The sequence below is a fragment of the Lethenteron reissneri genome, chromosome 13, assembly GCF_015708825.2.
Source record: "Lethenteron reissneri isolate LAM-NWPU_2019-01 chromosome 13, ASM1570882v1, whole genome shotgun sequence".
Lineage (NCBI taxonomy): Eukaryota > Metazoa > Chordata > Hyperoartia > Petromyzontiformes > Petromyzontidae > Lethenteron > Lethenteron reissneri.
In genome coordinates, this window is record NC_083791.1 from 9,355,615 (window position 1) to 9,477,510 (window position 121,896).

A 121,896-nucleotide genomic window follows, 5' to 3' on the forward strand; every position below is an offset into this window, starting at 1 on the left:
GATATATAACGGGGGGCTGGGAGGGAGGGGCGGGGAAGAGACGACCTCACACTAACGACGAGAGCCCGAGCTTCGTTCACCTGTGCAGGCTCACCTTTTCAGGCTCACCTGTTCAGACTCACCTATTCGGTATCATCGATCGATCGCCGTGGGGGCACAAATACGATCAGATCTGCTGAGTTGCATGCGTTAGGCTTTCACGGCCAATGTGATTGGCAATTCGTTTTTTTGTGGGTTCCAATAAACGTAGAGGTGTAATGATGTGTTTTTTTATATATTACTATAACCCCGCCACCAGCCGACTGAGCCAATCGAATCAAGTTGTTCAAAAGCGAAGCAAAATTTGTACAAAATTAACCCGTAAAAACAAAGTTTTTCACTATAAATCCTTTATATGCGTGGCGGCTAGAGTCCTCTTGTCCTCTGGCTTGAGATGGCTGCCACCTATTGGTCAGACGATTGCCTGCCACCATTAAACAATTGGAAATTAAATATAATTTATTTTTTCCTAAAAAGTGTAAAATTTTGGAGAAAAAAAATTAACGAAAATAAATTGTCACGCACAACGAGTCTGTGTGCAAAATGTCAGCTCGATTGGATCACGGGAAGTGGGTTAAAAAACGACCGAAAGATTTGCACGGTCGTAAGCGCGCAAGCAAGCAAGCACGTGAACTTGATATAAAGGATTTAAAAATTGACTCCCCCCTCCTCCTCCCTTCTCCCCCCTCCCCCTACCTCCTCCTCCCCCTCCCCCCTCCTTCTCCCCCCTCCTCCTCCCTTCTCCCCCCTCCCCCTACCTCCTCCTCCCTCCTTCTCCCTTCTCCCCCTACCTCCTCCTCCCCCTCCCCCCTCCTTCTCTCTCCCTCCCTCCCTCACCCCAGGTGTGCTGATAACGGAATCAATCGGCGTATTTGCCCATCGCGTGACAACCTGATTGGCTCTGTCGGGTAGCGGATGGTTAGAATCTGTTTTACATTAAACACGACGAACGAATATTGAACCCTAAAGAGAATGCCAACTGTGAATGGGATCTGATGAGTGTGGATTGGGCGCCGTGGGCTGTGACTGAGGGTAAGGACATTACGACGTGCCCGTTCATCGATAGATCGATTAAAATCGATTATTATGCTCATGGTATGCGCATAATCGAGTTAAGTGCGTGAGAATAGAATATTCCATTGAAAACAAAATGCGTATTTTATGTGTTTTTTTATGTTTTCCTTATGGGAGGCTTCCATACAGCGGTAGATTGACCATGGTTGATGATGATGGTTGTGCAATTGTAATGATGATGCTGTTACATTTCCAAGGATGACAGAAATAAAACTGTAGGAATGACAAAAAAGACAACACTCATCTCACACGTCACGGTGAAATCCGGACCCCTCCTCCCCCCCAAAAAATATATAAAAATGTTGATTCTCAAATGGAAATTCGACTCTCGCGCGAGTCGTGCCAATTCATCAAGGCACCGGGGAGCCCGCGGATCGTTGCATTCTGATTGACCCCCGTCCCGAGACAGCTCGGCTTCGAGCTCGAAGCAGACACACCCTGACGAATCCATACCCAAGACCCAGACCCAGCCATCACCCAGATCCAGACATCACCCATACCCAGACATAATCCATACCGAGACCTAACACAGACTCTGGCATAGCCAAGTCCCCTACCTAACCGAGACACAGACATAACCTAGATCCTAATCTAAACCAGACCCTGACAAAACCCAGACCTTAACCCAGTCCTAGCCTCGACCCAGACACAGCCAGACCCAGACTCGAACCCAGACGGAGCCCAGACCCAGACGCAGACCTATCCCAGACACAGACCTAACTCAGACACAGACCTAACCCATACCTATCCCAGACACAAACCTATCCCATACCCAACCCAGACACAAACCTATCCCAGACCTAACCCAGACACAAACCTATCCCATACCTAACCCAGACACAGACCTAACCCAGACACAAACCTATCCTATACCTTACCCAGACACAGACCTAACCCAGACACAGACCTATCCCATACCTAACCCAGACACAGACCTAACCCAGACACAGACCTAACCCAGACACAGACCTAACCCAGACACAGACCTAACCCAGACACAGACCTAACCCAGACACAAACCTATCCCACACCTAACCCAGACGCAAACCTATCCCATACCTAACCCAGACACATACCTAACCCGTACCCAGACCTAACCCAGACACGGACCCAATTCAGACGAGACCCAGACCTAGCACCGAGGCAGCCCGAGCGTTGATCCTCGTCTGCCCCGCGAGGCGCCACGCCCTGAACCCCCTCCCCCCGCGCCCTCTTCCCCCCGCGCCCCTCCCCCTCGCGTGGAAATCTACCGTGGTGCCCAACACCACCGCACGAATCGTTCTCCCATCTCCCGCCCTTACGGCACACTGTGGCGTGGCTGGTGTGGCCGCCTTTGGTCTCGCATCGCCTGCAAGGGGTGTGCGTTTAAGACCGAGTCGACCTAGGGGACCGGTTTAGATATCACCCGCGGGTGCCGGTGACCGTCGGCAGGAATCGAACCGATGCGGGACGTGTTCACGGCGCAGTGCGCCAATCACTGGTATACCGCTCCCCGCGCGCGCACACTCACAGAGATGTGCACACACTCCCACGGACACACACACACACATCTACTGAGACATATCATAGTGTTACCCACAAACATACACCCAGACACACCCAATTAGACAAAGGCAAAGACAAAGATCCCCCGTATAGCCTGAACAGACTGTTGGGGCAAGTGCTGTTAGCGAGCACCTACGAAGGCCGGCACGGCACACGAGGGGGTGGGTGGCCAGCACCACGCCCGACTGCCTTTGTGCTGATGGGGTTTTTTTTTTTACACAGTGCATCACGTACACTACTCATTTGAGTCTCAGTCGACCTAGGGGAGGCCCGGGACCGGTTCAGATAATCATATCTGGTGTTGGTGGCCGTGAGTAGGAATCAAACTCGGGTCGCCTGCTTCTGCAATATCGTTATCCCCGACATACAAACACAGACACGTACAGACACGTACAGACACTCACGCACAGACACACCTACGACCCTTTCCCCCCAACCCGTAATTTGACCAACCCAGGCTCGCCGTACGATAAGAGAGAGGGAGGGGAAAACAAAATCTAAATTCCGACAGATGATTTGAAATTCAACTCGCACACACACGCGCGTCACTCCTCCAAGCTTCCACAGCAACAGCAGCAGCATCAGAAGCATTACCATCAGCAGCAGCATCATCATCAGTAGCAGTATCCTGATAATAATCATCATCATCAGCAGCACCCTTGTCATCGTTCGCAGCATCATGATGATGATCATCAGCAGCATTATCACCAGCATCTCTATCATCAGCAGCAACAACTTCAGCATCAGAAGCATAATCATCATCAGCAGCAGCATCATTAGCATCATCATTATCATCATCAGCAGCAGCATCATTGTCATCATTCGCAGCATCATCACGATCATCATCAGTAGCAATATCACCAGCATCAGCATCTCTATCATCAGCAGCAAACAGCAGCAGCAGCAGGAACAGCAGCAACAGCAGGAAAAGCTGTCTGTCTGCCTGCATTATACACCCGTGGCCCAAGTCGAACCCGACAGATTCATCTTGGGCGGTCACCGTTCAGTGGAACCCAGGGGGACGACGCCGCCGCTGATGGCACACAATGCCCGGCTCCACGGCGCGTGACCGTGCAATGTAATTGGAGCGTCCATCGCCTGTCTCGTCATTTTTTTTTCTCTTGTTGCTCTTCTCATCAAATGGCAATCGTTCGTACATGATTCACATTGAAACACTGAACGCATCTTTAATATTTGTATAAATGATAATAAAAAAATTCATCCCAACGACATCACCGAACATATTCCCTTTCTCTTGCCCCCCACTCCGGTCAAAATATAAATCCCGGCGGAATATTAATAATGATGCATTATTCATACCGTCAAGATATAATTGCGTTGCACCTTTCATCATCATTCCCAGCATCACCACCGGCGACCAACATCAACACCACCACCATCATCATCATCATACATCCGTCAAATAAACGCTTGTTAATTATTGTACGTATGGATAGATGATGATGATAGCGCTGTATGCTCGGCGTGCGGGAATACAGCCATGGAGAAGGACGCGCTGTGATGATGAGTGTAGCAGTAGCAGCAGCTGTAGCAGAAGCTGTAGCAGCAGAAGAAGCAGCAGCAACAGCAGCATCAGCAGCAACAGCTGCAGCATCAGCAGCATCATCAGCAGCAGCAACAGCAGCAAAAGCATCAGCAACAGCAGCAGCATCAGCAGCAACAGCAGCAACAGCAGCAGAAGCAACAGCAGCAACAGCAGCAAAAGCATCATCAGCACCGTACCTGCTTGTTTCGTTTCATGCAACACAGCATCGCGACTGCACGTTCGTGGCGCGTTTTCCTTCGTCTGTTCTACAACGGCAAAGCAAGCGCGTGTCTTATTGTTCGTGTAATGCTAAATATTCTATCTTCGGATGATCCAGCCCAGTCAGTCGGTCAGTCGGTCCAGTCCTCCCTGCTTCTCTTCCTCCTCTCTCTCTCTCTGGCTCACTAATTTCTCTGCCGCCACCACGCCCTGGGTTTTCTTATCTCGCAGGGGAGGGGGGCCGTGGATTGGGTGGTGGTGGTGGTGGTGGAGGAGGGTGGGGGGAGGGTGTGGGACGTGGGTGGGGTTAGAGGGGGTGGGGGCTGGCGGTGAACACGTTAAGCAAATCAATAAATCAAATTAAGATACCCCCAGCCCCCCCCCGTCGACCCTATAGCCCCCACTCAATCCGCCCACCTTACTCCGATAAAGATCCCCCACTCCACCACCACCACCACCACCCCGTGTAGCCTTAACTGACTGCTGGGGCAAGTGCTGTTAGCGAGCGCCTATGAAGGCACCTCCGATTAGCGCCTTAGGCCATGTACGGTGCGAAAGAAGGCCAACATACACGCACGCATTAGAGGGCCGGCAGGGCACGCAATAGGGTGGGGGGCCAGCACCGCGCCCGGCCGCCTTTGTCTCCCTAATCGGCGACGTTTAATCCACACCGCGGCAGGTACTCATTCGAGGCTGAGTCAACCTAGGGGGGTGGAACGGGACCGGTTCAGATTATCGTCACTGGTGGTGACGGTGGTGGTCGCGAGCGTTAACCACTGCGCCACCGCTCCCCACCGACACGCGCACAGAGAGACAGGCGCGCAGGGGGCGGGGGGCAGCGATAGAAGGGAGCAGCAGGAGGGGGGGGGTTGAGAGGAGGGGGGGTCGAGAGGAGGGGGATTGAGAGGAGGGGGGGAGGAGGAGGGGGATCGAGAGGGGGAGGGGAGGAGGAGGAGGGGAGGGGTCGAGAGGGGGGATCGAGAGGAGGGGGGGGGGTCGAGAGGAGGGGGGGGATCGAGAGGGGGAAGAGGGAGATTGAGAGGAGGGAGGGGAGGAGGAGGGGGGGGTTGAGAGGAGGAGGGGGGTGAGGAGGAGGGAGAGGATCGAGAGGGGGGGGGGGATCGAAAGAAGGGGAGGGGGAGATCGAGAGGGGGGGGTCGAGAGGTTGGGGGTCGAGAGGAGAAGGGGGATGAGGAGGAGGGGGGGGCAGCAGGCCCTGGTGAATACACAATCTGCAGCAGTCGCAGCAGTCGTAAAAGACGCAGCCAAGCCCGACCCCAGCCACAGACTCCTCCGCCCCCACGCTCCTCGCGCGGCGCGCATGCGCCAGGCGCGCGCCACGCACGCGCGTGCGTGATGGTGGGCTGGGGAGACGGGGTGGAGGGTTGAGGATGGTGCAGGGGGGGGGGGGTGGTGATGGGAGGATGGGGGAGGGTGGTGATGGGAGGAGGGAGGATGGGGGAGGGTGTGATGGGAGGATGGGGGAGAGTGGTGATGGGAGGAGGGAGGATGGGGGAGGGTGGTGATGGGAGGATGGAGGAGGGAGGAGGGTGGTGATGGGAGGATGGGGGAGGGTGGTGATGGGAGGAGGGTGGTGATGGGAGGATGGGGGAGAGTGGTGATGGGAGGATGGGGGAGGGTGGTGATGGGAGGATGGAGGAGGATGGTGATGGGAGGAGGGTGGAGGGTGGTGATGGGAGGATGGAGGAGGGTGATGATGGGAGGAGGGTGGTGATGGGAGGATGGAGGAGGGTGGTGATGGGAGGAGGGATGATGGGGGAGGGTGGTGATGGGAGGATGGAGGAGGGTGGTGATGGGAGGATGGAGGAGAGTGGTGATGGAGGATGGGGGAGGGTGGTGATGGGAGGATGGGGGAGGGTGGTGATGGGAGGATGGGGGAGGGTGGTGATGGGAGGATGGAGGAGGATGGTGATGGGAGGAGGGTGGAGGGTGGTGATGGGAGGATGGAGAAGGGTGGTGATGGGAGGAGGGTGGTGATGGGAGGATGGAGGAGAGTGGTGATGGGAGGATGGGGGAGGGTGGTGATGGGAGGATGGGGGAGAGTGGTGATGGGAGGATGGGGGAGGGTGGTGATGGGAGGATGGAGGAGGATGGTGATGGGAGGAGGGTGGAGGGTGGTGATGGGAGGATGGAGGAGGGTGATGATGGGAGGAGGGTGGTGATGGGAGGATGGAGGAGGGTGGTGATGGGATGATGGGGGAGGGTGGTGATGGGAGGAGGGTGGTGATGGAAGGATGGAGGAGGGTGGTGATGGGAGGATGGGGGAGAGTGGTGATGGGAGGAGGGAGGATGGAGGAGGGTGGTGATGGGATGATGGGGGAGGGTGGTGATGGGAGGAGGGTGGTGATGGGATGATGGGGGAGAGTGGTGATGGGAGGAGGGAGGATGGAGGAGGGTGGTGATGGGAGGATGGGGAGGGTGGTAATGGGAGGAGGGTGGAGGGTGGTGATGGGAGGATGGGGGAGAGTGGTGATGGGAGGAGGGAGGATGGGGGAGGGTGGTGATGGGAGGATGGAGGATGGGGGAGGGTGGTGATGGGAGGATGGGGGAGAGTGGTGATGGGAGGAGGGAGGATGGGGGAGGGTGGTGATGGGAGGAGGGGGGATGGGGGAGGGTGGTGATGGGAGGATGGGGGAGGGTGGTGATGGGAGGAGGGTGGAGGGTGGTGATGGGAGGATGGGGGAGGGTGGTGATGGGAGGAGGGTGGTGATGGGAGGAGGGAGGATGGAGGAGGGTGGTGATGGGAGGATGGGGGAGGGTGGTGATGGGAGGATGGGGGAGGGTGGTGATGGGAGGAGGGAGGATAGAGGAGGGTGGTGATGGGAGGATGGGGGAGGGTGGTGATGGGAGGATGGGGGAGGGTGGTGATGGGAGGAGGGTGGTGATGGGAGGAGGGAGGATGGAGGAGGGTGGTGATGGGAGGATGGGGGAGGGTGGTGATGGGAGGAGGGTGGAGGGTGGTGATGGGAGGATGGGGGAGAGTGGTGATGGGAGGAGGGAGGATGGGGGAGGGTGGTGATGGGAGGATGGGGGAGAGTGGTGATGGGAGGAGGGAGGATGGAGGAGGGTGGTGATGGGAGGATGGGGGAGGGTGGTGATGGGAGGAGGGTGGAGGGTGGTGATGGGAGGATGGGGGTGAGGCTGATGGGAGGATGGGAGGATGGGGGAGGGTGGTGATGGGAGGATGGGAGGAGGGTGGTGATGGGAGGAGGGAGGATGGAGGAGGGTGGTGATGGGAGGATGGGGGAGGGTGGTGATGGGAGGAGGGTGGAGGGTGGTGATGGGAGGATGGGGGAGAGTGGTGATGGGAGGAGGGAGGATGGGGGAGGGTGGTGATGGGAGGATGGGGGAGAGTGGTGATGGGAGGAGGGAGGATGGAGGAGGGTGGTGATGGGAGGATGGGGGAGGGTGGTGATGGGAGGAGGGTGGAGGGTGGTGATGGGAGGATGGGGGAGAGTGGTGATGGGAGGAGGGAGGATGGGGGAGGGTGGTGATGGGAGGATGGGAGGAGGGTGGTGATGGGAGGAGGGAGGATGGAGGAGGGTGGTGATGGGAGGATGGGGGAGGGTGGTGATGGGAGGAGGGTGGAGGGTGGTGATGGGAGGATGGGGGAGAGTGGTGATGGGAGGAGGGAGGATGGGGGAGGGTGGTGATGGGAGGATGGGGGAGGGTGGTGATGGGAGGAGGGAGGATGGGGAAGGGTGGTGATGGGAGGTGGGGGGAGGGTGGTGATGGGAGGAGGGAGGAGGGTGGACTCCTCCCGCACCGCAGAAAAACACTGTTGGCAGTGTACGGTGCGAAAGAAGTTCAACACACCGTACATACATCAGCATGCCTGCAAGCGAGCGGTGCACCACATTGTGTCAGCCTGCGTGGCCCCCCAGAAGCTGTGGTTGTAGAACTACCCCAGTAGCCACATCGACGACGTCACCTTACCCACACTCTCGTGGCACCCCTCGTGTCGCCCCCCCCACCCCCAGGTACGAATCTATTTTACATTTCCATGAAACCGACAACCCTAAGTCAGCCAAGCTGGAATTAGCCAAATGAAGTGAACAAATGATGTCATGATGTTTTTTTTTCTACGTGTGCGTGTGTGTGTGCAGTTGTCTGGGGAGCGGTGTTGTAGCGGTTAGCGCGCTGCGCTACGAACCTGGTAACCCGGGTTCGATTCCCGCTCACGGCCACCAACACCGGTGACGATTATCTGAACTGGTCCTGGGCCTCCCCTAGGTCGACTCAGCCTCAAATTAGTACCTGATGCGTTGTGTAGACATCGCCACTGGCCGGGCGTGGTGCGGGCCACCCACCCCCTTTGTGTGCCGTGCCGGCCTTCATAGGTGCTCGCTAACAGCACTTGCCCCAACAGTCTGTTAAGGCTATACGGGGGATCTTTGTCTTTGTATATGAACGCTGTGGCCAACAACCGGTTGACATTGATTCGTGTGACACGTTTGTTCAATGTCTGGGTCGGGTCGAGGACGGTTCACGACAGATCAATGAACCCAAAAGGAACCCACTGGAAATTGCTTGAACATTATTTTCCATAATGAAGTTTTCGTGACTGCAGGGATGCATATTCTTTGGTTCTTTCGGTAAAGTGACGTGGGTATAAAATAAAATAAATTAACTCGCGACGTTTCGGGCGCAACACAAGCGTCCGTCATCAGGTGGGACAACCACAGCAATATTGCTGAAGTGGGAAATTGGTGAGATGCTCCTCTATATTGCCTCTTGTTACAGCAGCCCTTTTGGCCACTTCAGCAAAAGTTTCTTGCTGTGGTTGTCCCACCTGATAACGGACGCTTGTGTTGCGCCCGAAACGTCGTGAGTTAATTTATTTTATACCTACGTGACTTTACCGAAAGAACCAAAGAATATTATTTTTCATAATTCACTATCGGTTTCCTTAGGCTTAGGTCGCGTGAAACGTGACACTTTTATCGCCCAAAAAAACCTCAATTTATTAATCCTCAGTCATGAAAAACAAGTACGTTGATCAATGATTTCACGTATTTAATCTTGACCACCTGTAGCTTTGCCCCAGATATCCCATGCAGATGCATAATCTTTGTTTTCCTAGAAGGGCTCTTGTCTGTATTTCAGTTTTCAAAGTTCACCCTTTCGGTATTTCTCGATGATTAGCCACTGGCGAGATATTAACTACCTCGCCTGGTATACAGGAGGTCGTGAATTCGATCCCGACCCTGCCGCCTGCTGTATATTTGGAGTTTGCGTGTCTCTCTTTCTCTCGTAATCATCACGGTGCCTAGGAGATGTTAACTACCTCGCTTGGTATACAGGAGAACGTGAATTCGATCCCGACCCTGCCGCCTGCTGTGTATTGGGAGTTTTCGGTGTCTCTCTCTCCCCGTAGTCGCGTGGATTTTTTTCCGGGTTCTCTGGTTCCCCCCCCCCCCCACACATTTTGAATCAACATCACGGGTTTAGAGTATTTGACTGCTGGTACAAATGTCCACGTGATAAGCCACTTCGTTGAGCATATACTTTGTGGCCAGATCGCTTCCGAAAAATTAACCCGTAAAAAAAGGTTTTTCACTATAAATCCTTTATATGCGTGGCGGCAAGAGTCCTCTCGTCCTCTGGCTTGAGATGGCTGCCACCTATGGGTCAGATGATTGCATTGCACCATTAAGCAATTGGTAATTAAATATAATATTTTTGTCCTAAAAAGTGTAAAATTTTGGAAGAAAAATTTCACGAAAATAAATTGTCACGCACAACGAGTCTGTGTGGAAAATGTCAGCTCGATTGGATCACGGGAAGTGGGTTAAAAAACGACCGAAAGGTTTGCACGGTCGTAAGCAAGCAAGCAAGCACGCAAGCACGCAAGCGAACTTAATATAAAGGATTTAAAAAGAGCTTCATATCGGCTCAGTGGACCTTGCCTGGTGATTTTTTTTAAATAGTCAAAGAATTAAATTCCTCCCAAGTTATTGGGATTTAAAGCAGAGCGACAGCCTCCTGCATGGCTTCGTCTCGCTTCCGCGTTAGCCCAAAGCACCACGCCAAAAGGCGAACAGCGCAAAGGAAGTGCAAATATCAAAGCATTCATCTTCTTGGTTCTTTCGGTAAAGTCACGTAGAAGGGAAGTAATAAAATAATGAAAATAAAACATAATAAAATACAATTCTCACGACGTTTCGGCCACAACGCATTTCAGACGCTGTCTTTCCGACAGCCCTGTTCTTCACCTGAGGACGGCTGCTTGCGTTGTGGCCGAAACGTCGTGAGAATTGTATTTTATTATGTTTTATTTTCATTATTTTATTACTTCCCTTCTACGTGACTTTACCGAAAGAACCAAGATGATGAATCCCTGCAGTCACGAAAGCTTTAAATCTAAATCAAAGCATTCATTTGCTTTCTTTTTGTCGCCGTTCTCCGGTCTAACACTGGTGGTGAGACAAGGCGATGAATGAGGTCCCACCTGATGACGGAGACTTGTGTTGCCTCCGAAACGTCGTGATCTTTATTTTATTTTATTTTTATTAATTTTGATGTTTTACCTACGTGACTTTACCGAAAAAACCTAAGAATATGAATCATTGCAGTCACGAAAGCTTCAAAACTAGAATTAATGAGGCTTGTCTCTGCTGTAGGCCGATCAGTTCTCAAAGACCGCATGCACATTGTTTTCAAATCGCGTTTCGTGCGCACGTTTTACCACGCGGTTCATACAGACTTGACGGTGCATTTCAACGGCATGGGCTGTGCGTCTGTTCGGTGTTTGAAAATCTGAACGCTCTCCCGTGTTCTTAGTGCCGACAAAGGTTTACAGGCCTATTGCGTTCTCATCGGTCTTTTCTTCTTGTTCAGTGGGAACTTTAAAATTGTGCAACCAGTCCAGACGTTTGCCAGCTTTAAACGTGGGTTATGGAAAGGGCAATAGATTGTTTATTTGAATGCGGAGGGTGAAACGCAGGGAAGGAAATATATGCATGCATTCACTCACTGATGTGCCAGCGTGCCGCTGTGCTGTACGTAACGCATGTTGAACTTCATTCGCACCGTACGTGCACAACCGTGCTCATCGGAGGCTATGGAGGAGAGGGTGAATGGGATTCGCGTGCCGTGAGAGAGAACTCGTGCCGCATGGACCTGCCCTTGAACAGACAACATACGAGAGAGACGCAGAGAGACGGAGAGAGACGCGCACACACACACGGAAAGAAAATTCCTCGAATAGATTTGAAACTCAGTGACTCATCTCATGGCTGATGTCATTATGATGTCAGCGTGGTGGGCTTTAGATGATTACTTTTCATTTCAGCCGCAGTTAGACGAATAGTCCCTGCTCATTCCCGCAGGCTGGACATCAGCATAAGCAGCAAGCAGCGAAACGAACGATGTCTAATTATAGGAACGATGCTGATGGAAGATTATGCGGAGATGGAGCGATGAGGTCATCTGGAATGGATCTCGAAGGGATGGCGACGGCGTGGGGAGGTTGTATCCAGCAGTGGACAGACCATGGCTGCTGCTGCTGCTAATAATTACATGAATTCGGATATTGTTGTATAATGAAGTTGATTACAGTAAATGTTGAATGGATGACGATTATTTATAATAATTACGGATATTTATGAATGGATAATGATGATAATTATACATACAGGCATACCTCGTATAGCGCTGCCTCTTATAACGCTGTTTTCTGAAACAGTTGATGAATGGATTCTTATGATTACGACGGTGATTATTATGCATATCGGTGAATGGATAACGATGATCGTGATGGTATATATTGATGATAATTGTTGACGATGGCTATTGATGTATTATGTCGACAACGATAATTTGATGATGATGATGGCGACGATGTGAGGAGAGTTTCATGCAGCAGCGGGTGATTGATGGAAGGCTGAAAGAAGAGCCACAGCAGATTGTGAGTGTGTGCGCTGTTCCGTTATTGAGTCTGTCTCTGTGTGTAGGAGGGGGGGGGTCTCGTCCATTTAGGAGTGTGATGCTTTCAACTGAAAAGGATTTGCAATTATCGGAAGAAGAACAACAACAAGCAGATAATCCGTAAAGCGGTTTGTTAAGCTAAACACAACAACAACAACAATGGACACTCACCCGAGCAGAGTTGTGAACGGTTTGAGATCCTCCGGAATGGCGATGATTGGGTGAGGATCATGTCCCTTGTGCGATGTGCATCGTGCAGAGGGGTCGTTTTACAGCGTGGGTTTGGCACTGTGCAACGTCTGGTGTACATTGTGCACGGGGCAGACGTGCATCGCACATCATGGATTTGACGATGTCCAAAATCATTGTACAATGTACATAACGCAGGACGCATTATACATCATCACGTAGTGCAATATACAATGTCCATTTGTACACTGCACAGAGGGCAGGGCGCATTGTACATCATGGCGTAGTACAATATACAATGTCCATTGTACAATGTACAGAACGCAGGGCGCATTGTACATCATGGTGTAGTACAATATACAATGTCCATTGTACAATGTACAGAGGGCAGGGCGCATTGTACATCATGGCGTAGTACAATATAAAATGTCCATTGTACAATGTACAGAACTCAGGGCGCATTGTACATCATGGTGTAGTACAATATACAATGTCCATTGTACAATGTACAGAGGGCAGGGCGCATTGTACATCATGGCGTAGTACAATATACAATGTCCATTGTACAATGTACAGAACTCAGGGCGCATTGTACATCATGGTGTAGTACAATATACAATGTCCATTTGTACAATGTACAGAGGACAGGGCGCATTGTACATCATGGCGTAGTACAATATACAATGTCCATTGTACAATGTACAGAACTCAGGGCGCATTGTACATCATGGTGTAGTACAATATACAATGTCCATTTGTACAATGTACAGAGGACAGGGCGCATTGTACATCATGGCGTAGTACAATATACAATGTCCATTGTACAATGTACATAACGCAGGGCGCATTGTACATCATGGCGTCGTACAATATACAATGCACATTGTACAATGTACAGAGGGCAGAACCCATTGTAACTCACGTGTTGCACATTGCACAACACCCACAATGCAGCGCGCGGCATACGATGGCCAATGCACAGACGCACAACCATGCGCTGTATACAATGTGCGTCGCACATTTGAACAACGTTCAATGTGCATCGCATTGCACGTTGACCAACGTCCACGATTGCAAAGTGCGCGTCGCCCGATGTGGGGTTTGGGGCGCGGTCGCTATCGATCTCTCCCCCACCCCGCCCCCCCAGATCCTCCCGACCCCCCCCCCCCTGTCCCCCTCCCCCGGCCCCCCCCCCCCTTCCCCCGCCCCCTCCCCCCGTGGAGGGTAGCGTGGCGCTTCCTCTCTTAGCCACTGACCCACGCCGCGGGAGACGCGGCCGCTAATTGTCGGGTGCGATTGAGACGCACTGTGGGGAGTCGCGAGCCAACGGATGGGGGGGGGGGGGGGAAGTGGGTGAGTGGGGGGAAGATTGGGGGGGGGGAGTGGGGGGAAGAGTGGGGGAGGAGTGGGGGGGGGAGAGGGAGTGGGGGGGTTTATATTGCATCGCAAAGTGCTGAGCGCGCGTACCGGGGCTAGTAAATTGTGTCAGTGGGTGTGTGTGTCAGTGGGTGTGTGTGTCAGTGGGGGTGTGTGTCAGTGGGTGTGTCAGTCGGTGTGTGTGTCAGTGGGTATGTGTGTCAGTGGGTGTGTGTGTCAGTGGGTATGTGTGTCAGTGGATGTGTGTGAGTAGGTGTGTGTATCAGTGGGTGTGTGTGTCAGTGTGGGGAGCGGTGGTGTAGCGGTTAGCGCTACGCTGCGCTACGAACCCGGCGACCCGAGTTCGATTCCCGCTCAGGGCCAACACCCAGTGACGATTATGTGAACCGATCCTGGGCCTCCCCTAGGTCGACTCAGCCTCAAATGGCTACCTGGTGTGGTGTATAAACATCGCCACTCGGGAGACAAAGGCGGTCGGGCGTGGTGCTGGCCCCCCACCCTGTCCTTTACCGCTCCTACCTTCATAGGTGCTCGCTAACAGCACTTGCCCCAACAGCTTGTTAAGGCTAGACGGGGGATCTTGTGTGAGTGTCACTGTAGTGGATATGGTTGTGTGTGTGGTTGTGTGGGGGGGGGGAGCGCCGGTGTCGCGGTTACCGTAATCGGGCGAGTTCAATTCGGGGTCAACGTCAGCGCCAACGATTCGGCCCAGTCCTGCGCCTCCTCCTCCTTCTCCCTGGATGAACCCCAGCCTGCAATGTGCGCTTTGTGTGAAATGTCGGCACCGGGGAGACAAAGGTGGACGGGCGTGGCGCTGTCCTACACACAAACCCCATGTGCTGAGCCAGGCCTTAATAGGTGCTCGCTAACAGAAAGGCTTGGGGATATTTGTAGTGTGCGTGTGTGCGCGTGTGTGCGTGTGTGTGTGCGTGTGTGTGTGCGTATGTGTGCGCGTGTTTGTGCGTATGTGTGCGCGTGTTTGTGTGTATGTGTATGTGGGTGTGCCTGCGTGTGTGTGTGCGTGTGTGTGCGCATGTGTGCTAAGTGCTGTACCCGTGGGAATCAAAGACAATGAAAATTACAGCTGAGTGTGTGTGGGGAGCGGTGGCACGGGGGTTAGCGCGCCACCGACCCGAGTCCGATATCTGCTCACGGGTCACCAGCAACCAGTGACGATTTTCTGAACCGGTCCTGGGCCTCTCTCTCGATTGACCTGGCGCAGTTCTAAAACAAACAAAAAAACATCAGCAGTGGGAAGACAAAGGCTGGCTGCGCGTGGTGCTGGCCACCCACCTCCTCGTGTGCCGTGTCAGCCTTCATAGGTTAACAGAACTTGCCCCAACAGTCTATTACGGTTTTTAGTGTGTCTCTGTGTGTGTGTGTGTTGAGAATAGGTGTGAGTCTGAGCGTCTTGAGCGTTGGGGTACAGGCCAATGCGGAATAACGTGAGATTTCTGCTCTTATTCTTATTGTAAATGCCCCGTAGCCTGCTGTGGTTATGCACAGACTAACTCCCGCACAGTGATAGAGGGATAGAGAGTCTGTGCGTCGCTGTGTGTGTGTAGGGGGAGCGGTGGTGTAGCGGTTAGCGCGCTGCGCTACGAACCTGGCGACCTGGGTTCGATTCCCGCTAACGGCCAGCACCCAGTGACAGCGATAATTTGAACCGGTGCTGGGTCTCAACCTCAAATGAGTAGCTGGTGCGATGTGTAAACATCGCCACTGGGGAGACAAAATCGTCCGCACGTTGTCTTGGCCACCCACCCCTGCTAACAGCACTTGCCCTGACAGTCTGTTAAAGCTACAAGGGGGATTTTTGTCTTTGTGTTCCCCAGCCACCGCATGCCCAATAAGCTTCTATTTGGCCGGATAGAGGGGGGCTAAGACGGGCGTGGCACGGGCTAGAGAAGAGATGGAGTGATGTGGTACAGGAGGACGTGGAGCTGAGTGGACTTGCCGATGACTGGTACCAGCGGTGTCAAGATCGGCCTCTGTGGAGGAGGCTCGTGAAGGATGCTACTGGGCAGTTGGAGGCAGTCGCTCCTCTGCCCTCCTCCAACAACGGAGATAATTGGCAGATGGATCACCCTGTGCCTCCCCTACTGGGTCTGTTCCGTGACCTCCTGTCAGCGGGCGTTCGACACTTCACGTGGCCTCAACGTGCACATAGCATGGCACAAGCGCCGTGGGAACGTCACCGCCACCGAATGGCGGTTGTTGTTGTTCTTGTGTCCTGTGTGTCCGTGTGTGTAAAGCGCTATAGCCGGTGGTGGCAATCTACCAAAATGGCAGAGGAGTCTGTTGCCTTTTTGGGTACACATGAGTGTCGGCGTGTGAATGGTGGCGCAGCGGTTAGCGCTACGAACCCGGCGACCCGAATTAGATTCCCGCTCACGGCCACCAACACCAGGTGACGAATATATGAACCGGTTCCTGGGCCTATCCTAGTTGTGTACACATCAGCAGTGGGGAAGACAAAGGCGGCCGCGAGTGGTGATGGCCGGCCTTCATAGGTGCTCGCTAACAGCAGCGCTGAAGGCTGACACTCGAGGGTGTGGTGTGGACAGTACTACCCCAGACCGCCTTTGTCTCCCCGATAACGGCACCAGGTACTCATTTGAGGCCGAGTCTACCTCGGGGAAGCCCAGGGCCGGTTCGAACAATCGTCACTGGCGTCGACCGTGAGCGAGAATCGAACTCGGGTCGCCGGATTCGAAAGTTGCAGCGCGCTAACGGCTGCACCACCGCTCCCCTCGAGACACGCAAAAAACCCCACGCAGACACAGCGAAAAAGATCACCCGTACAGCCTGAACAGGCTGCTAGGGCAAGTGCAGTTGGTGAGCACCTATGAAGGCCGGCACGGTGCACGAGGGGGTGGGTGGCCAGCACCACGCCCGGCCGCCTTTGTCTCACTAGTGGCGAAGTTTACTACACACCGCACCAGGTACTCATTTGAGACTGAGTCGACCTAGGGGAGGCCCAGAACCGGTTCAGATAATCGTCACCGATGTTGGCCGTGAGCGGGAATCGAACTCGGGTCGCCAGGTTTGTAGCGCTAACCGCTACACCACCGCTCTCCCACACACACATAAGACAAAGGTCCCCCGTATAGACGCGTACATTGTTAGGGCAAGTGCTTATTGACTTAGAGAGCACGCATTACGGGTGAAGCGACACACTAGGGGGGTGCTGTTGCCAGCACCACGCCTGGTCCCCTGTTATCTCCCCCCAGCGCTAATGTTTGTTTTATAGGCCGAGTTGACCTAGTGGACAGACGGCGTGAATCGATTCTGTTTAACAGCAATATCATCCATAATAGAGAGGGGGGGTTCGGGGGGGGGTTATATCGCGTAAATATATAAATGTGTCTCGAATTAAAGCTTTCGTGACTGCAGGGATTCATCTTCTTGGTTCTTTCGGTAAAGTCACGCTGTCTTCCCGACAGACCTGTTCTTCCTCTTGATATGCAAATTATTTTGTCAAGGCGCTCTTTCTCCTCTCTCCCAGCTTAAATAGACGCTCCAAGCCTAGGACGTGTCATTCAGACGCTGTCTTACCGACAGACATGTTCTTAACCTGAGGACGGCTGCTTGCGTTGTGGCCGAAACGTCGTGAGAATTATTTTATTATGTTTTATTTTTATTATTTTCTTATTTCCCTTCTACGTGACTTTACCGACAGAACCAAGAAGATATAAATGTGTCGTTAAACCCGCCACCAAATCTGGATCTCGCCTGATGGTGGTAGTTGTAATTGCGGGCGAAACGTCGTGCTCAGATTGTGAATGCTGTCTTGGCTCTCGAACACACAACCCGTGTTGCTGTACCGGTGACGAATTGGCCACGTTCTGTTCACGTGACAAACCCTCACGAATCGGCTGCGGTCGGGTGGTGGCGGGTTTAACGACACATTCATAGATCTACTCGATCTAATCCACCCCCTCCCAAAAAAACCCCTCTAATTACGGATGACATCGATTCTGGTTGCGCTTGGGCAATCGGCGAACCGAGAGCGGGCTCGGTGTCACGGGTCAGTCGGTGAACCGCTCCCGAGGTGGTGGGGGGTGGGGGTGGAGGGGGGGGGTCGCACGGTTCGCATCCTCGGCGCGCGTTAACCGTTGCGCCACCGCTCCCCACGGACGCGGCGCACGAGGAGTGGCGGCCGCGAGGCGATTCCGCGCCTCCTCCTCCTTCACCGCCACCCGCACGCTCAGTGACGCAGCCGTCACTGCAGCTCCTGCCAGCGGGCAATGGTGGCGGTGATGGGTGTGATGGTGGCGGTGATGGGTGTGATGGTGGCGGTGATGGGTGTGATGGTGGCGGTGATGGGTGTGATGGTGGCGGTGATGGGTGTGATGGTGGCGGTGATGGGTGTGATGGTGGCGGGGATGGGTGATGGTGATGTGTGATGGTGGCGGTGATGGGTGATGGTGGAGGTGATGGGTGTGATGGTGGCGGTGATGGGTGTGATGGGTGATGGTGGTGGTGATCGGTGTGATGGTGGAGGTGATGGGTGTGATGGTGGCGGTGATGGGTGTGATGGTGGCGATGATGGGTGTGATGGTGGCGGTGATGGGTGTGATGGTGATGGGTGATGGTGGCGGTGATGGGTGATGGTGGCGGTGATGGGTGTGATGGTGACGGTGATGGGTGTGATGGTGGCGGTGATGGGTGTGATGGTGGCGGTGATGGGTGTGATGGTGATGGGTTATGGTGGCGGTGATGGGTGTGATGGTGGCGGTGATGGGTGTGATGGTGATGAGTGATGGTGGCGGTGATGGGTGTGATGGTGGCGGTGATGGGTGTGATGGTGGCGGTGATGGGTGTGATGGTGGCGGTGATGGGTGTGATGGTGATGGGTGATGGTGGCGGTGATGGGTGTGATGGTGGAGGTGATGGGTGATGGTGGTGGTGATGGGTGATGGTGACGGTGATGGGTGTGATGGTGGAGGTGATGGGTGATGGTGGTGGTGATGGGTGATGGTGGTGGTGATGGGTGACGGTGATGGGTGTGATGGTGGCAGTGGCGGGTGGACGGCAGTTTTTTTTTTGGTACGTGATGTGTGATGGTGATTATGGTAATGGTGGTGATGGGGGTGGTGGTGATTGTGGTGATGTGTGATGATGATGTGTGATAGTGATGATGTTTGATGATGTGTGATGGTGATTATGGTAATGGTGGTGATACGGGTGGTCGTGATTGCAATGTTTGATGGTGGTGATGGGTGATAATTGTGGTATGTGATGTGCTTCGGTGATGTTTCACCGTGATGATGTGATGGTGGTGATGGTGTTGGTATGTGACGGAGGTGATGGTGGTGATGTGTGGTGATGAAGTGATAATTGTGGTGCGTGACAATGTGATGTGTGATTGTGGTGGTGTGTGATGGTGGCGGTGGTTTTCAAGGTGTCGTCTCGGTGGAGGGAGGATAGCTGCCTCATTTTCCGTCCGTGATGGATGCCCTTTGGTATCCTCCCTTGTTTGTGGCTGAGTTGCGTTTCTCTAATCTGTGTCTCGTAGCTCGAGGAGCCGTGATTCACAACACTGCACGATCCGTCCACCCACATCCAAGCCCCCCCCCCTCCTCCGCCCTCTCTTCCCCTGCGACGTCAAGAATTTCAATTTCCACGTTTTGCTGTCTTCGTTCCACTCTCAACCGCCGGCCCCCAGTTTTGGTGACGTCGATCTCGCCGCGGTGGCTAGGAGATGTTAACTCCCTCGCCTGGTACACAGGACGTCGTGGGTTCGATCCTGACCCTGATGCCTGCTGTGTATTTGGAGTTTGTGTGTCAATTTCTCTCCATGGTGAGATGTTAACTCCCTCGCCTGGTACACAGGACGTCGTGGGTTCGATCCTGACCCTGACGCCTGCTGTGTATTTGGAGTTTGTGTGTCAATTTCTCTCCATGGTGAGATGTTAACTCCCTCGCCTGGTACACAGGAGGTCGTGGGTTCGATCCTGACCCTGATGCCTGCTGTGTATTTGGAGTTTGTGTGTCTGTTTCTCTCCATGGTGAGATGTTAACTCCCTCGCCTGGTATACAGGAGGTCCTGGGTTCGATCCCGACCCTGATGCCTGCTATATATTTGGAGTTTTGAATGTCTCTCTCCCCGTGGTCGAGTGGATTTTTTCCGAGTCTTCTAGTTTTCCCCCCTCCATGTTTAGAATCAACATCACGCGTTTCGACTATTCGGCAGCTATGAATTTCCACGTGACGATAAGCCACTTGGTTGAGCAATCACTTTTGGCCAAGTCGATTCTGAGAAAAAAATATCTGTATAGCTCGGTGGGTCTTACGTGGTGAAATAAAAAAAGATGTTTTTACTTTTGAATAGTTTAGAATGAGACTCACCCTGTTCTCTACGAGTTCTCACCTGGTTCGCTGGCTGTGAGCGGCAATCGAACTCGGCTCGCCGGGTATTTTGTTGTCTTTAGCTTCGTCGCCCTTCCCCCGCCACTTCCGATGAGTCGGCTACGTACGGTACGAACGAAGTCCAACATGCGTACATATTTTTGATGTAAAGCTTTCGTGACTGCAGGGATTCATATTCTTGGTTCTTTCGGTAAAGTCACGTAGAAGGGAAATAATAAAATAATATAAATATAAAACGAATTGTCTTGCTGTGGTTTTGACACTTGATGATAATTGTTTGTGTTGCAGTCGAAGCGTCGTGAGAATGCTTATTGTTTTATATTTATACGTACGGTGCGAACGAAGTCCAACATGCGTACATATTTTCGATTTAAAGCTTTCGTGACTGCAGGGATTCATTTTCTTGGTTCTTTCGGTAAAGTCACGTAGAAGGGAAATAATAAAATAATACAAATATAAAACAATAAACATTCTCACGACGTTTCGACTGCAACACAAGCAATCATCATCAGGTGTGAAAACCACAGCAAGAAAATTTATTTGATATTTTAATTATTTTATTATTTCCCTTCTACGTGACTTTACCGAAAGAACCAAGAATATGCGTACATATGTAGAGACAGTGCGTCGACTAGCCATGAGTGGTAACCACTGGTGTGTAAACAGGATAGAATAACAACACAAGACAGCATATACGCCTAGCGACCACAAGGGGGGGATAACCAGGCCAGGGGTCATAGAGGGCATCGATCTGGAAGCTTCAGGAACCTGCGAGAGAGTTCTAGAAGAGAGGATTAAAAGGGAGCGAGAAGCGGGGGTTCTGGGCTGATGCCGTGGGGTTCGGGGTCCTGGCTGTCGTCGCTACGTCGCTGTCATCGCCGCCACCGCCGCCACCGCCATCGCTGCCGCCGCCATCACCATCGTCACCATCGTCATATAGTCAGCCAGCAAGTCAGTCGTCGCCACCGTCGTCGCTATATAGTCGGCCAGCGCTATGTTCTCACACTGTGACTGTGGCATCGAGTCGTGGCTGTGCAGTGAACGACAAATAATAAAGAAGCCCTCTACATGATAATTATTTTTTTACCCTTCTATCTGGCAACAAAACTGACACTTTTTTTACAAGGAGTCATGTTTACATAGACCACAATACCTGCAGCCATAATGCAAACAAAAACATAACTCTGATAATATATGCACTGTCCTTGAAGTTGATTGGTCAACAATCATCTGGTCCAACCCATGTGAGACGAGGCTCTGAGGAAAGCTGTCTCGGGTGTGGACCAATAAACTTCAAGGACAGTGCATACATTATCAGAGTTATGTTTTTTGTTTGCATTATGGCTGCAGGTATTGTGGTCTATGCAAACATGACTCCTTGTTAAAAAAAAAGGTGTCATTTTTGTTGCCAGATAGAAGGGTAAAAAAACAATTATCATATTTTTTACTGGCAAATGAGGTTCCAATGAAGCCCTCTACAGTTTGTATCTCTGAAGTCATTGCATAACACGAACATACGACCGACTGCGCTAACCACTGCGCCACCGCTCCACGGCCGCCTACAACGCAAGGGTGAATGTTAATCTCCTGTATTAGAGGGAGGGGTGGGGGGTGGTGGCAAAGTGGAGCACTTACCTCGGCCGGTTTCTGTGAAATCATCCGTCATGAGTCACCAACGTGTTTCTGACTGTTGGCGCACGTTTAAGTGCATCGTGTGCGTGCGCACGCATCGATATATCTAAATATGTGACTCGAAACTAAACTATGAAACTATTTTGTTTTGTACGTCACCAGGTAAGGTCCACTGAGCTGTATCGCTCTCTCTCTCTTTTTATTTCAGAAGCGACCTGGACATCACAAACGATAGCTCAACGGAAGTGGCTTATCGTCGTCACGTGGAGATTTACAGCTGTTGCCAAATATTCGAAACGCGTGATGTTGATTCCTAAATGTAGAGGGGGGGGGGGGAAACGGAGGACCCGGAGACAAATCCACGCGACCACCATGGGGAGAGCTAAAGACACGCAAACTCCCCCAAATACAGCAGACATCGTCAGGGTCGGGATCGAACTCACGATCTCCTGTATACCCGGCGAGGTAGTTAACATCTCCAAGCCACCGTGATGATGATGAGAGAGAGATACACAAACACTCAAATATACAGCAGACATCGTCAGGGTCGGGATCGAACCCACGACCTCCTGTATACCAGGCGAGGTAATTAACATATCATAGCCACCGTGAAGATGATGAGAGAGAGATACGCAAACACCCAAATATACAGCAGGCATCGTCAGGGTCGGGATCGAACTCACGACCTCCTGTATACCCGGCGAGGTAGTTAACATCTACTAGCCACCGTGAAGATGATGAGAGAGAGAGATACACAAACACCCAAATATACAGCAGGCATCGTCAGGGTCGGGATCGAACGCACGACCTCCTGTATACCCGGCGAGGTAGTTAACATCTCCAAGCCACCGTGAAGATGATGAGAGAGAGATACACAAACACCCAAATTGACAGCAGGCATCGTCAGGGTCGGGATCGAACGCACGACCTCCTGTATACCCGGCGAGGTAGTTAACATCTCCAAGCCACCGTGAAGATGATGAGAGAGAGAGATACACAAACACCCAAATATACAGCAGGCGTCAGGGTCGGGAACGAACCCACGACCTCCTGTATACCCGGCGAGGTAGTTAACATCTCCAAGCCACCGTGAAGATGATGAGAGAGAGATACACAAACACCCAAATATACAGCAGGCATCGTCAGGGTCGGGATCGAACTCACGACCTCCTGTATACCCAGCGAGGTAATTAACATCTCCTAGCAACCGTGATGATGATGAGAGAGAGATACGCAAACACTCAAATATACAGCAGACATCGTCAGGGTCAGGATCGAACCCACGACCTCCTGTATACCAGGCGAGGTAATTAACATATCATAGCCACCGTGAAGATGATGAGAGAGAGATACGCAAACACCCAAATATACAGCAGGCATCGTCAGGGTCGGGATTGAACCCACGACCTCCTGTATACCCAGCGAGGTAATTAACATCTCCTAGCAACCGTGATGATGATGAGAGAGAGATACACAAACACTCAAATATACAGCAGACATCGTCAGGGTCGGGATCGAACCCACGACCTCCTGTATACCAGGCGAGGTAGTTAACATCTCCTAGCCACCGTGAAGATGATGAGAGAGAGAGATACACAAACACCCAAATATACAGCAGGCGTCAGGGTCGGGAACGAACCCACGACCTCCTGTATACCCGGCGAGGTAGTTAACATCTCCTAGCCACCGTGAAGATGATGAGAGAGATACACAAACGTCCAAATATACAGCAGCAGGCGTCAGGGTCGGGATCGAACCCACGACCTCCTGTATACCCGGCGAGGTAAATAACATCTCCTAGCCACCATGAAGATGATGAGAGAGATACACAAACGCCCAAATATACAGCAGGCATCGTCAGGGTCGGGAACGAACCCACGACCTTCTGTATACCAGGCGAGGTAGTTAACATCTCACCACGGAGAGAAAGACACGCAAACTCCCCGATATACATCAGCAGGCATCGTCAGGGTCGGAATCGAACCCACGACCTCCTGTATACCAGGCGAGGTAGTTAACATCTCCTAGCCACGGCGGCGTCCAATTGGGCATCTGTATGCAGGAAACCCTTTTTCAAAACGTGGTTTCACCGAGCGCGTGTTTTTAGGCTCTACGCAATTTAGCTAACGTGAAGTGGCGCCGCGAGAGTGCCACATCCGTTGCAAGGTGTGAACGGCTCGACTCTGAGAACGATCTCTTTTACGCGGCCACTGCGACCCACCATGACCACTTGGCACGGCGGTAGCGACAGTGAAGTTTCATCATGGGACCACCCCGAGCTCTCAATGCCCTGATAGTAGTGGCATTGTCTTTGTGCTGTTCGCTTGTTGACGTTGTCCTCTGGGTCTAACACTGTTAGTGAGACGAGGCTCTAAAGAAAGCTGTCTCTGGTGTGGACCCCATCAGTTTCAAGGACAATGCAGAGCAAGTTTTTTGCTTGCATGTTCACCACAAGTACGTGTGGTTAATGCAGTAACATGATTCCTTGCAAAAGGTTTCTGTTTGGTGTTTTAACATCTTAACACAACTGTTTCAATGGCAGAAAGGGTTGAACCTATTCTTATAGAAAGTAGAATTTGTTGCAGAAGTGTGTCCGACGAACGGCGATTGGTCCGGAGGGCAAACGACCGCTGAGATGTGCGTGACGCGGAATCTATAATTGTATTATTTTCAAGTTGATGTATGTCCGTGCAACATTTCACGATTCGTCAAAAGGGAGGCGGTCGTTTTTATTTTATTTTTTGCTCTGGATTTGGCTGCCCGCTTCTTTGCCGTAGGTTTTCATATTTTGTTTTGATCTTGCGTCGTATTTGATGACCTCTCCTCCCCCACGGTCACCCTTGCAAATGTAGTGTTGTACAAACGGACTCTTCGACGTCTTTTGTAGCACACACTTTTATTTGTCTTATGAACAGTCCCTATGCACTGAGAGGTATACGGTCCCCTCACCCGTTACACTCAGAACGTACAAGCCTCCGCACCCTACTTAACATCCCGCTCTTCCAGTGTCCTCTGACTGGACCTAGGGAGATGTCTCCCCGACCACTGGTTACTCTGAACCCTAGCCCTTATAAGGGCTGGAGGGCTTGGTCCAGGGTCCTAGGCTTCTTCCGCCGTCTTGGGTCTTCGTGTAGTCGAACTCCCCGAGAGCTCTGAGCGCTCTGGCTTTATACTTGTTCGTGGCCGGGTTGTCCAATCCCCGGCCACCTTGTGGAACCCTGTGATTGGTCGTTCCCAATCTGCTTTTCGATCCCAATTCACCCTATCTGACCCTGACCGTTTGGTCGCGCGGGAAAACCTTGTTTACGGTCAGCTCTCACAGCTTGTGAGACCCTGACCGTTAGTTTGAGCGGGAAAACCTTGTTAACGATTTGCTCTCCCAGTTTGTGAACATCGAGTGGGAAACTCTACTACACAAACAAAATCTCGACTCTGGACCCTGGCCTCTTTTGAGTTCTCACCGCCTGGTTAAACATAACCAAAAAAACAACTTGAACCTGACCTTGTGTCAGCCACGTGACTAGGCCCTCACTGGCCATAGGGCGGCAGTCCATAGGGAAAATGCCCCCGTAGGCCGGTCCATTCCAAGTGCCGGTAGGCTGGTCTGTGTGGGGGAAATTGCAAACGTAATCGGAGAAAAAATTATAAAAACACATTTTTAATTAAAATACTTTATTACCTCTAATGTGTACACTGCATTGCTTATTTACGCCCTCAGTGGGCATTAAGCCCCCATATTCGCCAGCCCCAAAGATTCTTCCTCAACCTTTCCCCTTCGTTTCTTGGACCCAGCCCCAAATTTGTGGCCGATGAGACCGCACGGCAAAAAATAATCACGCGAACACGCCGTCACATCGCAACGTCTAGCTACTACGAGTGCCACACAGTTGGTCGTCGCACAACGACCATTGAAAAGAATTTAAACAAAAATGCCCACGGCCCGAAATCTGTGCTGCGGTTGTGTGTGCTTATAAACGCCTGGGCCGACGCTATTTTTTTGGTCTCGTTACGTCACACGGCACGTGACCACACCGTCTCGTAAACGAGTTTGGAAGTTCGTCGATTCGCTTGTCCACCGAGATGGGGGAAGCGGTGACACAACGATTGCACCCGGATTTTTTTTCTAATTACACTGGTCAACACACTTTTTCTGGCATAAGGTATTCCAACGGTCATAAGGTAATTTTGGGGTGCTGATTCCAAATCTGCCATCAGTTTTTGTCTATCACATCAGGTTTTTGAGATATCAAATATTACATTTTCAATAAATACTGCAGAAGAAAAATATTAAATAAATGTGGATATCTACATTAAATGATATTATAAACACACTATCATAAAAATACAGCACCGTATTTTAACACTAAAGCAGTCACTGACTCGCGACAACTTGCAATCATAAGTGACAGAGTTAATTTAGGGTAAAATCGATGACAATGGGGTATGCCGATAGCATAAAAATGAGATGTGATAGAGCAAATCTGAGATCAAATTTGTAATCAGCGCCCTGAAATTAGTCTAAAACAGCTGCAAAAGTCCAGGCCAGAAAAAAAAGTTTTTTTTTGTTGACCACTTATATTTTGGGAGCATCTTTAATTCATCGCGATTGAAAATTGCAACCGTTGTCGGTGACAACGGCCACCAAACGATTTGCCTCAAAACGTTACCCTCGAGGTCACTTGTGACGTCACAGGCTCCCTCTGAAAGTTGAGGGACGGGGTGTCTGTGTGTGGGGGGGTGTCTCGGGAAAAAACTCAATAATCGAACGAAATCTCATTGTCCAGTGAGTGGCGTGTCGCTGACAAATGTTCTTAGAGTTATCGAAACAATTATTGCGTCTGTTGTCGAGAAGTTGCCAACAATTATCGCGTTGTATTTCGGTGATCGTTTAGAGTTAGGCGGATTAAGCGCGCGAAGAAAGCAAATGATGTGATTGTGGGATCACCTGTGGAGAAGATGATACGGTAAATACGACGGAAAGGTTCCCTGTAGAGCAGAATAGGCCTCAGCGAGGAGCTGAAGTGGATTGCAAAGTGTTGTGATTACACGACCTCGCGTTATTCTTTTTAACATATATATAAATGTATGTGCGTGGATTATCAAGTTGTTCCATGACATTCCTTTAATTGTGGACGTGCACCAGCTCCGAAAACGGCCTGGGGAAGAGCTCAGGTATCGCTCGGAACCAGCGAACAGCGGGAAAGAGGAAAACTCAAGCGACCTCTCCATCATTTTTTTCATTCAGACGCTGTCTTTCCGATAGACGCTGTTCTTCACCTGAGGACGGCTGCTTGCGTTGTGGCCGAAACGTCGTAAGAATTATTTTATTATGTTTAATTTTTATTCTTTTATTATTTCCCTTCTACGTGACTTTACCGAAAGAACCAAGAAGACCTCTCCATCCTCTTTCACGCGATGCCCTCATCTTGTCGGTCGCGACCTGCGGCTCTTCCTCATCCTTCAAAGACGTGGCCACTGGGCTCTTCCGCCTCCTGACGATCGGCATCATCGCCACCGCCGTCAACATCACCACCGCCATCGCCACCCTCGTGAAATTCTTCACGACTCACGCCTCCGTCTCGCGAGCGCTCCGAGCTCGGCGCGGGGACGTCTCTGTCGTCGAAGCCATCGCTCGCTCCGGCGGCGGCGTCGTCACTTACGGGGCCTTCGTCGGCCTCCCGCCACGTGGCCTCGATGTCTTCCGCCGGAAGGGCGACGTCGGCATGGGCCTCCCCGATCTCGGACCGCGCCGAAGCAATCACGGCGGTGGCGTCGACGGAACTTGTGGGGGTGCGCTGTCGCCGCTGTTCTTCCTTGTCTCCTCCTTCGCCGTCGGCGTCTGCGTCTCCGTCTCTGCCGTCTGCATCGCCGTCTGGAGCGGCTCGCTCTATGTCGCGCGGCTCTTCTGCAGCGATGGCGTCACCTTCATCCACGCTGACGCTTTCCGTAACATCGACACCTTGTGTGATGGCATCATCTTCACGCGCACTGATGCTTCCCGTAACATCGATGCTTTGTGTGATGACATCATCTTCGTCCACATCAATGCTTCCCGCAACATCGACACTTTGTGTGATGACATCATCTTCACGCGCACTGATGCTTCCCGCAACATCGACGCTTCGTGTGGTGATGACATCATCTTCGTCCACGTCTACGCTGCCCGCTACATCGACACTTCTTGCGATGACATCATCTTCATCTACGTCGATACTTGCCGCGACATCGATGCTCTGCATGAAGGTGCCACCCTTGTTCTCAACATCAATGCCCTCCCCGATACCGTCCTCGCGCTCTCCGCCTGCCCCGTCACCTCCGCTCTCCGCCAGAAACTTCGACTCTTCAAGTGAACTCAGACCTCTATCGCCCTCCTCCTCCTCCAATCCTCCAAAGTCTCCCCCGTCTTCCGCAGAGCCACCGGCATCTCTCGCTCTGACACCGCCGTCGTCATCATTACCACCGCCACCATCATCATCACCATCATCATCATCATCACCCAAATCTCCGTCCGCCATCGCAGCCGCGTAACCGTGGCCGCTTTGAGCGATGATCTCGTCAAAAGCCGCGATTCCATTGCCGCCCTCCTCTTCTCTCTCCCCCTCCTCCTCCAGCTCCCCAAGCCCACGAGCCACCGCTGCAATGCCGGTGGCGACGGCGCCGTTCCACGGGGAGGCGGCTCGCCCGCCCGCCGTGGCGCCGTCGTCTGGGCCCTCCTCCTCCGGCGCAGTCGCGCAGCCCGGCGCGCCGGACAGCTCGCAGACCGGCGGCGGACGGGGCGGCGGTAACGACGCCAGCTTCACGTCGTCGTCAGAGCTGGAACGGACGAACGGAAGAAACGGACGGACACACGCAGGAGGAGTTCATGGCAAAGTTTTTTTTTTGGCTGGTGGGGGGAGGCGTTCGATCGCGTAAATATAAATGCATCTTTAAATCCGCCACCACTCGAGCGCACGCGGCCTATCAGTAAGGCTTGTCACGTGAACAGATTAGTCAACTGCTGTCAGCGCACACCAGCTGTGTGTCGGAGAGTAAACCCACACACGTTTGCAATTCGAGTTCCGTGACGTTTCGCTGCGTGATCACAACAGCAGCAGCCAGCTGCATCAGGCAGCAGCCAGAATTGTGAAGATGCCCTTCCTGCTTCCGTCTTAAATAGAGGGGGTAAAGGTCATGTGATCACTGTGAGCCTAGGCGGAGTTCGCCGTTAGCGGCACATCGTCGTCATCATGTTGTCATCATCGTCATTGTCGTGCAACGTCATCGTCGTCATCGTCCATCGTCATCGTCGTCATTGTCGTCATTGTCCGTCGTCATCGTCATCATCACGTGACGTCATCGTTATCATCGTGTGTCGTCATCGTCGTCATCGTCCGTCGTCATCGTCATCCTCGTCATCATCTGTCGTCATTATCGTCATTGATGGTCGAATTCCTCGTAGCCGTCTGACGATTATCTGGCACATTCGTAGCCGTGGTCAGTCTTCTGCATTCGTTACTCCCACCTCCTCGGTGTGTCGCTATGTCCGTTGCGCGTCTTCCTCCGCCGCTGCAACTCAACTCGGTGTTTATTTGAGGCACGGGGGAATCCCGTGTAGCCAGTTACCCAGCCAGCTTCCGTGGTAACAGCCCCGCAGCAGCCACGGCAAACAACCGAGTTATTGTTGGGGTGGTGGTGGTGGACAGGAGCCCAGTCAGTAGCCAGCCCGGGAACCCGAGGCTTAGATTCCTTTTAATCGAAATGTCTATGCGTGTATGTTGAATTTTTTTCGCACCCTAAGTAGCCAACCGCGCTAATCGGAAGTGCGGTTTGTATGCGTGAATGTTGAACTTCTTTCGCGCCGTACAGAGCCAACCGTGCCAATCGGAGGTGCGGTTTGTATGTATGTTGAACTTCTTTCGCGCCATACGTAGCCAACCGTGCTAATCGGAAATGCGGGGAACGGACAACGAAATAGCCCACGGCACAGGCAATACAAGGCACGCGAGTGAATTGTTTCACAAGCCCCAGAGCTCAATTTCCGTATGGCGCCTCGCGTTGCTATTTGCAAGCTGCGCCCTCCCCACCAATCATTCCCCCAAGCCGTGGCCGCAGCCGCCGCCGTGTTATTATCATAAATCGACTGCGCAGGCATCACGGATCTATCTGCTTTAAATTCAGCCGTTACAGCCCTGCCTGCAGCCACCACCACCAGCCCACCCACCCACCCTTCGGACCAGCCACCATTGGAGAAATCCGATGAGCTATGCGGCCTCTTTGAAAACTCTAAACTGAACTTTTTTTTCGTTCATTTTACCAGGCCCACGGAGCTGTGGATATCTTTTTTTCTATTCAGAAATGATAGCTCAACCGAGTGGCCTATCATCACGTGGACATTTATAGCAGCCATATTACTCTGAACGCGTGATGTTGATTTTTTATGTGGAGGGAACAAAAACCAGGTCTCCCGACACACAAAGACAAAGATAACCCTCCCCCCCGTATAGCCTGACCAAACTGCTAGGGCAAGTGCTGTTAGCGAGTACCCACGAAGGCCGCCGTTGGCTCCCCGCTGGCGATGTTTTACACACAGCACCCGGGTAGTTATTTGAGGCTAAGTCGACCTAGCAGAAGCCCAACGACCTGTTCAGATAACCGTCGCCGGTGTTGACCGTGAGCGGGAATCGAACCCGGGTCGCGGGGTTCATAGCGCAGCGTAGCGCTAACCGCTTCACTACCGCTCCCCGCTCAGATCATCGCACGCACACACACACAGACACACAACTAAGCGCATTCGCCAATCACAACCGCGTCGTGGCCTTGGGGAGGATCAACAATGCATGCGTAACAACAGGCGGCATCTTCTTGGTTCTTTTGGTAAAGTCACATAGAAGGAAAATAATAAAATAATAAAAATAAAACATAATAAAATAATTCTCACGACGTTTCGGCCACAACGCAAGCAGCCGTCTTCAGGTGGAGAACAGGTCTGTCGAGAAGGCAGAGTCTGACAGACCTGTTCTCTACCTGAAGACGGCTGCTTGCGTTGTTGCCGAAACGTCGTGAGAATTATTTTATTATGTTTTATTTGTATTATTTTATTATTTTCCTTCTACGTGACTTTACCGAAAGAACCAAGAAGATGAATCCCTGCAGCCACGAAAGCTTTAAATCGAAACAGGCGGCATGTTCGGGGCAGCGATTGGGCCCACCTTGTCCGGTTGCCGAACGAGTCTGTTGTGAGGTGACGCTCATTCCACACGCGAAGCGCCTCGCCGCACGTTGACCACAACAAGGCCTGGCTGAGCTCACCAAAGAGTCAAAAGCCATCGTCACGCCACACTCCAGTCAGTCATCATTCTCGTAGCAGCAGCAGCAGCAGCGGAATTTGGACTCGGCCATCGAACAAATGCGGTGGTTACCACGTCGCGCGGCGCTTTCAGATGCGCTTTTGCGGCCATCTGGAACGCTCCTCCCTTCCGATATCAGGAAGCCACTGGGAGCCATGCTCTTGTAAATCAGCATCATCCAGATTGGCAGACTCGTTTCTTTAGAAACTGCTCTTTTGTGTGTTTAGTTTGTTGTCCTTCCCCCGCACCTTTCGGTTAGCGCGGTCGGCTACGTACGGTGCGAAAGAAGTCCCGGCGGTGAATATCTTTGCCGTCACGATCCCGTCTCTCCCTCTCCTTCTCTCTCTCTCTCTCGAGTCCTCGCCCTGGTGAACCACAAACCAACTCCGGAGGGGACAACTCACTCGCTGCGGGCAGCCGCGTCCGCGTCGCTCGAATGCGCGGCGACTCGCGGCTCTCCCCGCGGAGACGGCTTCGCGTAGAACTCTCCGGCGTAGCGCTTCTCAGCCGCCTGGGCACACCACAGAAGACAAAACATCCCCCGTAGATTTCGATTTAAAGCTTTCGTTACTGCAGCGATTCATCCTCTTGGTTCTTTCGGTAAAGTCACGTAGAAGGGAAATAATAAAATAAAACAAATGAAACAAAGTAAAATACAATTCTCACGACGTTTCGGCCACAATGCAAGCAGTCCGTAGCCAACCGCGCAAATCAGAGGTGTGGGCGGGGTGGGGAACTACAACAAAGTAAACAACAACAACAACAAGCAGCTCTCACGAAATGAGTTTCCAATCGAGATCTGGCGTCGGGCAACCGAAATAACAAGAAGTGCCATTTTATTTCGAATTCGGGTTTTAAAAAAACAGCAACTCAATATTCTTGGTTCTTTTGGTAAAGTCACGTAGAAGGGAAAAAATAAAATAATTTTTTTTAAAAATAAAACAATAACATTCTCAGTGAGAATTTAATTGTTTTCTCAGTGAGAATTTTATTGTTTGATTTTATTTATTTTATTATTTCCCTTCTACGTGACTTTACCGAAAGAACCAAGAATATGAATCCCTGCAGTCACGAAAGCTTTAAATCGAAAAGCAACTCAATACTTCAAGATCCGCAATGCCACTGCGTGGCGAATGCGAGACGGTGGTGGGTCCTTGATAAGTAGCGTGTCACGAAGCAGCAGTCCTTAAAGAGTCGCACGCGACCCCTAACACTGGTCAACACACTTGTTCTGACATAAGGTATTCCAACGGTTTTAAGGTAATTTTGGGGGGTGCTGATTCCAAATCTGGCATCAGTTTTTTGTCTATCACATCAGGTTTTTGAGATATCAAATATTGCATTTTCAATAAAAACTGGAGAAGAAAAATATTAAATAAATGTGGATGTCTCCGTAAAATTATATTATAAAGACACTATCCTAAAAATACAGCACCATATTTTAACACTAAAGCAGTCACTGACTCCGCAACAACTTGCAATCATAAGTGACAGAGTTAATTTCGGGTAAAATCAATGAAAATGGGGTATGCCGATAGCATAAAAATGAGATGTGATAGAGCAAATCTAAGATCAGATTTGGAATCAGCAGTCTAAAACAGCTGCAAAAGTCCAGGCCAGAATTTTTTTTCTGTTGACCAGTGTTATCTCAGGGGTGGGGAACGTCCGGCCCGCGGGGCCGTACAAGGCCCGTGAAATCATTTGGTGTGGCCCTGCCAAGGCAAGCGCAGGCGGGACTCGAAATTCAATAAATCTAGGAGCAAACCTGGAAAAGCAGTTGCGAGTAGCGACATCATCAATACCAGCTAATATCATCACACGCCTCGTTAAAGAGAAGCGGTTCCAGCCATCGCATTAGGGGTGAGTTAATTAAATGTTTGACCAAATAGAACAGGCTAATTTTTAAGTTGATAAAAAAAATTATGGCCCGCGAATGATTTTATAAATATCCAAATGGCCCTTGGCAGAAAAAAGGTTCCCCACCCCTGCCTTATCGAGACGACTTCAGAGTGTACAGCTCCAGTGACTTCCGAATATTGGAAAGCAAGAACGTTCCAGACGGGCGCAGAAGCAGCGCATCTGAAAGCGCGCGACGCGTTGGCAGTGATGATGATGTTGTTGTTGAGTCGTCGTGTTCACGTTGTGTTGTTGTTGTGTTGTTACGTCTCGCCTTGCTGTTGTGTTGTTGTTGTGCGTACTTACCGCGAAGGTGCGGTTGTTGTAGTAGCGATCCTCCAGCAGCGCACTCACCACCACGGGGTCACTGCCTGTGTCTGTGGCACAAACACTCACCCGCTCACTCACCCACTCACTCACCGACTCACTCACTCACTCACCCGCTCACTCACCCGCTCACTCACCGACTCACTCACTCACCCGCTCACTCACCTGCTCACCTACCTACTCACTCACCCGCTCACTCACCCGCTCACTCACCGACTCACCTACCTAGTCCCTCACCCGCTCACTCACCCGCTCACTCACCGACTCACTCACTCACCCGCTCACCTACCTACTCACTCACCGACTCACTCACCCACTCACTCACCCGCTCACTCACCCGCTCACTCACCGACTCACCTACCTACTCACTCACCCGCTCACTCACCCGCTCACTCTCCGACTCACCTACCTACTCACTCACCCGCTCACTCACCCACTCACTCACCCGCTCCCTCACCAACTCACCTACCTACTCACTCACCCGCTCACTCACCCGCTCACTCACCGACTCACCTACCTACTCACTCACCCGCTCACTCACCGACTCACTCACCCGCTCACTCACCCACTCACTCACCCGCTCACTCACCGACTCACCTACCTACTCACTCACCCGCTCACTCACCCACTCACCCGACTCACCTACCTACTCACTCACCAGATCTCTCACCCACTGAATTACCTCCTCACACACTCACCTGCTCCCTCACTCACCCGCTCACTTACCCGCTCACTCTCCGACTCACCTACTTACTCACTCACCCGCTCACTTACCCGTTCACTCACCGACTCACTCACCCGCTCACTCTCCGACTCACCTACCTACTCACTCACCCGCTCACTCACCCGCTCACTCACCGACTCACCTACCTACTCACTCACCCGCTCACTCACCCACTGAATTACCTCCTCACACACACACTCACTCACCTGCTCACTCACTCATCCACTTACTCACCCGCTCACTTAAATACTCACCTACTCTCCGCACCCGCACATCCACACAGCCATCCATTCGCTTGCTCATTATTAATATCAATACGTCAATTATTCGTGTGGGGGGGGGGTCACGTGATCCATTACAACCCAACATTTGTTAATGAAGCCACGCCGTCAGGGAAATAAATGTTGGCTGTGAAACTCCCTCGGCCCGCTGTCTCGGCACTGTGCCAGTGAACGGCCCCAGACGGATTACAGTCGTGCAAATATAGCCTGGGTTCACTTCAGGGCAAGTTTGAGTCAACGCATTTCAAGACTTTCGATTTAAAGCTTTCGTGACCGCAGGGATTCATCTTCTTGGTTCTTTCGGTAAAGTCACGAAGAAGGGAAGTAATAAAATAATAAAAATAAAACATAATAAAATAATTCTCACGACGTTTCGGCCACAACGCAAGCAGCCGTCTTCAGATGAAGACCAGGTCTGTCGGGGAGACAGCGTCTTCACCTGAGGACGGCTGCTTGCGTTGTGGCCGAAACGTCGTGAGAATTATTTTATTATGTTTTATTTTTATTATTTTATTATTTCCATTCTACGTGACTTTACCGAAAGAAACAAGAAGAGGCATTTCAAGACGTATTAAATACGTGGATGGCCATTGGTATAAATCATCATCATCACCACCACCATCAGCACCACGACGATCCATGGGCAGACAGCCAGTAGGTGCCCACTGCAACATTTCGTTATTTGTTTCCACTTTCCTCGGTCTCGTAGTGACCACGTCTTTCTGGCACCAAATCTCTTCCGATGTCGTCGTCAAACCACTCTCCGTGAGGTCTTCCTCTCTTTGCGATTCCTTACCGCAATCAATCACGAGTAAACTGTTTTGTTATTTACACATGGACGCAGTGTGTCGACTTTTCAACATAGATTGATAGATCAGTTTCAAGGACAATGCATATATTATCATAGTATGTTTTTTGTTTGCATTTTGACTGCAAGCATTGTGGTTAATGCAGACATGAATCCTCGTTAAAAGGTTTCAGTTTTGTTGCCAGAAAAAAGGGGAAAAACACTATTATTATTATAGATTGAAGACTCATTTCTTTAGAAGCGCTTTTTGTGTTCAATTTGTTGTCCTTCCAGCGCGCACCTCCGATGGCTACGTACCGTGCGAAAATAATTTCAGCGCACATACGTACAACTCATACTGTAATTCAGATACTGTAGATACGATCCGTCCACCCTTTCTCCATTTGAATGCGCAATTTAATTGAGTGACTTGTGTGTTGTCTTGGTATCATCTGGCCGTAGAGCCGTCCCTATAGGGTACACGGCGAATCGAGTCGACTGCCCTGGGCCCCACGCTTTTGGAGAAGGGGGGGCGTGCTTTGACGGGCCCCGCACCCCCAACTATGGACGGCCCTGGGTTGTTTTTGTTGTTGCTGTTTTTGTTGTTGTTGTTTTGCTGCCTTGCCCCAAGCTTGCATTTGGTGTTGACAAATCGGCAGGAATGCATGAACTCATGCAATTCGCACGTACTTTATCTTGACTTGTTTTTCATTACTTGCTTACATTTTCTCACTTGTTTTTGCACACCCTATCGTGTTTTTGTTTGTCTGTTTCACATTGTTTGTTGTTGTAACTCGCTGACCCGCTCCTGCTGGACACATTTGTGAGTTAAAAAAATAGCTTCATATCTCGTCTGAGTACTCATTGTGCAGTCTAAATAAAGACGCTGGCTATTTTCCTGTCAACCAGGCCGGATGGCTGGGTGCTGGAGCAAGCAGACCGCAATCGGAAAGACGCGAGTTCCACCACCCCACTGTCTTCACAAACTCGAGCGCTCCGAGCTATTCAAGAGAGATAATTAAGTGCATTTTATTTAGTTTTTTGTCATGATTTCATCTTTTTTTAAGATTCTTTACCAGGTGAGACCCCCCCCCCCCCCCACTGAGCTACGTAGCTATTTTAAAATCCTTTATATTAAGTTCACTTGCTTGCTTGCTTGCGCGCTTACGACCGTGCAAATCTTTCGGTCGTTTTTAAACCCACTTCCCGTGATCCAATCGAGCTGACATTTTCCACACAGACTCGTTGTGCGTGACAATTAATTTTCGTGAAAATTTTTTTCCAAAATTTTACACTTTTTAGGGAATTTTTTTAAAATATTTAATTATCAATTGCTTAATGGTGGCAGACAATCATCTGACCCATAGGTGGCAGCCATCTCAAGCCAGAGGACGAGAGGACTCTAGCCGCCACGCATATAAAGGATTTATAGTGAAAAAGTTTGTTTTTACGGGTTATACTTGTTCGTCATGATTTCATTTTTTTTTAAAGATTCATTACCAGGTGAGACCCCCCTCCCCCCCCACACTGAGCAACGTAGCTATTTTTCAGAGGCGACCTGGCCACAACTGATAGCCCAACGAAAGAGACTTACCATCGCGTGGACATGTACAGCAGACAAATTCTCTCAACGCGCTTTTATATTTGATTCTAAATGTGGAGGTAAAAAAAGGTAGGGCCCGGAGAAAAATCCACGCGACCACGGGGAGAGAGAGAGAGACAGAGAGACATCCAAACTCCAAATATACAGCAGCAGGTGTCAGGATCGAACGCCACGACCTCCTGCACACCAGGCGAGGTAGTTAACATCTCCTAGCCACCGTGATGATGATAGAGAGAGACACCCAAACTCCAAATATACAGCAGCAGGCGTCAGGATCGAACGCCACGACCTCCTGCACACCAGGCGAGGGTGTTGACACACCCATTGTGCGCGTGCGCCGATTGGTGACCAGGCAGATGCCATCGATCTCATTTCATTCACGAGAGGGGTTTATTAATGGGCGATTGCCTTGATGGAAACCAAACAAACAAACAAAATCCCTACTCCACAGGAGTTCGCCGTAGCTCTGCCGGGCTGATTGATAATCCCCGCCACTCACTGATCCACGGCAGGCAGTCAACCTTCCTTATCACTCCTCTGCCTTCGACGCCGTGAGTGCTGCCGAGGTGCTCGGCAAGATTTAGCGATGGCGACAGCAGAAGCGGTGGTCTGTGCAGAATACTGGGCAAAGACTCTAAAGGTTGGACAGGAGAGAAGGAGGAGGAGATTCCACAACCTCCGTGTGCCACCCCAATGCCTTTCTGAAGCAGGGACATGCGGTCACAGGAGAGGCAGGGGTGGAGGCAGAGCCTCACCTGCCATGCTCCAATGAAAATAGCTGTTACGAAAAGTAAAAAAAAAGAAGAATCAAATAAAATAAATATTAATATTTTCCCACTGATCTGTGTTACAAATGTCATTTCTGTACGATTCCAATCTTTTTATAGTCAAAATCGACAAATTTGCGGAGCTACGCTGCAAATACAGGAAGAGACGAGAGGTGAGGCAGCGACGCGCTCAGCCTCCCCTCTGATTGCGCAACCCCTCAGTAGCTGGATGGAGCGCGGGCAATAAGCGCGTGCCTGTTACTATCTCAGTATGTCACCAATGTAATGTTTGTAGACCCCGTCATTTCATGTCCTCGCCTTCCATACTTCAGCTAACTTATTTCACGTGTGTGTATAAAGATATTTAGGCTCGCTGGTCTCGCCATGAAACTGCAATGAAAAAGCACCAGGGGAGGCAGCTATCACATCTGCCTCACTGAGGAGGACGTGTCTAACACGCCCCCCTCAGTGAGAACACGCCCCCTCAGTGAGGCCACGCCCCCTCGGTGAGGCCACGCCCCCTCAGTGAGGACACGCCCCCCCTCCGTGAGGACACGCCTCCTTCTGTGAGGCCACGCCCCCCTCTGTGAGGCCACGCCCCCTCCGTGAGACCACTCCCCCCTCTGTGAGACCACTCCCCCCTCTGTGAGGCCTCGCCCCCTCAGTGAGGACACGCCCCCCCTCTATGAGGCCACGCCCCCTCCGTGAGACCACTCCCCCCTCTGTGAGGCCACGCCCCCCTCTGTGAGGCCACGCCCCCCTCAGTGTATGAATCTGGCTCTGACACTAGCCAGTGCCTCCCCAGCCATTGACCTCACCGCATGTCACTGTACTGGAGCTGATAAAAAAAAAGCAATCGAATTGCTCTAATGATTAAATCTAACTCTCTGACCGATACAATGACAGTCGAAATCATTCAGCAAATCCTGCCATCATGCGAAATCACTAGGCAGACGTTACCCGCTGTCATGACGTATCTAACATCTTCTCTGATATCAACTCTAATACAAACTCTAACATCAACTCTAACATCACAACTCCTTGCTTTGTGCCTGCTACACCCACATTTGTGAATGCCCATTAAAAAAGAAAAAGCCATTTCGTTCATGGAGGTTGAGAATTGCCATTTTTTCGAAAGATTGTTCATTTGAAAGAGGAAATGCAATTGTAATTCATGCTATGTTTGAAATTGCATTTTAAATGCCCTTCGGGAGTCTCTATTGCGAGTCTCATGCATAATGTGGTTATTCTGCATTTGCCAGCTAGATTCCCACTGTACATAGCTCTGGTTGTTTATTAGTCACGTGTATTACATATCCCTTTAATATCTCCCCCTCCCCACGTGACGTGCTGACTAGCATCATACGAGCCGTGCTATGAATCCCCTGTCATCTCTCCCTCCCCATGTAACGTGCTGGCTAGCATCATACCAGCCGTGCTATGAAGACCCTTTAATCTCTCAGTCCCTACGTGACGTGCTGGCTAGCATCATACCAGCCGTGCTATGAAGCCTCCACCCACATCGCCACTCGCCCGAGGAATTCGTCTTCGTTCCCCGCCGCAACGCTCTGCCACCTCCACCACCACCACCACCTCCACCACCACCACCACCTCCACCACCACCACCACCTCCACCACCACCACCTCCACCACCACCACCTCCACCACCACCACCACCTCCACCACCACCACCACCACCTCCTCCACCTCCACCACCTCCACCACCACCACCTCCACCACCTCCACCACCACCACCACCACCACCACCACCTCCACCACCACCACCTCCACCACCTCCACCACCACCACCTCCACCTCCACCACCACCACCTCCACCACCGCCGCCGCAACCGCCGTCTCCTCTCGCGACGGGACGAAGCAGCAAATCGTGCGCTCGAACCACGCTCATTAAAGTTTAATTGACACTCGCTAATTGGGCTAAATTAACGCGGCTCCAAAAATAATTAATTATTCGCCCGCACTGCAAGGAGCATTGATTTTCCAGATTTCCCCCCCACCGCCCTCCCTCCCCCGCTCCCCACCCCACCCATCCTACTAATCGCTTCGCAATAATGTCATTAGGACCTGGAGTTCGCAACACATTTGCATAATAATTTCCCAACGAGAGGGTTTGGGGAGAAAATATAAATATCGGACGTCTCCGCCGCTGCTGCTGCTGCTACTTATTCTTCTTCTTTACGCTAATGAGATATTGTTGCATGAGTGATGCGCTATTCTGCTGATTACTTCCCCGTAAAAAAAATAGAGCCCCCCCCCCCACTCTCACTCTGTTGAATCACCGAATTGATTTGGGTTTGTGTTTTTTTCCCTTCCCATTCCAAAACCACCCTCCGCCCCCCTTCCCTTCCGGACGTGTCGCCCTTGAAACAGAGCTCGCTCGCTTCGTGCCCCCCCCCTACGCCAATGTTGTTCACTCATTGTTAAGAGAAGGGGAGGCGGGGTGGAGAATGGGGTCCACTTTGACAGATAAGACATCATCGGTAGTGTGTGTGAAGAAGGCCGCCACACATTTTGAAACCATTGTTGGGTTTGACAGCAGCACGATGATGATGGTGATGATGGTGATGATGATGATGGAGGGTATTGTCACCATTTGTGTTTCGTGTCGGGGGGGGGGCACGTGAGGGGGCCGCACTGAAGGCCACTAGGGGGGCCCGGCAGTGGCCCGCGTGGCCTTGCGATGGAAAACGCCGCTCTATACTTTGTCACATTGCAAATAAACCCACCGCGTTTTTACCTACTCCTCTTCCTCTTCCTCCTAATCCTCCTCCTCCTCCTAGTAGCCTATGGCTCTTGTGGACGGCGAGGTGTAACGGGTAGCTAATCCCTCGATTTACGAACGCTCGGTTGGCGACACTTCGCGTGAACGCCACTGACACGCTCCTGGACACTTTTCGCCCCGAACGAAATCGAGAATCCGCGCATCAAACGAACAAGCTTCAACCCCGGCCAGGCGCGCCGCGAGATCGTCATACGAGAAGTCATCATCATACGAGGTGTCGTCATCATACGAGAAGTCATCATCATATTCGCGGCATCGTCACCGTGTCCCTGCAGCGCACACGAGGATGCATCCACATCGCCGCCCAAGTCGTCTTGCGGCGAATTTTGTTATTGTTGTTATCAATTAACGATCATTTCAACCGTTTCATCGTTTACGCCTTTCAACTATCGCTTGTGCGTCGTGACAATTAATGCAGGCGTGTGTCTGTTTAGGTTGGGAGCCGAGTTGGAATGACGGTCCCAAACACGCGCACCCCCATGATTTAGTTGCGTCGTGACCGAAAATGACCCCGAGCCAATGTGCAGCCTGACGTCGAGTTTGAAAGTAATGAACGAGATTCTCCGATTGACCGAAAGAGGCCTCCACACACAGGGATCGGTCGTGATGTCGGCCTTTTAAAGAGATTTGGAAGAAACTAAACAAAGGAGGTGGGTGGGGGGGGGGGTGTTTGGAAGAAGATCGGCGATCCGTTAGGGAAGAATGATGATGAGGTTTGGCCAAAGGAGAAAGCAAAGACAGGCACGTCGGAGAGAGGGCGGCGCTTGAGGAGGATTAAAGGGGGAAATCACCGGGAGCTACGGACCTTCGAGTGAAGGGATCGAGTTACAAAATGAAGAACCGAGTCCGAACCCAGAGAGTCATTGGGCCTTCCATTAAAGTGGCGATCGCTACTTGGCCGTCCGTGTCGTTTCAGTTGTATGACATACATTCACGAGAACCATCGTTTCAAGCGTGTGTGTGTGTTTTTTTTTTAAGAACCCATTCCTTTCGTAATTCGAGGGATACCTCGACTGAGTCCCGCTAATGTTTCTATTTGTTTGCTGTTTGTAACTCGCTCACCTCGCCCATACTGGACATCTGTGTTGTTAAAAAACAACAACAACAACGAGACTATGGGGACCTCATTTGCCAGTAAAAAAATATGATAATTGGTTCTTTACCCTTCTATCTGGCAACAAAACTGACACCTTTTTGCAAGGAGTCATGTTTGCATAGACCGCAATACCTGCAGTCATAAATACAAACAAAAGACATAACTCTGATAGGACAGTGCACATTATCAGAGTTATGTCTTTTGTTTGTATTTATGACTGCAGGTATTGCGGTCTATGCAAACATGACTCCTTGCAAAAAGGTGTCAGTTTTGTTGCCAGATAGAAGGGTAAAGAACCAATTATCAACAACAACGAGCTTCGTAGCTCATCGGATTCCTCCCGCGGCAGCAAGCTAAATAAGGATTCTGATTCTGATAGACCTGGCCGTTCAATCCGCTGTCAATCTCCTACTATGGGAATGGGGAGCCTGAGAGGTGGAGGGGGAGGGGCTCTGTGGGGGGAGAGTGGGGGGGGGCTCTGTGGGGAGAGAGTGGGGGGGCTCTGTGGGGGGAGAGAGTGGGGGGGGGCTCTGTGGGGGGAGAGTGGGGGGGGGGCTCTGTGGAGTGAGAGTGGGGGGGCTCTGTGGGGTGAGAGTGGGGGGGCTCTGTGGGGGGAGAGAGTGGGGGGGGGCTCTGTGGGGGGAGAGTGGGGGGGGGGCTCTGTGGGGAGAGAGTGGGGGGGCTCTGTGGGGGGAGAGAGTGGGGGGGGGCTCTGTGGGGGGAGAGTGGGGGGGGGGCTCTGTGGAGTGAGAGTGGGGGGGCTCTGTGTGGTGAGAGTGGGGGGGCTCTGTGGGGGGAGAGTGGGGGGGCTCTGTGGGGGGAGAGTTGGGGGAGGCTCTGTGGGGGGAGAGTCTCTGTGGGGAGAGAGTGGGGGGGGGCTCTGTGGGGTGAGAGTGGGGGGGGGCTCTGTGGGGGGAGAGTGGGGGGGGCTCTGTGGGGTGAGAGTGTGGGGGGGCTCTGTGGGGGGAGAGTGGGGGGGGCTCTGTGGGGGGAGAGTTGGGGGAGGCTCTGTGGGGGGAGAGTGGGGGGGGGCTCTGTGGGGGGAGAGTGGGGGGGGCTCTGTGGGGTGAGAGTGTGGGGGGGCTCTGTGGGGGGAGAGTGGGGGGGGCTCTGTGGGGGGAGAGTTGGGGGAGGCTCTGTGGGGGGAGAGTGGGGGGGGGCTTTGTGGGGGGAGAGTGGGGGGGGGCTCTGTGGGGTGAGAGTGGGGGGGGGCTCTGTGGGGGGAGAGTGGGGGGGGGGCTCTGTGGGGTGAGAGTGTGGGGGGGCTCTGTGGGGGGAGAGTGGGGGGGGGGGCTCTGTGGGGTGAGAGTGGGGGGGGCTCTGTGGGGGGAGAGTGGGGGGGGCTCTGTGGGGGAAGAGTGGGGGGGGGCTCTGTGCGGGGAGAGTGGGGGGGGCTCTGTGGGGGGATAGTGGGGGGGGGGCTCTGTGGGGGGAGAATGGGGGGGGGCTCTGTGGGGAGAGAGTGGGGGGGGCTCTGTGGGGGGAGAGTGGGGGGGGGGCTCTGTGGGGGGAGAGTAGGGGAGAGGCTCTGTGGGGGGAGAGTGGGGGGGGGGCTCTGTGGGGGGAGAGTGGGGGGGCTCTGTGGGGGGAGAGTGGGGGGGGCTCTGTGGGGGAAGAGTGGGGGGGGGCTCTGTGGGGGGAGAGTGGGGGGGGCTCTGTAGGGGGAGAGTGGGGGGGGCTCTGTGGGGGGAGGAGAGAGAGTGGGGGAGGCTCTGTGGGGGGAGAGTGGGGGGGGGGCTCTGGGGGGGGAGAGTGGGGGGGGGCTCTGATGGGGGAGAGTGGGGGGGCTCTGTGGGGGGAGAGTGGGGGGGGGGGCTCTGTGGGGGAGAGTGGGGGGGGCTCTGTGGGGGGAGAGTGGGGGGGGCTCTGTGGGGGGAGAGTGGGGGGGGCTCTGTGGGGGGAGAGTGGGGGGGGCTCTGTGGGGGGAGAGTGGGGGGGGGCTCCGTGGGGGGAGAGTGGGGGAGGGCTTTGTGGGGGGAGAATGGGGGGGGCTCTGTGGGGGGAGAGTGGGGGGGGGCTCTGTGGGGAGAGAGTGGGTGGGGGGGGCTCTGTGGGGGGAGAGTGGGGGGGGCTCTGTGGGGGGAGAATGGGGGGGGCTCTGTGGGGGGAGAGTGGGGGGGGGGCTCTGTGGGGAGAGAGTGGGTGGGGGGGGCTCTGTGGGGGGAGAGAGTGGGGGGGCTTTGTGGGGGGAGAATGGGGGGGGCTCTGTGGGGGGAGAGTGGGGGGGGGCTCTGTGGGGGGAGAGTGGGGGGGGGCTCTGTGGGGGGAGAGTGGGGGGGGGCTCTGTGGGGGGAGAGTGGGGGGGGGGCTCTGTGGGGGGGGGGCTTAATGGGGGGGGGGCTCTGTGGGGGGATGGACATCCGTGGAAAAGTTAATTCACATTTGCCGGCGACTGCCCCTCTACCTGATGAATCCCAGTGGAGATTTGTCTAAACGCACATTAGAGCGTTGATTCATCTCAAACGGGTCAAATTAGCATCGTATAACAAGTCCAAGCATGGCCGCCGTGAGTCGCTAACGTAGGCATTACAATTTATATATTTTTATTATTTTACAGATGTAATTGCGCGTTTCATGTTTGTGGCCTCTGCGCAAAGCAAAAAAAAACGAGTCACAGAGGACATGCGACAATAGAAGTCGCGGACCAAATGTAATGCAGACGCCACGGTGGCGAGATGTTAACTACCTCGCCTGGTGTACAGGCGGTCGTCGATTCGATCGCGACGCTGATGTCGGTATATTTGGAGTTTGCGATGTCTCTCTCGCCTTGGTCGGGTGTTTTTTTCACAGGATCCTACCGGTTTCTACCTTCGCATTTTGAATCAACATCACGCGTTTCGAGTATGTGGCTGCTGCAATAAATTTCCACGTGGTAAGCCACTTCATAATATAGTTTTTAAGTGTAATATAGCTTTTAAGTGTCGTTAAACCCGCCACGAATTGGCACGTAAACAGAACGTGCCAATTCGTCACTAGTACAGCACTAGTGTATAGTGCAGTGTATAGTAGTGTAGTGTATAGTGTAGTGTATAGTGAAGTGTATAGTGAGGTATATAGTAGTGTAGTGTATAGTAGTGTATAGTGTAGTGTATAGTGTAGTGTATAGTGTAGTATACTAGTACAGCATCACCAGTTTGTTGGAGAGCCAAGCCACAGCATTTACAATCTGAGTACGACGTTTCGCCAGTAATTGCAACTAGCTTCATCAGGCGGACAGCCAGATTTACCATAAGCCACTTCGTTGAGCTATCATTTGTGACCAGGTCGCTTTTGAAAAGTAGCTACATATGCTACGGGCCCCGCACTTTCAAGGGTCCCGCGCTAAATGCTTTCTAGCTATCGATTCCGGTTCAGTGATTCTGCACTTGCTCTATTACTGGAGTACTATACTGCCTTCAACTTTTACGAACGACCGGGTGTTTAAGGTTAGCGATTTGTCGTGTTATCTGCCGGTATAGCAAATGAAAAAAATACAATTACTTTACGATGCAAGTAAAACAATTGTGTTTTAATATTTATATATATTTTTTTATTGAGGGCCCCTTTATAACATCATGCTACAGGCCCCGCATTAGCTTCATCCGACACTGGTAGCCGGGAATCAAACGTCAGCTTGTCGACTTCATTGTCGTGCTGCTTGCTGTCAAACCCTGCGCTAGTTTAACACGTGTAGGCTTTCACGACCAATATTATTCATAATCAACGTTTTTGGGTTTAGATCGCGTTATTTATAAATGTGTCGTAACCCTCCACCACCCGACACGGCCAATCAGTAAAAAAGTGTCACGCCAGAATGGCGAATTGCCCGATGATGCTGGATGCAATTACCAGCGAAACGTCGTACTCAAATTGTAAATGTTGTGGTTTCACGCTTCAACACACCGGTGGGCTAAAGCAGTGAACTAATTGTCCTTTGTCAACGTGACACTTTTTTACTGATTGGCCGTGTCGGGTGGTGGAGGGTTACGACACATTTATAAATAACGCGATCTAAACCCAAAAACGTTGATTATGAAACCCTGCGCTGCCGGGCAAGGTGGCCTTGTGCGCTTATTGGCGCCACCCAGCGGCGATGGTGTAGGAATTGCGTAACAGCAGCGTGGGTGACAACGCCGGGTCGTGATTGGCCAGGGGGCGGGTGGGCGATACTTTAGCCCCCCCCGCCTCCCCATACAGGCAGTCCTCGACTAACGAACGCAATTAGTTCCTGAGATCAGTTCGGAAGTCGAACGGTTCGTAAGTCGGTACGCGGTAATCGACTGCATTTAAATGGCCACACACAAACACTAACTCCCAGCACGAGGCCGACTCATTTACATTTCGCGGGGGTTTGGGTTAGATCGCGTAAAAATATAAATGTGTCCTTAAACCCGCCACCACCCGACACAGCCAATTAGTAAGGTTTGTCACGTAAACAGAACGTGGACAATTCGTCACTAGTACAGCACACCGGTGTGTTGGAGAGCCAAGCCACAACATTTACAATCTGAGTACGAAGTTTCGCCAAAAATTACAACTAGCTTCATCAGGCGACAGCCAGATTAAAGTTAATTTTAAATAACGTCTCTATATATTTTTATTCGTGGGCCTCTCTGGAATTGTGGGCCCTGGACAAATTTCCCATTCTCACTCCACCCTCCCCCCCGTATACATCCAGCACAGAGGTCGCGAATCCCACGAATCTGAAGCCACACGCGTGACACGTTCATTATTAAGGACCCACCACCATCTCGTCCCCCATCTACCCTTGGGGTTCCCTTACTAAGTTGCTTATATTACCGCCTCCCTCTGTTCACAACCCCCACCCCCTTTTGAAAACTTTCATCTCATCTCATTTTACTGGCAAATGAGGTTCCAATGGTGTAAATGCTTACCCCGAGCTCTCATACTCTGATGGTGCATTGTCTTTGAGTTGTGCGCCTTTTGGCGTCATCTGGTCCAACACCATGTGAGACTGGGCTCTAGAGAAAGCTGTCTCGGGTGTGGACCAATCAACTTCAAGGACAGTGCACATTATCAGAGTTGTGTTTTTTGTTTGCATTCTGACTGCAGGTATTGTGGTCTATGCAAACATGACTCCTTGTAAAAAAAAGGTGTCAGTTTTGTTGCCAGATAGAAGGGTAAAAAAAACAATTATCAACTCTCATCTCCTTTTGCGACGCGGTGACCCTCACTTGGCTAAGACATCACGGGGTGCCCCTTTAACCAGCCCCCGTCCACTCCCCCCGCGTCCTTTGTCAAGGGTCCAGTCCGTGACGGGATTATCTTCCGCGAATTGCGATACCCGGTGTCACCGGAGCCGCTGCCTCCGCCGTGCTGTATCGGGCTCGCGTTTTGTGTCCCGGCAAAAGCCAAAAAAAAACTGACCACCGTCTCGCGTTATTACCACGTTGCATTGCGGCTCTTAAAATGTTGCGTTTTTGTTTGAGCGAATTCGAACCCAAAAAAAATCGCTCTTCTTATTATTGTGGTTGTCGACCTCTGCTCCAGACCAATTTCCAACTGCCCCCGACTCCTTAACTCCCCAGCCCCCCCTGACCTTCGCGGGTGGCTATGAGAGCGTCGCAGTAGGAGGCGGCGTACAGGAGGATGTCCTGGGGCTGGTCGCGCAGCACCGCCGTGCACAGGCCCTCGAGGAGGCCCGACAGGCCACGCGGCACGCGCAGCTGGGTGGAGGAGAACGGAGCCGCCATGGTCGCCCTGCGGCACGCGGGGAGGAGACACGTGGAGACACGTGGGGACATGGGGAGACACGTGGAGACATGGGGAGATTTGGGGAGACACGGGGTGACATGGGGAGACATGGGGAGACACGCGGAGACACGGGGAGACATTAGGAGACACGTGGATACATTAGGAGACACGGGGAGACACGTGGAGACACGCGGAGACATGGGGAAACATGTGGAGACATGGGGAGACATTAGGAGACACGTGGATACATTAGGAGACACGGGGAGACACGTGGAGACACGCGGAGACATGGGGTGACATGGGGAGACACGGGGAGACACGTGGAGACACGGGGAGACATGGGGAGACACGGGGGGACACGTGGAGACACGAGGAGACATGGGGAGACACGGGGAGACACGTGGAGACACGGGGAGACACGTGGAGACACTTTGGGACATGGGGAGACACGTCGAGACACGCGGAGACATGGGGTGACATGGGAGACATGGGGAGACACGTGGAGACATGGGGAGACACGTGGAGACATGGGGTGACATGGGGAGACACGGGGAGACATGGGGTGACACGTGGATACATTAGGAGACACGGGGAGACACGTGGAGACACGCGGAGACATGGGGTGACATGGGAGACATGGGGAGACACGGGGATACATGGGGATACACGGGGGGAAACGTGGAGACACGGAGGGACATGGGGAGACACGTAGAGACATGGGGAGACACGGGGAGACATGGGGAGACACTGGGAGACACGGGGAGACAGGGGGTGACATGGGGAGACACGCGGAGACACGTGGAGACACGGAGAGACACGTAGAGACACGTGGAGACATGGGGTGACACGTGAAGACACGGGGAGACATTGGGATACACTGGGAGACACGCGGAGACACGTGGAGACACGGAGAGACACGTAGAGACACGTGGAGACATGGGGTGACATGGGGAGACACGGGGAGACATGGGGTGACACGTGGAGACACGGGGAGACATTGGGAGACACGGGGAGACACGGAGTGACAGGGGGTGACATGGGGAGACACGCGGAGACACGGGGAGACATGGGGTGACACGTGGAGACACGGGGAGACATTGGGAGACACGGGGAGACAGGGGGTGACATAGGGAGACATGCGGAGACACGGGGGGACACGTGGAGACACGGGGAGACACGTGGAGATACGTGGAAACACGTGGAGACACGGAGAGATATGGGGAGACACGTGGAGACATGGGGAGACTCGCGTCTCTCCGTGTCTCCCCGTGTCTCTGCTGCTCTTACCGTTGCTCCTGTCTCTGTCGCTATGTCTCCCTGTGTCTCTGTCTCTCTGTGTCCCCGTGTCCCCGTGTCTCTGTGTCTCTGTGTCTCTGCGTCTCTGTGTGTCTCCGGGTCCCCGTGTCCCTGCTGCTGTCTCTGTCTCCCTGTGTCCCCGTGTCTCTGTGTCTCTATCTCTGTGTATCCGTGTCCCCGTGTCTCTGTGTCTATGTCTCTGTGTCTCTGTGTATCCGTGTGCCTGTCTCCCTGTGTCCCCGTGTCTCTGTCTCTGTGTATTCGTGTCCCCGTGTCTTTGTCTCTCTGTCTGTCTCTGTGTCCCCGTGTCTCTGTCCCCGTGTCTTTGTCCCCGTGTCTCTGTGTCTCTGTCTCTATGTCTCTGTCTCAGTGTCTCCGTGTCTCTGTATCTCTCTGTCTATGTGTCTCTGTGTCCCCGTGTCTCTGTGTCTCTGTGTCTATGTGTCTCTGTGTCCCCGTGTCTTTGTCTCTGTGTCTGTCTCTGTGTCTCTGTGTCCCCGTGTCTCTGTGTCTCTGTATCCCCGTGTCTCCGTGTCTCTGTATCCGTGTCCCTGTCCCCGTGTCTCTGTCTCTCTGTCTCTCTGTGTCTATGTGTCTATGTGTCTCTGTGTCTATGTGTCTCCGTGTCCCCGTGTCTCTGTCTCTGTCTCTCTGTGTCTATGTGTCTCTGTGTCTATGTGTCTCCGTGTCCCCGTGTCTCTGTGTCTCTGTCTCTGTCTCTTTGTGTCTATGTGTCTCTGTGTCTCTGTGTCTCTGTGTCCCCGTGTCTCTGTGTCTCTGTCCCCGTGTCTCTGTGTCTCTGTCTCTCTGTGTCTCTGTCCCAGTGTCTCTGTGTCCCCGTGTCTCTGTGTCTCTGTGTCCCCGTGTCTCTGTGTCTCTGTCCCAGTGTCTCTGTGTCCCCGTGTCTCTGTGTCTCTGTCCCCGTGTCTCTGTGTCTCTGTCTCTGTGTCTCTGTGTCTCCGTGTCTCTGCTGCTCTTACCGCTGCTGCTGCTGTCCGTGCCGCTGCTGTTTGGCGTCTCCGTCTCCATGGCAACGCGGGGGTCGCGACCCGCGCAGCGAACTACCCCCTCGCCCCCCCCCCACGTCTCCCCCCCCCCCCCACGTGTCCCCCACGTGTCTCATCTCTCCCCCACGTGTCCCCCACGTCTCGCCACGTCTCTCATCCCCCCCCCCCCCCACGTCTCTCACCTCTACCCCCACGACTCTCACCTCTCACCCCACGTCTCTCACCTCTCCCCCCACGTCTCTCACCTCTACCCCCACGTCTCTCATCTCCCCCCCCACGTCTCTGATCTCCCCCCCCCCCACGTCTCTCATCTCCCCCCCACGTGTCTCATCTCCCCCCCCCCACGTCTCTCATCTCCCCCCCACGTGTCTCATCTCCCCCCCCCCACGTCTCTCATCTCCCCCCCACGTGTCTCATCTCCCCCCCACGTCTTTGATCTCCCCCCCCCCACGTCTCTCATCTCAACCCCCACGTCTCTCATCTCCCCCCCACGTCTCTCATCTCCCCCCCCCCCACGTCTCTCATCTCCCCCCCACGTGTCTCATCTCCCCCCCACGTCTTTGATCTCCCCCCCCACGTCTCTCATCTCAACCCCCACGTCTCTCATCTCTATCCCCACGTCTCTCACCTCTACCCCCACGTCTCTCGCCTCTACCCCCACGTCTCTCGCCTCTACCCCCACGTCTCTCACCTCTACCCCCACGTCTCTCACCTCTACCCCCACGTCTCTCACCTCTACCCCCACGTCTCTCATCTCTACCCCACGTCTCTCGCCTCTACCCCCACGTCTCTCGCCTCTACCCCCACGTCTCTCACCTCTACCCCCACGTCTCTCATCTCTACCCCCACGTGTCTCACCTCTACCCCCACGTCTCTCATCTCTACCCCCACGTCTCTCACCTCTACCCCCACGTCTCTCACCTCTACCCCCACGTCTCTCATCTCTACCCCCACGTCTCTCACCTCTACCCCCACGTCTCTCACCTCTACCCCCACGTCTCTCATCTCTACCCCCACGTCTCTCATCTCTACCCCCACGTGTCTCACCTCTACCCCCACGTCTCTCACCTCTACCCCCACGTCTCTCACCTCTACCCCCACGTCTCCCTCACGTCTCTCACCTCTCCCTCCACGTCTCCCCCCGTCTCTGCTATCTCCACCAAATCTCTGCTATCTCCCCCACATCTCCCCCACGTCTGCGACGTCTCTATAACATCATACCCGGCGTCTCTGATGGCTCTACACGTGTTAGTCCTTGTACGTCGTTATTACTGTTACTACCACTACAGGACCTGTGTATTTTGTTTGTTCTAAGCTGAAAAACTCGCAAAGCCTCAGCTCAGCGAAGAGACGCGGGGCGCGATGCGAGCGACGGAGCAGCGAGGGGGCGCTGGAGGCGCGTCGGAGCGCAGACACACAAAGACAAAGCTAAAGCTCCCCCACATAGCCTGGGCAGACTGTTCGGGCGAGTGCTGATAGATAGTAGCGCTCTATGAAGGCGGCCGGCAGGGCATAGACGACAAAAACCACGCCCGGCCGCCTTTGTCTCCCCATTCGGGGTATGTTCGCACACCGCACCTGGCTAATTTAACTCATTCGAGGCTGAGTCTACCTAGGGGAGGAGGCCCAGGATCGGTTCAGATAATCGCCACTGCAGCGCACATCGCTAACCACTCCGCCACCGCTCGCGGAACCCTCCACCGCCCAGCATAGCCACGCGGCGGAATCAGAGCGCATTCACACCGGAGTAAATCCGATGATCTGTAAAGCTCTTGTTCAACGGATGAAGAACAATTCTCACAACAGTCGGTTGTACGGCCGACGGTCTACGTCTGTGTCGGGTGGTGGAGGGCCTGACACAACGCATTCGACCGGACCACGAGGTGGCCGGCCTGCGAACGGCCCGATCTGAAGTTCACGTCCTTTAGGTGGGTGGCTGGGGGGGGTGGGAGGTCACGAAAGGGCGACAGGGGAGGGAAGAACGAGCCGAATGGGCGAGGAAGCAGAGGTGAGGAGTGCCTTGAGAGTAGAAATGAAGGAGTTTAAGGAGAGGGGGGTGGGAGGCTTAATGTTAATACTATTAGCACGGTTAACCACGCATGGATTTCGCGACCAATATTATGGTGAATTATGGCAAATCGCCCGATGATGCTTGACGTGATGACCAGCGAGACGTCGTTTTCAAATTGTAAATGTTCCGTATTCTTGGTTCTTTCGGTAAAGTCACGTAGAATGGAAATAATAAAATAATAAAAATTTAACATATTAAAATTATTATATTCTTTTATTACTTTACTTTATAATGTTTTATTTTTATTATTTTATTATTTCCATTCTACGTGACGACTTTACCGAAAGAACCAAGGAGATGAATCCCTGCAGTCACGAAAGCTTTAAATCGAAATTTAATGTTCCGTATATTTGGCCTGAAGTGGTAACTAGGCGACAGACCTGCTTGGCTGTGTCGGGTGGTGGAGCGTTACGACACAACATTTGTACTTACGCGATCCAACACCCCCCCCCCCCCCCCAAAATAAAAAAAACCTTCGTTATGAATTGTTGGCACCGTTTGGGTTACGTACGGTGCGGAAGAAGTTCAACGTACGTACAATATGGGGCCGTCCATAAATGACGTCACGCACCTGGGTGGTGGGGAGGGTCAGACATTTGTGACGATGTGTGACGAGGGTGGGTGGGGGGGTTGGAGAAATGTGACGTCACAACAAAATGCGCAACTTTTAATAAATATAGACAACACGTTCTACTTAATTAAATAGACGTTCTAATAAATGTTTTCTCCTACAACATCAGAGTGCAGCGCCACATTAAATACGCACTACAATGACAATAGTTTAGAGCTATTCGAAGCATGTTTTATGGTTTTGGGGGGGAGGAGGGGGAGAGCTTTGTGAAGTCATATTTGAGGGGGGGGGGGGTCAAAAATCGTCCAAAATCGCGTGACGTCATTTATGGACGGCCCCTATGCGGGAAATGATCCGGGCTCGCGTATCAGATCTCATTCTCAGCTATCTCCCCCACGCGCGCGACCTCACGCGCGCACAAAGGCAAAGGTGCCCCGTACAGCCGCGACGGACTGTTGAGGCAAGCGCCAATGACGCTCACCGATGATGAGCGTCACTGGCGTTGACCGTGAGCGGGGGATCGAACTTGGGTGGACCGGGATTCGGAGCGCGAGCGCGCTCACCACTGCGCCACCGCTCCCCACGAACACGTGCACTCACATCGACACGCGCACACTCACAACCAACTTCACACACACACACAAAGACAAAGATCCCCCATATAGCCTAAACAGACCTGTGGGGCAAGTGCGATGAGCGAGTAGCACCTATGAAGGCCGGAACGCCACCGGAGGGAGTGGGGTGGCTAGCACCACGCCCGGCCGCCTTTGTCTCCCCAAATGCGATGGTTACAAACTGCACACATCCACCGCAAAGACAAAGATCACCCGTATAGCCTCAACATACTTTTGGGGCAAGTGCTGGTAGCGAGCAGCAAATATTAAGTCTGGAGCGGCGCACGAGGGGGGTGTGGGGTGGCCGGCAACCACGCCCGGCCGCCTTTGTCTCCCCTAGTGGCGATGTTTACACACCGCACACAACCACCGCACACACACACGCACACATCCACCCTCCCCTCCCCTATCGCCTCCCTCCCTCTCCACGCCCTCCTCCTCTGCTCTCTCCCTCTCTCTCTCCCTCTCATCAGCATCACCGCTGCCTCCGAGTTCAATTCGCTAGACGGCCGCAGCAGAGCGACAGGCAAGAAAACACACACAGAGAGAGAGGTAGCGAGAGAGACACACACACATAGTAACACGAGAGATAGAGAGAGACACACACACACGCGCACAGCGAGAGAGACACACACACGCACAGCGAGAGACACACACACAGAGCGAGAGACACACACACAGCGAGAGACACACACACGCACAGCGAGACACACACACACACGCACAGCGAGACACACACACACACGCACAGCGAGAGACACACACAGCGAGAGAGACACACACACAGACCGACACACGCAGCGTGCGCACTGTCACACACACGTGCGTCGTCTTTGCGCATTGTCACACGTAACCTGCCCTTCACGTGACAGCAAATACACACGGAGCGCGTTGCACAGAGGGACGCGTAATGCAGCAGCAGCAGCATCGGTAGCAGAGAGAGAGAGAGAGTGATAGGGATTGCACTGCAGTTGATACGTTATTGGTGGTAGCGGTGGCGGTGGGTTGCCGCGTAATCGCGAGAAGGTCGTGGATGGTAGCGAGGGTCGTGAGCAATTCGGGCCTGTAGGAGGGGATTTTTTTTTTCTGTTGCGTCGAAGCGGATCGACGCGCTGACGGTGCTGGGGACGCGGAGGAAGGTCAAGGAGGAGGAGGAGGAAGAGACGCAGTTGGTGTGACCCGGTGCCCGGAATCGAACCGTGGATTTCTTTATTTTTTTTTGCGAGAGGCGATGGACAGAAAGATGCATCATCTGTCTGGCGAGGAGCTGCTGCTGCTGTTGCTTGCAATTGCAGGTACGTGTGTGTGTGTCAGTGCGTCTGTGTGTGTGTCATTGCATATGTGTGCACGTGTATGTGTGTGTTTTAGTATGTGTGTAAGTGCATTTGTGTGTGTCACTGCGTGTGTGTCAGTGCTCGTTAACAGCACTTGCCCCTATAGTCTGTTAAGGCTATATGGGGGATCTTTATCTTTGTGTGTCAGTGCGTTTGTGTGTGTGTGCCATTGCATTTGTGTGTGTCAGTGCGTCTCTGTGTGTGTCATTGCATGTGTGTGTGTTAGTGCATTTGTGCGTACGTGCATGTGTGTGTTTTAGTATTTGTGGGTGTAAGTGCATTTGTGTGTGTCACTGTGTGTCACTGCGTGTGTGTCAGTGCGTTTGTGTGTGCGTGTGATAGCGAATATATGCGTTAGTGTCCAGTGTACTTGCTTGTGTGACCGTGTGGGCGTCTGATCGTGTGTGTTTGTGTTTGCTTGTGTGTTTCTGCTTGTGTCTCTGCCGGTGCGTGTGTCCGATTGTACAGGTGTGTGTGCGTGTGTGTGTCAGTATGTGTCCGTGCGAGTGTGTGGCTGTGAGTGTACCAGTGTACGTGTGTCTGTACTTGAACGTGTGTGTGTTGTGTGCGGCGAGGCGAGTTCGATTCCCGCTCACGGCCACCAACACCGAGTGACGATTATCTGAACGAGTCCTGGGCCTCGCCTAGGTCGACTCAGCCTCAAATGAGTACCTGGTGCGGTGTGTAAACATCGCCACTAGGGAGACAAAGGCAGCCGGGCGTGGTGCTGGCCACCCACCCCCTCGTGTGCCGTTCCGGCCTTCATAGGTGCTCGCGAACGGCACTTGCCCCTACAGTCTGTTAAGGCTATACGGGGATTCTTTGTCTTCGTCACATAAAACTTTGAGAGTGACTGTGTTTGACGGCAATTTGCAACGTAATCCAAACACATCCAGAGCATCACCGTCAGTCACCACCGTCACAATGATCATTAACACTGACAGACCACGTGCCCCATGCAGCCGAGTGTCTGCCCAGCGGTTACACGCTGTGCGTATTTATGGCTACGTGTATAATCTCTTGGGACAAAGACAAAGACCCCCCGTGTAGCCTCAACGGAGCTTTGGGGGCAAGTGCTGTGAGCGAGTAATACCCACGAAGGCCGGCACGGCACACGTGGTGGGGGGGGGGGGGGTGGGGGGGGTGGCCAGCACCACGCCCGGCCGCCTTTGTCTCCCCGTGTGGCGATGGTTTACACACCGCGCCAGGTACTCATTTGAGGTCGAGTCGACCTAGTCCCTTGAGGGTTCACGCGGAGCTCCCGGTTATAGTTTGTGTTGTTGTTGTTACTGCTGCTGTCAACAACACCTGCTGGGATAAGGGCCTTCTCCGTGCCGTGTCGGGTCTTCGTTGCTACTTTTGACCATACTTCACCACCATTGGCGACCTGCACGGATGCGTGAACAGATCGTCGTTAGACAATGCGCCTGTATCGTGTCCGTACGGCTGTCCGTACGTCTTCAGACAATGTGTGTGCGTGGGTTGTTTTGCTTGCGAGTACCGTACGGTGTACATCTATAATAACAATAATAAACCAGCGAGTGCATCGTTTGATACATCCCAACATGCAAGTCATCGTGCAAGGTGTGTGTACGTGCAGTGTGTGTGTACGTGCAGTGTGTGTGTACGTGCAAGGTGTGTGTATGTGCAAGGTGTGTGTGTATACGTGCAAGGTGTGTGTACGTGCAAGGGGTGTGTACGTGCAGTGTACGTGCAGTGTGTGTGTACGTGCAAGGTGTGTGTATGTGCAAGCTGTGTCTACGTGCAGTGTGTGTACGTGCAGTGTGTGTGTATGTGCAGGTGTGTGTATGTGCAAGGTGTGTGTGTACGTGCAAGGGTGTGTGTATGTGCAAGCTGTGTCTACGTGCAGTGTGTGTACGTGCAGGTGTGTATACGTGCAGTGTGTGTGTACGTACAGTGTGTGTGCAAGGTGTGTGTACGTGCAATGTGTGTACGTGCAGTGTGTGTATACGTGCAAGGTATGTGTACCTGCAGTGTATGTGCAGTGTGTGTGTACGTGCAGTGTGTGTGTACGTGCAAGGTGTGTGTACCTGCAGTGTATGTGCAGTGTGTGTGTACGTGCAGTGTGTGTGTACGTGCAAGGTGTGTGTACGTACAGTGTGTGTACGTGCAGTGTGTGTGTACCTGCAGTGTATGTGCAGTGTGTGTGTACGTGCAGTGTGTGTGTACGTACAGTGTGTGTACGTGCAGTGTGTGTGTACGTGCAAGGTGTGTGTACGTACAGTGTGTGTACGTGCAGTGTGTGTGTACGTGCAAGGTGTGTGTACCTGCAGTGTATGTGCAGTGTGTGTGTACGTGCAGTGTGTGTGTACGTGCAGTGTGTGTGTACGTGCAGTGTGTGTGTACGTGCAAGGTGTGTGTACGTGCAGTGTGTGTGTACGTGCAGTGTGTGTGTACGTGCAAGGTGTGTGTACGTGCAGTGTGTGTGTACGTGCAGTGTGTGTGCGTGCAATGTGTGTGTACGTGCAGTGTGTGTCTACGTGCAGTGTGTGTGCAAGGTGTGTGTACATGCAATGTGTGTGTACGTGCACTGTGTACGTGCAATGTGTGTGTACGTGCAGTGTGTGTCTACGTGCAGTGTGTGTGCAAGGTGTGTGTACATGCAAAGTGTGTGTACGTGCAGTGTGTACGTGCAATGTGTGTGTACGTGCAAGGTGTGTGTACGTGCACAACTGATCGCGTTACGTGGCACGTGTCGAAACGGATGCGTGCACACCGTAAAGCAATGCACGTGTACTGGGGAGACAAAGGCGGCCGGGCGTGGTTGCTGGCCACCCACCGCCCCCACGTGCGCCGTGCCGGCCTTCGCGGGTGCTACTCGCTAGCAGCACTTGCCCCAACACTCGTTAAGGCTATACGGGGGATCTTTATCTTTGGCAAAAGTGTTCGGGGCATGAGAGTCCAGGACCGCTCCGTGCAGCAAACTCGCCACTGATGGCAGCCGCCCTGGCTGGGAATCGAATGCGGCTTTGCCGAGTCTCAAAAGTGCGTCGCGATTATCCGCTGCGCCCACCGCTCCACCTGCCTCGACTACGATTGCACCTTCATCAGTAGCCGTGGTGAAAGGTGGTAGATAGAGAGAGGGAGGTAGGGGGAGAGAGCGAGCGAGCGCCGGTTTATTTCTATGTATCTATGATACATCACTAGCCAGCGATCTTAGCCGTGGCTGGGAATCCAACTCGGGTTTGCGTGGTTCATTCATCGTGTAGTGCGCTAACCACTGCGCCCTCCCCCCTCCAACCTGGCAGTCTGTAATATAACAACGTCGTCGTCGTCTCTGTCGCGTCTGGCGATGAGCTTCACTTGCTCCGTGCGCCGGTGAGTGCGATGCCTGCAGATTGTGCGGCGCTCTATCAATCGAATCCCTTTTTTTCTGCTGACGCATCACGATCCGTTGCTAAATATAGACCACAGTGTGTGAGAGAGAGTGTGTGTGCGTGTGTGTGCTGTGTGCGTGTGTGGGGAGCGGTAGCGTAGTGGCTAGCGCGCTGTGATACGAACCCGGCGACTCGCAGCCAACACCGGTGACGATTAACCGAACCGGGCCTGGGCCTCCCCTAGGTCAACTCAGCCTCAAATGAGTCAGCAGGTTTGCGGTGTGTAAACATCGCCACGAGGTGCTGGCCCACCCCCGTTTGCCGTGGCGGCCTTCACAGGTGCTACTCGCTAACAGCACTTGCCCCAACAGTCTGTTGAGGCTACACAGGGGGGGGGGCATCTTTGTCTTTGTGGCGTGTCCGCGTGTGCACGGTGCGCGAGGCGATGTTTGACCTTCGACCTGCGAGCCCGAGGGCGCGTGAGTCGTCAGCTCTTGGTCGAACATCTGACAGAGATTTCGATTTAAAGCTTTCGTGACTGCAGGGATTCATCTTCTTGGTTCTTTCGGTAAAGCCGAAACGTCGTGAGAATTATTTTATTTTATTATGTTTTATTTTTATTATTTCCCTTCTACGTGACTTTACCGAAAGAACCAAGAATCTGACAGAGACTCAGCATTGGACTCCAACCCATACGTGCGAGGGCCTTGGGGTTACGTGCAGAACGGCTCTGTCGGGCCAAGGTCAGCCTAGACTGGTAGCATTAGAGTGAGGTCATGTGTGCGTATTCTTAGGTTTTTTCGGTAAAGTCACGTAGGTAAAAAAATTTAATTAATAAAAGTAAAATAAAAATAAAATAAAAATCACGACGTTTCGGAGGCAACACAAGCTTCCGTCTTCAGGTGGAACCGTCACAGCACGATAGCTGTATCAAGTGAGAGAAATTCCAAGAACACAGTATTTGTATATATACTGGTTGAGGGTGGGAGGAGCCTGAAGACGGAAGCTTGTGTTGCCTCCGAAACGTCGTGATTTTTATTTTATTTTTATTTTACTTTTATTAATTTAATTTTTTTTACCTACGTGACTTTACCGAAAAAACCTAAGAATATGAATCCTTGCAGTCACGAAAGCTTCAAATCTAGAATCATGCGTGCGTGTCTGTGCCATTGAGAGTGTGTGTGTGTCTTGGTTTTGCTGATGTGTGTCGTTGCATAGCTGAGTTTGTCTGTGCGTGCGGGTGTGTGCATGGAGCGGTGGTGCAGCGGTTAGCGCTACGCAGCGCTATGAACCCGGCCAGCCGAGTTCGATTCCCGCTCACGGCCAACACCCGTGGCGATTGTCTGAACCGGTACTGGGCCTCCCCTAGGTCGACTCAGCATCAAGTGAGTACCTGGTGCGGTGTGTAAAACATCGCCACTGGGGAGACAAAAGCGGGCGGGCGTGGTGCTGGTCACCCACCCCGCGCGTGTGCCGTTCCGGCCTTCATAGGTGCTCGCTAACAGCACTTGCCCCAACAGTCTGTTCAGGCTACACGGGGGATCCTTTTTTTACACGATTTTTTATTAACTTACTCTGTCTGTTGTTGGTGTCATATCCTCAAATATTGGAACTCAATTTTAACCCACTTCCCAATGTGCTACCGACTGCAAACTTGGTATACTTATGTCATACTAATGACAATACTATATTCCATCATAAAAAAAATATTTTTGAACATTTTTTTTTATGTTTCGGCTTGGGTCTAATTGTCCACGCTCAACTGACGTTGGCTGTAAATCACCACGGCCCATTACGTTATGACAAGCTTCGGGGCCACTTCCTGGAGTCGTGGAGTTCTACCATTACGAGTACGGTACATTTAATGAAAGCGTGTTTTTTTTAAAAGTTTTTTTAAATATTACTTATTGTCTTTTGTGTTTGGTGGTGGAGGTGGTGGCGGCCACGCACACCACCACTCATAGCGGCAGATTTTCAATATGCAAGTGAAGTCGAGTGTATTTGTTCAAGCAGTTGACACCGCGAGAGAGCAGGGCAGCCACCTGACTTGGGCGAGGAGGGGAGGGGTCTGAATCTGTCGAAGCGATTGTGAGATCAGCCGTGAAGATTCACGTCGATGACGCCTGATGTCATCCACCCTGTCACGTGACGAGCGTGGGGGGAAGTGGGTGCCTGCACCCCCCAAACCCCCGCCAAAGCTACGGGTTGTGGGCCCCCCTTTTGACAACCAGCCCTGAGATTTCATCTCAACAGCACTGGAGCCCCCCCCCCCCCCCCCACCTGACCGATGGCTGCACCCGCTGGGCGGACGATATCGTTGCTACTCCACCCGCGTCCAACTCATACCGCAGACGTCGACCAACGGTTGATGAGAGAGATGAGAGAGGAGCAAACCATTACAAAAAAAACTAAATGATGAACGAAGCAAAGTGCCGACTACACCGAGCATCTTCCTGTTTCCTCTGATCGTAGAATAAAACATTAGAGAGATGAGAGAGAGAGAGTCGAGAGGGTGGTGCGGAGCGGGAATGCGGGACGCCAAGGGAGGACGGAGTCGATCGAAGTGGGCACGCAGGAGACGCGGGCACGCAGGAGGATGCCTTCAGTGAGCAGCAGGGCAGAGAAAGGGAAGATCCGATTGTAGACATCTTGAACGATCAGGAGGAGGGTGAAGAAGCGGCGCGTTGAGACCGCGTTCTTTTTCGAGGATCGGGTTGACGGATGAGGACGCAGCAACAGCAGCAGCAGCAGGAAGGGCGGAACGGGTGATAACAATGAGAGGCGGGCCGAGGGCCGGGTTGCTGGAGGAGCTGACGGAGGCGCGGGGTGTCCGTGGAAATGAAGAGGAGGGCGGAGAAGAGGTGGAGGCTGAACTCGTCACGGAGCCGTAAACAATCATCACGCGACACTCCGGCGCTCATCATCCACGCAGCAGCAGCAGCAACAGCAGCAGCAGCAACAGCAGCAGCAGCAACAACAGCAGCAGCAACAGCATCAGCGGCGGCGGCGGTAGCAGCTTCTGGCTCAGCCGTCGAACAAAGACGGCGAAAAAAAAATTACGGCGGTCACCGCTTTTCAGATGCGCTGCTTCTGCGGCCGTCTGGAACGTTCTTCCATTGCCGATATATTAGGAAACCGCCGGAGCCGTGCAACTTTTAAATGATCAAGTTTGAAAACGCATTTCTTTAGAACTGCTTTCATGCGTTTAGTTTGTTGTCCTTCCCCCGCCCATGCTGGGCATCTGCGCGATAGAGCTTTATAGCTCATTGAATTCCTCCGATGTGCATACATATTCTGATCCTGACATACACGGGGGCAGCCGGCGGACCCGTCGCGAGCGAAGAACACCGCTGAAGAGGGACGTCTGTGTGTGCGTGTGGGCATGCGCGCGCGTGCGTGCGTGTGTGTGTGATTGTGTGTGTGTGATTGTGTGTGTGGGATTGTGTGTGTGTGTGATTGTGTGTGTGTGATTGTGCGTGTGTGTGTGATTGTGTGTGTGTGATTGTGTGTGTGGGATTGTGTGTGTGTGTGATTGTGTGTGTGTGATTGTGCGTGTGTGTGTGATTGTGTGTGTGATTATGTGTGTGTGTGATTGTGTGTGCGTGTGTGTGTGATTGTGTGTGTGTGATTGTGCGTGTGTGATTGTGTGTGTGTGTGATTGTGTGTGTGATTATGTGTGTGTGTGATTGTGTGTGCGTGATTGTGTATGTGTGTGTGTGATTGTGTGTACGTGGGGAGCTGTGGCGCACCAGTTAGCGCTTCGTGCTACGAACCTGGCCACCCGGGTTCAATTCCCGCCCAAGGCCAACAACCAGTGACGATTATCTGAATCGGTCCTGGGCCTCCCCTAAGTCGACTCGGCCTCAAATGAGTGCCTGGTGCGATGTGTAAACATCTCCACTAAAGAGACAAAGGCGGCCGAGCGTGACGTTGGCCACCCACCCCCTCGTGTGCCGTGCCGGCCTCACTAACAGCGCTTGCCCCTCCAGTCTGACAGGCCACACGGGGGATTTTTGTCTTTACCTTTGTCTTTGTACGCACGCGTGCACGTGGAGGAGGAGTATGAGGAGGGGACATTAGCGTGCCTGACTTTCACTCCATTGCACACGTGCCACGCATAGCTGAGCGTGAAGAGCAGCGCCTGGCACGTGTTCACACGCGCCGTACGTACGGACACACACACGGACGTAGTTCCACACGCGTACGTCGACTGCAGGGATGCGTTCCCAATTTCGGGATGTATATATCATTATTATTATTTTTGGTACGAAATAATTAGACCTCCGTACGAAAAAAAATCTTGATTCGAAGCTTTCGTGACTGCGGGAATCCATACTCTTTGGTTCTTTCGGTAAAGTCACGTGGGTAGAAAAATGAAATGAAACAAAAATAATATATCACGACGTTTCGATACGAAACTTTGCACGATTGGAAGTTGTTGTTTTTGCGTGCTGCGACGGAAGGGACCGTTGCCCGAAACGTCGCCTGCTGTGCCAGGTTTTCCCAATCTCCAGTCCTCGCCTGACGCGCCCGATGATTGTTGAACACGACGCACTCAACAATATCAAAGTTATCATCGGCGGCCGGACGGGCGTGGTGCTGGCCACCCACCCCCTCGTGTGCCACAGTGCCGGTCATCATAGGAATCACTCGCTAACAGCACTTGCCCCAGCAGTCTGTTAAGGCTACACGGGGGATCTTTGATTTCTTGTTTGACTCAGCACCGTGTGTAAACATCGTCACTGGGGAGACAAAGGCGGTCGGGCGTGGTGCTGGCCACCCACCCCCTCGTGTGCCACATTGCCGGTCTTCATAGGTGCTCGCTATCAGCACTTTCCCCAACAGTCTGTTTAAGACTACACGGGGGATCTTTGTCTCTGTGCGACTCGCATCTGCCCCTGCCTTTGTTGTGAGATGACCAAGTTCAAGTTGTTTATCGCACCAGGCGAGAGGGTCTCATTGAGGCAAGAGAAGGGCCTCGTTACCGACAACAGCATCTGTCCGTTCACCCGCATCCATTGACTCACGCCTCTCCCTGCTGATGAGAACTCTCCATGTAGAAGCCGGTTGCAGAGTTGAAGTCGACGCCTGCTCTAAACGATGCACTGCCGTGCCAGGAGGCTGTTGCGGCTGCTGGGTTGTGTTTAGACGAACTCCACCATACGAACCGAAGTTGTCATTAGTGCGAGTTCTCAACACGAGGACGCCAATGTGTTATACTGGTAGGAACCTCCTGGTTACACCAGCCCACAGGGGATTATTGTGTCCGTCGTGCAGGGAGGGGCTGGGTGGGGAGGGAGGGGCTGGGTAGGGAGGGGAGGGTGGGGAGGAGCTGGATGGGGAGGGTGGGGCTGGGTGGGGAGGAGAAGGTAGGGAGAGGCTGGGTGGGGAGGGTGGGGAGGGGCTGGGTAGGGAGGGTGGGGCTGGGTGGGGGCTGGGTTGGGAGGGTCGGGAGGATGGGGAGGGGCTGGGTGGGGAGGGTGGGGAGGGGCTGGGTGGGGAGGGTGGGGCTGGGTGGGGGTGGGAGGGGTGGGGCTGGGTGGGGAGGGGCTGGTCACCCCGTGGTGCCCTTATAAAACTCAACGTTTAACCTACTCACGCCGGCTTCTGCCCGCCCTCACAGTCGGGCATATTTGCGGAATACACCACGCCGCCGTTGACCCTGGCCATTGACCGAGCAACCCAACGTTCCTACCAGCTCCCTCCGCAGGAATGTGTTGTACACTGATTTTTGTTTGTTACTTTGTTTGTTTTGTGTACGTTATATATATATATAAACGGATAGTTTCCGTCGATAATTATTATTATGAATCACTTCGCTCCACCAATCTCGCGCGCATTTTTTGTTTGTTCAAATTTGTCTTCGAATCGTTCACACTCGAGAGAAAAAATCTCCTCCGTGCGGAGTCGCAAGAACCCAGCGGGCGGGCGGGTTGGTAGCGTGTCCACTCTGTGTACATGTATGGATGTAAGTTGAACTTATTTCGCACCGTGCTCAGGCCAGCCATGCTAATCGGGGGTTAGGGGGCAAGGATAACAATAACTCGACGAGCCTCTTAGCTTGCAGTTTCGAGTCACTTTCTCTCGCTCTCTCTCTCGCCATGCCCGTCTTATTTCTGGAGCAGGAGTCTTCAAATAGACACCATCCCCCAGGACATCATCACCACCATCGTCAAAGCGGCCAACACCAGCATCATCACCTCCTGTTCCCCGTTATTCGCTTTCCCTTAGCATCCCACCCCCTCCCCTACTCCCCACCCCCACGCCCCCCCTCCCCCCTTGCCACCCATCCCTCCATGCCCACCACCCCCCACGCTCCCCCTCTCCCCACGCCCCCCCTCCCCCATGCCCCCCACGCCCCCCCCCTCCCCCATACCCCCCACCCCCCACTCACCACCCCTATGCCCCCCTCCCTCCATGCCCCCTACACCCCCCTCCCCCATGTCCCCCCCCCCCTCTCTGGCGAAGGAGAATCTATTTTTATCATTGCTCGATGTCTCCCGCTTTCAGTGCCCCCCTCCCTCCCCCCTCCCCCCTCCCCACCCCCTCCCCCCTCCCCAGTGGAGTGTCTCCACACACGCGCGCGTGCACAGAGACGAACCACGGAGACACTGGCACATCGATTCATTGATGGACACACAGAGAGAGAGATTGGTTCATTGACAGCCAGATAGATAGACAGCTGCACGTGTACAGGGCCCCCCTCGCTCAATGCGGTGGTGGTAGTAGATTTAGTAGTAGTAGATGCAGTAGTAGTAGATGTAGTAGTAGTAGATGTAGTAGTAGATGTAGTAGTAGTAGATGTAGTAGTTGTTGTAGTAGATGTAGTGGTATTACACACAGTACACACAGTACACACACAGTACGCACACACACAGTAAACACAATATACACAGCACACACACAGAGTACACACACAGTACACACAGTACGCACACACACAGTACACACAATATACACAGCACACACACACACAGAACACACACAGCACACACACAGTACACACATAATCTAGATTTGAAGTTTTCGTGACTGCAGGGATCCATACTCTTTGGATCTTTCGGTAAAGTCACGTGGGTAGAAAATAAAATAAATTAACTCACGACGTTTCGGGCGCAACACAAGCGCCCGTCATCAGGTGGGACAACCACAGCAAGAAACAATTGCTGAAGGCGTGGGGGGCAGAGTTTTGTGACGTCATATTTAAGGGGGGGGTCTGACTTTTTGTGACGCCGTGTGACGAGGGGGGGGGGTCAAAAATCGTCCAAATTCGCGTGACGTCATTTATGGACGGCCCCGAAGCCAATGTGAAGACGTGCAGACGACCCACACACAGAGAGAGAGCGAGACAGGCGGACAGCCAGCGGGAATAGCCACACAGATCCACGTCGCTGGCGGGGCCCTGCTGTAGAAATAAATGACCAATCGGGAGTGGCCTGTGCATGGTGCATGCATTATAATGACACGTGCGATCAGTATTACATGTGCGTGGAATTGCTCACGCAATGCTGTGTGGCTCACAACGGTCCAGTCACACGACTGTGATCTACCCCCAAGTCGCTATCACCTCCCCCCCCCCAATGCCCCCCCCCACCAACCTCCCCCGCCTCCCCCCCATGCCCCCCAACCCCCTAGCCCCCCCAATCACCGCCCGTCCGTGGCGCGCGCCGCATGAAATATTCATGAGCGAGACGGCGGCTCTGGGGGGGGGAGTCGAGCGTGGCATCAGAAGGGGCGGTCGTGGGAAGGGCGCCGTTCAGGGGTTGGGGTTGGGTGGGGGGGAGAGGGGAGATGGAGAGAGAGTAGCGTGGGGAGTGAGATGGGGAGAGGGGAGAGAGATGGAGAGAGAGTAGCGTGGGGCGTGAGATGGGGAGAGGGGAGAGAGATGGAGAGAGAGTAGCGTGGGGCGTGAGATGGGGAGAGGGGAGAGAGATGGAGAGAGAGTAGCGTGGGGCGTGAGATGGGGAGAGGGGAGAGAGATGGAGAGTAGCGTGGGGAGTGAGATGGGGAGAGGGGAGAGAGATGGAGAGAGAGAAGCGTGGGGCGTGAGATGGGGAGAGGAGAGAGGGGAGAGGGGGTAGAGATAGAGAGAGTAGCGTGGGGAGTGAGATGGGGAGAGAGATGGAGAGAGAGTAGCGTGGGGCGTGAGATGGGGAGAGAAGAGAGGGGAGAGGGGGTAGAGAGAACGAGTAGCGTGGGGCGTGAGATGGGAAGAAGAGGGAGAGAGTAGAGAGAGAGTAGCATTTGGGAGTGAGATGGGGAGACAGGAGGAGGCAAATTAAATTAGGAAGCCCTGGAGAAAGGAGAGATGACATTGCCATGTGCATTAACGCGTTCCTATTGGGGATGAATGCACGCGCTCTCCCCATCGCTCTGCAATGAGAGCCGGCCGTGGTGGCCCTTGTTATAACTCTCGTTAAGATGATCCCATACGAAGGGATCTGTGCTGTACGGTTTGGCGTCGTTGTTGGTGCTATTCGGGAACTCGCTTTGTGTTGAAAACCGGTCACACTAAAACTGGGACGCACAAACCACAGCATCGCCCCCCCTCCCGCCCTCTCCCTCCACATGTAGAATCAACATCACGCGTATGAGGGTGTTTTTTGGCTGCTGCTATGAATCCCCACGTGACGACGACGATGATGATGACGGCGACGATGAAGCCACTTCGTTGAAGCTCATCACGTGTGAGAGCCAGGTCGCTCCTGACCAACAAGAGCTACGCAGCTGCAGTAAAATAAAACATTACAACAACAAAAAACTGAAGATATTGCGAAAAACAAAAACGCATTTTTTTTGCCTTGACCGCTGTCGGCCGGCCGACTTCCGTATCGCTAGTCGCATGCAGTTACATCCGAGGACAAACGCGTGCTCTTGCATGCTGTGCGCGCAACCCACTCGCACGTATCGTTTGTCCTCCCCAACTCGTTCGTCCAAAGACGGTGCTCTCGCCGTAGCCTCGAGACTGTTTTTCAAGAGGCGCCCCTTTGCTACATCGGGACCGTTGGCTCCGTGAGGCTGAATTAAACAGGCGTAGGCTTTCACGACCAATGTAATCCATAATAAAGGTTGTTTGGGTTGGATCGCGTAAATATGAATGTTGTGTCGTAACCCTCCACCACCCGACACAGCCAATTATTAAGAGATTTGTCACGTAAAGAAAACGCCAAATAGTTACTACTTCAGCCCACCGGTGTGTTGGATAGTAAATACACAACAGCCTGACTCAGTACTTTAATGAACAAACATGGCTTAACCATACGTTTTTGAAATCACCAAAATGAAACGATAAAAAACAATATAACAACAGTGATCATAAGAACTGTGATTCAACTTTAACAATAAACGATGAATTCGGCCAAAGTGACCCCCCACCACCACCTCTTAAAATAAGTGAAAACATTGTCATACATAGAATATCGCAGTTCGCCAAATTGTTATTTACGGAGCGAAGCAAAACAAAGCAGGGATGGGGGGATGATTCCGTGTAAGAAACTCAGCGAGGCTTCTATAAACTAAACTATTTTTTTTATTTTACCAGGTAAGATCCCCACTGAGCTATACATCTCTACGAATTGGCTTAATATCATCACGTGGAAATGTATAGCAGACAAATACTCTAGACGCGTTATGTTGATTTCAAATGTGGAGGGAAACCCCGGAGGACCCGGAGAAAAAATACACACGACCACGGGGAGAAAAACACTCCAAATATACAGCAGGCATCGTCAGGGTCGGGATCGAACCCACGGCCTCCTGTATACCAGGCGAGGTAGTTAGCATCTCCTAGTCACCGTGAAGATGAGAGAGAGACACGCAAACTCCAAAATATACAACAGGTACCGTCAGGGTCGGGATCGAACCCACGACCTCCTGTACACCAGGCGAGGTAGTCAACATCTTCTAGTCACCGTGATGATGATGGGAGAGAGAGAAATACGCCAACTCCCAAATATACAGCAGGCACCGTCAGGGTCGGAATCGAACCCACGACCTCCTGTATACCAGGCGAGGTAGTTAGCATCTCCTAGTCACCGTGAAGATGAGAGAGAGACACGCAAACTCCAAAATATACAACAGGTACCGTCAGGGTCGGGATCGAACCCACGACCTCCTGTACACCAGGCGAGGTAGTCAACATCTCCTAGCCAGCGTGATGATGATGAGAGAGAGAAACACGCAAACTCCAAATATACAGCAGGCATCGTCAGGGTCGGGATCGAACCCACGACCTCCTGTACACCAGGCGAGGTAGTTAACATCTCCTAGCCACTGTGATGATGATGTGAGAGAGAGAGAGAGAGACACGCAAACTCCAAAATATACAGCAGGCGTCAGGGGAGGGATCGAACCCACGCGCACCTGTACACCAGGCAAGGTAGTTAACATCTCCTAGCCACCGTAATGATGATGAGAGAGAGAGACACGCAAACTCCCAAATATATAGCAGGCACCGTCAGGGTCGGGATCGAACCCACGTCCTCCTGTATACCAGGCGAGGTAGCTAACATCTCCTAGCCACCGTGATGATGATGAGAGAGAGAGAGAGACACGCAAACTCCCAAATATACAGCAGGCATCGTCAGGGTAGGGATCGAACCCACGACCTCCTGTACACCAGGCGAGGTAGTTAACATCTCCTAGCCACCGTGATGATGATGTGAGAGAGAGAGACACGCAAACTCCAAATATACAGCAGGCATCGTCAGGGTAGGGATCGAACCCACGCACACCTGTACACCAGGCGAGGTAGTTAACATCTCCTAGCCACCGTGATGATGATGTGAGAGAGAGAGACACGCAAACTCCCAAATATACAGCAGGCATCAGGGGAGGGATCGAACCCACGCATACCTGTATACCAGGCGAGGTGGTTAACATCTCCTAGCTGTCGTGGCGCCCAAGTGTGTGAGGTTTCAGGAGCGCACGGCGGAGGCAATCGGAGCGAAATAATTTTAGTTTGCATCAAACATTAAGCAGAGAGTTTAATATTGCATCGTAAGTGTACCTTCAACGATGTGTACCTAAACAGCAGTGTTTCGTATCAATAATGAAAAACATTACACAAGCAAAGTAATAGTGACTAGCAAACACCCTGCATTGTAATATTAATAATATATTAAACATGGTTTTATATTCGTAATAAACTATTGCTTACAGACCTTCATCAATATCACTGCTGGATGAAGGCCATGTCAGTCATGAGAGTTAGTGTGACCATACTTCACCACGCTGGTCAGTGTGGGTTAGTGAAGTTGGCTGCCCAGCGCCGGATCGGATATCGTTTTGGGCAAGCGTGGGGATCTAACTTAGGTGGGGTGATGGCGCAGTGAGTCAATCACTGCGCCACCACTCCCTTTCACTTCCTGCTTGGCGTACTTGAATGTTGAGAATTCTACTCATCGTCATCATCAGCATCAGCAGTTGAATCATCATCAACAGTAGCTGGAGTGGTATCGTCGTCATCATCATCCTTTGGAATCTCACCAAGGCCGTAGCCATGGAGTCAACATTGGGGGAGGACCACATTTTCCAGGGGGTCTGGGTCCCCCCCCCCCCAGAAAAAAAAATCTAAATTTGATAACTAATTTTTTGACATTCCCTGCCTAAATTATTAAAAAATTCACTAACACATGGGATGGACTTTTTATTTTATTACAATAATGTCTAATAGTGTATTGTATTACATTGCTCTGTTTTTTTCTTTTTTTATCTTTTCTTGTTTCATTGTATATAATGGCAGAGATTAGGGATTAATAAAGTACAACCATAACCACAATAATATTAACAGAAATCTATGCATTGTTATATGAAGACAAGTCCAGATAATGTGGCCAAAGTTGAGCAAATTGTTGTTTTTATTTACATAGCATAGCAATTATTATTCTTTTAAAATATTTTTATAGCAATATATTGGGGGGGGGGGGGCATTTTCAGTATATTTTAATATTTCTTGGAGGGGATGTGTCCCCCCCCAATATATATTATAATTACGAACTTGGATCTCACCATTTCCCTCCGTGAGTGGCTGCGACTCACGCTCACAATTTAAATCGACATCTGATTATTTCCAAATTTATTCTCGCGTACTCTTGAGTGGAGCACGATCCCTCCGATTAACGTTTGTTCTCTGCTCCACGTGCGTCGCTCCCTGCCTCAGGAGTGCATCTGTCCACGCTTCATTTGCACAGTCTTCACAATATTTAAAAAATTAACCCGTAAAAACAAAGTTGTTCACTATAAATCCTTTATATGCGTGGCATCGGTTTTATTTCAGCCCACATTGGTGTTTTAAACGGGCGGCTAGAGTCCTCTCGTCCTCTGGCTTGAGATGGCTGCCACCTATGGGTCAGATGATAGCCTGGCAGCATTAAGCAATTGGTAAATAAATATTATTTTTTTCCCCTAAACAGTGTAAAATTTGGAAAAAAAATTCACGAAAATTTATTGTCACGCACAACGAGTCTGTGTGCAAAATGTCAGCTCGATTGGATCACGGGAAGTGGCTTAAAAAACGACCGAAAGATTTGCATGGTCGTAAGCAAGCAAGCACGCAAGCACGCAAGCAAGCAAGCAAGTTAACTTAATATAAAGGATTTAAAAAGAGGAATCCCCGCCACGAGGAAAGGTGGAAAACTCCACGCACCAGCGGCTCAAGGGGGCCGCCCGCACACATTTTGGCTTGATTCTCACCTTCACGAAACGTGACCAAAAGCACGCGTCAGCCTCGGCGAGCCGGGAGACTCATTTCAAAGGAGGAGCCGCAACTGTGCGAAACCACAGATCCATCCGCTCTGTTTCCATATTCCAACCTCGGCAGGTTGCAGCAACGGCGCGGGTTTTTCCAACCAGAGCCCGTCACCTCGGGTACACGGCGAATCGTGGGGGCGAGTGCCCCGGGCCCCGCGCTTTGGACTTTGGGGGGTTGGGGGCTTGTCAGATGTAACAATTCCGGTTTAGTTTGAAGGTGCGGGGGGCACACTTGGTCCCACGCCCATCGACGAATCTTCGTGCCTCCACTGCCTCCAACTCAAGGCTGAGTGGAACAACAGTCCCGGACAGACTCACAAAACTACTTCATATTTTACCCCTAAAAGACACATGGAGAACTGCCCGCAATATTTAATTTCGTTCGTACCAAAACATTCTACACACCCACCACCACCACCACCATCCCCACCCCAGATGATTTATTCAGTTTCGCATTCATTAAGGGCATCAATAATTAGCAGTGCGAGTTTTCACTTTTCGCCACGCGTTCTGTGACGAGGACACCCGCTCGTGGAATTTACGAAGCCAATAACAGTGAGTTCGCTGGTCTTACTTTTATCAATCTAAAATCCAGGAAAGCCACGTTGAATCGTAGGAGCCTTTCTGCAACAGGGTCCTGCTACGTTTGTTTCGTGTATCTTTTTGCGTTTAAAAGAAATTTCAGTCCAATTATTGAGCCGTGTTTGTTTTTTTGGTCACGTGGGGAGCAAAGCACCGCCTTGTGTGGCGGTGCAACGCTCTATCTCCACACAGAGAGAATAAACAGATGGCTGAGTCACCTTTGTGCCGCACAAGGACAGCTGCCACTGGACCGGTGGCGGTGTGGGGGCGGTGTGGGGGTGGTGGGTTATCCAGGCGAATGTGTCGAGGCGAGATGAGATTTAAAGCGGGGCATGGGATGGAGGCTCTATCCCGTGAGCGTCAGTTGTCCGCCGGCCATTGGAGAGACAGTTCCAGTGAAAGCGGCAGTGCCGGACAGAGACCGGTGTACACGCTGTCGTACAAGTCCTCTGTGCAACGGGCTTGCATTATTAAACACCAGGGAGAGGAATCCTGGTTTTTTTTATTGGCGACATCGGGCCGAGTAAAGCAGTGCTTTTGGCAAGGGCTGTATTTATGTTTGTTGAACTTCTTTCGCACCGTACGTAGCCAACCATGCTGATGGGAGGTATGCTGTTGTGCTATACATATACCGTACGTATACGTACTCGCGTACACTCCGCGTGTGCGCCAATTGTTCGGATTTATCAAAAATAATCGCCACTCAGGCCTTTGACACCGAGTCCGGATCGATCCGAAAATATGACGTCACAGGCGATGTCGTGGACGTGACGTCACAGGGGGTGAGGTCACAAGAAGAGGCGTCGCAACCCCACCCCCCCCCCACCAAAACTGCTACCGTCACGTGACGAGGTTTTGAGTAATTCGTGGCGTCACGTGTGCTGAAATGGTATTTAAAATACAAATAATTGTTCACATTCAACAACATCTAAGCTTATGAAGCGTGAACTTAAATTGTTACATTCAATCATTCATATTTAAAATTACTGGATTTAGTAAACAAATATTCATTGTATTCATATGTCATGCACATGTATTTAAATATTATAACATTTACAATCCCATAAATATTAAGACATATACCTGAAATTGGCCTTAAAAATATGAAACTCATCCGTAACACATAACCATATAATACACCCCATCGATACATGCACACTCCACCCATACATATACACAAGACGAAGGCAAAGATCCCCCAGATAGCCTTAACCGACTTTTGGGGCAAGTGATTTAAACGAGCACCTATAAAGGCTAGAACTGTGGCTGGCCAGCACCGCACCCGGCCGCCTTTGTCTCCCCAGTGGCGATTATTTTACACCACAGTTCTAGCCTTTATAGGTTCCCCTTTTAAATCGAACCAAGGTCGCCGGGTCCATAGGGCAGAGCGCTAACCACTGCGCCTCCACTCCCTCCGAACACATGCACACAACAGCAACAACAACAACAGCTGCCGTTCGCCACGAAGTGACAGTGACATCACCACGACGTTTGTGCCAGGCTATGTGCACTTTGAGGTCACGTGAAGTGTCGAAGGCTTGCTGACAGAAGGTCATGGGACAGACCATAGTATTATGGGTCAACTGATGTGCCAGGCTAGGTGCGGGAGGTCACGGTACGGACCCAGGTGTTGTGGGTCAACTGACTGAGACGACTGGCAGATGCACCACCTGTGCTCCCCACTGCGCCACCCAGCCGCGTTTTATCCGCCCCGGATCCTCCACTCGTTGTTGTGAGCGCCGCTCCTCTGCCCACTCACGCACGCATGCACAGTCACACACGCACACACGCAGGCACACGCAGGCGGCATCAATGTCACACCGAGTTCACTCAGATCATGGCACAGCACAGACTATTCCGGTGTGCCATGAGAAGTACAACGTCCATGAGCTTAATCGCTGGGCCGAGGGATTTGGATTCACTGGCAGCAATATTCTGAACGCTGTAGCCATCACCCGCCACCATCATCACCACCATCACCAATTTCAACACCGCCACTACCATCACCATCGTCACCATCACCATTGCAATGCCAATGCCCACAACACCACTTTCATCACCACCGTCACCAATTCCGACACCACGATTACTATCAACATCGTCACCATCACAATAACAATCCTATAACCACCACTACCATCATCATCACCATCACAACCAGCACCATTACCAACACCACCACCAACAACAACTACCATCGCCACCACCATCACCAACAACACCATTAACAACAACACCATTACCATGATTTTACCACTGATGGTGGCATTAAGATGACGACGTTGATGGCAACAACATGGGGTAACCTTCATCCAGCAGTGGATAGAGTATGGCCGATGATGATTATTGCACGGATTATTTTCATTACCGATTAAATGAATGCTGATGAATCAAGTACCATTTATTATTTTTATTGCTTAAACACGTGTCGCCTTTCCGGCACACATCTGACGATGTGTCATCATGGGTGATCTCTCATCTGGCAGGGGATAGATAATGACTGACGACAATGGTGACGGTGCGGGGTGTGCAGGACAGCGAGAGGATGTCTCGGGCACGGGGAAGAGCAACTCTGGCGAGGAGAGAAAGAGCGAGATGCGGAGAAAAAAAGAGAGAGGGGGGGGGGGTAGAGAGAGGGGGTAGAGAGAGAGGGGGTAGAAAGAGAGAGGTAAGGGGTAAAAAGGAGGAAAGCAGAGCGTGAAATCTTTTGTGATATCTTTCATTTAAAAATAGAGGGGGGGGGGCACATAAAGCAAATCATTGAAAAAAACCCCAATAAACCGAAATGATGAACGAAGTGCCAACTACACCGAGCATCTTCTTGTGACCTCTGATGGTAAATAAAGAGAGAGAGTGGGAGAGATGGACAGGGAAGACAGATGGGGAGAGAGAAGGAGTGGGACAGAATGAGACAGAAAGTGCTGGAGAGGCAAGAGACAACGGGAGAAAGAGGTACAGACAAAGGTAAAGATTCCCCCCTGTAGCCTTGACATCATGTTGGGGCAAGTGCTGTGAGCGAGTAGCGCCTACGAAGGCCGGCGCGGCGCACGAGGTACGCATGTTGCATTGGACTTCTTTCGCACCGTACGCAGCCAACCGTGCTAATCGGAGGTACGGAGACGGAGAGAAACAGACGTTGAGAGACGAACGCAGAGAGAGAGAAAGAGGGGTGGAGAGTCGGGCGGGGAGAAAAACCAGGAGGGGGAGAGAGGGAGGGAGGGAGAGAGTGGGGCAGGGATGGAGATGAAAAGAATGGTACGATTGAAGAAGGCGAGATGGTCACTATGACAACGGCTCTAAAATAACTACAGACCCCCCACCCCCCCCGTATCTACCCCCCCTCCCTCCACGCCCCCTCCCTCCAAATGGCCCCGTCCCCCTCTCTGCTCCCTGTCCCCAAGGTTCACCTCCACCCGGTGGCAAGGAAGGGTGGGAGAGTGAGCCACTGTTGACTGAATCAGAATATTTATTTATACCGGAGGAATCCGATAAGCTGTGAAGCTCTTTGTTTTTTTTCCACAGGCTGTATTGTTGATCCTGAGACTGAGTGAGTATATCTCGGGTGGTGTGTGTGTGTATATTCATGGGTGAGCGGTGGTGTAGCTGTTAGCGCTACGCTACGAACCTGGCGACCCGGGTTCGATTCCCGCTCATGGCTAACACAAGTGACGATTGTCTGAACCGGTCCCGGGCCTCCCCTAGGTCGACTGAGCCTCAAATGAGTACCTAGGGCGGTGTGTAAACATCGCCACTAGGGAGACAAAGGCGGTCGGTTGTGGTGCTGGTCACCCACCCCCTCGTGCGCCGTGCTGGCCTTCGTAGGTGTTCGCTAACAGCACTTGCCCCAACAGGCTATACGGGGAATATTTGTCTTTGTGTGGTGGGAGTGGTGGTGCAGCGGTTAGTGCTCCAGGTTCAGCAACAGGGCCTGCAACTCCTTGCGGGTTGAGCAGCAGTGAGCAGACCATCAGCATGCATATGATAGCATAGTTGACAGGCGGGAATCCGTTTCGTTTATCTGCACATGGGTACCGATTAGCATCCCATTGAATCTTCACCAGATGTAAATGCCACCGGCAAATCCGTGGACAGCTTCTCGGACTACGTGCTAAAAAATATGCGTGCTGAAAAATATACGTGCTAAAAAATATGCGTGCTAAAAATTACGCGTGCAAAAAAATATGCGTGCTGAAAAATATACGTGCTAAAATATATGCGTGCTAAAAAATATGCGTGCTAAAAAATATGCATGCTAAAAAATATACATGCTAAAATATATACATGCTAAAAAATATGCGTGCTAAAAAGATACATGCAAAAAAATATATATATGGGCGTCAATATCTACCCCAAGCTCTGCGATCCTCTAAGGGGCCAGAGGACATCCTAGTCGCACGTCAGCCAGTCCCGTTGCGCTGTGGAGAGTGCGCGTGTTGGTGGAGCTGCTTCCCCCTTCGCCGCGCGTGTCGGGGTCGCCGTGATACCCCGGGGCTCGCCGCGAGAGGGCAGCATGGTGTGCGTTCAGCGCCATCTGTTGCATCTGCGTGGGATAGAGGATTGCAAGCCCCCGCCTGCCCCCTCCTCGGATGCGTGGGTTTCCTCCGGCACGTGTAAACGCTCATTAACTGGGCCGATAACGCCTTCGTATATATCGAGGATCGCAGAGCTCGGGGTAGATATTGGTGCCCAGCTCGCTGCGTGGCTCATCTGTATGTCCCTCATCCTGGCACCTCTGAGTCGTCCTCTGTCTCTCTCTGAGTCGTCCTCTGTCTTTCTTTGATTCGTCCTCTGTCTGTCTCTTAATCGTCCTATCTCTCTCTCTGAGTCCTCCTTTATCTCTCTCTCTCTCTCAAGTCGTCTTCTCTCCGTCTCTCTGAGTCGTCCTCTCTCTCTGAGTTGTCCTCTCTCTCTGAGTCGTCCTCTCTGTCTCTCTACGAGAGCGAGGAGCTCATACCATGTGGCGTCGAGGTGTTAGAAGCTGAGATCATGTATGACGCCGTGCTTGTGCGTGTGTGTCTGTATGCGTGTGTGGGGAGCGGTGGTGCAGCGGTTAGCGCTACGCTGCGCTACGAACCCGGTGAGCCGAGTTCGATTCCCGCTCACGGCCAACACCTAGTGACGATTATCTGAACCGGTCATGGGCCTCGCCTAGCTCAACTCAGCCTCAAATGAGTACCTATTGCGATTTGTAAACATCGCCACTGGGGAGACAAAGGCGGCCGGGCGTGGTTTTTGGCCACCCACCCCCTTGTGTGCCGTGTTGACCTTCATAGGTGCTCGCTAACAGCACTTGGCCGAACAGTCCGTTAAAGGCTAGACGGTGCAGCTTTGCTTTTAGCTTTATCGTGCGCAAACACCGCCCCCCCCAACTCTCCGCCTCGCAACACGATGTGACAGACTGTCCCCTCCTACTGCTCCTCCTGCCCCCCCCTCACCCTCCTCTCCGCCACCCACCCCACCCTTCCCATTCATCCGATCCCCAACCTCTGCCACGAACTGCGTCTCAATCAGCGCACACAACCACCACCACCACGAGCAGCAGCGACGAGACGATGTCAACAGACAGATAAACAAACAAACAAACACGCGCGCGCGCGCGCCACTATGCACCTGTCAGCAGATCTATGGGAGCTTGTGAGCTAAATGTGCCCTTGTAATTACAGTCGAGTACATGCAGAATGGATGAGAAGACCAGTCGACTCCATCCCAGTGTCCGTCTCTGCCCATGAAAGAGAGATGTAGGTGCTTGTGACCGGCGTAAAGACTGGGTGAGCGGTGGCGCAGCGGTTAGCGCACTCTGCTACGAACCCGGCCAACACCATTGACGATCATCTGAACCGGTCCTGGGTCTCACCTAGGTCGACTCAGCCTCAAATGAGTAGCTGGTGCGGTGTGTGAAGGATCGCCACGAGGGAGACAAAGGCGGCCGAGCTCGGTGCTGGCCACAACACTGCATCGTGCGCCGTGCCGGCCTTCATAGAGTGCTCGCTAACAGCACTTGCCCCTACAGTCCGTTAAGGCTACACGGGTGAACTTTGGTTTTTTTCTTGGTGTAAAGTCGACGGATGTCCTGTAAGGGGCTTCAGAGCAGTGAGGGGCTGAGTGATGTAAACATTGGCCACTCTTATTTTGTGCGGAGTGCGCTAACCACTACGCACCCGCTTCCCACACGGACACTCCCCCTCCACACAACAACAACAATAACAACAACAAGTGGCGGTGACGTCACCGCGTCGCTTGTGCCAAGCTAGGTGCAGCATTGTGGCAACGTGAAGACCCCAGGTGCCGTGCGTTGACTCTGACTGAGACGACTGGCAGATGCACCACCTGTACCCCCCTACTGTGCCAACTTTCCACGCTTTAGCGGCCCGGCGCTCCGCTCGTTGTTGTGGGAAGAGCGACCGCCTCCAACTGCCCAGCAGCGTCCTTCAAGAGCCTTGTTCACAGCGGCCGATCTTGACTCCGCTGGTAGCGGTCATCGGCGAAATCGACTCAGCACCACGCACTCCTGTCACGTTCCATGCAGTCCATCTCTTCTCTAGCCCGTGGCACGCTCATTTCAGCACCCTCTACCCGGCCCCCTAGAATGTGCCTGTGGCTGGGCATGCGGGCTGGAGCAAACGCAGCCTCGCCCACCGGGAAGATCTCACTGCCGATGGGGCTGTGTGTCCAGATCTTTCAACGTAGTTTTGGCTTACCCCACGATCGGTCGTATTTAGGCCGGCCTGAATTACTCAAACCGGCGCAGAGAGGCTGAGTCGACCTAGGGGAGGTCCGGGTCCAGTTCAATTAATCATCACTGGTGTTGATGGCCGTGAGCGGAAATCGAATTGGTGTTTTTCTGGGTTCGGAGCGCGGCACGCTGACCACTGCACCACCGCTACCCATACACCCACACACAAGGACAAAGATCCCCCGTAAAGCCTTTTACAGGCTGTTGAGGCAAGTGCTGTTAGCGAGCTCCCTACGAAGGCCGGCACGGCGCACGAGGGGGTGGGTGGCCAGCACCACGCCCGACCGCCTTTGTCTCCCTAGCGGCGATGTTTACACAGCGCACCAGGTACCCATTTAAGGCTGTGAGAATCGAACTCGGGTCGCCGTGTTCGCAACGCAGCGTGCTAACCACTATCAACGGGCCCTCTTTGCCAGCATCGAAATTATGAATAAATAAAAATAGGCGTTTACCCCTTTATGGCAATAAAACAGGAGGTGTTAATATGTCCAAACACCAAAGGCGGTATTAACCACACATACGTGTGGCAAAACGTGCAGACACACATGCTCTGTTAATAACCACTGCTACCACACACACACTCTAATCACACACAGACACTCATCACACACACACACTCATCACACACACACACACTCGTCACACACACACTCCACTCTTCACACACACCCACCACGCAATCACCACACACACTCATCACAAACACACACACACTCATTACACACACACTCTCATTACACACACCACACACATACGCATCACACACACTCCACTCACCACACACACACTCATCACACACCCCACAAACACTCCCACCACACACACACTCATCACACACACTCCACTCACCACACACACACTCATCACACACACACCACACACACACTCATCACAAACACAACTCATCACACACACACACATCACAAACACACACACACACTCCACTCACCACACACACACTCACAACACACACTCACACCACACACTCATCACAAACACACACCACACACACACTCATCACACACACACACACTCCTCACAACACACACACACACACATCACACACACACACACACTCCTCACACACACACACACTCCTCACAACCCACACACACACTCATCACACACACACACACTCCTCACAACACACACACACTCACTCCTCACACACACCACGCACTTCACACGTGCTCCCCGAGCTCGGGCTATATGCAGCTCTGCTGCTGCTGCTGTGTCGATGTAATTAGCCAGACGACAGCAAGGGGACCAAATCGCTCGCCGCTCTTTGACTCCCATTGAGAAATCGCCATCGCCTCTTTTCACACCTCGAGCCCGTGGCCCCGTCTGGCCGTTGATCCCCCAGGGTTCGTCAACCAAAAACAACGAGAAGAGACAACAACAACAACAACAACAGCAACAACAACAGCAACGACAACAACAGCAACGACAAAAATGTTTTCGAATTTGGAAGAAAAACAAATCTGAATATTTCGAGAGCCGCAATGCGCTCTGCGTCGAGCAGGAAACGGTGGCCCTCTGAGAAAGATCGACGCCGTCCCGAGAGCCGCTCGCTGCGACGGAGCTGCAGGTTGCCGAATCCTGCTCGTAGAAATGTGGACTCCCGTGGTGAACTGGACTCCCATGGTGAATTGGGCTTCCGTAGTAAACTGGACTTCTTCCATGGTGAACTGGACTCCCGTGGTAAACTGGACTTCCGTGGTAAACTAGACTCCCATGGTGAACTGGACTTCTATGGTGAACTGGACTCCCATGGTGAACTGGACTCCCATGGTAAACTGCACTCCCATGATGAACTAGACTCCATTGTGAACTGGATTTCTATGGTGAACTGGACTCCCATGGTGAACTAGACTCCATTGTGAACTGGATTTCTATGATGAACTGGACTTCCATGATGAACTGAACTCCCATGGTAAACTGGACTTCCATGATGAACTGAACTCCCATGGTAAACTGGACTCCCATGGTGAACTGGACTCCCATGGTAAACTGCACTCCCATGATGAACTAGACTCCATTGTGAACTGGACTTCTATGGTGAACTGGACTCCCATGGTAAACTGGACTCCCATGGTGAACTGTGCATCCGTGGTGAACTGGACTTCCGTGGTAAACTGCACTCCCGTGGTCAGGGGTCGGCAACCGAAATAACAAGAAAAGCAACTTTTATTTATTCCCAACTCGGTAAAACAAGAACAGAAATCCCCTCTATATATTCCAAGCGCCGCGATGCAGTTCCTTGACGAAGCAGACGCGCCGCGCGCGTTCCCGGAGCCGCGTGTTTGTCGACCCGTGGGTCTCGGGGGTGATCCGCGTCGTCCTGTCTTACCGCAATTCCGCACGGCTCTATGGGGGGCATCTGTGTCTCTTTCCTGTGCCGCAATTGGTGCTCGTCCCTAGGGTGTAATCAAGACGATCGCGGGAATCTGTGTCATTTGTCGTGTGTGTGTCGTGTGTGTGTCGGTGTGCATTTGTGTGCTTGCGGGCGAGTGGTGGTGCAGCGGTTAGCGCACTACGCTACGAGTTCCATTCCCGCTCACAGCCAACGACAGTGACGAATATCTGAACCGGTCTTAGGCCTCCCCTAGGTAGACTTAGTCTCAATTGAGTGACTGGGGAGGTGTGCAAACACCGCCACTTTGCATACAAAGGCGGCCGGGCGTGGTACTGGCCACCCACCCACCACCTCGTGTGCCGTGCCAGCCTTCATAACAAGCACTTGCTCCTACGGTCTTTTCAAGCTATACGGGAGATTTTTGTCTTTGTAGGCTAGGATTAGCACTGGCGAGAGAAGAGGTACACTGATGTGGTACAGGAGGAAATGGGGGCTGAGTGGACTTGCCAGTGACCGGCACCAGCGGTGTCAAGATCGGCCTCTGTGGAGGAGGCTCGTGAAGGACGCTACTGGGCAGTTGGAGGCAGTCGCCCTCCAACAACAACGGAGGGCGGAGGAGCGACGCTCACAACAACGAGCGGAGCGCTGGGCAGCTAAAATATAGCAAGTTGGCACAGTGGGGGGCACAGGTGGCGCGTCTGCCAGTCAACTCAGTCACTCGACTCCGTGGGGCCTGGGTCTGACCCCGTGACCTCCTGCCAGCGAGCGAGTCTTCAACACTGTCACGTGGCCTCGAAGTGCACCTGGCTTGGCACAAGCGCCGCTGAGACGTCACCGCCACTTCGTGTTGGAGCGTTATGTCTTCGAATTACGATTACTGCACTAATGACTTTGCCACAGCAGCTAAAACTAGAAATTTAAAAAGACGCGTGTTTGTTTGAAGACGTGAATGTGCTTTGTGGTGAGTGATTGATGTTTGATGAATGTAAACCTCGAGCCCACATATATATTTTGTACAACGTAAACAAAATAATGATCGCCGCTACTCAACATTCAACAACGCCGCGACCTCCACCAGGACAAGCTGACTGAGAAACGAACGACGACAATGTGATACACACAGGGGCCCTTCCCCTCCGATGATGAGCTTGAGACCCCCCCCCCCCACCTCGTAGCGTGTGAATCGGGCCCCGGTGACAGCAGCGTGACGAGCCGGCGTGACAAGTTCCATCACGGGGCCGCTCCGCGTGGGGAATCGAACCGAGGGGTCCGCGCGCGTGGTGGTGGTGGTGGTGGCCGGTCAACCAGCGTCACGTCCAGAGGGAGCCGTGGAGGGGGGGGGGTCCGGGAGAGGGGGGGAGGGGGACCGGGGGAGGGGGGGGGGAGAGGGGTCCGGGGGGGGAGGGGGTCGGGGGGTCCGGGGGAGGGGGGGGTCCGGGGGTGGGGGTGGGGTCCGGAGGAGGGGCGGGGGTCCGGGGGAGGGGCCCTTTCGCGTTGTTTGTTCAGTGAGCAGCCGCATCCGGGCTGGGCAGTGAAGAGAAGAGGGGTGAGGAGGTGGGCGCGGCAAGGGGGGGGGGGATGAGTGGGTGAGATGGTGAATAGGTGGGTGTATGTGATGGTGAGATGTGAATAGGTGGGTGGATGTGATGGTGAGATGTGAATAGGTGGGTGTATGTGATGGTGAGATGTGAATAGGTGGGTGGATGTGATGGTGAATAGGTGGACGGGGATCATGGTTAGTAGGTGAGTTGGTGAACAGGTGGGTGGATTAGATTATGAGACTTAAATGATAATAAATGATGGGTAATGGTTGAGTGGGTAGGTGGATAGGCATGTAGGTGGGTTAGTATGTGAAATAAATGGTCGGTGGATGACATGGTGAATATATGGGGTAGATGGCATGATGAGATTGTTGGATGATGAATGGGTGGATTGGATAATCAGAGGTAGGTGGACGTCAGATGGGTGCGATGGTGGGTGGATTATATGGTAAGTTGATAGGTGGATGAGAAGCTGAGAGGGTGAGAAGGTGACTGGGTTAGTGGGTTAGTGTCGAGTTGAAATAGTGAGTGGATGTGATGGTGGTGAAGGTATAGATCGGGTGGTGGATGGGTGGAATTGTGATTTAGAGAGTTGATGAGATGGTGGATTGAATGGCTGGTGGATGTGATGAAGGTGCAAAGTGGATGGATGGGTGAATGGATGAGATGAAGAGTGAGGCTGTGGGTGAATAGGAGGGTAGGTGAGTTCGTGGGTGGATGGGAGGGAGGGTGGGTGAGTTAGTGGGTGGGTGGATGGGAGGATGGGTGGGTGAGTTAGTGGGTGGGTGGATGGGAGGGTGGGTCGGTGAGTTGGTGGGTGGATGGGAATGTGGGTGGGTGAGTTAGTGGATGGGTGGATGGGAGTGTGGGTGGGTGAGTTAGTGAATGGGTGGATGAGAGGGTGGGTGAGTTAGTGGGTGGGTGGATGGGAGGGTGGGTGGGTGAGTTGGTGGGTGGATGGGAGTGTGGGTGGGTGAGTTAGTGGGTGGGTGGATGGGAGGATGGGTGGGTGAGTTAGTGGGTGGGTGGATGGGAGTGTGGGTGAGTTGGTGTGTGGATGGGAGTGTGGGTGGGTGAGCTAGTGGGTGGGTGGATGGGAGTGTGGGTGGGTGTGCTGCCGTGCGGCTGAATGAATGCTGATGTCAGTGGGAGGAAGTTATTTCCGACAATTGTTCGTTACAGTAACCAGGGGCTATTGTTCGTCGTGCACGTGTGCGCACAACCGGGGGACGGCTGCTGGTGTGGCCGAGCGCTGCAGTAGGAACTAATTTTTAGGCTGAGTCGACCTAGGGGAGAGTCAAAACCCAGTTGCAAATAAAATTCACGCCGATGGCCCCATGGGAATTGAACCCAGGCCGATGCTCGCGGCGTCATAGCGATCGCAGAACCTTGACGGTCATCGGCCTCAATAGGCGCTCGCTAACTCTGATGAGCCGGTGCCAATTTGGTTGCGGTGACGGGGATGTGTGCGGACAGGCGTGAGTGCCCGATGATGCCAGCTGGTGCCGCGTGCCCAGGGGCATGGGGCATGTGTGTGTGTGTGTGTCGTGCGCGTAGAGTGTGTGTGTGTAGGGTGTGTACGGTAAGGGGACTTGTATACTGTTTCAACTAGATATCTTTTTAGATTTAAAGCTTTCGTGACTGCAGGGATTCATCTTCTTGGTTCTTTAGGTAAAGTCACGTAGAAGGGAAGTAGTGACTAATCCCATATCTGCATTTCCCATAAATATGCTAAATTCCTCTGTTGATATGTAAATTCATTTGACAAGGCGCTCTTCCTCCTCCAACCCAGCTTAAATATACGCTGCCAAGCCTGGTGGTGTTTCATTCAGACGCTGTCTTTCCGACAGACCTGTTCTTCACCTGAGGACGGCTGCTTGCGTTGTGGCCGAAACGTCGTGAGAATTATTTTATTATGTTTTATTTTTATTACTTTATTATTTCCCTTCTACGTGACTTTACCGAAAGAACCAAGAAGATAGATATCTATTTTTATTTTATTTCATCAGGTAAGGCCCACGAAGCAATACCGCTGTTTTTCAGAAGCGACCTCGCCACAAATGACAGCCCATTGAAGTGGACATTCACGGCGGCCACGTGCTCTCTAAACGCGTCACGTTGATTCGAAATGTGGACGGGGAAAAAATCCCAGAGGAACCGGAGACAAATCCACGCGGCCACGGGGAGAGAGACACCGCAAACTCCAAATTTACAGGCGTCAGGGTCGGGATCAAACCCCACGATATCCTGCACACCAGGGGAGATGGTTAACAGCTCGCCAACGCGGTGGGTTTATGTTTGTGCATAGTGGGGAGCGGTGGTGGAGCGGTTAGCGCGCTGTGCTTACGAACCCAGCCACCTGAGTTCGATTCCCGCTCACGGCCAACATCGGTGACGATTTTCTGAACCGGTCCTGGGCCTCCCTTAGGTCGACTCAGCCTCAAAATGAGTACCTGGTGCGGTGTGTAAACATCGCCACTGGGGTGACAAAAGCGGACGGGCGTGGTGCTGGCCACCCACCCCCTCGTGTGCCGTGCCGGCCTTCATATGTTCTCGCTAACAGCACTTGCCCCAACGGTATGTTAAGGCTATACGAGGGATCGTTGTCTGTGTCTTTTTTATATATATAGCATGAGAAAGAAATGTGTGTATGCATGTCGTATGTGTGTGTGTGTATATATAGCGTGAGAACTTCGTGTGCGTGTGTGCGCGTGTGTACGTGTTGTGTGTGTCTGTGTATAAATATAGTGTGAGAAAGTGTGCGGTGTGTGTCGTGTGTGTCGTATGTGCGCTCTCAGTGGCCAGCTGAGATCATGTATGACGCATTGTTTAGGCGTGTATGCATGTGTGTCAGTGTATGCATGTGTGTGTCTGTATGCGTGTGTGTGTCAGTGTATGCGTGTGTGTGTCTGAATGCGTGTGTGTGTCTGTATGCGTGTGTGTGTCTATATGCATGTGTGTGTCTGTATGCGTGTGTGTGTCAGTGTATGCGTGTGTGTGTCAGTATGCGTGTGTATGTCAGTATGCGTGTGTATGTCAGTGTATGCGTGTGTCTGTCTGTATGCGTGTGTGTGTGTCTGTATGCGTGTGTGTGTGTATGTATGCATGTGTGTGTCTGTATGCGTGTGTCTATCTGTATGCGTGTGTTTGTTTGTATGCGTGTGTGTGTCTGTATGCGTGTGTCTGTCTGTATGCGTGTGTGTGTCTGTATGCGTGTGTGTGTCAGTGTATGCGTGTGTGTGTCTGTATGCGTGTGTCCGTCTGTATGCGTGTGTTTGTCTGTATGCGTGTGTGTGTCTGTACGCGTGTGTGTGTGTGTCTATATGCATGCGTGGGGGGCGGTAGTGTAGTGGTTAGCGCTACACTGCACTTCGAACCTGGCGACCCGGGTTCGATTTCTGCTCACGGCCAACACCAGTGACGATTATCTGCACTGGTCATGGGCCTCTTCTAGGTCGACTCAGCCTCAAATGAGTACCTGGTGTGGTGTGTAAACATCGCCACTGGGGAGACAAAGGCGGCCGGGCGTGGTGTTGGCTACCCACCGCCTCGTTCGCCGTGCCGGCCTTCAGGCGTACTTCTCACTAACTAACAGAGAGTCTGGTAAAGGCTAAACGGAGGGCCAACCCGTGGGCTTTGCCCGGTAGGATGGGGAAGGTTTAGTTTAATTTGTATGTTCGTGGATTATCCGTTGAATTTTCTTGAACGTTACACTCCTATCGTGTGTTTGTGTTGTTTGATGTTATAACGTACTTCCCCTCCCCCCGCCCTACTCGACATCTGTTTAAAAAGAGCTTCATAGCTCATCGGATTCCTCCGGTCTAAAGAAATTATCTGATTCTAATGATCCACATCCGCACTGGGGGAGGGCGTGGGGGAAGAGAGCCATAGACGGTGAGGCGCTCCTACATTAGAGGCATCGGCTCTGATGATGGGTCGTGACCTTTGGAACAAAACGAAAATCCCAATGCCTCATCCACTCATCCACATACCCCCAACCCCCCCAGCCAGTGCCCATCGACTTGCCGGCGAATTCGATTTCATAAACGAGCGCATTTAGGGCGATGAGAGGAAACGAGCCGGGGGGGGGGGGTAGGGAAGGGGGACGAGGGGACGGGGAGGGTCGGGGGTTGTGGTGTTAGGAAGAGAGAAAAAATCGGTGACACGAGCTAAACCGGAATCTATCTCCCGTCACTGCCCCTGGCATCCGCGTTCCACGGGACAAAAAGGTGGCACACGAGGCAGCAACTGATGACGACGGCGAGGACGATGATGATGGAAGATGAATAAGAATCACGGTGTAATTCGTGTCCGAGCAAAGCGTTTCCAAAGCTTTGTGATGGCTGCACAAGCGGCAAAAGCCACCATCACCCCTGCAGGCAATGAGAATATCGTATATCTCAGGGGCACAGCAGCAGCATCATCACGGTGGCGAGGTGTTAACTACCTCGCCTGGTGTGCAGGAGGTCGTGGGTTCGATCCCGACCCTGACGCCTGCTGCTGTATATTTGGAGTTTGCGTGTCTCTCTCTCTCCCCGTGGCTGCGTGGATTTTTCTCCGGGTCCTCGGGGTTTTCCCCTCCACATTCAGAATCAACATGACGCGATGAGAGCATTTGGCTGCGATAAATGTACACGTGATGGTGAGCCGCGTCGTTGAGTTCTCATTTGGTCAGGTCGCTGACTGAAACAGAGCTATGTAGCGCAGTGGGCCTGACCTGGTAAAAGGAAAAAAACTGAAAATTGTATTAGTTTATATTTTCACATCTGTGCGGAAACTTGGCAGGACTCTCCTGAAAAATGATTTTTGAGGCTGACTTTGTTACAATTATGATAATACATCATTTTAAGAATTTGTAATAACAATAATTCAGTTGTATATTGCGTCATTCACGGCAGTTGTAATTTCACGACGCTGTATAATAAATAGGCGGATAATAACATTAAGAGCTAAATTATAAACCGATAGCAATTAAAAATAGAAGTTAATTTTAAGTAAAAACATTGCATGAAAACAAAAGGCATAAACAACAACTACAAGTTAAGTGAATAATTATTTAAATAATAAGAATCTCTCTCTAATGGATATCCTCTCCGGCACATTTCCTTTTTTGGCCTTCAATAATTACACTGGTCAACACACTTGTTCTGGCATAAGGTATTCCAACGGTTTTAAGGTAATTTTGGGGTGCTGATTCCAAATCTGGCATCACATCAGGTTTTTGAGATATCAAATATTGCATTTTCAATAAAAACTGCAGAAGAAAAATATTAAATAAATGTGGATATCTCCATAAAATGATATTATAAACACACCATCCTAAAATACAGCACCATATTTTAACACTAAAGCAGTCACTGACTCGCAACAACTTGCAATCATAAGTGACAGAGTTAATTTCGGGTAAAATTAATGAAAATGTGGTATGCCGATTACATAAAATGAGATGTGATAGAGCATATCTGAGATCAGAGTTGGAATCAGCACCCTGAAATTAGTCTAGAACAGCTGCAAAAGTCCAGGCCAGAATTTGTGTTTTGTTGACCAGTGTTATTATAATAATATACTGTCTCTAATGGATATCCTCTTAGGCACAATTCTCTCCTTTGGCCGTCAATAATTATTCTAATAATAAGTAAGAATAATCTATGGTAATGGATGTCCTCTCGGACACACGTTTATCGCCTTTGGCTGTCACTCCACTATTAGTCTCGGACAGAAGGCACAGGGCAGGCCCAAGAGCGCCCTCTCGTGCATCCCAGCCCGTCAGACGAATCCTAAATGAGCCACCATTGTGTTGAAAATAACCTCCCCTCCCCTCCTCCCCTCCCACAACCATCGTGTGTGATGTGTTATTGCTAAATAATAATAGTTGTTATTATTATTCATACATGTACCACCACACGCTGCTGAGTAGCAGGACCCTGGAAGACCCAAAGGCTGTCGGACAATACATAGCGTAAAAAAAATAGTATAATACTCTTTTTTGTTAAATAGTATAATACTCTTTTTTTTTAAACCTAAATATTTGAAAAAATAAAATGAAGTCTGTTAATTATTAATTAACTTTATTTGATGGTATTTTTATTCAATTCCGTTTTTTTTCGCTGATCGCATTCGGTGCACAATTACGCGCATCAGTTGATCACGCGGTGTTTGAATTTCGGCCGTCACCTCTGCGCGTGCGCGACGGACGTCACAAAAGAGCGGTCAACGTTCCTGGCACACGCAACGCTGTACCCCTTCGTGGACCCCCGAGGGGACCCTGTACCCCTTGGACACGCGGTGAACCCCCTCGGCTCTCGTGCGGACTCACCACGGAGAGGGCATTTCATCGGGCAGTCGATCGAGGGCTGTAAAATCATAATTATCACAAATACAAACTCTCCCCCACGTAACTCACGAAGGGCCCTTTATCTTGTTAGCGACACAGGCAAGCCGTGTGTTCTGCGTGGGACGTCTGCCTGAGCTGAGTGATTGTGATATATATAGACACGGACATGCACAGATAACCCACACACACACAGCCACGCACACGCACGCGAACAACAGACGAAGATCCCCGGATAACCGCACAGGCTGAGGGAGCAACTGCTGTCAGCGAGCATAGAGAGCGAGGAACGCTCGCACACAAACACACCAACACATAAATACACAAAGGCAGAAACACACAAACATATACAGATATTGCAGACCTACACACAAGCACACGATCACACACAAAGACAAAGATCTCCCGTATAGTCTCAACATACTTTTGGGGTAAGTGCTGTTTGCGAGCTCCTGTGAAAGCCGGAAAGGCACACGAATGGGGTGGGAGGCCAACACCTCCCCCGGCCGCCTTTGTCTCCCTAGTGGCGATGTCAACACAGCATCAGGTGCCCAATTGAGGCTGAGTCGACCTAGAGGAGACCCAGGACCGGTTCAGATTATCGTCACTGGGTGTTGGTGGCCGTGAGCGTGAATCGAACTCGGATCTCCGGGTTTCGTAGCGCAGCGTAGCGCTAACTGCGGCGCCACCGTTCCCCAGAACGGTACACGAGGAGGTGGGTGGCCAGCACCACGCTCGACTGCCTTTATCTCCCCAGTGGCGATGTTTTACACACCGCACCAGGTACTCATTTGAGGCTGAGTCGACCTAGGGGATGCCCAGGACCGGTTCAGAAAATCGTCACCGTTTTTGGCCGTGAGCGGGACGCAAACGCACAAGCTGCACACAGAGATAATTTCGTACATATAATGAGACGCGTTCAACCACACGTGGCAGATCAAGGACAGCATGTGTGTGTGTGTGGGTCTGGGGAGCGGTAGTGCAGCGGTTAGCGCACTGCGCTACGGACCCAGCAAAAACCCGGGTTCGATTCCCGCTCGCGGCCACCAACACCACCACGGTGACGATCATCTGAACCGGTCCCGGGCCTCCCATAGGTCGACTCAGCCTCAAATGAGTAATGCGCTATGACTGGTGCGGTGTGTGAACTCGCTTAACAGCACTTGCCCCAAACACGCTGTTCGAGGCTATACGGGGGATCTTTGTCTTTGCGTCTGCCCAAGTCACGGGCTGCAAATGTGTGCGTGCATGCGTGAGCGGCTAAGCATTGCAACTCGGTCAAATTAATATCACCCCTATCGTAGTGGGGCGGTGGGGATGGTGGAGGGGGAGGGGTGGAGGGTGTAGGCTGAAGGGGAGGTTGGGGGGGAGGGGTAAGGGGGGAGGGTGGAGGGGGGAGGTGTAAGGGGGGAGGGGGGATTTGCAAGTCAGGGAGGTAGCGTGGGATGGCGCGCAGGGTCGATGTGTGTCACTGTTCATGTGCCACCGTTCATGTGCCACTGTTCATGTGCCACTGTTCGCGTGCCACTGTTCATGTGCCACTGTTCATGTGCCACTGTTCGCGTGCCACTGTTCATGTGCCACTGTTCGCGTGCCACTGTTCATGTGCCACTGTTCGCGTGCCACTGTTCATGTGCCACTGTTCATGTGTCACTGCTCACGTGCCACTGTTCGCGTGCCACTGTTCATGTGCCACTGTTTGCGTGCCACTGTTCATGTGCCACTGTTCATGTACCACTGTTCGCGTGCCACTGTTCATGTGCCACTGTTCGCGTGCCACTGTTCATGTGCCACTGTTCATGTGTCACTGCTCACGTGTCACTGTTCACGTGCCAGTGTTCGCGTGTCACTGTTCATGTGCCACTGTTCATGTGCCACTGTTCATGTGCCACTGTTCATGTGTCACTGCTCACGTGTCACTGTTCACGTGCCAGTGTTCGCGTGTCACTGTTCATGTGCCACTGTTCATGTGCCACTGTTCATGTGCCACTGTTCGCGTGCCACTGTTCATGTGTCACTGTTCATGTGTCACTGTTCATGTGCCACTGTTCATGTGCCATTGTTCGTGTGCCACTGTTCATGTGTCACTGTTCGCGTGCCACTGTTCATGTGGCACTGTTCATGTGCATAAATAATATGATCGCAGTGTATATATGCTATAATGATGTAAATAATAATCGGCCAATCTGTGTGTTTGCTACGAATGTATTTTTTGACCAGACAGCACTGCTGCTATGAATGAATGAGTCGACTTAAACGCTAATGACAGCCGGATTTTGTCATGCAAACGATTTCAAAATTGCTGATTTAGATTTTTACCATTACAATAGCCAGTCACGTGACTCCCACGTGGAATGTTATGCTGACTTGATCTCGAGGAGGTACAGGTCAGGTTGGGGTGATGGCCATGCTGCTGACGAAGTGTTTGATGGTCACAGTTCGATCATCTGCCAGTCATCTCAGTCAGTCAACCCACGGGCACCTGGGTCTGTTCCGTGACCTGGGAGCCTTCGACACTTCACGTGGCCTCAAAGTGCACCTAGCCTGGCACAGGCGCAGTGGCGAATGACATCGCGTGATCGTGGGTAGCGGTAGTGTGGTGGTTAACGTGCTGCGCTACGAACCCGGTGACCCGAGTTCGATTTGCACTCACGGCCAACGCCAGTGACGATTTCTGAACCTGTCCTGGGTCTCACCTAGGTAGACTCAGCTTCAAATGAGTACCCGGTGCCTGTGCGTAAACATCGCCACTGGGGAGAGAAAGGCGGCCGGGCGTGGTGCTGGCCACCCCATCCCCTCGTGTGCCGTGCCGGCCTTCATCGGTGCTACTCGCGAACAGCACTTGCCCCAAAATTGTGTGAAGGCTACACGGGGGATCTTTGTCTTTGATGTTCAGGAATTGTACCCAGACTTCTAGATTCATAGGGCAGTGTGCAATTCCCTTCTTGATATGAATCTGTGTGTGTGTGTTTATTGATATGAATCTCTCTGTGTGTGTTTATTAATATGAATCTGTGTGTGTGTGTTTATTGATATCAATCTGTGTGTGTGTTTATTAATATAAATCTGTGTGTGTGTGTGTTTATTGATATGAATCTGTGTGTGTGTTTATTCATATCAATCTGCGTGTGCTTGTGTGTGTTTCCCAACGGTTGGGGATAATGGGTCTATTCATACTCTTTGGTTCTTTCGGTAAAGTCACGTAGATATAAAATTAATAGACCACGACGTTTCGATCGCAACACAAGCAACCGTCATCAGGTGAAGCAAACAGCAGGAGAACTGTTGGCGTATCGATAGATCAGAGGATTGGGGGATGAGGGAGTCTCAGTTGATGGTGGAGATCGTTTATTTTTGTGTTTCGCTCGAGACTTAACGCGATGAAGAACTTTATGGTTAGCCTGCCCAATCAATCTCGGCACTTTAATTTTCGATTTAAAGCTTTCGTGACTGCAGGGATTCATCTTCTTGGTTCTTTCGGTAAAGTCACGTAGAAGGGAAGTAATAAAATAATAATAATAAAACATAATAAAATAATTCTCACGACGTTTCGGCCACAACGCAAGCAGCCGTCCTCAGGTGAAAACCAGGTCTGTCGAGGCGACAGCGTCTGAATCTCGGCACTTTCAGGTTTTTTGTTTATTTTAGGGAACGCAAATTCGCAAAAAAATTGGGTTTAGGGGATTGGTTGAGTAATATCATCAAAGCCTCAGCAGTATTTGTGCCAAATTTCAGCAGCTCTTTAATCCTTCTAGATCAAGGGTCGGATCCGCATGTGGTGGCTGTTAATCGACTTTTTGGCAACGTCACGTGTGCTCAGTATTCACAAATGCAGTGCATTGTGGTTCTTGAAATGTTGAGTTTTTGTTTTAAAAAAAAAATCGCTCTGCTTGTTTATTGTGGTAACCGACCACTGGTCTAGAACATCCTAACAATTTACATCATTTTCGTGCCCATCTACATATCGAAATCAGTTGAGGCCTCCCATAAATCACGTGACTTCTGTGTCTCCCCCTCTCTTCACTTTCCCCGCCCCCTGTGGAAACAGACGCTGCTCCTCCACGCAGCTCACTTCCGATCGCTCCTTCATTCTCTCTCTCTCTCTCTTCACACCTCCTCACTCCTCCCCTCTCCGTAATCATCATCACCCTCTCATGATCATCACCCTCTCATCATCATCATCATCACCGTCTAATGATCATCATAATCATCATTACCCTCTCATCATCATCACCTTTTCATCATCATCATCACCCTCTCATCATCATCATCATCACCCTATCATCATCGGAAGTGCCCGGGGGGAACGCCAACAAACTAAACATAAAACAGCAGTTCGAAAGAGATTCGTTTGTCAATCTAGACGATGATGATGATGATTTAAAAGTGCACAGTTACAGTGGCTCCCTAATATCGGAAGGGAAGAACGTTCCAGACGGCCGTAGAAGCAGCGCCATCTGAGAGCCGCGCGATGCGGTGACCTCCGCCTTTGTTCGATGGCTGAGTCCACAAGCCGCTGCTGTTGCTGCTGCTGCTGCTACCGCTGCTACCGCTGCCGCTGCTGCTGCTGCTGCCGCTGCTGCCGCTGCTGCTGCGATGATGACACTAGCATGTCGCGTGATGATGGTTTATCCTCCTTGACGAGATCAGCAAGGGATGCTGATGATGATGACGATGGGTATGATGATAAGGATGATCATAAGTAATGTGAATCTGGCGACGGAGTTGATGGTTTGTTGTCATCATCATTACGAGCATCACAACCACCACCACCATCATCATCAGCAGAAGCCCTGGGTCGGATTCGAACTCACGTGCTCGCGAGCAGGAGCGCTGCGGTTCCGGCCGCTGCTCCGTCGTCCGGCCCATTGTGCGCTCAGGAGGGATCGCGGGGAAGGAAAGGGAACGGAGTTCGCTCTGCGCTTGGGAATCACGATTACAATCGTTTTCGTAAGGTGCATTAAACTATTATAATTATTCTTTGTTTCTCCTACCGATAGCCTCTCTTTAAACGATTACCCCCCCCCCCCCCCCGACACTGCTCACCCATTGCAAATGGGGATGTTTGGCCATGCAATAAGAAGTCCTCAATTTTAATTCTTCGTCTTAATTGTTGTTGTTATTATTGTTATCGTTTTAAACGTTTAAAAAGGGGGGGGGGGGTTGTGAAGGATCTTGACGTTGCAAATAAGATTAATAGACTCACGGAGAGACCCATAGACCAGCACCGACTCATATAGAGCAGCAGTAACGTGTAGAGAGACACATCGACTTACAGAAAGATGCTTGGACTTTTATTGAGACTCGCAGACTGATCGTCATACACAGGTCAATACACATGCTCGCATATAGACCCACAGAATTAGAGTTCCTCATTAGATGAGACCTTAACACAGAGAACCCTAGTTTACGGAGATCCATAGACCTAGGTAGACTCATATCGAGCCACAGACGTATGTCGAAAAGACACGTAGACACGCAGAGACTCACACAGAGCCACCATGAACTTACACAAATATATACATAGATTTCGATTTAAAGCTTTCGTGACTGCAATGATTCACATTCTTGGTTCTTTCGGTAAAGTCACGTAGAAGGAAAATAATAAAATAATAAACAGCGTCCTGTCTTTCCGACAGCTCTGTTTCTTCACCTGAGGACGGCTGCTTGCGTTGTGGCCGAAACGTCGTGAGAATTTTATTTTATTATGTTTATTTTTATTATGTTATTATTTCCCTTCTACATGACTTTACTGAAAGAACCAAGGATATACATAGACATACACGCAGATAGAGACCCCTGGATTTTTAAACAGAGACACGGAGAGACGGAGTAAACAGGTGGCGTTATGAACCAAGTCTGTTTTTGCAAGGGAGAACTCTTGGGTTGCAGATGAGTTCGAAAGCGCAGCGAAAAATAGCCCCGACTGTTGCATTACGTATGTTGAACTTCTTTCGCACGGTACATAGCCGACCGTGCTAATCGGATGTGCAGTGTTGAGTCTATGGGCAGTGTTGAGTCTATGAGTAGTGTTGTTGAGTCTATGAGTAGTGTTGTTGAGTTTATGAGTAGTGTTGTTGAGTCTATGAGTAGTGTTGAGTCTATGGGTAGTGTTGAGTCTATGGGCAGTGTTGTTGGGTCTATCAGTAGTGTTGAGTCTGTGGGTAGTGTTGAGTCTATGGGTAGTGTTGAGTCTATGAGTAGTATTGAGTCTATGGGTAGTGTTGAGTCTATGAGTAGTGTTGAGTCTATGGGCAGTGTTGAGTCTATGGGCAGTGTTGAGTCTATGGGTAGTGTTGAGTCTATAGGTTGTGTTGAGTCTGTGGGTAGTGTTGTTGCGTCTATGGGTTGTGTTGACTCTATGGGTAGTGTTGAGTCTATGGGTAGTGTTGAGTCTATGAGTAGTGTTGAGTCTATGGGTAGTGTTGAGTCTATGGGCAGTGTTGAATCTATGGGTAGTGTTGAGTCTATGGGTAGTGTTGAGTCTATGGACAGTGTAGAGTCTATGGGTAGTGTTGAGTCTATGGGTAGTGTTGAGTCTGTGGGCAGTGTTGAGTCTATGGGCAGTGTTGAGTCTATGGGCAGTGTTGAGTCTGTGGGCAGTGTTGAGTCTATGGGCAGTGTTGAGTCTATGGGTAGTGTTGTTGAGTCTATGAGTAGTGTTGTTGAGTCTATGAATAGTGTTAAGTCTATGGGTAGTGTTGTTGAGTCTATGAGTAGTGTTGTTGAGTCTATGGGTAGTGTTTAGTCGATGGGTAGTGTTAGTCTATGGGCAGTGTTGAGTCTATGGGTAGTGTTGTTGAGTCTATGAGTAGTGTTAAGTCTATGGGTAGTGTTGTTGAGTCAATGGGTAGTGTTGTTGAGTCTATGAGTAGTGTTGTTGAGTCTATGAGTAGTGTTAGTTTATTAGTTGTGTGTTTGTTGAACTTCTTTTACACGGTGCGTAGCCAACCGCGCTCATCGGAGGCTGCGTCCAAGCACGAATGTCAAAAGCTCCACAAATAAAAAAAACGCGAAATCCGTTCAGGACATCTCGCAGTGGGAAAATGTGAAACAACCCAACATCGAACGGTCCGCAAACGAGACGAGAGAGACTCGTTGGGGGTGAGAGAGGCGGTGATTGAAGGCGTTTAAAGTTCGTATTGGCCCCGGCAATGTGTGCGGCTTAACGCGCGCGCGCCGACCGAGAAGAGGCGAATGCGCCACACATGCACACACTCGGGGGCTTTATTTGTACCGGAGGAGGAATCCGATGAGCTATGAAGCTCTTTTGTTTCTTGTCACAGATGTCCAGTTAGGGGCGGGTCAGAATGGTAGAACAACAAAACAATGCAAACACACAGGGGGATAGGAGTGCAAAGCACAGGGACGGTAACAAAATAATCACTTTAACAATTTAAATATACCAATCACAGAATATTTTTTTCATCTTACTAGGTGAAGCCCATTGAGCTATTAGCTTCTTTTTAGAGAAGCGACCGGGTCACAAATGCTGTGGCGATGCAGGACTGAGACTCAATGTCTCAATGAGTCTTGAGACTCAGCATTTATCTGATTTCCATCATGCGCTCCATCCTTGGAATGTCCCTGTAACTGCCACCACGGGTGACGCTCTTGGACTGCGGTCTGTGGGTCTCTGTGTAACTCTATAACTCTATGGGTCTCTGTGTAACTCTATGGGTCTCTATGTAACTCTATGGGTCTCTGCGCAACTCTATGGATCTTTGTTTAACTCTACGGGTATCTGTAATGATATGGCTCTCTGTGTAACACTATGGGTTTGTATGAAATTCCATGGGTTTTTATGTAATTATATGGGTCTCTGTGTAACTCTATGGCTCTCTATGTAAATCTATGGGTCTCTATCTAACTCTATGGTCTCCATGTATGGAATGCACACATGTTGAAAAGCAGTGGTTCTTAGGCTGGTGTGCACGCACCCCTTGGGCATCCGAGATGCCCTTTTTGGGGGTGCGAGACGAAGCACAGATTAAGCACGGGCACGTACGTTCAACAACTACTTTGTTTACTTAAAGCCTATGTATGTTTTAACGTTGTACATTTGTTTTACGATTGAGAACCAAGGGAATCAGGGCTGCAGTTAAGGTTAAGAGCCACTGCACTACACTATACACCACTATTCACTACACTATGCTCTACACTATACACTACTATACAGCACACTATACACTACTATACTCTACACTATACACTACACTATACACCACTATACACTACAATATACTACACACTACACTATACACTACACTATACACTACTATACACTACACTATACACTGATATACACTAAATTACTACACACTATACACTACACTATACACTACTATACACTACACTATACACTACGATACACCACACTATACACTACTATACTCTACACTATACACTACTATACTCTACACGACACTACTACACACTATACACTACACTACACACTGCACTATACACTACTATACACTACACTATACACTACTATACACTACACTATACACTACTATACACCAAATTACTATACACTACACTATACACTACTACACACCACACTACTATACACAGCTTCTAGCTCTTCATGGGTAATTCCCAGGCGTACCCAGGCCAGCTTGCAGCGTGCCCTCCTGTGCCTGCCCCGCTCGAGTTCCAGGGGGCAGTCTACCTGCGTGGGTGGGTGGGGTCATCCCTGCCGGGGTGCCCGGACCACCTCGACTGGTAGGGCGTGTGGGATGTCAGTGCGGCAGGCAGAGGGGTGGTCTCAGACGGACTGGACCTTGACGATTGACTCTGGTGGCGTTTGGTGAGGATGAGGAATTAAGATTGAGTCAGACGTCTGGCACGCGATGGGTGGAGTTATTCTTTGGTTCTTTCGGTTAAGTCACGTCTAAAGATAAAATAATAAATTAAAATAATAGCATATTACATTACGACGTTTCGATTGCAACACAAGCAATCGTCATCAGGCATAAAAGAAATAGCAACAACAATCTAACTAGAAAACTATAGACAGACATACAAGCAGACAGACATCACAAGGACACACAGAGAGAGGACACATATCGGCACAAAAAGAATAATTCCTGCAGTCACGAAAGCTCCAAAATTAAGATTGATGGGTGGAGTGTTGCATCGTGGAAGCTTGAGATATGGCGAGTGCTTGCGGATGGCTTCGCCCAGCAGTGGATATATCGTGGCTCGTGATGATATTGGTGGTGGTGGTGCGTGTGCATGTACACAGACTCGTGCATCTAGCTACAGTATACGAGTTGTTAAGCACTCATGAAAAGCCCTTTTATACATTCACTCATTGACATTCGTGCATTTCATTTGACTTTAAATGCCACCACGCAACCACACAACTCACTCCCCCCTACATAATGTGTTTAATAATTAACTCTTGCGGACCGAATTTAGAGCGTAAAATTAAATGTACAAAAAAAAGACAAAAACAAAACAAAAAAAATTCCCCCCCCAGCCCCCCTACCTCTTTGGCCCCGCCGCTCGGGGGAGTTGGGGAACGATTCAATTCCCACGCCCTGGGAGATGGGGAGGGGGTGAGGGGGTGGGAGGGGTGGGGGGTGGAGGGGAGGGGGTGAGGGGGGGAGACGGTGGGTGGGGATTGGGCAATGTAAGCCCAGTCACCTAAAATGGGCACAGCGATGAGGCCTTGGGGCAAATCGGTTCCCTGCGAGATTCGTGGGGGTTCACTATGAGACCTCCTTTACCAGTGGCAAAATATAGTAGTAGGTTTTTACCCTTTAAACTGGTACGAAACTGACACCTTTGTACAAGGCATCATGTTTGCAATAACCGCAACACAAGCAGTCAAAATGCAAACAAAAAAAACAACTCTGATAATGGTAATGATATGCACTGTCCTTGAAGTTGATTGGTCCACACCCGAGACAGCTTTTCTTAGAGCCTAGTCTCCATTGGTGTTAGTACGCCTTTTGGCGTCATCTACTTAATTAAATAAACTTTTTAATAAATGTTTTCTCCTACAACATCAGAGTACAGCGCCACATTAAATACGCACTACAATGGCAATAGTTGAAAGTGATTTGAAGCATGTTTTTTTTGGGGGAGGGGGTAGGTCGAGTTTTGTGACGTCATATTTGAGGGGGGGGGGTCTGACTTTGTGACGTCATTTATGGCCGGCCCCTTAGGGAGCACCTATGAATTCTAGATTTGAAGCTTTCGTGACTGCAAGGATTCATATTCTTAGATTTTTTCGGTAAAGTCACGTAGGTAAAAAAAAATTAATTAATAAATTAATAAAAAACTAAATAATATAATATGAAGTCCGGCACACATGGCACGAGCGGTTATTGTGCTGATTTTGCACAACGCAAAAGCTCCTCACGTCAAAGCGTAGTCGACCTCTGTGTAAGCCGCTGATGGTGACCGATTCAAATATTCGCCACTGACATTGGGCGGAGGATCGAACTCGGATCGCCGGGTTCGTAGCGCAGCGCGATAACCGCTCAGCTACCACTCCCACAACACACATTTACGCGAAAGAAAAACACTCTCGATTTAAAGCTTTCGTGACTGCAGGGATTCCTATTCTTGGTTCTTTCGGTAAAGTCACGTCGAAGGGAAATAATAAAATAAGAAAAATAAACAATAAAATCTCACGACGTTTTGGCCATAACGCAAGCTCTGTTTCTTCAACTGAGGACGGCTGCTTGCGTTGTGGCCGAAACGTCGTGAGAATTTGATTTTATTATGTTTTATTATTTTATTATTTCCCTTCTACGTGACTTTACCGAAATAACCAAGAATATAGAAACACTCTCGTACGTGAAAAGGAGGACGATCTCCCGTATGGTCTTCACAGAATGTTGGGGGACAGGTGCGGTTCAGGGAGCACCTGTGAAGGCCCGCACCGCACCAGGTACTCATTTGAGGCCGAGTCTATCTAGGAGCGGCCCAGGACCGGTTCAGATAATCGTCACTGGTGTTGGCCGTTCAGCGGTAATCGAACTCGAGTTGCCCGCCGGGTTCGTAGCGTCAACCACTAAAACTCACCCCCCCCCCACTCACACACAGCACGGTTGGCTACGTACGGTGCGAAAGAAGTTCAACATGCATACACACATTTAGATATTTATATAGAAACACTCTCGCGCGTGCCGACACACGTGGACACACATGTTAGCATGCACAGTGTAGAGGGGGGGGGGGGGGCTGGAGATGGGGGGGGGGGGTGATGGAGTTGAGGGGGGTGATGGATTGGGGGGGGGTGATGGAGATGAGGGGGGGGGTGATAGCGAAGGGGTCGCAATGGACTCAGGAGGTCACGGAGACTCTGGGAGCCACGAGCGATGAGACGCATCCCAACCCGCTCGCGGCCGTTGCCTATTAGCACGATCAGCCACTCGCACTCTGATTGATCACAATCATCATGAGCGTGACCATGTGGTTGTTGTTGTTGTTTGACTTGCATCCCACTGGGATATTTGCACAGGGTTGGTGTACGGTGATTATTTCTGCAATATTTTGCTGTTTTTTTCTTGGATTTTCTGTTTGCACATAGTCACTATAAGATGTTTTCTTGTTCATGTTTTTGTTTTTTGTTTGTTGCGGTTGCACCCGATTCAAGGCGGTCGGGCGTGGTGCTGGCCACCCCATCCCCTCGTGTGTCGTTCTGGCCTTCATAGAGTGCTCGCTAACAGCACTTTGCCCCTACAGTCTCTTAAGGCTACACGGGGGATCTTTGTCTGTGTGCGCGCGCATGCGAATGCGCTTACGCACGGCGTCGTTTCAGTCTGCTGAGCAATGATCGCGTCGCGGTGACGTTATTCATGTGACAACGACGGAACGAAAAGCAACGGAGGTCGCGTTCAGAGAGAAGGGCGCACAATGGCGAGTGCAGAGAGAGAGACACACGGGAGCGTGGATTAAGGAGTTAAACCAGCAGCGAGACAGGAGGCTTAGCGGAATATCCTGTCATTACCTCTCACGGGCACACGGGGTGAACGTGTGTGTGTGCGCACACCCCTGTGTGTGTGTGTGTGGATGGTGGAGCGGTGGTGGAGCGGTTAGCTGCGCTGTGCTGCGAACCCAGGGACACCAGTTCGAGTCCCGCTCACGGCCAACGCCGGTGATGATTATTTGAACCGGTTTTGGGCCTCCCCTACGTCGACTCAGCCTCAAATGAGTAGATGCTACGGTGTGTAAATATCGCCACTAGGGAGACAAAGGCGGCCGGGCGTGGTGTTGGTCACCCACCACCTCGTGTGCCGTGCCGGCCTTCATAGGTGCTCGCGAACAGAACTTGCTCCAACCTTCCTTAAAGCTATATGGGACATCTTTGTCCTTGACTTTGTACATACATTTAATATATTGTGTATTCATGCATGTGTGTTTATTTATGTATGCATTCATGTACGGTAATTTGGTTTGTGTGTGTGTGTGTTTTATTATTATGATTATTAATGCGTTTGAGTTCATGTACAAGTTGCCGGTAATAGCCTCTGCCCGTGTTATATCCTTTAATAGTAACAACAATAGCAATTAGACGATAACGAAGAACGCACTATCGTGCAAAAACAATCTCCAGCACGCCACGTCGCTGAAGACTTTAGATCCGTAATCACCAAATTTTCAGAGGGGTGGGAGGGGGGGGCAATTTGGCCAATAAGACATCACAAACCATCGTTGGGCTTGACAGCAGCAACACGGTGACGATGGTGGTGGTGGTGATGATGGTTGTAATGGTGATGATAGTGGTTGTGGTGGTTGCAATGTAGTGTGAAGGCCGCCACACATTTTGAAACCATCGTTGGGTTTAACAGCAGCACGATGATTATGGTGATAATGGTGATGATAGTGATGATGATGGTGGTGATGGTGACGATGATGGTGATGATCATAGTGATGATAATGGTGATGATGGTGATGATGATGGTGATGATGATGGTGATGATGGTGATGATGATGGTGATGATAATGGTGATGATGATGGTGATGATGATGGTGATGATGGTGGTGATGATGGTGATGATGATGGTGATGATAATGGTGATGATGATGATGGTGATGATGGTGATGATGATGGTGGTGATGATGGTGATGATGATGGTGGTGATGATGATGGTGGTGATGATGATGGTGATAATGGTGATGATGATGGTGATGATGAAGGTGATGATGATGGTGATGATGATGGTGATGATGGTGATGATGGTTATGATGATGGTGATGATGATGATGGTGATGATGATGGTGATGATGATGGTGATGATGGTGATAATGATGGTGATGATGATGGTGATGATGGTGGTGGTGATGATGATGGTGATGATGGTGATGATGGTGATGATGATGGTGATGATGATGGTGATGATGGTGGTGATGATGGTGATGATGGTGATGATGATGGTGATGATGATGATGGTGATGATGATGGTGATGATGATGGGGGCTGTTGTCACCATTTGTGTTTTGTAACCCGCGGGGCCTTGCGACGAAGGACGCCGCTTTAGAGTCACATTTGTTAAAAACTAAAAAAACTAAAAAAAATCTTATCTGGGTCCTGTTCCCATCAACACCTCCAGAGACAAACTTTAGTCCGTCTAGGTCAGCCGTCGGCTCTCTCAGGAACCGCAGCTTCGTGACACGGTGGTTTATTCAGGACCCACCGCCGTCTCGTACTCACCACCATCTCGTACTCACCACCATCTCCTACTCACCACCGTCCCGTACTCACCACCGAGGTGGCAATGCGGCTCTTGAAGTATTGAGGGTTTATTTAGTTTACCGATATCTAGAAATATATATGTATATCTTCTTCTTGTTTCAATTGCCGACCCCTGGTCTAGCAACCAAAATGCAAAGTCAAACGTTTGGTTCCAACATAACATATGGGCACAGATATAGGTGAAGGTTAAAGGTTAAAAAAAAATGTTCTTGAGTTAGTTTAAAATGTGATGCTGCATTCTGATTCAGCCACCTTCGAAAGTTTCCCGAGACAAAACCTTTATAAGCCCAATTTAAACACTCAAAACCATTAACAACGTGCTCCTGAATATGTTCTTGGACCCGAGACTAAACATTCGTTAATTTGTTGTCTTGTTTATATTTCTTTAATCCGTGTTCATTCCAGCACTGAGAACCCCTTAAAAGCTCCGTCCCGTAGCCCTCGGTTCAGAAACGTCTAACAAAAAAAAGACAACAATTTATGACCTCCCCACCAAAGTGTGTGGGCAGTCTACATTTTTTGTTGTTACGTTAAATATTTTGGAGACGATGTGTCTGATGAACTGTAGAGACTCGGCTATATCTGTGCCCATATTCAGCTTTCGTATCAAAATGAAAACACATTCAAATGCTCACACCCCCCCCCCACCACCAATGTTGGCATAAACACAAACACACAGTTTGTACTCTTTGGTTCTGTCGGTAAAGTCACGTCGGTGAAAATAATTAAATAAAAATTAAAAAAGCAACTAAATTAGATCACGACGTTTCGGGCGCAACACAAGCGTCCTTCATCAGGTGGTGACCACCACAGCGAAAATAATCGCTGAAGTATGCCAAAGAGATGTCTGTGACAAGGGGTTATATAGCTGTGGGGCCGGGGGGGGAGCCACAATTTTTCCTGTACCGCCTTCCATCAGAATGGTGGAATCCGATTAGCTATCAAGCTCTTTTTCATAGATGTCCCGTCGGGACCACGGGGTCAAAACGTTACAAAACACCATTGGAACCTCATTTGCCAGTAGGTCATCCTCGCTTTCCGGTTCCTTCCATTTTTCCGAACAACACTTTCAATGTCACCTCTTGTTGGCCATCCTCCATGCGTCCAAAGAGTGGCAGTTTCCTTCCCTGCTTACACAAAATACATTCACTGCGGGATTGATGATGAAGATGCTCGTGGTGATGATGATGCTGATGACAAGATAAATAATGACCGATTCACAGATTATAACGCTGCTTGATGAAGATGATGCTGGTGACAAGATAAATAATTACCGATTGACAGATTATGATGTTGCTGCTGATGATGATGCTGGTGGTGATGATGATGATGCTGCTGATGATGATAACAAAATTAATGACTGATAGATGATGCTAGTGATGATGATGATGCTGGTGGTGATGATGATGATGATACCAACATGAATGATAGATTATGATGCTGGTGGTGGTGATGATGATGCTGATGATGATAACAACATGAATGACTGATAGATTATGATGCTCGTGGTGATGATGATGCTGATGACAAGATAAATAATGACTGATTGACAGATTATAATGCTGCTGATGGTGATGATGATGCTGCTGATGATAACAACATGCATGACTGATAGATTATAATGCTGCTGCTGCTGATGCTGATGGTGATGATGATGCTGATGATAACAACGTTAATAATGACTGATCGATTGACTATGTTGCAGCTGATGGTGATGATGATGCTGACGATGCTGAATGCGTTGCGTGCTCCACTCACAGGCACGTGCGTCGGGGGAGCGCGCGGGGTCGTGGTGACCGTGAACCCGGCGGAGGTGACGGTGGCGAGGGGTCAGGCCGCCGAGTTGCCGTGCTCCGTCAGCTCCAACGCGCCCACGCTCAACAATCTCGTCGTGCTGTGGATCGCCAACACGGAGCGCGGCGCAGGGGTGCGTGTGGGTGTGTGCACGTGTGGGTGTGTGTGTGGGTGTGTGTGTGGGTGTGTGTGTGGGTGTGTGTGTGGGTGGGTGGGTGTGTGCACGTGTGTGTGTGGGTGTGTGTGTGGGTGTGTGTGTGGGTGTGTGGGTGTGTGTGTGGGTGTGTGTGTGGGTGGGTGGGTGTGGGTGTGTGGGTGTGTGTGTGGGTGTGTGGGTGTGTGTGTGGGTGTGTGGGTGTGTGGGTGGGTGGGGAGCGGTAGTGTAGCGGTTCGCGCGCTGCACTGCGAACCTGGCGACCCGGGTTCGATTCCCGCTCACGGAAAGCACCAGTGACGATTATCTCAACCGGTCCTGGGCCTCCCCTAGGTCGACTCAGCCTCAAATGAGTACCTAGTGCGATGTGTAAACATCGCCGCTAGGGAGACAAAGGCGGTCGGGCGTGGTGCTGGCCACCCACCCCCTCGTGTACCGTTCCGGCCTTCATAGGTGCTCGCTAACAGCACTTGCCCCTACAGTCTGTTAAGGCTATACGGGGGATCTTTGTTGTTGTGGGTGGGTGTGTGGGTGTGTGTGCACGTGTGGGTGGGTGTGTGCGTGTGTGTGTGTGTGGGTGTGTGTGGGTGTGTGTGCACGTGTGTGTGGGTGGGTGTGTGGGTGTGTGCGTGTGTGTGTGCGTGTGGATTCGTGTGGATGTGTGTGGGTGTGTGGGCGTGTGTGTGGGTGTGCGTGTGGGTGTGTGTGCACGTGTGGGTGTGTGTGTGGGTGTGTGTAGGTGTGCGTGTGGGTGTGTGTGCACGTGTGGGTGTGTGCGCGTGTGCACGTGTGGGTGTGTGTGTGGGTGTGTGCGCGTGTGGGTGTGTGCGTGCGTGCACGTGTGTGCGCGTGTGGGTGTGTGCGCGTGTGGGTGTGTGCGCGTGTGTGGGTGTGGGAGGAGGATGCTGTAGGAGGAGGAGGCTGTAGAAGGCTGTAGGAGGCTGTATCACGCCTCTGTGGCTACGTGGCCTGACGTCTACTCAGAGAACATCAAACATCGAGTACATTAACCATTTGTTCGTCCACCCACCCCACCTACCAACACCCCCTCCCTCCTCTCCCCCACACAGGAGCAGGTGCTGGGCTTCATGGCTGGCCAGGTGGTGAACGGCTCTGCGAGCTTCGCGGGTCGCGCCGACTTCACGTCGCCCATGCCGGGATCGGCGGTGTCGGTGCGCGTGGAGCGAGCGCGCGAGAGCGACGCGGGCACCTACACGTGCTCCGTCAACCTGATCGCTGACCCCCCCGGGGGGGTCGGCGTCGTCACTCTCACCGTGCTGGGTGCGGGGCGGCGCGCGGCACACAAACTGACCACTTCTCTCCCGAGCCACCTCTCCCCACCCATCTCTTCCGACCCACCTCTCCTCCCCACCTCTCCCACCCACCTCTCCCCCCCCACCTCTCCCACCCACCTCTCCCCACCCATCTCTTCCGACCCACCTCTCCCCACCCACCTCTCCCCCCCACATCTCTCCCCACCCACTTCTCCCCCACCCATCTCTTCCGACCCACCTCTCCCCCCCACCTCTCCCACCCACCTGTCCCCCCCCACCTCTCCCACTCACCTCTCCTCACCCATCTCTCTCCCCACCCACCTCTCCCACCCCACCTCTCCCCCCCACCTCTCCCCACCCACCTCTCCCACCGACATCTCTCCCCACCCACCTCTTCCCTCCCACCTCTCCTCACCACCTCTCCCCCGCCACCTCTCCCCCCCACCTACCCTCCCACTTCTCCCCACCCACCTCTCCCCCCCCACCTCTCCCCCCATCTCTCCCCACCCAACCTCCCCCCACCCACCTCTCCCCACCCACCTCTCCTCCCCACCTCTCTCCCCCCCACACCTATCCCCCCACCTCTCCCCACCCACCACCACCTCTCCCCCCAACCCCCTGACGATTCTGACTGCCGCCTGATGAGGCTGGTTCTTTGAAATGCCGTCGAAACGTCACGGAACTCAAATTGTGAACGTTGTGAGTTCACTCTCCAGCACACGAGCCGCGTGCTGCACCGGTGACTAGTCGGACCGGTGACTAGTCGGACCGGTGACGAGTCGGCACGTTGTATTCACCGGCCCAGACCTCACTGGTTGCCTGCGTCGGGCTGGCAGCGGGTTTAACGACGCAGTTTTATATTTACGCGATCCGACCCCCCCCCCCCCCCAAAAAAAAAAACTTCATCACGGATCCCTGTAACGAGCTGGCCCCCCTAAAGCCTCCCTCCGCTAGAGGTCGCAACCGGGTACCCGATACCCGTACCCTACCCGATACCCGCCTACCCGTACCCGACTGGGTACGGGTACGGGTAGCCGTTTGCGACCCTGGTGCGGCCGGGTACGGGTACGGGTAGGCCGAGAGTCACTGGTGAGTCACCGTTTGTCACTCATTTCGGGTAGGGTACGGGTACGGGTAGGGAACGGGTACCCATACCCGGCCGGGTACGGGTACCCGGCCGGGTACGGGTACCCATTTACGACCCTGGTGCGGCCGGGTACGGGTGCGGGTAAGGAATCAAAACCCGTTTGCGACCTCTGCCCTCCGCTCTCTCCTGCCGCCCCACACAGTTCCTCCCGCGACGCCCAGGTGCACCATGGAGGGCGACCCCACGGTGGGCACCAACATCACGCTCACCTGCAGCTCGTCCGAGGGCAACCCCGCTCCCTCCTACCTGTGGACCCGCCTCGAGGCAGCCAGGAAGCTGCCGGCCAACGCCGCGCTGGGTAGGAGCTCGCCGCCTCTCACGCAGGATTCTCTGGGACCGGCACGAGGCCGTGTCACCGCCATCGTGCGCCCTTCCGGGCCTTCACAGGCACTGGACACTAACAGCGCTCGCCCCGACGGTCTGTTGAAAGGGCTACGCTGGGCACCTTTGTCATCTTGTGCGCGTGCAGGTCGGAAGGAGGGCACGCTCACCCTGACGAACGTGAGCGCCGACTCGGAGGGCGTCTACTCGTGCACGGCGCGCAACTCCGTGGGCAGCAGCAACTGCACCATCACGCTGGCGCTCAGGATCCGTGCGTGCCCGCACGCTCACCGCACCGCCAGTCATCCCAACGCTCCTCCCATCGATCATCTAACAGCTCCACCATCGATCATCTCACGACTCCACTCCACCAAACATCTGACCACACCACCAATCACATTACCGTGCGACCTCCTTTGAGCTCACTCTCCCGCTGCATCGCTGTGCTGTTCTTCCCCCGCACCACGTATGGTTGTGACAGAAGTTCAACGAAAGTGCGTACAACACGGGGCCCGTATCGATACGTCGATCGAAGTCGGTTCGCGTGCTCGCATTACACGCGCACGCGAATCGTCGCAACGCCCCGTCGATGCAAACGCCGCTCCAATGAGGTTACCGGAAGGCAGCAGGGGACAGGAGAGAATTAAACGCCAGCCGTGTGTCGCGACGGAAGGTCGCGTGTAATCCACCAGCGTCGTCATGAGGAGCGGGGAGAGAGGTCACGGCGCTTTGACGTTGGCGTGGGACTGGGGGGGTCACGGCGCTCGGACCGCGACGACGAACCTCGATTGAACAGCGGCGGCGTGACGATCCGCTCCCCTCCTCTCGTCTCTCGTGCCCACCTCTCCCCCGCAGCGCCGAGTGTGAACGTGGGTCTCGTGGCTGGGGTGCTGGTGGGCTCGCTGCTCGGAGTGGCGCTCGTGCTGCTGCTGCTGGGCTACGCGTGGGCGCGGAGACGCAAAGCGACGGGCAAAGAGGACGAGCTGCCCAACGACATCCGGTCGGTCGCGCCGTCCCCACCGCACCTGCCACCACTGCCACCGCCGTCGCTACCGCTACCACCACCACTACCACCACCATCGCCACCACTACCACCATAGCCATCACCACCGCTACTGCCATCACTGCCACAGCCACCGCTACCGCAATCACCACTGCCACCACCATCACCACCACTACCACCATCACCACCATAGCCATCGCTACCACTACCACCATCACCACCACAGCCATCGCCACCACTACCACCATCACCACCATAGCCATCGCCACCACTACCACCATCACCACCATAGCCATCGCCACCACTACCGCCATCACCACCACAGCCATCGGCACCACTACCACCATCACCACCATAGCCATCGCCACCACTACCACCATCACCACCATAGCCATCACCACCGCTACTGCCACCACCACCACAGCCATCGCCACCACTGCCACAGAAACTGCTACCGCCACCACCGCCACAGCCATCACTGCCACAGTCATCGTTACCACCACTACCGCCACTACCGCCACCACCACTACTGCCACCGCCACCAACGCTACCACCACTACCACCACTACAACCTCCACCACCACCGCCATAGCCCACACCACTGCTACCACCACCATGGAGCAATGCACTTTTAAATCTAAATTAAAAAGTATTTTTTTTCAGAACTGCTTTTTGTGTTTAGTTTGTTGTCCTCACCCCACACCTCCGATGAGCACGGTTGGCTATCTACAGTTCGAACGAAGTTCAACATCCATTCATCATCGCTCGAAGTAGCAGTAGCAGCAGTAGCAGCAGTAGCAGCATCATTGTCATCAGCAAAAGGAAGCACAATCATCATCTTCATCAGCACAATCACATACCTGTCAACCCATACGGTTTACCCCGTAATCTTGTACATGGAAATTGAGTTTCCAGGTCCATACGGCATACAGCCGTTTCAATACGGGCAACATTTTGTTTTATTTGTTTGTGTTTCTCTCGTGATGGGACTTTGTAAGATGAACGTTGAGATTCATAAAGGGCACGGGGTGACCAAACACATTCCTGTGGAGGGAGCTGGTAGGAACACGTTGGGTTGCTCGGTCAATGGCCAGGGTCAACGGCGGCGTGGTGTATTCCTCAAATATGGCCGACTGTGAGGGCGGGCACAAGCCGGCGTGAGTAGGTTAAACGTTGAGTTTTATAAGGGCACCACGGGGTGACCAGCCTCTCCCCACCCAGCCCCACCCCTCCCACCCCCACCCAGCCCCACCCTCTCCACCCAGCCCCTCCCCATCCTCCCCACCTAGCCCCTCCCCACCCTCCCCACCCAGCCCCACCCTCCCCACTCAGCCCCTCCCCACCCTCCCATCCCCACCCAGCCCCTCCCTCCCCACCCAGCCCCTCCCCGCACGATGGACGGACGGACACAATAATCTCCTGTGGGCTGGTGGTTGGTTCCTACCAGTATAAGCTCTGAATTGGTCTGTAATAAGGTAGGGCACTGATAAGGGGTTGACAAGTGTCCATCATTGTCACGTGATTATCGTTGCTTTGGTTGCGATCATCATCAGAATCATCATCGACGAGCGCCCAACGACCGATGATCACCGCCACGTGATGTGACAATAACGCTGCGGCCACCGCCATCATCATCATCGTCGCCCACCTCGTTGTTGCCCCCCCCCCCAGGATGGACGCGCCCCCCCCGCAGTACGCCGCGTCGGGCAGCAAAGCAGGCAGCACCCCGAGGCCCGGCTCGGGCCTCAGCAGCCTGAGCTCGGCGCCGGGGCCTCCGTACAAACACCCGGCCAACGGGGCGGCCGCCCACGGCCCCGCGACGCACAGGGCCGGCGGCTCCGACAGACACCACCACCCTCATCCTCACCACCCTCACCACCCTCACCACCACCCTCACCACCACCCTCACCACGCGCACCACCAGCAGAACGCGCCGCACTTGGTCGGGGCCAACGGGCACGGCCGCGCGCCGGCGTTCGCCGTGGTGGACGCCAACGCCCCCTCCGTGGTGACCGCCTCGCTCGTGAACCCGGCGCCCGGCAGCGGTCGGCAGAACGCGTACGGCCAGGTGACGGGCACGCGCGCACACGGGCACACGCACTGACACGCGCGCACTGACACACGCACACTGACACACGCACACTGGCACACACACACTGACACACGCGCACTGACACACGCGCACTGACACACGCGCACTGACACACGCACACTGGCACACACACACTGACACGCGCACACTGACACACATACTGACACACGCACATGGGCACGCGCGCACACGAGCACGCACGCACACGGGCACGCGCACTGGCATACACACACTGACACACACACACTGACACACGCACACTGGCACACGCTCTGACACAAGCACACTGACACATTTGCTGGCATACGCTGGCATGTACACGCACCACTTGCACACGCACTGGCGTATGGTGGCATGCACCGGCAAGACAAAGATCCCCCGGGTAGCCTTAACAGACCGTTGGGGCAAGTGCTGTGAGCGAGCACCTACGAAGAACGCCTTTGTCTCCCCAGTTGTGATATTTACGCATCGCGCCAGCTACTCAATTTGTGGCTGAGTCGACCTAGGGGAGGCCCAGGACCGGTTCAGATTAATCGTCACCGGCGAATCGAACTCGGGCCACCGGGTCTGTAACGTGGCGCGCTCTGACCGCAACTCTACCGCTCCCCAGACACACTGGCACACACTGGCACACTGCCGCTATGAGCGTGACAGGCAGTGTGCACCTGACGCACAGGGAGAGAAAACCCCCAGACCCCAGGGCTCGAACTGTGGGCCTCTCTGTGTTGCCAGCTCAGCGCCTCATGCAGGACCGTGTTTACTCAGCAGCCCACGTGAAGAATCCGACGCCTCGAGTCAGGGCTCCAACCCAGGCTCTCGGCAAGTGCACAGGGCGCTTGGGGTCACTGCGGCGCTCCATCACCTGCATCGTCTCTCGTCTCCACGTGTCGCCGTGGTTTTCACGTGGCCTGGTGTCGTTCCCCCCCCACCACCCCCCCAACACCCCCCCACTACCACCCCCCACTACCACCCCCCACCACCACCCCCCACCACCACCACCCCCCACCACCCCCCCCACCACCCCCCACCCCCCACCACCACCCACCCCACCCCCTCCACCACCCCCCACCACCACCCACCCCACCCCCTCCACCACCCCCCCATCCCCCCACCACCACCCCCCCACCACCATCCCCCCACCACCCCCCCCACCACCTCCACCACCCACCCCCCACCACCCCCCACGTGGTCCTCCCCGCAGAATCTGCAGCCAAGCCGCTGCGACGAGGCGGGGGTCCCGTTCGAGCCCCTGGCCAATCAGACGTCTCCGCTGTCGCCAAGCAACGGGCCCACCCCATCTCCAATCCCGATGGTACTGGGGCTCAGCCCTTGTCAATGTGCGCTGGGGGGGGAGCGGTGGCGCAGCGGTTAGCGCGCTGCGCCACGAGCCCCCGTCCACCAGAGTTCGATTCCCGCTCACGGCACACCATCGCCCGTGGCGATTATCTGAACCGGTCCCGGGCCTCCCCTAGGTCGGCTCGGCCTCAAATGAGTACCTGGTGCGGTGTGTAAACATCGCCACTTGGGAGAGACAAAGATGGCACAGGCGTGGTGCTGGCCACCCACCACCTTTATAGGCGCCCGCGAACAGCACTTGCCCCGACAGACTGATAAGGCTACATGGGGGGTCTTTGTCTTTAAGATAAAACAAAAATAAGAATAGGCTTTACCCTTTCTGCCAAAAAGGTTCCATCGATATAACTGCTCAACCCCAGCTATGAATACTTTGATAATAATTGCATTGCCTTTGGGGCCGTCCATAAATGACGTCACACACCTAGGGGAGCGGGGGGAGAGGTCAGACATTTGTGACGATGTGTGACGAGGGGGGGAGGGGGGGTTTGGGAAATGTGACGTCACGTCAAAATGCGCAACTTTAAATAATTATAAACAATAGAATTGTTATAACAACACTAATTTTGATTAATTTTCATTATTAACTATTTGAATATTTAAATTTACTAAGGTCACTTTTTTATTTATTCCAGGAATGAGCATTTTGCTTCTCCATGGGAGAATGGAGAAGCATGAATTTTGTAACAATATTTAATAATTCTTATTAAACATTTTGATTTTAATGATTCTACCAGGGCTTTTCATTCTGTGGGATTGTTATAATTGTACTCTCCATTTTGCTTCGTTCTACTACAAAGTTTCAAGTATTTTTTTCATAGTTATAATTACTTTTAATATTTTATAATTGGAAGAGAATTTCAATATATTATTCTGAACATCTGCAGTTTTAGTTAGACGTTGAATATTTTAAAGTGAATTTTATGCTCAATTTCAGTTTTCCAACGCCTCCTTTTTAATAAATGTTTTCTCCTACAACATCAGAGTGCAGCGCCACATTAAATACGCACTACAATGACAACAGTTTAGAGCGATTTTAAGCATGTTTTATTTTCAAAATGGAATGATGGTTTTGGGGGGGGGCAGAGCTTTGTGACGTCATATTTGAGGGGGGGTCTGACTTTTTGTGACGCCGTGTGACGAGGGGGGGAGAGGGAGGGTTAAAAAATCGGCCGAAATCGCGTGACGTCATTTATGGACGGCCCTTTTGTGTTGTTCGCCTTTTGGCGCTCGCTGGTCTGAGCACTCGTGAGACAAGGCCATAAAGACGGCTGTCTCTGGTCGAGGTCAATCGATTTCAAAGACAATGCGTGCATTGTTATCAGAGCGTGTTGCATGTTTTTTTGTTTTGCCACAAGTTCGTGTGGTTGATGCAGAATCGATGCCTTGCAGTAGGTTTGTTTTGACATTTCAAGAACCTCCTGTTTTGTTACCAGAAAGAGGTAAAAATCCTGGTTCCAAATATATGTCTCTCTCTCTCTCGTAAAATTTGACACCAGCAGGCACAAAAACAGCAAAAAATGGCTCCCGTCGATATTCTTCTTGGTTCTTTCGGTAAAGTCACGTAAAAGGGAAATAATACAATAATAAAAATAAAACATAATAAAATACAATTCTCACGACGTTTCGGCCACAACGCAAGCAGCCGTCCTCAGGTGAAGAACAGGTCTGTCGGAAAGACGCTGTTCTTCAAGCAGCAGACGCTGTCTTTCCGACAGACCTGTTCTTCACCTGAGGACGGCTGCTTGCGTTGTGCCGAAACGTCGTGAGAATTGTATTTTATTATGTTGTATTTTTATTATTTTATTATTTCCCTTCTACGTGACTTTACCGAAAGAACCAAGAAGATGAATCCCTGCAGTCACGAAAGCTTTCATTCCCGTCGATATTCTTTTTCTCTTTTTGTTTTCTTCAGACTTCGCCGGGTCCGATGGACTTCGGCGTTGGAGTGTCGCCGGTTCCGGCCCGCGCAGTGTCACCAGGCAACCTCGTGCGCATGGGAGGAGTCCCCATCATGGTGCCGGCACAGAGCCGGGCAGGATCCCTGGTCTAGACAGGGCCCGGCCAGCCACCGGCTACCACTGCCACCGCCCGGCTACTGACATCTCCTAGCCACCGGCTGCTGTGCATCTACCGCTGACCACCTTCGAGACCCCTCCACCCGTGACCTCGACCCCCCCATCCCCCCCCCCTCCATCCCTCCCTCCCTCCCTCCCCCGTGCCGACTCGTCCCTGCCGTCGGCCTACTCCTCCTCTTCCGCCAACCCCCATCTCCACACCCAAAAAACCGCCGCCTTCACCGAGCGCGACTCAAGGATTTCTTCTGTCCGCCCGTTGACGATGCGGCCGCCGTCGGTGAAGGGACGCGGACAAAACGCCGGCGGAGAGACGCGGTCGCTGAGACCCACCCCCCACTACCACCACCACCACCCCCGTTTATTGCCGCCACGACGATCGGCCGCTGGTGACCGCGACCCCGAATCGCCGCCCGAGGCCAAGGTGACGTGTTCACGCCGATCGAACCTGAACAGCGGCGGCAACAGGGACACCGCCGGTGCATTTTGCGCCATTCGCCGAAAGGACCATCGCGATGATGCCTCGCCAAAAGGGAAGCGCTTTTTTGGGGGGGGGGGGGGTGCATCGTCGGCACCGCGCCGGGAACGAGCGTGCCCCTCTTGCCATCGGCGCAGATGGCCCCATCGACGAGGGCCCGGCGCGCACGGCCGACGGGGCCAACCGAGCGGCGACGTCGGAGCCGGTCCCGGCAGAAGCCTCCTGTGCCCACGTGCCGCAAGGGAGCGCGGCCGTGCGGAGGGGTTGGTGGGACGCCAGGCGATGGGGGGCCCGCCGATCGTGGCCTGCTCCGGCCCGCTCCGGCCGTCTCTCTCCGTTCCCTCGGTGTTGCTCCCGGCGCCGCGCGGAAACACGAGACGCGCTGCAGAGGGGCAGCACGGACTGCGTGTGCGCCGCCGGTGTTCCCGCTTCACTCGCTGAGCCCCCCCACCCACCCAACAGCCCCCTCCTCCCGCCACCCTCTACAGCTCCCCCCCCCCAACCAGCACCATGATTCGGCTCACCAGACGGCTCTTGGTAAGCCCCATGCTTCCATCTGGGCGGCGTGGATGAGTGCCTCGTAGCCCTGATGTCGATCTAAGCCTCTCGCCCGCCCGCCCGCGGAATAGTGACGCACGCGGGGCCACGTGGCACCGTGCCCACGCGTGTCCCTTTAAAATGAGCAACTTTCGCCCGGGTGGGCGAGGTGGGTGGGTGGGCACCTAGGGTCACATGGCCCCCGTGACATTCCCAGATACGTGTTGGTTATTTGTTTCAGCAGCGTAAGAGGCTTATGGGCACGCGGTGCAGCAGATTAAATGTCGGACTGGCCGGGAAAAACAACAACAACAAGGAGGCATGACGGTGTTTTGTTTACCAGTGGTTCTCGCGTCGAGGACAACGCGGGAGGCGCTTCCTCCTGTAGCCGGCGGTGGAAATTCCACATTCCCATCGTGGGGGGGGGGGGGGGGGCACTCTGCCCCGAACATCAACCGCTGTCAAGTGCCCGCGAAGCGTTTACTCGTTTTACCGACCCCCCCACACCCCCCGAACGGGATGATGATGATGACGACAAAGGTGGTGGTGGTGGGATGAGTCAACCACCACCCCCACCCACCCCATCCAACTCACCCACCCCACCCCACCCACCCCACCCACCCCTCCCCACCCCACCCACCCCTCCCCACCCACCCCTCCCACCCCACCCAACCCAGCCACCCCACCCACAACCCACCCAACCCACCCCACCCACCCCACCCAACCTATATAACCCAACCCCACCCCAAAAAATCCACCCAACCCACCCCACCCAACCCACTCCACCCACTCCACCCACCCAACCCACCCACCCCACCCAACCCACTCCACCCACTCCACCCACCCCACCCACCCACCCAACCCACTCCACCCACTCCACCCACCCAACCCACCCCACCCACTCCACCCACTCCACCCACCCAACCCACTCCACCCACTCCATCCACCCAACCCACTCCACCCACTCCACCCACCCACCCCACCCAACCCACCCACCCCACCCAACCCACCCAACCCACCCAACCCACTCCACCCACCCACTCCACCCACCCAACCCACCCACCACCACCCCCAACTGGCGCGCCGCAGATGGCAGCATCGTCGTCTTCTCGCCTGGCTCCACGCGCTGGGACGATTACAAAACAACAACAACACAACAACAACAACACAACATCGGAACGGCGTTCCTGTTGTCACCATCAGCCTACGGGGGGAGAGGGGAGGGCGGGGGACCCCCCCCCGATCCCACCCCACCCACGCCACTCACCCCCTGCGGTCAAACAATAAACATTTCGGGCGCGGCGCAGCTTTTGAATCGAGCTGGCGAAGTTCCGCCGTCTTGATCGCGTTCATGCCGCCGTTGGGTTACCTGGGGTTTCATTTTTTCTTTTGTTTGTGTAACATGCAACGGCTCACGGGCAAACGTGGAGGAGGAGGGAGGGCGCCCTGGCGCGCCTGTGACTGCAATCTGCGCTTCCTTTGGCCCTTGCTGGTTGTGTGAGCCGCCGAGATGACGGCATGGCGGGTCATCTCCACCCTTCAGACGCCCGTTGCTCCGCTGCCAAACACCCAGGGATTACACGCCAGGCTTCTGCTAATGCCGTTCGTATTAATCCTCATGAATATGCATGCGCATACGTGTGCGTGCGCGTGTGTGTGTGGTGTGCCTGTGTGTGCATGCGTATGGTATGTGTGTGGGTAGTGAGGAGCGGTGGCGCAGTGGTTAGCGCGCTGATGCGCTTACTAACCCCGGCCGCACGAGTTGGAATTCCTGCTCGCGGCCAATAACAGCGGTGAATATTTCAACCGCTCCTGGGCTTCCCCTAGGTCGACTCAGCCTTAAGTTCGTACGTACCTGGTGCGGTAAAGCGTCAGCACTGGGGAGACAAAGGCGGCCGGGTGCGGTGTTTGGCCACAACCACCCCCTCGTGTGCGGTGCCGGCCTTCATAGGTGCTCGCTAACGGCACTTTCCCCAACAGTCCGTCGAAGGCTATACGGGGCGACCTTTGTCTTTGTGCGTGAGAGTGAGGTCACCGCGTGTATCGCACCTGGGTTCAATCCCCGACAGTGGTCAGTGGGAAGGTTTACATCAGCAGGGACCTACATCCTTACCCGTTTCTGGGCCTCCCCTAGGTCGACTTAGCCTTAAATTAAGACCCGGTGAACTGTGTTAAACTTCGCACCGGTGGAGACAAATGTGTGTGCGTTGTGCTGGCCACATCACCTCGTCGTGTGCCTGTGCTGGCCTTAATAGGTGCTCGCAAACAGCACTTGCCCCAACAGTCTATATAAGGCAACACATACCTTGTAATGGATATGCAATGTATGTCAGGGCACAGTGTATCATCGCCATCATCATCATAGTCGTCACCATCTCGCCATCAACATATCTTTCCTTCGTTAAATCATCATTCGTAGGTTGGTAAAATGTGTACAAGATAGTTCATATTGCTCTGATTGGGTGGGGGAAGTCACCACTGGTTTTCAACGTGGGTAGTCTCATCAGCAGGCCGTAGCCAGAGAGTACGGGATCTGCCTTCGATGTTGGTGGGTTTCATCAGCAGCGCGTTGCATCGTGAAGCAGCAATGGCATCAGCTAAAGTGCGGCGTCAATGTGCGTCGTTCATTATTGTCCAAGTTCCATCCCTGGTTTTGGGTCAAAGCCTTAGGCCAGTTTCGACCGCTGTGATTGTCATCGGCAGGGTGTGGGTGGGTGTGTGTGTGTTGTCCCATTATTGGGGAGCGGTGGTGTAGCGGTTAGCGCGCTGCGCTATGAACCTGGCGACCCGGGTTCGATTCCCGCTCACGGCTAATACCAGTGACGATTATCTGAACCGGTCCTGGGCCTCCCCTAGGTCGACTCAGCCTTAAATGAGTACCTGGTGTAGTGTGTAAACATCGCCACTAGGGAGACAAAGGCGGTCGGGCGTGGTGCTGGCCACCCACCCCCTCGTGTACCGTTCCGGCCTTCATAAGTGCTCGCTAACAGCACTTGCCCCTACAGTCTGTTAAGGCTATATGGGGGATCTTTGTTGTCCCATTAACCGATGCTACCGGATGACGTGTTGTCCCAAAGTCCAGCGTCACCTCGGTTGAGTGTTATCAGTAGCGAGTGGCCTCTCGATTCCACGTCACCCACTGCCCTCCTGTGTACGGGTCAGATCCTGAAGGCTGGGTTCGCTAGTTCTACCCCTCGTCAGCAGGGTGTGGCCCCTATTCATGCCACAGCGTTCTGAGCAGCAGCACTGGTGTTGATGCAACCGCGATGATGACCGATGGCGAATGTTGAACTTATTCCGCAACGTATGGGGCCAAACGTGCTAATCGGATGATGACGACGACGACGAAGACCCCCTAAGCTGAGCGATGTGAGGCTTCACGGTGGCTAGAAGATGTTAATTCCCCCGCCTGGTGTGCAGGAGGTCGTGGGTTCGATCCCGACCCTGACGCCTGCTGCTGTATATTTGGAGTCTGCGGTGTCTCTCTCTCATCATCATCACGGTGGCTGGGAGATGTTAATTCCCCCGCCTGGTGTACAGGAGGTCGTGGGTTCGATCCCGACCCTGACGCCTGCTGCTGTATATTTGGAGTTTGCGGTGTCTCTCTTCCCGTGGCCGCGTGGTTTTTTTTTCTCTCTCTCTCCAGCTCCTCAAATTGTTCCCTCCACATTTACAAACGACATCACGCCTTTTTTTGTCCGAGTATTATGGGCCGCTGTAAATTTCCGCACAATGGTCAAGCCACGTTTGTCGAACCATCGCTTGTGGCGGCCAAGGTCGCGTTTGAACAAAGAGCTGCGTAACTCAGCGTTGACTTTAATTGGCGGAATACAAAAATAAAATGTAATCAGCTCCGTGCAGGGCCCCGCGACAGATTCATCCATAGCTGTGCCGTGAGAGGCGGGCGGTGGTGGCGGCTTGCAAACGCGCCTTCGTGTAGCAGCGGATAGACCATGGCTGACGGTGACGAGCGCTGGCGAGTGTTGCCTTCCGTCGCCAATGAACGAGAGGTGGCGGCGGTGGCTGCAGCGGGAAACACTCAGTGCCGGATGAAGCTAGCGCGGAGCCTGTAGCATGATGTTATAAGGGGCCCGAAATAAAAAAAAAAACGTAAATATTAACAAAAATGTGTTTTTTACTTGCATAGTAATAAATTTTCATTTGCTATACAGCTAGATAATACGACAAATCGCTAACCTTCAACACCCCGTCGTTCATAAAAGTTGAAGGCGGTATAGTACTATAGTAATAGAGCAAGTGCAGAATCATCGAACCTGAATTGATAGCTTGAAAGCATTTAGCGCTGGGCCCTTGAACGTGCGGGGCCCGTAGCTACATGTGTAGTAGCTACATATGTAGTAGCTACATATGTAGTCGCTACATATGTAGTAGCTACATATGTAGTAGCTACATATGTAGTAGCTACTACATATAGTAGCGACTACATATGTAGCTACATATATAGTAGCTACTACACATGTAGCTACGTTTGCTACTAGGAGAATCCGACACTGGAAACAGCCCCCTGTCATCATCCAGCAGTGGTTACGGATCGTGTTTTGTCGATCGTGAATTGAATGAAAAGAGTCAATGTTGTGGAAGTTAGTGGGGGGGTTGGTGGGGGGGTTGGTGGGGGGGGGGTGGTGGGGGGGGAGGTTGGTGGTGGGGGAGGGGTGACCCCCCACTTTTCTGGGAGCAACACAAAGACAGGAAGGCGTTGCTGCATCTCGTGCAGGAAGTCTCCAAGCAGACGGCTCACAATTCCCATTGTCCATCCCGGGGCATGTTGTTGTTGTCGTCGTCGTGAAATGGTTTGTTTAGACCGCGCGTGTCCCGTGCGCGTGTGTGTCAATCCGAACCGGTCGTGGGCCACGCCTAGGTCGACTCAGCCTCAAACGGATCGCCACTCGGGAGACAAAAATGCGGCCGGGCGTGGTGGCCGGCCACCCCACCCCCTCGCGTGCCGTGCCGGCCTTCATGAAGGTGCTCGCTCGGAGCGCTTGCACCCAACATCCTGTGCAGGCTAAACGGAGGGGGGGGGGGGGGGTCTTTTTGTTGCGTGTGGCATTGTGGGGAGGGGGGGTTAGCGCAGCGCTACGCTCCGAACACTACATCCGCGAGTTCGATTTTCCGCTCATTGTTATCTGAACCGGTCCTGGGTCTCCCCTAGGTCGACTCAGCCTCACATGAGTACCTGCGTAAACTATGGAGGCAAAGGTGGCCGGGCGTGGTGTTGGCCACCCACCCCCTCGTGCATTGCTGTGCCAGCCTTCACAGGTGCTCGCTAACAGCACTTGACGCCAACAGACTGTTAAGGCGACACGGGGGGTGTTTGTGTTTGTGTATGCATGTGAATGTGTGTGCATGTATGGGAGCGGTGGCGCAGTGGTTAGCGCGCTACGTTCGGAACCCGGGCGACTCTGTGTTCAATTCTCAGCCACGGCGTCTTAACTCGAGTGGCGAGTGATATCCGACGCTGACCAAAGTGGTGAAGTATGGTCAAACACCCCCCTCACCCCCCCCCCCCCACGACTGATACGCCATGGGGAAGCCTTCGTCCAGCAGTGGATTGACGAAGGGATGTAAGTTAAATTATTATTTTTATTAATAAATTATTACTTAGAGAGGGTGATAATGTCACTTTATCCATGAAAGCCTCGCGTGAGTCGCAACGCTCATTTTCAGGAGAGTCTTGCTCTTGGGATACTTGGCCAAAATCCTGACGGAATACCGCATTTTCTACGTGTGTGTGTGTGTGTGATATTTGAGGTGTGTGTGTATATTGTGGGGAGCGGTGGAGCAGCGGTTAGCACGCTGCGCTCCAAAACCGGTGAACCCGAGTTCGATTCCCGCTCACGGCCACCAACACCGATGACGATGATCTGAACCGGTCCTTGGCCTCCCCTAGGTCGACTCAGCCTCAAACGAGTGCCTGGTGCGATGTGTAAAAAACACTGCCACTCGGGTCCTGGGCCTCCCCTAGGTCGACTCAGCCTCGCATGAGTACCTGCGTAAACTAGGGAGACAAAGGTGGCTGGGCGTGGTGCTGGCCACCCACCCCCTCGTGTGCCGTACCGGCCTTCATAGGTGCTCGCTAACAGCACTTGCCCCAGCAGTCTGTTAAAGGCTACACGGGGGATCTTTGTTGTTTGTTTGTGTGTATATGAAATTATGCAGAACTTATGTAGATACTCGCAGGAAGTAACCGGCTTTGCCTGGGGGTAAACAATATATTTCAGAATTCGTCTTCTCTTAAAAAACAAACACATCTACATCCACAGATACTAAGCTGCTGCGAAAGCACGGCCTTCCGCTCGTTTGTTCATTTGCCCGTCAACAAAACTACAAGATTTGTATTTCGATTTAAAGCTTTCGTGACTGCAGGGATTCATCTTCTTGGTTCTTTCGGATAAAGTCACGTAGAAGGGAAATAATAAAATAATACAAATAAAACATAATAAAATAATTCTCACGACGTTTCGGCCACAACGCAAGCAGCCGTCCTCAGGTGGAGAACAGGTCTGTCGGAAAGACGGCGTCTGAATGGGCACCACCAGGCTTGGCAGCGTATATTTAAGCTGGGTTGGAGGGGGGAAGGTGCGCCTTGACAAAGTAATTTGCATATCAAGAGGAATTTAGCATATTTATGGGAAATGCACTAGAAGAGCCTTTTAGAAGTCCAGAATCAAAAAGTTACAGAACGTGGGGGGAGGGGGGTCAAAAGTTGATCAAGAAAGTTTCCAAAAATGTATCAATACGTGAATTCCATACCTGTTAACATTGACCCCATTGATAATACGTCCTACCACTCTACACACGCCTTGCATAGGCACGCTGTCAATACATGCAGACCTCGCTTAGCGCGCCCCTCTACAACGCTAATTTGTACGGTGTGCTCTGTGTGCTGGAGTATGTTTTTTCTTACTAAACATAACATACAGGGTGCTTACATTTTTTTTAACACTCCTGAGAATTTGCAACAACACCACGATCAATGTTTGCTTCCTCCGGGCTCTGGAGACCACCTGGAAAAGATTCCAGGCACGCGTTGACAACAATGGCGAACAATTGGGGAGACCCTTTGACTTTTTGAAGCGAATAACATTACATTTGTTAGCATGTTATTGTGTAGTATTCCTTCTATTTTAATTAAAAACGATAGTCCCATATAAGTGTTAAAATCATTTTTAAGCACCTTGTATGAATGTCTACCATCGCTAGTATTATGATCAGCGCTTTTTCCTATACACCAATGGAGCTCTCATGCATTGCTCATACGAAGGAAATCACGCCATCGGGAACGCATCTCCACATACACACTGGTATCAAGACCCCCTTTAGCGCCGATCCAGTGAGCGCTCGCTTCTCCAGGGCACGGCGCCTTGAGCGCTACGCTAAGCTCTTCCCCTCCCTGTAACTCACCAGAGCGGACCACCGGTGTCGCTCTCATCGCTTCATCTCCACGGCGGTCACCCCTCTACGGTAACGGCGAGTCGGGGCGACCGCCCCGGGCCCCGCGCTTTGGTGGGGGGGGGGGGGTCCCACCATCCCCTGCGCTTCGACGTCACGTTGCGTCAGATGTCATTCTACGAACGTGGTCGAGGAGCGGCCCACGCGGTGCGATCTTCCCCGCGCCCACTCTCCCTCGTGGGTTCGTTCTCCCGTTGCCCCTCTCTCTCTCACTGCTGCCATTCCATCGCCAGCCTCTCGTCCCGTGCGCCGCTGTCCCTACTGGCGATGCCCTCTGCCTGGCCTGGCACTGCCCTCTTCCCGTTCGACAAGCGGTCGGTTGCTTCGGTGCAATCGACGCGCGCTTTCTGGGCGGCTCCGACGCACGGGCTGAGAAAAGGTGGCGTGGACGAAGGGAGTTATCTCGCGTCGTTGTCTAGCTGCGGCTGCGTCTCAAGACGTGGTCTGCGAAACGGGGGGGTACAGAGTGTGCTGCGGTAGAGCGAGGCCCTCAATCGGTCGCGTGCATCGTGTGCACGTTGAACTTCTTTCGCGCCGCGCGTAAGTCACGTGCGGGGGCAGGACAGAGACACTGAACGTGAATCTCGGTCCTGAAGGAGTGAGGCGACGCAGGCGGAGGGCGCAGAGGGGTCGGAGCCGCGGACTTGAGCAGGGGCAGGGGAGTCGACAGCACAGGTGGCTGGGGAGGAAGGGGGTAAGCAGGCAGT

General features: G+C 52.4%; 3 protein-coding genes across 5 annotated transcripts in view; 1 reads left to right on the top strand and 2 right to left on the bottom strand.

Moving 5' to 3' along the window:
• Positions 1–4,638, bottom strand: part of LOC133342076 (uncharacterized) — an 8,344-nt gene extending 3,706 nt beyond the window's left edge. Inside the window, exon 1 of the mRNA XM_061550996.1 lies at positions 4,402–4,638. Coding sequence (XP_061406980.1) covers positions 4,402–4,431 — 30 coding nt within the window. The 5' untranslated portion in view covers positions 4,432–4,638. The remainder of the gene's footprint in view (positions 1–4,401) is intronic.
• A 20,194-nt stretch (positions 4,639–24,832) lies between these two features.
• Positions 24,833–49,571, bottom strand: SPA17 (sperm autoantigenic protein 17). Its single transcript, XM_061550988.1, has 5 exons — positions 49,527–49,571; positions 47,096–47,256; positions 33,475–33,545; positions 31,677–31,783; positions 24,833–28,759 (listed from the first exon to the last, which is right to left on the bottom strand). Exons 2-5 carry the CDS (start codon positions 47,247–47,249, stop codon positions 27,400–27,402), a joined length of 1,692 nt encoding a protein of 563 aa, XP_061406972.1. The 5' UTR covers positions 47,250–47,256; positions 49,527–49,571; the 3' UTR covers positions 24,833–27,399.
• A 3,594-nt stretch (positions 49,572–53,165) lies between these two features.
• Positions 53,166–114,321, top strand: LOC133342072 (immunoglobulin superfamily member 11-like). 3 transcript variants are annotated; one of them, XM_061550990.1, is made up of 10 exons: positions 53,166–53,361; positions 53,910–54,104; positions 103,252–103,418; positions 104,510–104,720; positions 106,003–106,158; positions 106,330–106,452; positions 107,037–107,181; positions 108,856–109,252; positions 110,478–110,588; positions 112,545–114,321. In XM_061550990.1, exons 2-10 carry the CDS (start codon positions 54,041–54,043, stop codon positions 112,680–112,682), a joined length of 1,512 nt encoding a protein of 503 aa, XP_061406974.1. In that variant the 5' UTR covers positions 53,166–53,361; positions 53,910–54,040; the 3' UTR covers positions 112,683–114,321. The 3 variants fall into 3 exon arrangements, with proteins under 3 accessions (XP_061406974.1, XP_061406973.1, XP_061406975.1); XM_061550989.1 differs by having other exon boundaries at positions 53,166–54,104; XM_061550991.1 differs by having other exon boundaries at positions 53,166–54,104; positions 110,487–110,588.
• The last annotated feature ends 7,575 nt before the right edge of the window (positions 114,322–121,896 follow it).

Excerpts from the sequence above, each read along its gene's own strand:
- LOC133342072 (XM_061550989.1), top strand. The coding sequence starts at position 54,041 with ATGGACAGAAAGATGCATCATCTGTCTGGCGAGGAGCTGCTGCTGCTG. Across the intron at positions 103,419-104,509 it reads ACACGGAGCGCGGCGCAGGG|GAGCAGGTGCTGGGCTTCAT; the intron begins GTGCGTGTGGGT and ends TCCCCCACACAG. Across the intron at positions 110,589-112,544 it reads CCCCATCTCCAATCCCGATG|ACTTCGCCGGGTCCGATGGA; the intron begins GTACTGGGGCTC and ends TGTTTTCTTCAG.
- SPA17 (XM_061550988.1), bottom strand. The coding sequence starts at position 47,249 with ATGGCGGCTCCGTTCTCCTCCACCCAGCTGCGCGTGCCGCGTGGCCTG. Across the intron at positions 33,546-47,095 it reads TCTCATAGCCACCCGCGAAG|ACACAGGCAGTGACCCCGTG; the intron begins GTCAGGGGGGGC and ends TTTGTGCCACAG. Across the intron at positions 31,784-33,474 it reads ACAACAACCGCACCTTCGCG|GCGGCTGAGAAGCGCTACGC; the intron begins GTAAGTACGCAC and ends TGGTGTGCCCAG.